General features: G+C 39.9%; 1 protein-coding gene across 1 annotated transcript; it reads right to left on the bottom strand.

The window, feature by feature from the left end:
• Window positions 1–38,248: 38,248 nt before the first annotated feature.
• Window positions 38,249–100,804, bottom strand: cngk (cyclic nucleotide-gated potassium channel). Its single transcript, XM_076274352.1, has 8 exons — window positions 100,725–100,804; window positions 87,146–87,323; window positions 86,889–87,053; window positions 84,775–84,921; window positions 84,632–84,691; window positions 83,087–83,201; window positions 39,019–39,155; window positions 38,249–38,269 (listed from the first exon to the last, which is right to left on the bottom strand). The coding sequence occupies exons 1-8, from the start codon at window positions 100,778–100,780 to the stop codon at window positions 38,249–38,251; spliced, it is 879 nt and encodes a 292-aa protein (XP_076130467.1). The 5' UTR covers window positions 100,781–100,804.
• Window positions 100,805–144,179: the final 43,375 nt, after the last annotated feature.

The following is a 144,179-nucleotide window of genomic DNA, read 5'->3' as shown; positions in this document are numbered from 1 at the left end:
GGTATCAAAGCTCCGCTTCATCCTGTTGAATGCTATTTAATTGTTTAACGACATAAGCACATTTTCATCAAAATTTCTATTTTAGGTTTTGTGTTACATAGTAATGTCTACATATGTGTTTTAAAAAGACCTCTTCAGACAAGATTAAGCATTAATTCAGTTAAATTCAACCTGCCAACTGCTCTTTAATAGAACGACGTTGATTTTTGGAACTTCCATAGAAACAGAGCAGAGACTGTATAATACACTGTATAGCACTGAGTATTGTATAGTCAAATTTGAATATAACGTGGCACAAAAGCTATTAGCCTTCTTTCTATCTGTTAAAGATCAACAGATCAGTGATTTACGCCTAATGTGCTCGCCAAAAAAGCCGGTATTGTGTTTCCTGAATCCTTACATTCAGGCATTCAAATTAAACTTCATTAAAAAACATGTATTTTTTTTTCTCCATACCAATGTATGATGCTTGCATGAGGGAAACATCCCAAAACAATAGCACCCATATAATTGTTGCTGTTTTGAGAAGCATTTCTTTTCTTATGCAAGCATCATGCAACCATGCAAAAGCAATGAAACTAATTATATCTTACATTAGTAAAGCAGTCCTCTGATGTGCATGTCACAAAACATTTAAGTGAAAGTGCATGTATAACAATATAGGCATAATAATGATTGTGATAATGATAATGACAATTTGATTGGGAGGGATTGGGGTTGGGTGGGCCATGACTGGGCCTCAGGTCAAAGAAGTTTGAGAAAGGCTGGTCTACATAACCTGCATCAGATTGAGGTTTGCAGTGATGCGCCTGAAGGCATGGGTTGAGGACCCAGTCAGTTATGTCACAATATACACATTTGTTTAAATTCATACCTACGTACAGTAATCACCATGACCAAAATTGTACTTTTTTTTTTACTTTGAATCTTGGAAAAAAAAAATATTGACCTACCTACCGACCCATCTTTTTATTTTTTTGGCTGTTACTGCAAACAAGAATATTTTTAAGGATGGCCCTATGATAAAATGACACGTCTTGTTGCCTACATTTAATGTTCCTATTGATTTTTCTTATAATTCCAGAAGAAACCAAAACAGCACAGATATGGGCTCGTTTTTTTTTTTTTTTTAATTGTGTGTGTGTGTGTGTGTGTGTGTGGGGGGGGGGGGGGGGGGGGGGGGGGGGCGCCAGAGGATCAAAGTAAGGTCAGGGGGGCGTTTGCTCAAAAAAGGTTGAGAACCACTGATATAGCATATATCCTGTACCGACATTGTAGCTTCTGTATTATCTACATAAACAATAGAAGGCAAAATAGGCTCAGCTACCTCGTATGTAACGTTGAGGTTCCCGTAAGAAGTATAGTTAGCGAGTCCGGTTGTAGGGAAGCTAACGCACTGTAGGGAGATAACCGTATTGTTTGGATAAGAAGCTCAGTCCAGCCAGCAAGGAAACTCGTGAACAAAGCTATGTAGCCTACAATACCATTGTATGTTAACGTAAAATATTGGATAGAGGCAAGTAAACCTAATGAAAAACGGCACTAACGATAATCATTTCAGAGGTTTTCGATGGATTGACCGTAGGTCAGAAAAGTGTTAAGAAGATTAGCTTCTAGTGCTAGGTAGCAGTGCTAGGCTATAACTTTTTCGTTTGTTTTACCATGACTGTTTTTGAAGATGATCATGTGTGGTAGTTTCAACATTAACACGACTTGATATCACTTGTGAGGATGAGATTAATAATAATACTTAAATAAATGTTTAACTTTGATGACTTTGAAGGCAAAGGAAGTGTGAGAAGAATTTCTGTATAGCCTATCTATCATATGATTTAGTTCGATGGCTAACGTCACAAAGTTAAGTGCGAGTCTGCGCAGTACTGGGGGGACCAACTGAAAAATCTTTCTATTTGACTCAGTGCCCTCCCATTGAAAACGACAGAGTCTGTTCGTCCATTTCTTTTACTGTCTATGGGAAGAACACCTCAGAAGAACACTGAAAGTTACAAGGTGAGTTTTCTCTCTTCATGTTTTCAAAAAAATCAAGTATATCCGGCACTCCTGCTTCAGTTCCCTTTTGCACTGTCTTCTGGTGTGACGCATTTTACGCAAAAATGCCCAAATAAAATTACTTTTCAGTCAATATTACCTTTAAAACTATATTGTCATATTGCAGTTAGCATGTTTTTAGGATATTAGCATAAAAGCACATTGCTTAATGTCATGCTAAGTACATGAAACCTCATATGGTGTGACCCCATATCATATAGTGTGACTGGGTTTTCTCGTCACACCATATGATTTATTTGTCACACTGTATGATAGAAACTGCATTTTCCTGCATAAATAATGTTTTTTCATACATATATTTAACTCATAATTAAGTGTAATATATATTTTTACATATTTAACATGATTTAACATTTATTATTTAAGATGTGCAACTATTGCATGTATTGCGAATCACACACACATAAAACACAGAAATCACCCCCACACACACTCACTCACTCACTCTACAGCCTTGGATACAAAAGATACATATTTGACATTCTAAATATCAATAGTAGTCTGAGAAAATAAATTCTGGTGTTAAAGAAAACAGTAATATTAATGTTGTCTTTAGCACTACAAGTAATTGCAACAATTTAATCTGATTATAATGCAGGAAAACTTTTTAAATTATCTGAATAAATTGTTGAATTTGTCTTTTAACAGATATAAAGAGAATAAACTCAAAGGGGAACTACAAACATTTAGATTTAAGCCCACCATTGAGAAGAGAAAAACTCAGGGAACCCAAGAGCTATACAATATTTGGTGGCATTCTGTTTTGCATAGTTGTCAGTGGCGTAGTAGGTGCAGCAAGTGCAGTCGCACCAGGGCCCGTGACCTCCCGGGGCCCGTCGCTACACCCGCCCTGCCTCCTTTTTTTTTTTTTTTTAGAACTTTAGAATGTTAGAGCACGGAGAGTGAAGCGTCACTTTGACGATCTATCGGAAGATTAGCGCTTAACCGATGCAGAGAGATACTTCAAAGTGCAGGTATTTATTTATTTATTTTTTTATTTATTTATTTTTTTAAGTATATTTTTTTGGCCTTTTATGCCTTTAATTTACAGGACAGTAGAGAATGACAGGAAGCGAGTGGGAGAGAGAGTCGGGGTGGGATCTGGAAAGGACCACGGGGCGGGAATCGAACCCGGGTCGCCGGTGTACGGTGCAGGTGGGCCGCGCCACGGCTGGGGCTTAAAGTGCAGGTATTTAATGCAACTCTGGACATCATAATCAGTCAGCTCTCCCAAAGATTTGCAAGTAGGCCTATGCGGGAAACTTGTCATGTGTTTGAGTCTTTACGTCCTATGACCCTTCAACTCGCAGGTGATGATGAACTGCTTGAAAAGGCAAGACGTTTGTCAGACCATTATAGCAGGGACATTGCACCGACATTCCCAACACAACTCCTCTCATTCAGGTCTTGCTTTAAAGCAGAGATTTCACAGAAGTCATCTATTTTTCAACTTGCCAAAATGCTGGTGGTAGATTATGACAGTGTAACATCCACATTCGGGGAAGTGTGTACTCATGTTGTTTCTGACATTGCCTGTGGCAACAGCTAAGCGATCTTTTTCCAAACTCAAACTTATTAAGACCTATACCTAAGGAGCAGCATGGGGCAGGAGTGGCTCCGTGGGTTAGCTATCCTGTCCATTGAAAATACGAGAGCCAGAGCATTAAATATTGGGAACATCGTTAACGATTTTGCACAAGGAAAGGCTCGTAAGATGGCCTTCTTCTAATGGCCTAATTCACGCATATTGGGGATTGTATGCATATGAATGATTTTATTTGGTTTCTGGACGGTTAAATAAGTTAGGCTACATTAAGTTTTGTTTCTGCGAAGTGCGAGTTTATAAGCAAGCAATCTACGCTTGCAGTTTCAGCAGAGGGTTGAAGAGGCGCATTGAGTGTTCCCATAATTCCATGCGAGTTGATGTTAATGCAGTAATATTAAATTACCCTGGCCTGCAGGCTGTTAATAAAATTATGTTTTAATGTTTTCACATGTAATGGATATGTAGTCGTGTGTTTTTTATTTGAAATTGTAATCTGTAACTACTAAACTACTTCGGTGCCCCAGGCCCTTTGCATAAACAATTGAAGTCACCCTTAATGTGTATTGCATGTATCAGAGCTAATTCATCCTGGGCCAAAGTTTGTCGGTATGGGGCCCGCGTAGCGCTCTCGCACCTGGGCCCACCATTGGTTTGTTACGCCACTGATAGTTGTGATTTCTAAAAGTGAACCTTTACATGATATACCTGTCTTAAACTGTCTTTTGTTGCTTGTGAAATACATATAATACACATTTTTGTATTAACAGATTGTTTTGTGGTGTTATTTATCATATGGCGTGACACCATATCATTTGGTGTGACATCAAGAAATTATGAAAATAAAAAGGCTTTTGGGGTCTATATCATACAAATCTCAATGGAACAGACAGAAAATAGGGTCAGCAAAAGTCACAAGCATTTTCTTTCTTTTATAATCAAGGTATGTCAAAATGAATATGACGTTTATTGAAAGATTGAGGACATATGCCTTACTCTGTCTATTGATGAAGAAATATACTGTAAAATGTAATAAGTTTGCACAAGGAAATGCTAGATCTTGATGAAGTAATGATAGAAGATTAACATTGCTCACATTAAAAACAAAATACCCCATTATAATTGTACAAACAATAACTTTCATGTCACACCATATGACAATTTTAGTCACTACCACAACTAATTAGTGAATAAATATGAATTTCAACACAAAATCTAAAAGACCATACATATTTTTGGGAATGGAAGGGTCAGTACAACATGACTAAGTGATTTCCACGCCTAATATTTTTTTTGGCCTAAAACAGTGGTCCCCAAACTTTTTCTTCCGAGGGCCAGCTCACTATGCCTGGCTCTAAGAGAGGGCCAGAGATTTGGAGTATATTAGTAAACATAAATAGCTTAGTGCTGTGAACAACAGCAGTCTACCTTAGTTGAATATTCCATTACATTTAATCATAGGCTACTGCAATTTAATACCATTATTAGCTGTGTTTATATTGCCATCATGCCATATCAGTGTAAAATGTAGCTCAAATGAAATAATACTAATAAAAAGACTTTAACATTCCCAAAAGTATTAGCAGGGAGTCCCAAAAGTGTATTTTATCCAAAATGTGTGAACTCTGAACTCTGTGTATTTGCATACACAGCTCAAGTTGTGAACAAGCAATATCCTACAAATAATTTGAAGTTCTCAAACTATGAGAGTTTTATGAAGTGCAGGCGAAAACATCTGAAATGACCACTTTCACTCACCTGATGAGAACTTGATGAATTTGTATGAACATTTGAACGAGTGAATAAAAAATAGAAATAATTATCCCAGAAAGTCCCAGAAATATGACTTGACTTAGTTAGTTATTAAAAATTAATTGATACACTTCTAGAATACTTTGAGCACTAATGCAGTCAGCCTCTTGCATTGTTTGCAGGTAGGCCTACGTTTCATTCCGTTTTCGATGGCAAACGCAAAACAGTGCCAAAACAACCACCAGTGGACAAAAAGAGTATTACATGAATGAATGGGGGAAATTACGGAAGTTATAGTTTGACGATGTCGTACTCCCATGCGGGCCAGATGCTATATACCGCGGACAAGTTTTGGGGGGCCACCCAAAATGAGGTGGCGGGCCGTAGTTTGGGGACCACTGGCCTAAAACGTCAACCACCCATATATACTTATACTACAGTGATGGCCAAAAGTGTTGGCACCCATGCTAAAGTTGACTGAAAAGAGGAATATAAAATCATCTTTTGGAAATTGATCTTAATGCCTTAAGTGAAAAATGAGGAAATATCTAACCTTTAAGGACACCAATTTTCTTAGTGAATGAATAATGTATCATAAATAAATAAATGTTCTTCCTTAAAATACAGGGGTCATAAGTATTGACACCCCTATGTTAAATTCCCATAGAGACAGGCAGATTTTTATTTTTTAAAGGCCAGTTATTTCATGGATCCAGAATACTATGCATCCTGATAAAGTTACCTTGTCCTTTGGAGTTAAAATAGCCCCACATCATCACATACCCTTCACCATACCTACAGTAGAGATTGGCATCTTGTTTATTTGAGTTAGCCTATTAGCTGGTTTGATGCTCATTGAGCTCAATGCAAATCAAACCAGCTAATAGGCTAACTGAAATAACACCCATGCCAATCTCTAGGTATGGTGAAGGGTATGTGATGATGTGGGGCTATTTTAATTCCAAAGGTACAATATGTGATTTTTGACACTATAGTGATAGTGACCTGTCCAATAAACAAAGAAAATCATACCTTGGAGGTAAAAATATGGGTCTAAGGACCTGAGTAATATTTCAATGTGACTTTTTCAGAGATATTGACAGTTTATGAGCTAAATATGACTATGATACTAGATTTAACATGGAAATAGACTTAAAATAAGAAGAATATATCAAAATTGGATTCCTTGTATCAAACAAAGTAGAGAAAATACATTATACAACAATTTAAGACTAAAGGAAGCTGAGATATAACCTTTTTTCTTTTCGGTGGGGTCCATTTTGGATTTTATGGATAACTGCCACTAGGGGGGCCACCCCAACTTGTATCCATGGATTTTTGAAAACCTAAGGCCTATACCTAACACCCTGCCAAAAATCAAAAACGTATCCAGAAGTGCCCAATCTTTATGATTTTTCACATATTCCTTCCCAGCTATAAACACTCACCAAAACACAAACCCACTCCACTCCATCAATCATAAATTAATTTCTCTGCGATTGGTGTTATTTACCCTAATCCTTGTCTGTTCCTGATCTCTTTGATGGCAGACAGACTCATAATTATAAGGCTCTGGTATGCATATGATCATACATTTTCGACATCTGCAGTGTCAAGACTACTGTCATGAATGATGATCCATTATTCCTCATGGATATTGTTGACCTAACTTGGCCGGAATCCCTTTTACAACATCATCATGGCCAAATTCTATTTTGGAATGTCCAAAACTTCAGACATCAAAACAACAAGTGCATTTAAAAGGTATCTATTTTTGATGGTATCTATTTTTAATGTACCTATTGCTTTATTTCTCTACACTTTAATTAAAAGTGGTTGTTAACCTACAAGTTGCTCTTTAACTGAGAAATATGTAACAAATTGCTTAGTGTTATGCTGAAACTATTTGCATTCAACAATATGAAGGAAATGATTTGTGAACCACTGAACCACTACGGTAAATTATGGGTCTGTACCAGTGTTGCCACAGTTACCTTGAAAAAGTAATCTGATTACTGATTACTCCTTTAAAAAGTAACTTAGTTACTTTACTGATTACTTGATTTTAAAAGTAACTAAGTTAGATTACAAGTTAATTTATTAGTTACTTTCAGCAGCTGCCGACAACACCCCCACCGCCTCAACATAAAAATGATAACCGGTTTTGCCAATACTCACTATACTGGAAGTGCATTTTAACAGTAATGTCAACAATGTTTAGCAGACATCCCAACCTAACCTACTTAGATACTGAAATTCAGATGTTTGTTCAATAATGTCTAGTCAGTACACGAAATAAGGAAGGCCTATTGATAGAAATTGTGATGGTAAAATATGTAGATTTTGGTAGTTTGGCCTTTTCATGTAGCCTTGGCAACAAGCCATCTAGTATAGGCCTGAGTAATAAGCAAATGAAATTACACTTGTTAAACTCACCTCAACAAGTCTTTTGCAATCATTTAACCCGCCGTGAGCAATGCTAAAGTCACTGTTACAAACAGTGCAGTGTGCAAGACTTATGTTCTACTCTTATGAAACAATTGGGTACACTTTTGTGTAGTCTGATGTGAAATGGGTCTTAAATGTTCCTTTTTGAGGGGCACTGACTCTGCCATAACGCTCCTGTTCCTAGATACACTGACGGATTAATTAAGTTCAGGAGAAAAGAGATATAAGCCCACCTACACTGAAAACTGATTGGTTGATTTAGCAAAACAGACCAGGATGCTCTCTGTCTTGGATGCGCTTCAGCCACACACGCACCACTCCCCTCTCTCTCCCTCTCCGTTGTGTGCGTGTTAAACTCAGATGCACACGCGATTTGAAGTCCGGTCTGGCTTGCGTGCTCTTGTTCGCTATAGGTTTCAGGAGATTTTATGTAATTTGTGGGCGTCAGGAAGCTGCTATCAATATAGCGGAGACTCCCAAAACTTCGGGACACTTGGAATGTCTAGCTAGACAGCACTTTGTCACCAGCACAGAATGTACAATGTTCCTTAATGTTGTCATGTTTAGCTGACACAAACCTAAAATAATGACTGTATAGATAAAATGTGCATCTCTCTCCTCCCTCCATTGTTGTTTACGTTTGTGTCGCTGCGTGGTTTTACACGTGAGTTGTCCTCATGCTGAAAATTTGAGCATAGCCTACATGACGTTAATCCCCGAGACAAGAAGAAAGCAAAGAATATATCTTTTAACTAAGGAAAATGACAAAAATAGTAACGCAGTGACTTAGATAAGTAACTTTAATCTGATTACTGGTTTGTAAATAGTAGCGCGTTAGATTACTCGTTCCCGAAAAAAGTGGTCAAAATAGATTAACGCGTTACTAAGTAACGTGTTACTGGCATCACTGGTCTGTACAAAACGGAAGTTAGCTGTCTGCTGTCTTGCTGCCTTCAGCTCTCTACCGAGTCACTTGCCGTAGCAGGCATCAAGATAATGGCTACGAACTTTGTTTCGGACAGCCTAGCAAGATAGCAACACAGAACGCCGTTGTCAGGATACCAGAAAGAAGAATAACATAACGTTCGACTGCAGCAATAGTTGCTCACAATTAAATATAATTTTTGACGTTGAAGGCAGCATGAATGATACATCAAAACGAAGGTATCTTAGAAGGCTGCATTTCACAGAAATATTTGATTCGGACATGCCTCAATGCCTCGCTCTCCTGTTAGATATCTTAAAAGGCAGCCGTTTTGTACAGACCCTATCTACCAATGCTGCTGTGTACCCCCTTTCCCTCAGCTATAATCTAAAACATTATGGCATTATTGATAAGTTCTCCGTTTCATTGATTACTTTGAATGCTGGACTTGCCCATATCCCTCCTTCACTAACTCTGTATCATGTATCATTTTTTATGACAGTACCTATATATCTAGTACCCATGTTGCATGTATACTGTATCACTGCCATATGATAATGCATTTGTTCTCAACAGACAATATCAGGAACAGAAAGCACATCTATAACAACGTTTATCATGTGAAGTGCTTGAAAAAGAGATGTTATCTAAATTTGTAAACAAGCCTATGCAATATCTGAAATTATAAACTAAATACAATTACTGCAATATATTATTTATGAATGACTAAGTGATGAATCCTGCATAAATACATTACCATGTTTTGTTATTACTTCTATGCGAAGATTGATGAATATGTCAATTACAGCAACAATATCAATCAATATGCTGAGAAGAAGATACATCAGTCCCCAATAATTGTAGTAAAACCCTGCAACAAAGAATATTACAAGGCACACAATACATGACAATATTAAACAAATATTTTGTGAATATTTTGTGAAAATGCCCTCAAGTCTGAACTGAACTGGGTACAAAACACTGCATAGATAGCTAGATGACTGTGAAGAGCTGTTAACTTTGACAAAAAATGGATGAGATTAGAATCCTTTAAAATTGATTAATGAGCTAGGCTTATCACTGAAGTACAAAAATACATGGGATCTGGAAATTTTACTTTGTAATTTTATGTAAACAGTGCATTATACATTTCCGGCAGTAATAACCATTCACATCATTGTTAATATATTAGTGATGTTTTAAAATCGGCACTACATGATCAACTGAAGTGTCTTTTTTATTTCTGTTACCACAAGATCTACAGACCTCATACTATAAAAAATAAGAAAAAGATTAGAAAAAAACACACCCTTTGTTTCCAAGTTATTTGTGAAGAAAAACAACCAGGTTTCTGTGAATATCGACACAGTTACACACCAAAATATTACGATATCCCAACTCTTGACAAATCTGTCATCTGAGTGTAAAGTTGGAATTCCAAGAACCTGAAATAAGAACAAAGCGCAATTATATGGCATTAACAAAGGTAATATACCAGTAGATAACTGGTAGATAACAAACAGGCTATAGGCTAACTTTTTACATTGGTTGCACTAGTGCAATAGTTGCACCCTTTTCATTTAGGTGCACAAGCATTTAATTTAGGTCAGGGGTCGGCAACTTTTTTTGCCTGGAGAGCCACTTTTACCAATTTTTTTTTTTTTTTAATCTCAGAAGAGCCACATAAAGACGGTTACAAGACAAATTTGGATATTTAATGTACAGTTACTTTCATTCAACAGAGGATTTTTAAATACACTTTCTACTAGTTTTAAAAGTAGGCCTAATGTGCAAGTAACTTGAAATGTAAAGTGCAATGACAGAAGTATAGGCCTTAGGCTTCCCATGTAGGCTAAACACCACCCCCTATTTGTCCAGTGTCCTTTGGTATGCAAAGTAACATCATAGTTAACAACACAACACTCAATTTTCGTTGGCATGTCATTGGCGAAATTGAACATTAGGCATACCAGAGATTAGATTTGGTGATGGCCTTGGAGTCTGGCTGGCTCATATTCAGTGAGGTGAAGTTTCATGCAAGAATTGAGGCTGTCACCATTTAAGGGCAACTCCACTCCATATCCATAACGCCAACTAAATACTATGGCATTGTGTTGGCGTTATGGATGTGACAGTTTTGCACGAAATTGCCCTTAAACGTGACCACAGGTTTGTCTTTATATTTTTCATATGTGAGAAAGATTTCTCACATGCAAGTGGAACCGAACAGGGTTAACACAGCAATACTAACTCGTTGCAGTGTGCGATATTTAATGGGCAGTTCATTTCACGTTTTCAGATGGAAACTTTCCCCATTTCAGCCCGCTTGTGTTCGCGCTTGCAAGCTGTGGTCGCGGACGTTTCCTTTTTGACATTTTCCTTATCTAGCCTACAGCAAGCGCACACATCAACAATAACAATTAAAGTGTTCTCGTTGACTGAAATGGAGGGAAATCAGTGATTTTGTTTGATATTGACATGGCAACGAACCGCGAATGTAACAATATTCAAAGATCAAAGAGCCGCATGCGGCTCCGGAGCCGCGGGTTGCCGACCCCTGATTTAGGTGAACCCCAATTTAGGAAGTTGATTGGTTGTCACCGGGATGCAGAGTTAAGAGTTCAGTAAGTGACAGCCGCAGGAAAGAACCTGCTGGTTCGGGTGTGGAGAGACCTGTAACGATATCTACTGCACAACGGGAAATAATTTAAAGGAATCTAGTTGCAGTCTTGTAAATAGTGACCCTGCAAGATCCCTAGTCGTTGGAAAATCATAGTCTGTGACTTAAAACTCTATGACTTGTCTTTAGATGTGAGAGGGTCTTTCAAAAATCTTTTCCAAATCTTTGGAAAGTCATTCAGTGTAAGGAGGGCTTATAAGACTAAAACACAAGACAGACTCAGACTGACTTAAAACTGCTAGGATTGCCACCTTAGATTAAACGATCTAGATGACGGGAGCGCACCACGACTCCAGTAAAACTACCATGATTTTATGCTGACTTTGGAAATTTAGTCTCCAACTGTGAAATCGTTTGAAAATCATATGGTGTAAGGCCAGCATTAGACATCATTAAAAATGTCACAATTTTATATTATTGCGCATTCAAACATCACATGTAACAAGATGTTCATGTGTAAAACTGGCATATTGGTAGCCTGATGTTAGAATTTGAGTCTGATACTGCTCCATTGGGATCACAGGAGCCACTCAAAGGCAGAGGACAAAAGTGTGTTGAGCAAAACGTCTGCATTTCAGACTTTTCCGTCCCCATGAGAATTTAACAGGTGTGATAATTCAATCCATCTATGGCAGCGGTTCCCAAACTTTTCCCGCCGGGCCACCTTCTACATCCTGATTTGGCTCGCGTACCCCCACCATCCTAGCATGGGTGCCATTCCGAACTTAGTCCCGCCCCACGGGAAGTTCGGTCTGGCATTGCTCAATTGTGGTGGAAGTATGCTCGCCCTAAATCGGGCAGACCAATCAAATCAGGCTTTACGATGATGGACAGGTGAGCAACAGCGCCTGGTCTATCACGTCATCTGAGCACGCTTAGATTAGGCTTATGTTTGAAACAAAATAGCTGTGGCTAGAAGGATACATGGCTTTTAAGACCCCATATGGAAAATTCATATTATTTAATGAGGTTGTATCACTGAAAACGATTATTTCTATTTTATTTTTTATTCTATTGACACATTCCAGGCATCATGTTTAATTAGCCGCCCTACATGATAACAAATAACAAAATCAAAATGTGCAACTGGTCTATGAGCTCTCACACTAAAAAAAAACAGTGTGGAGAACAACATTAGACTGGTTAGATAGCACCTCACTGCAAACCACGCACTGTGGCTTTGGGCAGTCTGTCTCCCAATCCACGTGAAGCCTAGGGCTATATTCATCATACTTTCGTTTTCTTGGTGCAGTCTTTTCTGTCTCGTCCTTTCTTTTATCCCCCTGCGCTCCACCTCCGCCTTCATCAGTCTACCCCCCATCCCATTGCATCGTTACCTGTCTCCTGCTCTGTTTTCTCCATCCTCTTCGATCGCTTTAATTAGGCCTTTTGGACAGTGTCCCTGTTTTTAGCCAGTTTTCCATGTTCGCATAGCCTTCTACCTAGCACCTAGCCTATATTTCCACGAAACTAACGCACCAGATATTATTTTTTAATGAAAACATAGCATATTATAGAGTTTACAAATGCTTTCCTTTAGTTTCACGTTTCCATATCATTATAACCAGATTCAAAATTATTTATTATTTATAAATGAATTAGATTATTAATTAAGTAATCATTTGTAACACCTTTCTGACATTGCCCTTTTCATCTCGCGTACCCCCTAGTGGCAGCTCGCGTACCACCGGTGGTACGCGTACCCAGGGTGCGATTTGTAGGGGGGGATGGGTGGGATTTCCCACCCTCTGGTCTTGATATCCTCCCCTCTGCTTAATTATTTTCATCGCCGGGGGGGACAACATTTATCCCCCTCTGCCCCTCATATTGATTAATGCTACTTCATATAAGTAAAGCGCTGCAATGTGAGAACAGTCTAGTAGGCTAGCCTACATAATAATCTGACATCAGAAACGCACCGTCACCGTCAGCACTCATGATCGTGCAGGACATTTCAGAATGTCGACTGTGTAATCCATCATAAATGGCTAGTTTCAATGGAAGCTGGACAAATGAAAGAAAACGAGAAGGATTCAGTGAAGCATATCGTCATATTTTAGAACCTTCAAAATGAGAAAACTGATGCAACTGAGATGGAGGACAACTCCACGTATAGAACGTAGGCCTATTGTCCGAAGGAACTTACATTAAATGAGGAGATATTAGCTGAATGTCACAAAAAGTGTTACAGAAATTGCTTGGCATCGCTTATTCAATGGCTCTCTACCGAAACACCTGTAGTTTGCGGAGGACGACCGAGAAAGCACTCGTTTGATAAATCAGCCAGTAGGCTAGGCCTAGTAGACAAATAACTTTCAGAAATAATCTGTACTGCAAAAACAAATGTTGGTGGGTATTTAAACTATCTAGCGGGTGTTTTAACAGCTGCAAGAAATTGAAGCTTCGTGGTCTTTATGTTCTGGTTCGTAAATTATTTTCCTAAAACTTCAAGTTGCCTTATAACTTTACTCTCCAAACTTCACTGCACTGTAGCCAATTAACTGACAGTATGATAGTAGGCTATTTATTTTCTGCAGGCTACAATAAACACTTTTATTTTTTCAACTTTTGCAATATTACGCACTTGGCTACTGAACACAAATCAGCAGGAGAGAGAATGCACGTACAGTACGCAGTGTGTAGTGCAATGTGTGCTATTTGGTTACCAACTAACACTGTTTGCCAATTCACTAACTCAAGACTTCAGTGCATCATATACAACATTTTTTTACATAACAAATACAGAAAGGATGGAGGCAGCAAAAGTAGAGGAGTCATTTCAGATGGGGCAAGAACAAGGTGAATTTGTATGCTTGTCAAAACTTAGTCCTACCCTGCATTAGAGGAGCTGATCATCATACCGAGCACACTCGCTGTCTAAAGTCATACATCACGGTAAACTAAAACTAAGATAAAGATAAATGTTACAAAGGTGGAAAAATTAATATAGGCTATTATTAGCCATGACATTACTAGGCTATGAATTGTTCGTTCATTTAAAAAAAAAAAAAAAAATGGGGGGGGAGGGTTGGGGGGGGGGGTTAAAAACTTATTCAAAATCACCCCCCCCCCCCCCCCCCCTCTGGTTTTTACACAAATCGCACCCTGCGCGTACCACAGTTTGGAAATCCCTGCTCTATGGCAAAGGATGTTCATAATCCGCTTTTGATTTCCTAGCAAATTCCTGCATGGTATCCAATTCAAGGCTCACATTGCATCCCAATTTGTTTGACAAAGAAACACTTTTTTGCCTTTAGTTCATTGCAATGCAGTAATAACGTTTTTGTAGAGAATCATCATGAGTGCACACACAGGTAACACGCAAGCTCGGGTCAAGTCAGGTCAGTTCGTGTCACAGATATGGAGCGCAGAAAGGTCATTTTTTATCACTAAATAAAAATGCCATGTATTTCTGTAAGGCACACACCACATATTTCTGTAAATTGCTCAGCCCTAAAATCCCCCTTCACCATGGTTCTTATATTATCAGATTCAGGACAGTCTGGCCTACACATACATGAAAGCATGTCCAGCTGGGAGCTTGCTGTGGTAAGATACATTTCAAAATGTAAGAATTGTATAATACGTTTTTTTTATTTTTATTATTTAATAATCAAATCAAGGCAAATATTAATACATGACATTGTGGCAGGTCTGGGTAGCCTAGCCTCTGCTGAAAAAAACAATATATAGCATGTGATTCTAACTAAAGGTAGTGAGAATGCCCTGAAAATAGTCCAAATGATACCAAGATCCACGCACAGCCTGGTTAGGTGCAGGTAGATTGCAGGAACATACTTAATTAGCAAAAATTGAGATAGTTCTACCGCACACTGTTTTGACGTTTACTTGATTTTATTCAGAGCGAACAACGCGTTTCGCATACAGCGTCCTCAGGTTTGCTCAGGTATGGTCTGAGCTCTCAGGTGTGTCTTTAATTACCTTCTAGTCACATGACCAGTTGTTTGTAACGTCCATTTTAAACGCCAATATCCAATATTCCCATAAACAGTTAAATACAATCAACAATTAACAGACAAAGATACAGAACACGTCCACAAAGATATACAATATACAATATATACACAATTCTTATCAAATATATACATATATACATAATTATCATCATCAAAAATAGCGTCATCAAAAGTCCAACAAGAGCAAAGAGTTTTGCAGAAAAGTACATATAGGTCACAGGTATCATCAATGTATCACCAATGACACGAATACAGCTAAACCAGTGGACAATACCCCATTGTATATACACTTATATTTACAAAAGGCTGTACTGATGTATGTACTTATGTACTGATATGCCCTTGTGGCCTTATGTATGTTGGACAGACCAAACACAACCTCAAGCTGAGAATAGCAGAACATAAGGCAGCCATTAGAAACAATAATCTTGACTATGCCATTGCTAGACATTACATAGAAAAAAAGCATGGTTCTGTTGCCTCCCTCAGGTTTATTGGCATTGAGAGGGTACTACCAAACCCTAGAGGTGGTAACATAGTCAAACAGCTCTTGAGAAGAGAGGCCTTTTGGATAAATGAACTGTCCACTCTTGAACCCGCTGGTATGAATGAATCACAGGACTTAAGCTGTTTTCTGTAAATATAAGTGTATAGACAATGGGATATTGTCCACTGGTTTAGCTGTATTCGTGGCATTGGTGATACATTGATGATACCTGTGATCTATATGTACTTTTCTGCAAAACTCTTTGCTCTTGTTGGACTTTTGATGACGCTATTTTTGATGATGATAATTATGTATATATGTATATATTTGATAAGAATTGTGTATATATTGTATATTGTATATCTTTGCGGACGTGTTCTGTATCTTTGTCTGTTAATTGTTGATTGTATTTAACTGTTTATGGGAATATTGGATATTGGCATTTAAAATGGACGTTACAAACAACTGGTCATGTGACTAGAAGGTAATTAAAGACACACAGACCATACCTGAGCGAACCTGAGGACGCTGTATGCGAAACGCGTTGTTCGCTCTGAATAAAATCAAGTAAACGTCAAAACAGTGTGCGGTAGAACTATCTCAATTTTTGCCCTGAAAATAGTCTTGGGTTAATAGGGACCCAAGATGGCATTAGTTCAGTGCCTTTGAGCATCCACAGTCGTGCGAGAGCCGTGGATGGCTGTGTGTATTGTGTGTATGTTTTATGTTGTGTCTTGTCCTGAGCTGTTGTCTTGCTAGGTGATCTGGAGCTGCTCATTTTAAAGGCACTACAGTGGTAGTGTGTGCCGAGTATGGCAATATGGCCAGTGGGGAGAGTGGCTACGATGTAGCAAATACTGGCCTAGTGTGGCCAGGGTGTGCTGGGTTCGGCAAAACTACTCCCAGTGGGGAGGTTGTGTGTTTGTATGTTTATGTGTTTGTTTGTTACTATTAATTTGGCTTAGGCCTAGCCTTCTTCATACTTTAGGTTTGTTATTGTCTAGTTACACAACCATATGCCTGTAGGCATTTTAACATCCAGGCGTAACTCATGTCACAATGCAAAAACTCTGTTTTCCCTTAATTACATGCAAAAGTGAAACCAGAGTTTTCCCCACATATCCACTTTGGCTGGAGTTTTAATTAATAATAGAAATAATAATTAATAATAGAAATAATAATTTTCAGTGATAAAACCTCAGTTTTTGTGTAAATGAAAGGCCAAACCGCATGGAAATATAAGCAATTTTCCTATGTGTAAACGGGGTCTTAGAAGCCACCAACTACAGCGTTTTTGCTGCAAACAAAATCAACCAAAGCGTACTCAGATGACATGAGAGACGAGCCACTGTTGCTCATCTGTCCATCATCGTATAAGGCCCAATTTCTTTAGCCTGAATAGCTCTGGGCTCGGTTTCCTGATAATGATGGATACACGCACTTACGAGGGTTTTCTACGATTCATCTTACAATCGTTCGTTTGGTTTTTCCGACTGTTTCCCGAACATGCTCGTAGCGTGAACGCGCGTGCCCTGCTCTTAAGGGGAGCTGTCCACGTTAATAGTTCTGAAATATCCTCTAATTTGATGGTGATGTCAGGTGACTGCACGTCACAGCTATTAGCCCCACCATTTAAACTTCGGATCTACACATTAATTTACATCAATACGAAAATAGAACACTTTGACATCCGCATGTAAGCATCCCAAATAGGCTATATACCACACAGAGACATAAATAATTTAAGATTAGATTTTTGCCCGTTCATGTCTGTGTCACTTAAGAAGACGTTCGAAGATAAGAAAGAGGTCGAGTAAGAAAGTGAGGAAATGTGTAGGCTAGGCTTAAATAACATATATCCTAGGCTTAGATTTTGACGCAGCACAGACTAAACCATGTTCCTTTCTCTGCTTTTACCTCATAGGTCTAATAAAATATAGCATTCACTTAGCAATGATATAATGGCAAACTATTCTGGTAACGTCTCGTTTCATAACTTGATTGCATTTTTGTTTGCTTTTAATCACATTATGACCATTAAATGTATGCTATTTTGCAGGCTAAAATCTGATTAATCACAAGTAAACACAGTAAAGAACGTAAATTGGGTATATTCTAAGCTGTAATTCCTCTGTATGTCCTGTTGGTGACCTCAGTGAGAAACCTGTATCTTAGCCGGTAACGAGAACTCTGGAGCACTCGTAGATCTACGTGTGTTTTCCCGACGCTCTTAAGCTACAATGGTTTTGGGAAACAGTCGGCAAATCTTAAGACCTTTCGTAAGAAGGACTTTACGATGCTCTTAGGCTTACGATGCTTTCAGGGAACTGGGCCCAGGTTCAGTGGCCGGTTGCACAAAGCACCTTAAGTTAAGTTTTTCCCTTAAAATCTGATTTAAGGGTCCCTTAAAATAAAAACAGTTGCACAAACACCCTTAAGTTTTCTCCTTAAGATTTCCTTAACATTTTCCCTTAAGTATTTAAGGGTTTGTCTTTATCTTGTAAGAAATCCCTTAAACCGTTGCACAAACAACCTATTAACTACTTTTGACAATTCAAAATAAAACCTCTCTGATATGCTTACTCTGTCAAATAGGCCTAGCTTCTATCAGAAACATGCCGTATTGTTATTGTGTAGTTTACGTAGGCTAACGTTAACAATTCATGTGGATGTCTTGTTAGCCTATGAGCTTCGGTTCGGTTCGCTAGGCAAAACGTTGGTGCACTGATGACAGTCAGGATCATCTCTAACTTGCCAACTAGTATTGTTCATTTCATGTATATAACATGCTTTACTTGCTACCTGGATAATTCCGCGAATATTATTAAGGTAAGATGAATGATAAGATCATTAAGCTTTACTGTGTTCGGTGGGTTAACGGCATCGTGGCAAAGGCAGCTACTGTAGTAGGCTACAGTGTTGAACAATCTCCGTGGAAACTATAGAATTTTCGTGCCGGAAAATCCCTTTCAATGCAGTAAATCAGTGTTTCCCAAAGTCTGGGTCGCGACCCACTGGTGGGTCGCAGGATAATTTATTTGGGTCGCCAGCCCAGCACAATTTATGTTGTGTTATAGGTCTAACTGATACCATTTGTCATTTGATACCAGGAAAGTTAACAGTTTTCTATTAGAATGTAGTTTGTTAACTACCACAGTTACGGTTTTGTCATAAAAGCTCATGAAACTGGCGCATGAAACTGGGGGACGAACGCATCGCAGAGGGGAAGCCAGAGCATGGATATCTACCTCTCAAAATGAAACCGTTCTGTGGGGCGCCTGTCATGACCTGTACCTCGCAGTTGCAAACTGCAAGGGACATGAATCCGCCTATTTGCACGAACATTAACAGATACAGTTCCTCAACTTTACCGATTAAAATCTAGTGACCGTGCTGTCAACTAAAGCAGACATCCATAGACCGGATAAGGATATTCAATTGCATGCAGATAGTTTCGATTGTAGATGCAATCTTTAAAGTTAATAGCAACCTCCTCACATTCTTATTTCTGATTTAAAATGCACAACAGTGCATTATATTAGGCTACAATTTAAATAGACATTTTAAACACTATTTCTCTCATTTTCTACCTTGCGAACTCCAAAGTAAAGGCGCATTCTTCCGGCTATTGCCCAAAAGCCTCTTGTTCTGATATAACGACTATATAATACTAGACTGCATTTCCGGCGGGAACTGCGAAAGTGTGCTTGCCCTGGTCCGGTCAGCAACGTGAGCGGACAGTGGCATACGCTATGCTGAACCTGGCTTGATCCAGGCATTGTAACAGTGCCTTTCAATGTTGGAGCAGTGGCAATATCTCAAAAGCTCTAGGAGAGGGCTATTCAACTATTGGCTTGCGGGTTGAATGCGATTTGTTGGATTTTACCTTTGGCCTGCCTTCGAATTTAGCTTCTATGACTGAGATCAAATCAATAAAATAAAATGACAGCAGTGATTGGCTGCAAAAAATAAATAATGTCACGCGTCTTGCGCCTCTCAAACTGGGCTATCAGGTAACCTACAGAGGAATTGAAATTATGAAATATGACCAAGGCATTAAAAAGCTGCTTGTTTGTCAGGATACTTTTTCACTGATTTATTTTTAAAAAAAAATGAGCTATGAGTGTGAATGTTATATATTCCATCCCCTAATTCTGTTTTACTGGTTTATTTGACAAATAATCTATATGGATTTGCTCTATAAAGACCTTATGTCTGTTTGGGATTGTTTTGAGAGCCTATTGATGTATCTCAGAATAAAGGAATGTCCACAACATTAGTGATGTTTTTTTTGTGTGTGTAAATGTATTTTACTTAACTCATTGAATGTAGCTGGATACTCATGAACGCATGTCTCTAATAGCCACAATAGGAGTAATTTTAGCAACACCGTATTTTGTGTGGCCCATAACGACCCAGTGGATCATGTGCCAAAATTCACATTCCTTGCTTGTTGTTGGTACATTAATCCCATTCAGATTGCCACTTATCTGAGATGTAAGAGTTCAGTATAGGTTTAAGGTCTGGGGCAGGGATTTGACATTCTGTGACTTCTTCATTGAGGGCTTGCTTAGCAGCACTGTCCGCTTTCTCATTTCCCCTCAGACCAACATGGCCTGGGACCCAGCAAAAAACTACACTCAAGTTCTGGTTCTTTAGACGTTCTAGTTGATCAAGCTCAGCTTTGGTTGTACTTTTTGCGTGACATTAAAGCCTACTGGAAAGATTTTTAATGGCAATTTAATTGAATGCAATTTACTTTTACGATTAAATTAAATTAATTTATCCCTCTCACCCATAGTTTTATATTTATTTACAAATGTACATAGGCCTACTGTAATTACATTTATACAGTTATTCTACTGATGTTTATACTATTCATCCTGCACATTAACTTATTCTTACTACTTTTATAATGTTGTTTCTGCACTACAATGACACTGTTTCCACACGGCACATAGCTGTATGTTATGTACATATCTGTTATATATTTGTCATATTGAATATCCATATTTATTCTGTTTTATGTTATTTATTCTGTTAATACACTGCATATATCTATATTATTATTTCTACTATTATAATGTTACTGCTACATCTACATAGCCTACATTATTCTACTTATTGTATGAGATAACTGCTAATACACTGTACATATTTATATTTAATTCATATTACTCTAAACCACGTTCTGTAAATCAACTGTATACTACTGTCTACACTGCACTATATTTCTTGACCTGTCTCTGTATGTTTCATCACCTTTCTATACTTTGCCTCACATTGCAACACAGCTCAGATCTTTGGTTGCTATGAAGGCCAGTTGTTCTAAATGGATGGTTGCTATGGCCAAAGGCCAGTTCTATCTCTGCTGTTGTCAAGCCGTTGTCAAGCGGGCATATCGTAGAATTCTGATTAACCTTATCTTATTGAAAACATCTCTATTTTACTTAGCCCACTTCCATACAGTGGGTCCCATTAAGAAGTGGCCACTTCATTCACTGTGATTACCGTGATTCACACAGCAGCATTATTAAATTAATCTGTCACCATACGCCTATGCCTACGTTTGCAAAGAAAACATTTTAATTTGATTCACATGAAACGTTACATTTCATGTACATGTTGACAATGAGTAGGCTAGTTTTGGTTGTTGGTGGTGTTATTGCATCCCTTAGTTATGCCTACAATGCAAGTTCCCTCGCGATTGGAAGCTCCTGTAGACAATAGTAGACGCATTTCAAAACATCGCGTTAGAGGAGTCCTTGCCACTTCTTTTAAGCTGTCACAGACGTAGGTGCTACTTTTAGGGCTAAAGTGCTTCGTGAATTACTGTTAGTAAAAAAAAAATAGCAGTCCTAAAGTTGCACGTGACGAAGTTACGAGTGCAAGCATCTCATATCAAATGACCATGGCATTACCTAAACAACATAAATCCCAATTAGCAACATACATCTCCTCCCTATAGCTAGCCACACAAGAAATGAATGATACTAAATCTCTGCTTAGCATGCTTCTCCGCTTAGCATTCTAATAACAGAAGGGGCACATTTATGTTGACCACTACAACATGACTCATTATGTCTGTAACGTTAACTGTATAAAACACTTACTTTCATAAAGGACGCACACCATCCAGCACATGGAAACCGATATTTTAGGTTCTTGGCCACAAACTCAAAACGTGTCTCTCTGAAGCCCTGTTCTAGAATCTTTGCTCTGAAGGCTGTTGCTAGGCGACATCAAATAAACGAAATGATAGTCTTTCAGTATTAAATGTGTGAAACGTGTGATTCCGAATGGATGTGTGTGGTTTGCAATTAGGATAAACAAGAAATAACATTTCCAATAATTTCCCATGATAAATGACATAATATTTGCACCTTCCTTACTACCGTATTTCAAGTAGGCTACACTAGTGAAATGTAATACAACGTTGCCACCTAGCGTTCAGATAGGTAGGCTATTTAACATTAACGTGACGCTTGTTTATTCTTTCGTCAACTCCATGCTTTTAGGAAAACAATCTTCTTATCATAGTTCCCTCTTCAATGGCGATTACCAGCTCGTTTTTGTAACAGAGATAGCTGATTATTGTCCCTAGGTTTACAGAAACACCTATTCATATTAATACAGGAAATCAAGTTAACGCTGCCGACCACTGCTTTGTCTATTACATGGCCCAGAATGCCTTGCATGTCTTTACAACAAAACAACACAGTAAAACCTAAATGCCCGTAAACATATGCATTTGCATACTTGTAACATTTTTAATAATACTCTCCCATCATGATATGTAACAATAATGAAAAATTTAATTTGAATACCGTCAATGTGAAAACAACTCTATTATGTAAGCTATATATAGCTACTGTTCTCCTTGCTATTTCAGTTTGTAAGTCCATACTATCCCATGGCAGAGCAAGGATTTCATGATTGGGCAAGGTTGCCTGGAGACATTGTGTCTGCTCTGAGACATTGTGCATACATGGAAGGCATTGTGATAGAAGGTGAATGGTGAAAAGGTGAATGGTGTGAGTTACCACATACCTGTGGGTGGTTTGCCAAATGATGGAAACTTTTGGAATATTTCTTTTTTTTTTTTTGCCTATGCACCCTCACACTGGAGTCCCCAGTTCATATACAAAATTTGGTATCGATATGTGACAGTGTTCCTGAGATATGGACGACTTCCTGTTTCGGAGCTGCGCCGCCGATTTCGTTTGGCTGTGACGGGCAAACGCTTTCGAAAATCAAAAATCCTTCCGCTAACATTTGTGAGGCTTGGTCCAAGGATAATGTACGTCAAGTTTCGTGGCGTTCGGACCAAATTTGTGACCTGTGAAAATTTTGTTTCGCTTTCTGTTCAATCCAATATGGCGGACGAACGGCACGCCCACCTGACGTCATCTTCGCGACCAACTTACACCGGTACTGACCGGACGTTTTAAAGTTGGAACGGTGTCTCTGTCTCAAAGGGCCTAGGCGCTAGGGCTGACAAAAAATTAGGGAGACGGGAAAAATAATAATAATAATAATAAAACTTAAGAAGAACAATACGTGTGCTGCTTTGCAGCAAGCACACTTAATAATACAACAATACAATATAACGACTTGAGTTATTTGCTGTTTACATCGGAATTGACGTCCACAGTGTTATGGACCCATTTGTCTGCAACGCAACGTAGCCTACAACATGTTCTTTTTAGAAATACAGAAACAGCTTTACTATGCTGACGAATGCGCAACATGCGAGGATTTCCCCAAACTCTCGGTTGCGTATGAAAACGTATCTTTTCAGTAGTCATTTCCAACTTTTCACGCTGATGGTGCTCAAAATGCAACACTACCGTGTTCAAAGCAGGATCTATCTATCTAGATCCTATAGCAATGTATGGTTGGGGGAGGCATAGAAAAGTTGGAGAACCTGTGACCTAAAACAATGTTGGTGGTTGCAGGGTAGATTTGAAGTGAAATGGGTCGCGATGGTCTGTCATTTTTAAAAAGTGGGTCGCCAGAAAAAAAGTTTGGGAAACACTGCAGTAAATTGCTTCACGTTTCTCCTTAACTAAGGAAACATTTTAAGGTATTCTGTGCAACACCCTTAAGTAAATCCCTAACCTAAGGAGAAATTAAGCCTTAAGGGTCATACTTAAGGGAAAAAACTTAAGGTGCTTTGTGCAACCGGCCACAGGCATAGTTGCTCCCCACAACGGAAAAATTCCAGACGGAACTTCCCGACCTCAAATGTTGTGGGCGGGGCTAAGTTTGGCTGGTTTCCAGGCTAGCAGAATGGTGAAAATGAAAACAAAACACAGGTATCTGATATGGGTCACTTTCAGAAGTACATGGAAACCAGCAATATAAGCAAAAAAAAAAAAAAGAAAATGTGACTGGGTATCAAGCTCTTCAGTTTAATGAAGCCTACATTACATATGAGCAAAATCACAGAATTCCAGAAATCACAGACCTCATCTTTAAAATAGTCTTTAAATATACCTTACCTTTTGTTTATCTGTAGATGATTTAGATAATGAGGGGGCATTCTTCAACTGATGAGACATGAACTCCATAAATAAATTCAATATCCGCTGGTCCTTTGGCTACAAAAGAACATTTGAAAAATTGATGCTGTTAAATTATTAAACGATTCACATACAACCCCATTTCCAAAAGGTTAGGACACTGTAAAATGAAAATAAGGTAACACTTTATTTTAAGGTTCACATGTTAGCCACCAATACATACCTAATTAATACCTGTATTAGTGACTTGTAAGGCATGTGTTAGGCAACATTAACCATTTGTTAGGTGTGTATTCACAAATTTCTTGTTCATGATGAATTAGGCCTTTATTATTGATATAATCTTAATAATGACCTTGTAAGCCTTGGTCTCTACATACTAATTAGTAGTAAGTACCAAAATAGAATATGCATAACCTACATGTATACTGTCTGAATAAATCCCAAATAGTAGGAGAACAGTTGTAGAATAAGCAAGTGTATGGCTCAACCTCATTGCTGCATTTCACGGCCCAGGTTGCTGTGTGAAATAGCACTTAATAACTGGGAGATTGGCTCCCATTCTAAAGTGGAAACTGGTTCCTTGGTAGCAAGCACATTATCATCAGTAATACCTCTGCAGAATGTACTTATTAGTCATGATATGTTAAAATATGGTCCCTGTTCTAATGTAGAGGCTGGGAGGGTGTTACAATAGAGAAGTGTTGCAAGAGCTCAAACTGTAAGCACCACAACTTAAGCTTGTCAGGCAAGAAGGTTCTATCGATGGACTGGACTACCCTTACAAAATTTAAGGGCTCTATTATGATGGTCAAAAGCGTGGTGCAAAGTGGCGCATGAGTGTTCTCATCACGATGCAAAGCGTATTCCTATTGTACACTCAAGTTTTTTGCTATGCCTGTCTCTTTTATTGAGCAATGCGCTCAGGGGTGTGGCAATTAACAACCTAAGGTGGGGTCTGGCGCATTATCTAAAAAATATATCTTACACCATCTAAAAAGCATTACACCACTGACCAAGAAAAACCTGGTCTATAGCGAAAGGCGCATATGAAGCACAGCTGAAGACGGGCGCAGGAGATATTTTGAAAGTAAGGGGAAACCAATTGTGAACACAAACCCATAGTGAGATCAGATTTCCAGTTATCGGATCGCCACCTCTGGCCCACTTTTGGTCATCAAATGTTAAGCTTGCCAGTAGGGCCTATATTAAGATAATACCATTGATAAAAATGGTCAAAACTGTGAGATGAGCACAACGCCAGATCTGCCCTCAGACCAGCTTCTTGCTATGTGCAATTCTGCTTTTATTTATTTATTTTAGATTTATTTCACACTACTTGGGCCAATGAATGAATGAATGAATGTAGAATACTCTAATAGCAACATGGGATGTTGATATTTTATGAAGCCATGAATGAACAAAAGTTCATCATGCCTATGATTCCTACATACATGATCAAATAGTTAGGCCTCCTTAAATTGTCTGGTATAAACCATACCAGTCCACAACACACAGAAAATTGCAACAGAAAGTTGCCTTGGGGAAATTACTTTTCCATTACACATTGGCTGGGGATGTATAAAATGTATGTAAACTTACTACGTTTGCCTTCTGAAAAAAGATATGATGCATTTTTGTTTTTTTGCTGGATTCATTGCGATTCTCCTTACCCCAAGCTTCAAAGAACTCCTCACGTCTGTGGCAGGCAGACGTAACACCGCTAAATTCTCAGCTTGTTTAGGACCCCACACTGAACGTGTAAAAACGCTAGTAGGCCTATTACTCTATGCACCAAGGTAACTGAAGTAGCCAATATATTTCTGTCTTGAAATTATGTTTGAAATAAATGTCTTAGAACAAAAACATTGGGTAAGACCTGTATTTTATAATTTAGTGAAAGCCGGATTTATAGCCAGACAAATAAATGCCGGTCCCCAAATAGGCCTATAGAATACATGACAGGGTAATGCCTACCAGTATGGCTATCTAGAAGATATAGAATCAACATGAACAATTTCACCAACACTAGAGACAGGAATGTAGCTCAGTAAGTAGCAGGTCACTGTATAATGCAGGAGACCGGGGTTCCATCCCTGCTTGCTGCAGCAATTTTGAAGGTGCATTTCTCACAGCTTAATCAAGCTAGCTAGATAGATAGATATATAGAGATAGAAGGTTGGGCTTGTGGAACTATAGGCTACATGGTCCTCGCTTTAGATTGAGAGACTGCAAAATTTACTAAAAATAGGTAAGAAAGGTCTTATAAGCGTATTAGTTATCCACCTCTTTGTCTTATACACCATTAACAAGCATTAACAAGCTGCTTGTTAACACATACAAGCTTCATATTAACTGTTAACAAATATGCTTGTAAGTAACTTAAAAGGCTGCTTATTAACACTTACAAACGGCATGTTAACAGTTAGTTAATGTTATTAAAGGATAACAACAGTTAACTAACTGTTAGTAATGAATTGTTAACTGCTTATTATGCACTGTTAATACCTAATAATCACATGTCATCCTACACTATTTCACCTATGACTTTGCACTGCTAACACCCCATACTAAACATTATATTTCTATATTTATTTATTTTATATTCCATAGGTGACCTTCCCAAAGTAAATGGTAACACTAAAGCAAGAGGTTACACTGAGATTCTGGAGGAAAAGATCAGGCAGTGTGCAAAGAGACCTGCCCCAATAGGCATCATTGGACCATTACATTACATTGCATTACATTACATTTGGCTGACGTATTTTTAACCAAAGCGACTAACAACATGGTAACAGTGAAGTTTTAAAGCAATTCTCTCAACAATTTTAGGACAATTTAAAAACGGTAGAGTACAGTAAGAATAAATGCATCAGTGAGTGCTGTTTTTTAACAGTTGAGTGTCAGTTCAAGACGGCTGGTAAGTGCTAGCATCAGCAAGACTTGTTGTAAGTGGTGCTATGAGAGGAGAGTTCTCTAAATAGAGTTCTCTATGAGAGGAGAGTTCTCTAAAGAGCTGGGTCTTCAGGAGTTTTTAAAAAATGGAGAGGGATGTCCCTGCCCTTGTAGGAACTGGCAGTGTGTTCCACCAACGAGGAACAGATGAGAAAAGTTTAGATTGGCCTGAGCGTACCGGTGGTAGAGATAGACGTCGTTCGTCTGAGGAGCGCAGCGGTCTGGAGGTAGCGCATGTCTGTATGAGGGCATTCAAGTAGGTGGGAGCGGGGAACAGCGGGGTAACATGAGCCCTTTTGGGTTGGTTGTAGACCAGGCGCGCCGCCGCGTTCTGGATCATCTGAATGGGTTTCACTGCGCAGGCTCGGAGACCTGTCAGGAGGGCGTTGCAGTAGTCAAGTCATGAGATCACTATTGCCTGAACCAGAAGTTGAGTAGCATCTTGAGTCCTGATTTTCCGTATGTTGTAGAGTGTGAAACGGCATGACCGGGCGACTGAGACAACATGATCTGAGAAGGTTAGTTGGTTGTCGAGAACAACTCTTAGATGTATTGCAGTCCTGGTAGGTGAAACAGACAGGGAGTAAAATTTGATGTTAATGTCGTGGTGTATGGTAGGTTTAGCTGGGAGGACCAGCAGTTCACTCTTTGAGAGGTTTAGCTGGAGGTGGTGTGCCTTCATCCATGTAGCTATGTCTGAGAGGCAATCTGAGATCCGTGCTGAAACCAAGGGGTCATTAGGTGGAAAGGACAGATAGAGCTGTATGTCGTCTGCATAGCAGTGGTATGAGAAGCCATGCGAACGGATAATCTGTCCCAAGGAGGTGGTGCAGATAGCAAAGAGAAGGGGGCCCAGCACTGAGCCCTGGGGGACCCCTGTGGTGAGATAGTGAGGTGCAGATAGCTGACCAAGCCATGATACGTTGAACGAGCGTCCTGTGAGGTAGGATTCAAACCAGGAGAGAGCAGAACCGGAGATTCCCATGTTAGAGAGTATAGAGAGAAGGATGCGGTGATTAACCGTGTCAAAGGCAGGCGATAAGTCAAGCAGAATGAGTACTGATGACCGAGCGGTCGCCCTGGCTTCTTTTAAGGCTTCTGTTACAGACAGCAGAGCCGTTTCGGTAGAGTGGCCGCTTTTGAACCCAGACTGATTTGGATCCAGAAGGTTGTTTTGTGAAAGGAAGTCAGAGACCTGTTTGGAGACTGCTCGTTCAATGCCTTTGGATAGGTTGGAAATGTGCCGGAGGTTAGCGAGGCATTGATCACACGTGTGATAGCTGGTGCGATGGACGGGCTGATGGACTGAAGTAGGCTCGTAGGTATAGGGTTCAGCGAGCATGTGGTAGGACGGCTACATATCAGGAGTCTAGGTAAGGGATAATGGTCGAGGTTGTAAGCGAAGCGGAGGGCCTTTTAAACCTCGTAGTGCATTAACTTCTGTGAACAGACCACCGTGGAGTCCATTATCCCGCTTATTCCACTGTTGCCACTTGCGTTGTGTTCATTTCCTGTTACAATTTAAACGTTTTAATCGCTAAAACTGTCTTGTTTGTAGAACTAATTTCTTCCGACACATATCAACTAATTTCTCAACTCACAGGACAAACTGCCGTTACTAGTTCTAAATGGATGGTTGCTACGGCCAAAGGCCAGTCGTTAGTTCTATCTCTCCTGTTGTCAAGCGGGTGTATCCCAAGATTCTGATGAACTTTAGCTTTGAAACATCGCTTTTACTTAGCCTGCTGTCATCCATCTAGCTAAAAGCCACCTCCGTCATATGCTACAATGTTGCAATGTTCTGAATGTCTGCATTTTACAGCTTGGATGCAACGTGACAGTTCATTTAAACTTCACGAGTTCGGCGAATTAATATACAAGTGTGATACGGCCAAAAAAATGGATCTACTTCATAGGTGTGCAGATAACATACGGTTAATCGTCGTTCTAAATTACGTAGGACAATGGGAAATTCAACCAAGCAGTGGAATAAATTACATTAAACCATACAATGATCCAAAACATACAGCCAAACAAGTCAAGAAATGGTTAACAGAGAACAATGTCATATTTTAGAGTGGCCCAGCCAGAGTCCAGACCTCAATCCATCAAAAAAGTGAGTACAAGGCCAGAGTGATGGCAAATAATCGTTCCTGCCTCAAAACCCGGATTGCAGCTAAAAAGGTGCGGTCTACAATCATTGTGGAGACATGGAGCGGCTTGGTACGTATTATAAGAACCATTTTGAGAGCTTGGATTGCAAATAAAGATGATTCCAGTGATTATTTTAAAGGTGTATGAATAATTGTGGACACGCCATTTTTCATTAAAAAAATGTTAAAAAAGATAAAAACGCTTATTTTTTTTGATTCCATGTTTCTACCACATTGTCTTACAACCTATTGGCATGTGGCAGTACCATTTTCAGTCAGAACAAACATATTGGTCAAGAGAAAATCAACATTTAATCAATGTTTGCCAGGGGTGTAGAAATCTGGGGTATTTCTGTATGTATTCTGATGTGTTCATCTGTGTTACTTTTGTGTTACTTTTGTGTGTAGTAGAGACGTGGAGAGGTACATGCCATTGTTTCACTCCCTAGTTCTAATCCTTAGGAGCCTGTATGGCTGCACATAGGATTTACCATCAACAGGTCAGACTGCCATGTTCAGGGCCGTAGTGATCGCATGGGCAGAATGAGATATCACCTTGTTATTCTGTTTTCAGGGCTAGTACTTTTCCTATTATTTTTGAGCTATGGCTGGTACCTTCCACATTGGCATGATTTACGTTGATATGATTTTAGTATAACAGGCTTTGTCTCAGGTTTGGACTTCGAGACGGATCGAGGAAGCGACTCGGGGAGCATCTTATGCCAAGACGCTCAACAGCAGCCCGCTTCTACTAACTACCACACCTGTTAGACTGTGCAGTTTTACTGTTTGAGACTTAGCCTGTGCTCGGTTAGTGAGTGTTGTACCATCTACAATAAATTCTTTTGATCACCGATCCTGATCCAGCCGTCAAGCTTTATTGACCATCTTCAATACAGACATCAGAACTAAAACACAATGCAAAATGAATAATTTTGTTCTATACTGTATATATATATATATATATATATATATATATTAGGGTGCATCAAAAAACACAATTCTTGAATTTTGATATGGCTGGGTGCTAAAAGTGTTCCAATATATGTAGAAACAACATATGCAAAATATTTTTCCAGTACATTGTGATTTAGGGGTGCCACCGCACATCTGTTTTTGTTGGATAAAGTGGTTAACAGTGCTCAATGGTCGCCATGGAGATCTGAGGTAAACAATACTACAGCTCAAGAAAACTGAGGTGATCTTACTGTTTGAGGTGATCTTGATCTGTGTTAGATGTGTTATTACATATTACTATCATATCTGTAGTTGTTTCCCCGCCCCCTCTGCAAAGCTAATTGCGTGCCCACAGCTGAACCACAAGCGCAGTTGAATAGTTAACATATTGCGACATTAAAAAGAAACAAACTTTAGCGATCATACATGATAATAAGATGTCAACAAGCAGCGACATACAGAGTAGGCCTAGTAGTTCTACTAATCTACTTAAAAATACTTGAACTATTTATTGCACAATGAAGAAAACTGATGCTCTGAATACTTATTCAGCTGTCTCTAAAAGTTTCTCTAATTGACGCATTCAACCGCGATTTTGATTACACCTGCTTTTAACAGGCGCAAGTTTTTCACCGCAAAACAGACATGCGCTGTTTTCATACATATGGCGGAATACCTAATCAATGCTATTAGCACTTGTTGTCTCCTGTGTTTGCGCGATACTCCCACTTTCCCCTGACCCTCCTATGAATGCATATGCATGACACGGAAAAGCGCAAATAGCCATTTGCAGCTCTCACGACAGGCAGTCTACGCTTTTTCCTCAGTGCGGCCTGTTTGTACATACCTCGCCATGCTTTTACGTGCACTTTGCGAATGAAATATGCCTGATGTGGGCACAAAAACATACATCTGGCCCTGTCTGGCCTTTTTTCATCCGCTTTCTCTGGGTGTGTCTTACTTCTCTCCTTTGTATCCCTTATTCTCTCTCTCTCTCTATTTATCTCTTTGGCTGTGGAGAACATGTGTGTGTGTGTGTGTGTGTATGTCTGTGTGTGTGTTTGTGTGTGTCTCTGTGTGTGTGTGTGTGTGTGTGTGTGTATGTCTGTGTGTGTCTGTGTGTGTGTGTGTGTGTGTCTGTCTGTGTCTTTGTGTGTATGTCTCCCTCTGTGTGTGTGTCTGTCTGTGTCTGTATGTGTGTGTGTGTGTGTCTGTGTCTTTGTGTGTATGTCTCTCTCTCTGTGTGTGTCTGTCTGTATGTGTGTGTGTGTGTGTTTGTGTGTCTGTGTCTTTGTGTGTGTGTGTTTGTGTGTGTGTGTATGTGTGTGTGTGTGTGTGTGTGAGTTGAACATGACCGCAACCAACAGCCAAACCTTTGCCACTGCAAACCCAAGCTAATCCCTGAATAGGACGGTTACTCTTGGGTGGCGGGTGGGGGAGACATATCTGGGGGGAGACACACTGGCTAGGTTCAGAGTTCAGGTTCCATTCCCTCTCTCTCTCTCCCTGGTGATGTTGCTCAGTGGAGCAGAGACTCTGGCACAGACTGAGCAGTTAAGTTCGGAGTTTAGTTAGTGTCAGCTCTTACCATTAGGCCCTGTTAGTCAGTGAGTTAGCCACTAGAGAGGGTTTGTTCTTTTAAGTTTGTCAGTATCGCCCTTTGTGTTTAACAATAAAGTCAATTAAATTTTATATGTGTGTCCGACATCCATCACTGCTGCACAGAATTCAGGGTAAGGCCACGTGAACATGTCCCATTGACCTCCATTCATTTTGTCTATAGAACAAATGAATGGAGAATCTTGAAAGTTGAATTATGAGAAATGCCCAAGTTGCCCAAAGGGCAAACAAACAACTTTTACTTTGATAACCCTATAGAACATGTTACTGTATAAAAGTTCACTGTACTCAACATTTCCAGGTCAACTTTTGGCAATTAGACTAAAAATTTCACATTTTTCGAAATTTCGCCAAAGTTCATGTGTTAGGTGGCACCCCTAAATCTCAATGGAATTACTCAAAACTGTGCAAAAGTCATTTTTATGTTAATTGGAACAATATGCAATGCCAGCCAAATTTATATTTTGAAATTAAAATTTCCCATTCAAATTTGATGCACCCTAATATATATATATATATATATATATATATATATATATATATACATATATATATATATTAGTTATAGAGAATGTCTATTTATACTCGACATATACTCTATTTATTTCTATAGACATGTCATCTGGAAAACCTGTATTTATCCAACTATACACTGTAAATTATTCATCTCTATTGTCTACACAACCATACTCTACCTGCACTTGGTATTTAATGCTTCTTTGCGCTTCTGGTTAGATGTCAACTGCATTTCATTGGCTCTGTACTAGAAATGCGCGGATGGGCTATTTATCCGAAGCTGCATCACAAAATTCATCATCCGTCCGCCATCCAACCGCACCAATATTTTTTGACAAATTTTAAAAAACCGCACCTGCCCGCCATCCGCTGGTTGTTTTAAGATCTATAGGCTGCTGCAAGGAAGCTCTTGCCTGTTCCAGAAAGGAGACTGATCCAATGCAAAATATTTAAAAGCTAAAGCCCCTAGCATGGCCTATTGGCTATGTTGTAGCCTATCCCCAGAATATCAGCAGTGAACTCCATCTCCAATCGGTGCACAGGGTCAAAAATAAATACATAGCTTAAATAAAATGCACATCGGCAAACCTGACCTACCGGACTAGGCTACTGTAGGCTACAATTTTGTCATTGTAGCCTAATAAAAAACACAATTTGGCACATAATTTCAATATGCTGCTATTGAGCCTACTCATTAATGCCTATTGCACTTTATTTTTTTGCAAAAAGAAAGAAAGCCTGAATACAATAACAAGTCATTCACATTATAGGCTAATTAAGAACACATCAACTCAACTCAACTTTATTTCGCCATGTATACAGAGATACTAGGAATTTGATTTGGTCTTCTCCATGCAGGCAACACAAAGTGCAACAGAAAGACAAAAATAAAGAAAAAAAAAACACGGACAGACAGGACCATTAGTGGCGCCGCACGATAAACATAAACACAGACAAACTTTCCACAAACTTTTCCTCCTGCACGAGATCTCCACAACCGCCACACAAGCGCCGCCCCTAACACTTAACTTCAGGCCACAACAACACTTTAACTATGCACTGTCATGTCAGGGTGACGATTAGGACGAGTCTGTTCTGAAGACTCCCATTAATTTTGACTGCATGGGAAGATAGCGTGTCTTTTTTAGGCAATTCTTTGTACCAGCAGGCCAAAAAGTCATACAAGAAACTAACTATGGAGCCTCAATATTCATTCCAAACTAACAAGAAACTAACTATGGAGACTCTATTCATTCCAAAATTCGCTGAAAGTCCACTACACCAGTGCAACGTGTGTTCACATTTTTTATTGCCCATAACATTAACCCCCAAACTTGCCTGCTTGCCTTGCACATCTAATTAATGGGCAAAGTTTCCCGACTATTTTTCTCACCTTATTTTTTTTGCTGTGGATGTTATTGAGCTTGTAGAAGTTTAGCTCTTGCGTTCTGAACATATCGCTGCCATTGCCTGATGTCATTTCTGAGTCATATCACTCCATAATCTGTCTCTCTTAAATGCCTATTCCCCGAGTGGTAGGCTACAATGACTGGCTGTTTTAAAATATAACTAATATCGAAACAAAACAACCCAGGCAAACTCATCTATGAGATGTTTAGGCCTCCTCCAATACCAGTGTTGGGGTCGTCACTCAAAAAAAGTTATGAGTTACAAGTTAGTTACTTCGGTAACACTTTACTTGACGGGTGAGTTCATAGCACATTCATAGCAGCTGTCATAAACTGCACATAACGTATTCATGACTGTTACATGAGACATGACTCAACATTCATACCAAACCTTTCATGAATGTGGAAGACAGAACAATGACAACTTGTCAAAATAAAAGTCCAACATCGTATTTGTGTATCTTTGTAAATATTTCATGAATATCTTATGAAGTCTACATCGAATGTCACTTTACTATACAAGTTGTGAAGTATTTGTAATCACTGAGTTTAACACTGGGAGTTAAACTAGCCTACATTCAGCTGACCCGTATTTGTGTAACCTGGAACGGTTGGACACTCCCAGTAGCAAAAGATGAGAAATCATCTGCAAAGGTTACATCATAAAACAAATATATTTTTATGAAACAACAATTATTTGCTTGACCATGTTCTGTCTTCTGTCAGATGTGACATGATCAGGTAAGAGGTTTGGACCAAAAAGAGCAATGCTGCTTTGCGACTTTGGACTTTTATTTTGACAAGCTCTCGTTGTTCTGTCTTCCACATTCATGAAAGGTTTGGTATGAATGTTGAGTCATGTCTCATGAAATAGTCATGAATGCTTTATGTGCAGTTTGACAGCTGCTATGAATGTGTTATGAACTCACCCGTCAAGTAAAGTGTTACCGTTACTTCTTTAAATTGTAAGCTAATGAAATTACACTCGTTAGTCATTTTGGAAACTCATTACTTTACTTGTGAGTTGGTCTCTAACCAGGGTGCAATATTCAAAGAGTTAAAGGAACCATATGTAAGAAATGTATCTCAATTAATCATAAAATGGCCCTGATATGTCACTAGACATTAAGAAATCATGTTCATTTCAAATACTTATATCACTGACAACAGTAATCCGGCCAGGATATTGTCATTTAAAAAGTGAAGTTGCAGCCCTCAACTGATGTTGATGTTGTGTTTTGTCATGTCATGTTGTGTTTTGGCCTGATGCGCCACCCTCCACCTATCTACTAATCACAAAGTCAGTAGTGTTTCGGTATCCGGGTTGGCAACCTCAAGTCAGGGGGGAGGGGGAGGGGATACACCTCTCTACAGTAATTTGAAAGTGATTGCAGTACCAGTTTTGGCCACAATCTTACATATGGTTCCTTTAAGGCCCGTACACACTGAGTCCGATTTTTTCGGACGAAATATTCGCACGAAATTACGCAGCCTATTAAACACATGCATTCGTATTAGTCTGTACACACCGAGGACGAAATTCGTTGCGATTAAAAACATTTTCGCAACGGTTTCATTTCATGCGAAATTTCGCATGCGAAAAAGAGCTGTTGACCAATCAAATAATGATTTTGCAGGGTTCCATTGATGTCACAATAGAACGACGAGCAGAAAAAAAGCTGATAGATTGGGTGATCCTACTGCTCACGATGACTAATCTCCTTAATAGGCCTATATTGACCTCTCCAGAATAAGTCCCGCCTCCGTAACTTCCGTATCCATCCATCTTCCGGGCGTGGATTGTCTATGGGAAATAACATGGCGTTTCGAAATATCATACCGGTAAAACATCTGTAGGTAGCGAAGTTGAAAAAGCTGGTGGGCAGATTGGCCTACACACTTCTGCCATCTAGTTTCCACTGGATTTTTTGATTGTCGGTGCCGTTTAAGTAGTATACTATAGACTATACTACTTAAATGGCACCGAAAATCAAAAAATCCAGTGGAAACTAGATGGCAGAAGTGTGTCCACGCCCAGAAGTTGGATGGATACGGAAGTTAGCAGGCGGGACTTATTCTGGAGAGGTCTATGCCAAAGTTACAAAGAGTTTACGTTACAGTAGACTCTCTCAGGTGTTCAAGAGTACTCCTGACGAACTTCTTACGTAGTGCGAACTCCTTACAGACAGCTTTCCCCACTTCTTACCACCGTCCCATTTTACACTCAACCAAAAAGAATGAAATCTCACTACAGCAGTGAACAGAGGGCTTCTCACTGCACATATTTGCAATGAAAAAATAAAACATGCGTTCATGGAAATGGAAGTTTTAAGAATAGGTCATGATAGACTATGCTGCTGACAACAGCATTATGTCCAGGGTTACCACTATCGTAATTTTGCCTCACATTTCCTGGTGCGTTAACTTTGCTTTATGCTTCATAACTGAAGTAGCCCAATGTGGAACTCTGAAAAACTTTCTGTGGATCTTATAAAGGTAAGCTAAAAACTGGTAGGCTATCATTATTAGCTTTTTCTGTGTGTTGGATCATCGTCATACAAGCTGATCAATTTTTACCACTTGTTGCAGCAGTGCGATTTTATCTCATGCTCATTTCTACAGGCTGTCTCTGTGCCTCCGCTCCTTAGCAGATACATTTTGACGTAGCCTGCGTGTAAAATGGTTTCGTGAGATGTAGGCCTACATGATATAGGCTATGGCCGTTTTATAGTGTGTTGGCGTATAGCATTTTGGCATGTAACATTTTAAATGAGGCCTTGCCTACCCTACAACTTGTTAGGCTACACCAGTCCGCCCAAATGGCATACCTCGAGTCCAATATGCGGGCACCCCTGGCTGCAGCTTGCAAATCGGGGCTGGGCTCAATGTGGGGCAGAGCGCAACGTTGAGCTCAGTCCAAAATCAGCTCGTCATTCCCTGCTGACCTCTCTGTGTCCGTCTCCCTCCCGGACTCGGAGTTCAAATTTTTCTCAAGGAAGAATGCTTAACTCTATAAAAGCGTATCCTCCTTAAACTACTGCCAACGTTAATCATGTCCCTTCCTGCCTAGCGTTAGAATCTGGTTGCGTACACTGTTGTGTAGTGGGGTGGGTGTATGGGTGCACTAATGAGCCCAACCAACTTATGTGTTCCGTCAGTGGTTCGACTGCACAATTATCACAATAGCACAAATAGAATAGACAAGGGATGGGAAGGATGGCCGTAAGCTTTAATTTCCCCAGCACCTCTTAAGCCAATACACGGTTCCATGAATGATCAAGGCTATAATCTGTTTCAAATCTTGATGATTTTATGAGTTCTCCCTGCTTACTGAAAGTCGCTGTGTGAACCTGCGTGACGTGAGTGCGAAATAGAATGCGAAATATTAAAATAATCGCATCGGACTTGGTGTGTACACTTTGAGTGCGAAAATTTTGCACACAAATGTTTTGCATTTTCGCACTGTTATTTCGTATCGTATCTGGTGTGTACGGGCCTTTAGGCTACATTGTTAATATTAGCAATTTCAGGTTCGGCACTGGTCAGCTAAAAGCAGCCTAGCAGCCTAGGCCTACTTTCACACCGGGCATTTTGGAGAAAATTCTTGCGTGTGTGCATTCTCATTCTCTCTCCAAAATGTTTGCAAAAAGTTTGTAATTCTGCTGCATAAAGCTGAATAAACAAATGTGTTTATTGAAAAATATAAATAACCTATTGTGAAGCAGTCAATTGGCTATGCGTACAGCGCAGTCAAGAGTTGGAAGTATAGGGAAAATAAAGTTACGAACCAGGGCCCAGTTCCCCGAAAGCATCGTAAGCTTAAGATCGTCGTAGACTACAGATTATTTCTTAAAAGTTATTTCTCCACTCCTGGCTCATTTATCAAACAGGTGCTTTTTCTTTGTCCTCCGCAAATTAAGCTACAGGTTCGGTAGAGACGTTGAAATAATGTAACGTTTTGCGAATGATAACGCGATTGACAACTTGTGATAAGTAGGCTATAACACTAACTTTGCAAAGTTAACCTAATGCATCAATTTTGAACAAAGTTGTGTAGGCTATACCGCACCAGTTGTAGTCTGCATAAACAATCCTTGCACAAGCTGTTTTGATTTGCATATAGGTGCGGGCTTAAGCCAACCTGTTTGAGGGAGAGCGGTGCAGGAAGAGAATGCGTGCTCTACCCTGCGCACTAATAATGCATCTAGGCTAATCTATAATTTAAATAGACCTAAGCAATTACTGCATGCTGCTATGGAAACAATAAGTCAATATATTAGAGATATTGTGAGTAACGCATGGACGTTAATTACTGAAAATGTTATTGTAATGCGTTACCTTACTTCTTTACCCAATAAAGTAACTAAATTACAGTGACGCATTACTTTGTAACACGTTACCCCAACACTGTCCAATACTGACAGCTGGGCTCATAGCTTGCAGGTTTGCTAGTGGCCTACCAAGGCGCTGCAACGAGACACTACATGGGAGATGAATCATTGGTCAACTTGCACTGTATTCTACTTTCTTATTGCACAAAGGACAAAACACTGGTAGGCTACCATAGGATACTCAATTTAAACTTTCTGTTCCTTTAGTGTGTGTGTGTGTGTAACAATATTTTACAATGTATATATTTTTTTTTTCATTTGATTGGTTCAACCGCCACCCGCCCGAATTTAATTAAAATATTATTTTTCGTCACGTCATCCGCCCGATCCGCGGATTATCCGCGGCTGTAACCGCCAACTGCGCCTTCTCTACTCTGTACCTGTACTCTGCTAAATGTCAATAAAGTTGAATCTAATCTAATCTAATACTCTATTCCACTTTCTTTTAGGGTAGACGTATCACATTTGTATCTAGTTATTTTCATGATACATAACTAAAATGCTTTAGTAACCTTTGTAATAAAATGGTACAATGGGAGCCTAATCAATGTGAACACAATGAAGAAAAGACAGAATAGAAGAGGTAACTTTAATGAAGTGCAAGACTCACCTTTAGATCTATATTAGAATTCTGATGAAAAATCACATTCCGTGGATTTGAAGCTAGTCCTAAAGCAACAGCTTCAGAGAGGGGGTATTTAACATTGTGAAGCCGTCTCCTGGCTGCTCTTGCAATCTTTAGTCCAGCTGTGGAATGATCAATTTATTTATTTAAAAGCAAAACAGAAAACAGAATAGCTGCCTTGACAAGCGTCTGTCCGGAGCTCTAAGGCCTGTCGGCCTGGTCAGACATTCAAGATTCATATATATATATATATATATTCATTTTTTTTTTTATTTAACTAGCTGTAGACTTATAGCGGTACATTCTATGTCAGTGTACATTTTGAGGTCCTGTTTAAGCCGTGCACAATTGGTTGGTTGGTGTAATCATATGAAATCCTTAAAGGAGAAATTCAGCGAGTTTTCACATAGATCTCCATCACTGAGAGGTCACTGAGTGCTGTTGGTATGAAATAATACGAAAATAATTTGTTTTACCTCGCTCAAGTGGCTACAACCAGCAGTTAACACAGCTAGGCAGCTACAGCGCTACACTGTGTGGGCATGTACATGGGGGCTCAAAGACATGCCCGCCAGAGTTTAGCGCTGTAGCTGCCTGGCTGGATTGAATGTTACAATTAAAGCATGGAGCCTGCATGAATAGGCCTCAGTAGCCACGTTTACATGGACAGTTTTTTTGCTGTAGTCAAGACCGTCTTTGTCGAGTCCAAGACAAGTCCAAGACCAGGACTAGTCGAGACCAAGTCAAGACCGAGTCAAGAGAGGTTCGAGTCCAAGGCAAGACAGTCCAAAGTTGTTCGAGTCCAGGTCAAGACTGAGTCCAAAATAAGAGAGACCAGAGTCAAGGCGAAAAAACTAATTCTCAACACCAGTTACCTATGTAATTGTTTTCTGAACTACTTCTTTTTACACTGTTAGGTTATACTTTTTCATGTAAAAGTAATGAGTTCTGTAATGTCAAGGCACAGCCATTATAGGTGGATTTTGAATAAATTAAACATCTTTTTTGTCTGATCATTTCTGATCATTTGTAATTTAAAAAACTAGATTTATTTTAAGCCCGCCCTAGAATCGGTCAAGACCAAGTAGATCTTACAAGACGATTTATACAGACAGTATCTTCTCGAAGTTTAGCGTTTGCAGCAATCTAAGAATGATGTAAGAATGAACAGGTATGATAAGGGATCAGATTCCAAAAATAATTCCGTGGAAATGCATGGATTCCAGATGCTGCTACTGGAAGAAACTGTAATCCATGCATTTCCACAGAATTATTTTTGGAATCTGATCCCTTATCATACCTGTTCATTCTTACTCGTCGCTCGTGACTAAATTCAAGATGGCTGCAAACGCTAAACTTCGTGAAGATACTGTCTGTATAAATCGTCTTGTAAGTAAACTACCAGTGCTTTTTCAAAGTTCTCAATGTCTCGTTTTAAATGTCAGGGCCCTCGGAAGTCTACCAATGAAGTGTGGAGATCCATTGAGCCTCGTAAATGGTGTAAAACAGTGATTTATTTGCATGGCTATGCCGATGCCCGAGGCACCACCATTGACCGCCTTGTTGGTAGCATCGGCTAACTAGCGCCAGATTTCGGAGTGCACGGGACAAGCCGAGATGGGCTATGAGACATACGTTCACACTCGGTATCATGTTTCAAAACACTTTAGGTCAAAATCACACCGGAATTCTCCTTTAACAAAGATGAAACAAATAAGGACGGATATAAAGCATTTTCGCTCTGAAATGGGAGAAGTCGCCGATAACATACAAGAAGCAGAGCAGAGAATACATCACCTGGAGGAGAGAGAGGTGACTACAAATGAGACGATAAAACATTTGAATCAAGAACAAAAGAGGCTACCGGTAATTGAACAACTGGAACATCTTGAGATGAGAGCCTGCCAGAACAACGTAAGGATTTATCAAATTAAGGAAGGTGCAGAGGGGGAAGACATGGTGGAATTCATAAGATCACTGCTTGTGGAAAAGTTGGAGATATCACCCGACAAACATTGCTGCAGCCTACCGCTCCTCTTCAAAGGTCATGGTACAGGAGAATGCAGTTCCCCGGTCGGTAGTGGTACTGTATGTTTCCAGCACTGGGCCACCTGACAAAAAGTTCTACAGGCAGCTTGGTCTAAAAAAAAACATTACTCACAGCGAAAACCGCATCTACTTCTCACAAGATTACAGAAGGAGAGAAGCAGGTATACCACCTTGAGAAAACTATTGAAGGAGAGGAATGTAAAAATGTACTTGCTGTACCCAACAAAATTAAAAGTATACAGAGATGAAGGGTCTACAACATGTGAAACACCAGAAGAAGCAGAGAGCCAACTACGGCAACAGGGGGTTATATCACCTACAGATCGGAGGATTTACAACGTAAGGAGAATGGAAGATGTACAATCTACAGGCTTAACGTTACCTTATCAGAGAGTGACGGCACAGAGAAATGGTAGCTCGCAAGAGACGGTGAGCATTGAATGAATAAAGGACATAACTAATGGATTGACTTCTCCTTTCACATTATAGACATATATTATAGACATACACACCTATACACTTGAACTTATTCAAAACTCTGTTTTTCACTTAATTAGGTTAATATCCTTCTCCCCTTTGGATCTCCTTTTCATCCGATGGACTATTGAATTGAATGGTCTACTCAGTTGGCCTAATAGGATATTGTAGCCTAATATTGAAAAGGAACGTCTTGTTTCTTTTTTTTTCTTCTTCTTTTTTTTCTATCCCTCTTCCCTGGTTGAACTATTCACCCCTTGCATGTGACGTCACGTTTTGTTCGCGCCACAGCAAAATAGCCTAGTGGACGGCAAGAACACAAATCAAATCAATGGGTTGTAATGGGACATATCGCACAGCTAGGAGATTATAGTGAGATTTAACCGTAGTAATGCCCTTCCACGACTGTTGGCTTATTGTTTGGGAATACAACAACATCCCATGTTCTTGCATAGATATATTTTGGTTTGTTTTCTTTGTGTTTCGGGAGTATTTCAACCACAATTGCATACTTATCTCGTCAGTGTATGAAGCACAGCAGCGGTTGCTATAGCAACCATAGACTCTGAACAGGAGGCAGACTACAAGCACTTAGGCAAAGTCTATGGCAAGATCTGAATGTAAACAGATAATACCGTTCAAGGTTGTTTTTATTTCCTATTTCTTTGCATTATTTAACTTAAAACATGTAAGAAGTAAGTTTATTCGCTGGGCAACGTACAAACTGACGAGTTACATGAGCCCTAGCACTATGAGCTATGATAAACGTTAGCTAGAATAGCTAGCTTCTAGAGGCTAAGTGTGGCAGCTAAGTTATTATTTCATGTTCTGATATGACATTCTTAACGTTTTGACTATGTTTCAACTGATAAAAGCAGGACAAATAAAGTAACCAAATCGCTTTCAATATTTTAGTCCAGAAATACTTATGGGTGTTCATTTACCATAATGTTAATTACAGTACAGTAGCCTAACGTTACGACCTAACATTAACTCCCCTTGCTGTTACCACCAGTTTTAATAACTTTACATTTGCGATCATGACCCATTTCATCTAACAACACCACTGGCATCTTTCTTTGACTATCAGACCTCAAACAGCAATACATTGAACTACAAAGATGTTATAGTAATGGTGTTCAGTTCATCATAATCATTATGACATAATGTAATTTGCCGTCCGTCTCCTATCTTTTTGCCGTCCAGCATGGAGCGGTCACGTGACTTAAAGGAACCGTATGTAAGAAATGTATTTCAATTAATCATAAAATGGCCCTGATATGTCACTAGACATTAAAAAATCATGTTCAATTCAAATACTTATATCACTGATAGCAGTAGTCCTGCCAGGATATTGTCATTTAAAAAGTGAAGTTGCAGCCCTCAACTAATGTTGATGTTGTGTTTTGTCATGTAATGTTGTGTTTTGGCCTGATGCGCACCCTCCACCTATCTACTAATCACAAAGTCAGTAGTGTTTCAGCATTCCGGGTTGGCAACCTCGAGTCAGGGGGGAGGGGGAGGGGATACAACGCTCTACAGTAATTTGAAAGTGATTGCAGTACCAGTTTTGGCCACAATCTTACATATGGTTCCTTTAAGTCACGTGTTTGCAAGGGGTGAATATGAGTAGTCTAGGCCTAATGGAAAAAGGAGGTAGGCCTAAACAGGGAGATCAGAAATCACTTATTTGATGCTAGTTAAATTGGGGGTGTTTGTACCTTTTCTTATTATTATTGGGGGCCTAGCAGCGAAGCTGCGAAGGCACCCATTGAGTTACTAGTTTTTCCTATTATTGGGGGCCAAGCAGCGAAGCTGCAAAGGCACCCATTGAGTTACTAGTTTTTACTATTATTATTATTATTGGGGGCCAAGCAGCGAAGGCACCCATTGTGTTTCTACGTTTTCCTATTATTATTATTATTCCGTCATGGAAGTCTATGGCAGCCCGTCATTCTTATGCAGACGATACACAACTATACCTTTCCATAAAACCTGACGAATTGACTCCGTTAGCCAAACTTGACACATGTATACGAGACATAAAGACATGGATGACAAACAATTTCCTGCTTTTGAACTCCGATAAAACAGAAGTCATGGTTTTAGGTCCTAAAAAGATGAGGGATATCCTATCCTCATCACAGGCTACATTTACTGATCTCCGACTATCCTCATCCACATGTGTTAAAAATCTAGGAGTTACAGTTGACCAAGACCTATCACTAAGTAATCACATAAAACAGATTACCAAAGTTTCATTCTATCATTTAAGGAACATTTCAAAGATAAGGAAGTCTTTATCCCTACCAGACGCTGAGAAATTAATCCATGCTTTTGTCACCTCAAGGATTGATTATTGCAATGCTCTATACGCTGGCTGCAATAACACCTGTCTAAAGAGCTTACAGCTTATACAAAATGCAGCTGCTCGCACACTCACTAGAACAAAAAAATATGAACATATTTCCCCTATCCTGGCATCTCTACACTGGCTGCCTGTTAGAAGTCGCATTGACTTCAAAATATTACTTCTAACATACAAAGCCATTAATGGCCAGGCACCAGAATATATTAAAGATCTCCTAGTCCCATATAACCCACCCAGACCACTACGATCACAGAATACTGGCCTTCTTGTAATTCCAAGAATCTCAAAAACTACAGTAGGAGGCAGAGCTTTCAGCTATCGCGCACCCCTCCTCTGGAATAATCTTCCTACCTCAATTCGACTAGCAGACACCCTCCCTATTTTTAAGTCTAGACTTAAAACATACCTCTTTACTGCCTCCCATAGTTAGGTATGGTGCGTGGAAATTCACCCACCTCAGGGTTTTTGGTATGGACCACCCTGCTGAGTCCTCATGTGACTGGCACCCCAGTCGCGCGTGCGATGGTGGTCACTGACCATACCTGCGCTGGTGTCGACTACCCCTCACCATGCCTTAGTTATGCTGCTATAGCATAGTGCTGTCATGGACTTTTCATGTGTCACGCCGTACAACCCCCCCTCCTCTCTCCCCTTCTCTCTCTCTCTCTCTCTCTCAACTCTCCCTCTCTTGCCTATTCTCACTATGGTATACTGTAACAATATATAGTACTACTGATTACTTATTGACATTAACCATTTTGATTTTCAGTAATACTAACCCACTCTACATCTCTCTTTCTTCCCCCTTACTGTACCTCACTTGTGAGGTATATCATCACCAGTCATCAACCATCCGTGTGTTGGCCCTCCTCTCACCCATCTCACCTGAAGTCCCATCCTCGACTGCCCTATTACTGCCCCCTATCTGGACTCCTGGCCCGTACAGCCTAGCGACCCACCACCAGCCTATGACAACTCTGCCCGGATTACTGGCCCATCCGCCAACCCACCACCTGCCCCTCGAAAAGTGCTTAATACCATGTCTTATTCTCTACACCCGACTATCATATGCATTTGTCATGTATACAGACCTTACTGTCATGTACTGACCCTAGGCAGATGGGTCAGGCCCTTGAGTCGTGGATCTGCTCGAGGTTTCTTCCTATATATATCTCCAATTCTAGGGAGTTTTTCCTCGCCCCTGTTACCCATGGGCCTCTCTCTTGCTTTTCTTTTCTTCCTTTCTTTCCTTCTTTCTCTGATTGCCTACATTCTGTAAAACGCCATGATACATGTGTTATGTTTTGGCGCTCTATAAGCACAATAAATTGAAATTGAATTGGTAAAAAGTTGTAAAATTTGGCACATAAATTAGGCACAGTCCCCTGATTAAGTTTCAAGTCGGCACCTCGAGCACTCTAGCGCCACCAACAGGCCAAAGTTGGATGTGCGTTCATGCAAGTAACTTTTGACCCGTTGGCCCGATTGTCAAATATTAGGTATTGTTGGAATCCTTGGACCAAGCCGAGTTCAACACACCCTATGACGTCATTTTCCGCCATGATGGATTTTCCGCCATATTGGATTTAATCAAAAACACCTAAAAGTTTTCACAGGTCACAAAGTTTGTCCGATTGACACCAAACTTGACACACATAATCTTCAGTCCAAGCCTCAAAAAAGTTAACCCTGTTTTGTCTTCAAACCTAAAACCGTTCGCTCGTAACAGCCAATCAAATTTGGCAGCGAAGTCACCAAACAGGAAGTGAAGGTATATCTCAGCAATGCTTTCACGTATCAAAACCAAACTTGTTACATGGGCTCAGGACCCAATTAGTAGGAGGCTCAAGAAATTTGGTAAATTTTGACCACTGTGTGGCGCTATAATCACAGGAAGTAGGCTCATATCTCAGCAATGCTTAGCCATATCTAAACCAAACTTGGTACATGGACTTAAGACCCCATCCTGAGGACGCACAATAAATTTGGTGACCTTCGACCACTAGGGGGGCGCTAGAGATACAGGAAATTAGCTCATCTCTCAGTAACACGTTTACGTATTAAAACGAAACTTGGTATATGGACTCGGGACCCGATCCTGAGGACACACAATACATTTGGTATACTTTGACCACTAGGGGCGCTATAATTAGGAAGACTTTCTCGTATTGACACCAAACTTGGTACGTTGATTCGTGAACACATCCTAAGGACCCACAATACATTTGGTGATGTTTGGGGCGGTATGATAAGCACTTTCACCTATCGCAACCAAACTTGGTATGTGGACTTGGGACTACATCCTGAGGATGCACAATTCATTTGGTGTGCTTTGACCACTAGGGGCGCTATATTTATTAACACTTTCACCGCTTGAAACTAAACTTGGTATGTGGAGTCGTGACCCCATATTAAGACTGCACAATTATTTTGGTGACCTTTGACCACTAGGGGTGGTATAATTATCAACACTCACCGATTTAAACCAAACTTGGTGTGGAGTCATGACCCCATATTAAGACTGCACAATTATTTTGGTGACCTTTCACCACTAGTGGTGCTATAATTATGACCGCCGCTAGCGAAGCGGTCATATAGGGATTGTCAAAGTTTTTTTTTTGTTTTGTTTTTTTTTCCCCCGTCATCTACTTCCTGAATTTTTGGTCAACGGGACACCGAACCACCGGGGCACATGAAATTTGGTGGGTATGTAGCCTCACTAGACTTTTACAGACAAATTTCGTTTCGTCCCCGGGGGCCAATCCCCCCCCCATGCTGGGCCCCCCGAACCGCAAAAAAAGCAGTTTTTCCTAAATAACTACCTGAACCGTGGCACCGTGGATGAAGAATCTTTTATGGTATGTTGGTCTCAAGGGCCCACATCAATCTGGCCCATAATCACTCATTTGTGATTTGCACCTCCCCGGTAAAAAAATGAAAATGCAATATTATTCTGCTTTAATCGCCCCTATCTTCAGTTAAGATGTTCAGAACTGCACCAAATTGTATGTGTATGATTGACCTGGCATTCTCTGGGGGTATGCCAAGTTTCGTAGAATTTCATCCATGGGGGGTCTAAAAAAAATTAGGTTATGTGTACATTTAGTGACTGTACACTCATTGGCCTGTAGATGGCGGTGCGCACATATACACATGCACACACACACAGGCACCCACATACTATCGGTATTAGAACGGCCGATACATAATTACAAATTCAGTAGGATTAAAAGAAAGCCAAAATAAATATGCATCATCATCATCATGGCTGCATTTCCAGTATTGGCGATAAGTAGTCGTTTGTTCACTAGATGGCGCATCGTTGCAATGAGACGTAATTTTGTTATTAGTTAAAAGTAGGTTGGAAAAACAATGGACGCTTCCTACAAGGACTGTAGTTTACCGCAGAGAACATCTAATAAGGATAGGACGATGTTCACATGAAATGTAATTCCCATTTCTTCTTGAAGCCTAAATAAATCTGAGGATGTTTATCGGACATGCTTGGTTTTTACTGCAGGTATGTTAATCTTATAATATCAATAAGGACCTAGGTAATGTTACCGTTAGCGTTGGTTGAGTGATGGAGGCCAATTTGATTGATTGCATTTGTAGAAAACTATAAATGCGGTTATACCAAGCAAATTGATAGCAGCACTGTAATTGTATCTTTCGACTGTCATTTGTTGCACGTGCTACAAAAATCATTCTGTGCAATGGAAGATTTACCAACGTTACACCGGTCTGATACAGTTTTGCCTATACATGCGTGAGACTGAGACGCCTGTTTATTTTGTTTTAAGTGCGTGCAGGGTGTGAGAGGGGAATCGATGTGCTTTGATTCCAGCTTGGTAGTTGTAGTCTGTGAAATTAAAAAGCATGTGTGTGTGAAGTATCCAAACAATGACACCTTCATTTCATTATGGCTACTTTAGCAACACACCTTAAGCTACTGTGTAGTGGGTCCCATTTAGAAGTGGCTACTTCATTCGCGCTTTCCTTGACTCATGGAGCTGCATGAATTTTATTACAACTTTTCGCCACGATATGGCAGTTTAAGTCCGCTTGATACTGTAAGGCGTGAGCCATTGGTTTCCAAAGGAGATTTTATTTGTGTCGCCAGCATAGCCTATTGACAATTTATGTTTTTAAATAGGCCTACCTTATAAGCCTACCTGTAGCTTAGGGAAGCTAACAGCTTTCTATTAGGATCTACATTACATTACATTACATTACATTTGGCTGACGCATTTTTAGCCAAAGCGACTAACAACATGGTAAACAGTTTAAGTTTAGAGCAATTCTCAACAATATTAGGACAATTTAAAAAACATTAGAGTACAGTAAGAATAAGTGCATCAGTGAGTGCTGTTTTTAACAGTTACGTGTCAGTTTAAGACGGCTGGTGAGTGCTAGGATCAGCAAGACTTGTTGTAAGTGTTGCTATGAGAGGAGATGTTCTCTAAAGAGCTGGGTCTTCAGGAGTTTTTTGAAAATGGAGAGGGATGTCCCTGTCCTTGTAGGAACTGGCAGTGTGTTCCACCAGCGAGGAACAACAGATGAGAAAAGTTTGGATTGGCCTGAGCGTACCGGAGGTAGAGCTAGACGTCGTTCGTCTGAGGAGCGCGGCGGTCTGGAGGTAGCGTATGTCTGTATGAAGGCATTCAAGTAGGTGGGAGCAGAACCGGAGACTACTTTGTAGGCAAGCGTTAGAGCCTTGAATTTGATGCGGGCCGCCATAGGTAGCCAATGTAGCTGGATGAGTAGCGGGGTAACACGTGCCCTCTTGGGTTGGTTGTAGACCAGGCGCGCCGCCGCATTCTGGATCATCTGAAGTGGTTTCACTGCGCAGGCTGGGAGACCTGTCAGGAGGGCGTTGCAGTAGTCGAGTCGTGAGATGACTATTGCCTGAACCAGAAGTTGGGTGGCATCTTGATTTAAGTAAGTCCTGATTTTCCGTATATTGTAGAGTGCGAAACGGCATGACCGGGCGACTGAGGCAACATGATCTGAGAAGTTTAGTTGGTTGTCGAGAACAACTCCTAGATTTCTTGCAGTCCTGGTAGGTGAAACAGACAGAGAGTCAAATTTGATGTTGATGTCGTGGTGTATGGTAGGTTTAGCTGGGAGGACCAGCAGTTCAGTCTTTGAGAGGTTCAGCTGGAGGTGGTGTGCCTTCATCCATGTAGCTATGTCTGAGAGGCAATCCGAGATCCGTGCTGAAACCAAGGGGTCATCAGGTGGAAAGGACAGATAGAGCTGTGTGTCGTCTGCATAGCAGTGGTGTGAGAAGCCATGCGAACGGATAATCTGTCCCAAGGAGGTGGTGTAGATAGCAAAGAGAAGGGGGCCCAGTACTGAGCCCTGGGGGACCCCTGTGGTGAGATGGTGAGGTGCAGATAGCTGACCAAGCCATGATACGTTAAACGAGCGTCCTGTGAGGTAGGATTCAAACCAGGAGAGAGCAGAACCGGAGATTCCCATGTTAGTGAGTATAGAGAGAAGGATGCGGTGATTAACCGTGTCAAAGGCAGCCGATAAGTCAAGCAGAATGAGTACTGATGACCGAGCGGTCGCCCTGGCTTCTTTTAAGGCTTCTGTTACAGACAGCAGAGCCGTTTCGGTAGAGTGGCCGCTTTTGAACCCAGACTGATTTGGATCCAGAAGGTTGTTCTGTGAAAGGAAGTCAGAGACCTGTTTGGAGACTGCTCGTTCAATGCCTTTGGATAAGAAAGGCAGGAGTGAGACAGGGCGGTAGTTCTCGACTTGAGCAGGGTTGAGAGAAGCTTTCTTAAGTAACGGTGTTACCCGGGCCGTTTTGAACGCTGTTGGAAACGTGCCGGAGGTTAGCGAGGCATTGATCACGTGTGTGATAGCTGGTGCGATGGTCGGGCTGATGGACTGAAGTAGGCTCGTAGGTATAGGGTCCAGCGAGCATGTGGTAGGACGGCTGCATGTCAGGAGTCTAGATACTTCATTCTCGGAGAGAGGCGTGAATGCTGAAAAAGATGATCTAGCAGTCCCTAGAGGTTGTAGGAGTGCGGTATCTGAGTCCGATGCGTTGAGTGGGCATGTAGAGAATTGACTGCTGATTGCCGCCACTTTGTTTGTAAAAAATGAGGCGAGGGTATCTGCAGTAAGGCTGGATGGAGGAGGAGGCATCTGAGGGTTGAGTAGCGATTTGAAGGTTGAAAAAAGTTTTCGAGTGTCTGTAGCACTGTTGATTTTGTCATTGTAGAAAGCCGTCTTAGCAGCAGTGATGCTGGCTGAGAAGGAGGCCAGGAGTGTCTGGTAGTTTTTGAGGTCATCAGTTAGTTTGGATTTGTGCCATTTCCTCTCCGCGGCTCTGAGTCTGGTGCGCTGCGATCGGAGGGTATCATTTAGCCATGGATGAGAGTGTTTGGATCGAGCTGGCCTTGTGGTAAGAGGGCACAGCTCGTCTAGACACGAGCTCAGTGTGGAGCAGAGCGAGTCTGTGGCCTCATTAACCTCCAGAGAGGAGAAGGTGTTGAGTGGAGGTAGACCGGAGGCAACCACAGAGGAAAAGTGCGTTGGAGACAGGTTCCGGATGTTGCGGCGGAACGTGACCATCGGCTGAGGAGCCGGAGGCTGTTCTGTCAGGCTGACGTTGAACCGGATGAAGAAGTGGTCAGAAAGATGGAGAGGCGTCACCGTGAGGGTGTCTGTGCTGCAGTTCCGAGTGAAGATCAAGTCAAGCTCTTTGCCAGCTTTGTGTGTCGGTGGGCTTTGAACCAGTTTGAGGTCAAAGGAGTGGATCAGGGCCAGAAAGTCCGCTGAGCCTGGGGCATCTAAGTGGATGTTGATATCGCCGAGAAGAAGGAGCGGACAGTCATGCTCAGGGATGGAGGACAGCAGAGTGTCAAGTTCATCCAAAAAGTCGCCTAGTTGGCCTGGAGGGCGGTAGATGACCAGCACGTAGAGTTTTGCTGGGGCGATCACTGTGATGGCATGGAATTCGAATGAGACATATTTGTTTGAAGGCAGTAGCGGGGTGAATTTCCATTTGTTGGAGATCAGCAGGCCCGTCCCACCTCCTCGTCCAGATGGACGAGGGGTGTGGGATAGTGTAAGGTTAGTGGAGAGTGCCGCCGGGGTGGCTGTGTTCTCTGGTTTGATCCAAGTCTCAGTGAGAGCAAGGAGTTCCAACGAAAGATGGTTGGCATAGCCAGCTATGAAGTCCGTTTTGTTGACTGCGGATTGACAGTTCCACAAGCCCATGGAGAAAGAGGTTTCTGTAGGTGAGGACCGTTTAAGTTGCTGTAGGTTAAGGCGATTTCTGCCCCTTTTGGCATGATGCCGTTTTCTGCGATGGCCGGTGATAACAGATATGGTGGAATGGCACATTTTTGCCTTTGTCGGCGCCTGTGCTCGGTGAACTTGCACAGGTAAACTTGCTTGTCTTGACCGCGTCCGTCTTAAACGAGTACGGCTGAAACGAGGGCTGACGCTTACGCTGACGCTTCAGCTACAGCCTCTATTGTTATGCTGACAGGAATTGCCTGCAGTTGTCCTCGTGTCTCACTAATGATGAATCAGCGTAGACCGCCCTCTGACGTTCGCACAGCTTAGATTGTTAGTTACAGTTTTGTCATAACTCCCTGATGCATTTTTGCATTTAGAATAGCCAGAGCGTGGATATCTCAATCAGAAAATTAAACAATATCGGGTGCCTATGGACTAGGCTGGGTGAACCCAGCCTGATCTGCCCGCTATTTATTTTTTGATTTCTTAAAAGATTGAGCTTGGTCTGGTGAAAGCCAGACTAGCCATGGACCTCAGTTGCACAATGCAAGGGAACATGAATCAGCCTATATTTGCACGAACAATAACAGACAACAGCTCTTCAACTTTGGCCCGTTAAAATGTGTATTAACAGTCTAGCGACGCATTTCATCAAGGCCCATTTGTGGACATGTCAGTTATTTGCACCACTGGTTAGATGTAAAACAGCATTTCGTTTCAGACTACTGTTACTTAATTTGTGCATTAACAATAAAGTTTCAGACTACTGTTACTTAATTTGTGCATTGACAATAAAGTATCACATGAACTAAAGATGACTAAAATCTTATGTAGAAGAAGAAACATTCAAAAAAAATCCATCCATCCAAAAATGACCTTTGTTTTTGATAGCTGTTGAAAACAGCATGGAACTGACAGATGTTTTTTGTAAATAAATAAATAACATTATGCTGATATCTTTTGCTTTTCCCAAATACAATGTAGCCTACAAGTGTAAGTGACCTTTCATCAATCCAGTTGCAATGGATGAACTGTGATGAACTGCCCTACTTGTGATTGTATAGAGATTTTAAAGGTTTTATAACAATGCTAGATCTTCTTTGGCTATTCTACAATCTATTCACCTTTTCAGCACCAGTAGGCTACTTTCTGTGCAGCCGCACACACACACTCAGGCATGCCAAACAAGCATACACAAAAGTTTCAAGAGTGGCGGATGGAGTAAAATATGGAGACAAATTGAAGTGTGATTTCTTTTCGCGGAACGGATGTACAGGACTGAGCGGCGGTCATATTTTGTACCGCTATGCGGTGCATCTAGTTATCAACACTTTCACCGATTTAAACCAAACTTGGTATGTGGTCTTAGGAGTACATCTTGAGGACACACAATACATTCGGTGAATTTTGAATCCAGTCCAGTCCAATCCAATCCAATCAAGTCCAATCCAATCTAACACAACACAGTCAAGTCCAGTCCAATCCAATCCAATCCCAACTCCTGCTCAACTGCTTATATGCTTGGCCCCCTCATTGCTGCTTGCAGCTATATTTATTATTATTATTTAACATCTTTCCTCCGCCATTGGAGTCTATGGGTTCTAACCGTCTGGTCAAAAGTTGTGAAATTTGGCACACTGATTGGGGACAGTCCAATAATTTATTTCACCAAGTTTCATGCCTGCCCGTCGAACCCTCTAGCGCCACCAACAGGCCAAAGTTGGACGTGTGTTCACGGGCGTAACTTTTGACCCGGATGTCAAAATGAGGTATCATTGGAATCCTTGGACCAAGCCGAGTTCAACACACCCTATGACGTCAATTTTTGCCCTCTATGTTTAAATCACAGCAAGTGTGATCATATCTCAGTCGATCTTTTATTTTTGATGTGAAACTGATGACAGCAAGTTCCATCCAGTTCATTCTAATGCGTGCGACCGTGCGTGCAAGGGTGGGGCAGGGTGGGACGGGCAGGGGCGGTTGCGGCGGTGGGCTGGCTGGGGGAGGGGGCGACGACACTCAGCCCTGGTTCAGCCCCACAAAATCAGTTATGTTTTGATGTGAAACTTGACCTTGTAACTCAGCCAATCTTGGGTCGTTTAGCATGGAACTTGCTGTGACTGCTTAATGATATATGTCAGCTGCAACAGCATTGAGTTACATGGCAAATCTGGTCTGCTGAACAGTCTGCTTGGCCCCTTCATTGCTGCTTGCAGCTATATTTATTACACACCTTTCTTCCGCCATGGGAGTCTATGGCAGCCCATAGAACCGTACAGTAAAAAGTTGTGAAATTTTGCACATTGATTCCATACAGTCCCATATTCCATTTCAACAAATTTCAGGTCTGAACCACATGCAGCCTAGCGCCACCAATGGGTCAAAGTTAGCGTTGCATCCATGCACTTAACTTTTGAACCGTATGTCCGATTTCGAACATCGATATATAGTTGGAATCCTTGGATGAGACCAAACTCGACACACCCCATGATGTCAATATCCGCCATGTTTGACATTCCGCCATATTGAATTTCATCAAAAACACTTGAAGTTGGGTGGGGTTGGGGTGAGGGTAATGGGATCACAGGTGGGTAGTTGACGTGATGTGGCTTTTGAATCTTCACCTAAATAAAGTAAGGGTTTAACAGTCAAAACGTATGTTTATCCGTGAAATTTGTTCATTATATGAAAGTGTAGACTGTATACTGTCTAATTATGCGAAAACATGAAATTCAACATTTTAACCTGTACGTTTGTTTATCGTGGATTTTCTCAAAATAGCACCGTGCGCAAAACAACTGGTTTCGCCTTGCAGGGACACATATCATGAAAAGAAGGCTCTCGGGGAATTGGATACATTCAACATTAAAGCACTAGGAAGGAAGAGACAAACTGAATTGAGGAAGATTTGGAAGGAATCCAAAAAAAGATGCAGGGCAAAGGAAAAAGCATTACTTGCCATTCTTAACACAACACCACCGTCTCCTGACAGTGTACTGGAGGAGCCAGTGGAACCTCCTGCAGGATCTGTGGCCCAACCTCCCCCCGAGCTTCCAGTGTTGCCACCAACAACGCCTCCAATATTACCAACACACAGGCACACAGGCCACTGAAGCCAAATTAAAAGAACATATAAAACAAATCAAGGGAAAGCTTACCAGATTAGAGAGGGAGAACAAACTTTTAAAAATAAAATTCAGGATGGAACAAAAGAAAAACAGTAGAAAAAAAACTAAACCGTCTTTGTGAAAATAAAGTAAACAAAAATGTCAGGGAGAAACGCAGCAAGCCACAGCTGAAACAAAATGCAGTCGAAAAGAGAAAAGAAGTAGAGTTGTTCTTGTCAAGAGACACCAAAAGCAGACTGCTTGCAGGGAAAACAAGACACTGTGGGCAGGGTGAACAAGAAGCAGCGGAGAGTTCTGACAAAATCACTGCGAGACCTACACAGTGACTACCTCAAAGATCCCGGATGCAAATATGGAATGTCTTACAGGGAATTTACTAGATATAGGCCATTTTATATAACAGAGGCCAGAACAACCGACCGCAATACCTGCGCCTGTTTTCAACATGAAAACATGCGCCTACTAATTGACAGCATGGCACATAGGGGCTTAATTCAAACGCAAAGCCTATCCTCTCTGCTCAAAAGCATTACATGTAAACTTGATAAGAAATAGTGTATGTACAGAACATGCACTGAATGCTGTTTTGAAGAAGTTCAGATGGCAGAGTACAACCCCCTTGACTCTGCCAGATGGGAATGCTGGGCGAAAGAGGACGTGACTGTTGGTGATAGGGTCTTTAAAGGAACACGCCACCCAATGTCAGTAGTAATATATGTTCTTACCTTAACTTTCACGAGTTGAGTCATACCTCTCCCGTGTCGGTACGTGCACTCAAACGCTCTGGTGCGCGGCTGGACTGTGTTAGCATGTTGCTATGCTAGCGGGCTTTGACGGTAACTAAGCGTAGAAGTAATCAAAAACATCCACGTTTTCCCGACTTAAATACAGTTGCACGAGTAGTTGATAGAAATGCTACGGCCACGCAACATGAAACGTGGCGATTTTCCAAGCGAATAAACCGGAGAACTACAATGTGTGGCGCAATAGCACTTGGGAGTACTTCGACCTAGCGTAGTAGTATTGTTAACACCTAATTGTAGATCCTATCCACCACAGAGTTTAGAATCCATGCTGGATCGACCCTCAGCCTCTCCCTCCCCTCTGAGCGAGAGAGAGGCACACACACTAGAGATGCGCTGATGGGCTATTATTTCAACCATAACTGCATAGCAAAACTTATCATCCATCACATCAGCCATCCATCAGCACCAAAGTTTTTTGACCAATTTTCAAAACCGCACCCGCCCACCATCCGCTGGTTGTTTTAATGTAGGCTATAGCCTATGGGTGATGCAGCGCTGCTGACGTGAGGCTAGAAAGCCCTTGCCTGTTGTAGAAAGACTGATCTAATGCAGCAAATATATTAAAAGGCTAAAGTCGTACATTGGCTATGTTGTAGCCTATCCCCAGAATATCAGCAGCAAACTCAGTCTCTGTCTCGCAAAACAGTCTCCAAATAAAACACACATCTGCCTGTTGTGCAGCTTGTGACAATATATCGTCCAAAATGCTTGATTGCATTGCATTCTCCACATTTTTAGCTAAAGTTTCATGAACTAAAGCAGTGGGATATTATGAATAATAAAAAGTTTCAACTAAAATGGAAAGATATGGAAGCTAACCTGGTTGAGTCATTTAACACCTGGGTTCCTTTAAGTAAAATCAAATTAAATAACTTTACTGTAATTAATACAATTAAAATATGGAGAAGATTATGTAAAGTAATGAAAGTTAAAGATGAGGATTGGATTTGCTTGAAATAAATCCAAAAGGACCCAAATGTCATCCCAAATAAATTGGACAACGCCTTTAAGATAGGGAAAGTAAAGGTATTACAAGATATAACCACATTTATGATGATCTAGGGCAGGGGTCTCAAACTCCCCTCGGCCCAATTCCGGCCGGCGACCTAATGTCAAAATAATATGTAATTCGGCCCTTGAGGGTATTTTTAATTGTAACAAACAACAGCACTGGTTAAAATAGACGATAGATCCAACACGGTGACAAATCCCATTTGTAGGCTACTCTCCTCCACTAGTTGCTAGACATCCAGAGCTTCGATTCAAGCCCAAATTTGCTGCACAAAGTTTTCAGGAAATGTTGTATTACACGCGAGAAACACGAAGACGTGCATTTGTTTGTAATGACGCGGAAGCGATGCAGGCCATAATTTTGCACAAATTTAAGCAGAAATAGGCCGACACCAAATGTTGAAAAAACTTTCACGTGTGATGAAGTCTTGGGTAGGCTATGTTATTCACCTATTCTGATTCTGAAGGAGAATATCTGCCTTTTGGAGATTATGATCGACTATTGACAGTGAGTCACGGTGCGTCTGTGAATGGAGGTGCGTCTTTGCGTGTATACGATGGTGCCCACTAAGCATACCATGCTTATTTCGACCCTCTGCCCAACATAGCTGGAGGTGGCAGTGGTAATCGTGATGATAGTGTCCATAATGGACGTGGTACAGACAGCAGGGGTAGTAAAAAGCTCTGAAGAACTACAAAGTCACCCACGATAGGAACTGATTTGACCAGGCTACATTATTGTAGGCCTATAATAACGGTTTGTGGTTATAGGCTAGTAATAGTTAGAGTGCATGAAAATGCAATCTACTGTTATCCGATTTCTTCTTATTACAGTGCATGAAAATGCACTGTACTGTTCTTCCTAGGCTTTTTATTACAGTGCATGAAAATGCACTGCATTGTTCTTCCTAGGCTTCTTCTTCTTCTTTTTACAGTACATGAAAATGCACTGTACTGTTCTTCCTAGGCTTCTTCTTATTACAGTGCATGAAAATGCGCTGTACTGTTATTTCAAGGCTTTTTACAGTGCATGAAAATGCACTGTACTGTTCTTCCAAGGCTTTTTATAGTGCATGAAAATGCACTATACTGTTCTTCTGAATCTTTTTACAGTGCATGCACTGTACTGTTCTTCCTAGGCTTCTTCTTCTTCTTCTAACGCAATTAATGCAGCTTCAACCGCTTAACGTAGAAACTTCATTCAAACTTTGTCACGTAGATCTTACTTAGGACACCCGGGCAATGTATTTTTCATCTTTGTAACTTTTATACTTTTTAAACTATTAATTAAAAACTACTCAAAATTTCCCCATAGACTTAACATTGGGCTGTGACATCACAATAGAGCCGTTAAGCAATTAGAATCCTATGGCAGGTGTTCCGGCCACCTGGATCAACTGCCAGTCTCAGGCTTTAAGCATACAAACTGGCCCTATTAAGACTACACATCCTGTTCAACTGCTTCCTCTGCCAAAAAACTGTTTCAAAATAAAAGTCCTCACTACAATATTTCACTGTTAAACAATTTAACCCTTTAAACTACTGAACTTTTTAACTGTTCAGCCATTGTAACTGTTACTTGTCATTATCACCCGGAGAGAAGAAATACTTTTTTCTGATTGGCTGGCGGGTGGCCTTTAATTCTGAATAACAGGACACCGTTCCATATCAATGCTTATGAATGGTAACTATAACAACCATAGTAGGACGACGGTTGCAGCGCTCTAGAATCTTTTGGTTGCAGGCTTCCCAACAATGGAATCAACTGTAAACAAGCTAACTGTCCATGCTAAAGTTGTACAACAAGCTGGACTAGTGAGCTTCTTTTTAAACAGAACCGCGTGTTTCCAGTGTTTAGTGGCAACCGGGTGATAAGCGGGATAACGGCCTTCGAGGTGTGTCCAGTTATACGGAACTCCGCTGCGCGTCGGGGAGTTTTTGCCCCTCGCCCTCGTCCATTAATTCCGTATAACAGGACACCTCGGCGGCCGTTATCCCTTACTCAACTATGACTCCTACCCACTGTAGCTAGTTAGCATGGTTAGCATAGTTAGCATTGCTAGCATTGTTAGCATTTTTAGCAAAACTGTTAAAAATGATTAGCTAAGTTAGCTAAGTAATATGGTTTGCATCAGTGATGTAGTACTCGAGTCCGGTCTCGGACTCGAGACCGGTCTCGAGACCGATTTCTGCTTTCTCGGACTCGACTCGGACTTGTTCCTTCAAAGACTCGGTCTTGATTCGGTCTCGGACCACAGTGGGAGGAGAAGGACTCGTAATTTCAGACCGAGTCCTCGAGACCAACACATTTTTTTTATGTTCATATAAAAAAAATTGAAAATGAAATTTCACGGTGGCCACGTCTTTGCCCCTTGCGTTGGCCTTGGTGCCCCCTTCTTTCAATATTCTGCTTTGAGCCTGTTTAATAGCGATTTTTATTCAGCCTATAGCCTGTCAAAATAATCTCAGCATCACAGCGCAAACTAATTCAGTCTTACACAGTGGAGAAAATGACAGGGCATGGCAAGACAGAAAGTGCGTCCAAATTCACCCATTCTTAGTTGAAATACTCGCAATCACTAAGCCTACTCATCACACAGACACATGTATCACATCACGTGAAAGAGCTTTTTCTCAACTTTTAAACGATGTTAGCCGCTAACTGCTGTGGTGAACGGTTCGCGAGAAAAGTAAATAATATAATTAAATGTAATCATAACGTCTACATAAGGTGCTACACCCATCTCCCTACCCATTCATCTCGGTGGAATACTTCACGAACCCTTCGTTCAACACATGACAAACCATATATCAGAATAAACGGCAGACCTTACCGAACACAAAGGTGTAAAGCAGTCCCCTTACAGTAAGCCGTTCCAGACTATTCCGGTTAAATTAAAAATGTAATCTGCAGCAAGGTCTACATTCATGTCTCCAACTTTGGTCTTTAGGTTTCAAAATGTGTTTAAATCTTCATGATTTCATAACAGGCCAAATACAAAATAAATGTTAGAAATATTGCCTAGATATAGGTAAATATTAAAATCAGAGGATATACAGCTGAGTAAAAGTTTGTGAAAGGAGTCTTAATGATCAAAAAATGCTAAGCATGCATCAAGGCTATTTGAGTTTCTTAAAGCTGAGCTGTGCTTAAATTGTTCAATACATGATTCCATAACAGGCCAAATATAAAATAAATATACATATGAAATATAGCCTAGACATCTAAATATTAGATGATCAGATGATTTACAGTTCTATGTAATATGTCATGTTTCATGTTTTTGTAATTTTTCATACAGTGATGCAGGTCTACTGCTGTGAATAGGCTAAATACAACTTTGATTATTGTTATAGCCTTAACATAGTTAGCATAACTGCTAGCAAACATTAGAGCCATTCCAACTGTCAGTTATCCTCAACTATTTTTAAGCGCTTATGTGTTATGGTTTGTATTATGTTGTTTTATTTTAATTGGGCTGTTAATTAATTTGACATTATTGTTTATTATTGATATTCTCCTTAATGTAGTCTTAGCATGTCATTGTATTTTTTCTTTTTTCTCTATCTGACCTCCATCTTTTTACTTAGATTATATTTTAGACAATATTCAACAATATTTCATTCAGCAGCCATTTTTGCATTTTCATGCACTCGTAATTACATTACGGAATTACAAATTATATTCTCTAGTTTTTTTAACCCTGGCACCTAAAGTTTGCCATGCAGGTTTAAATAAGTTATGAAAGGAAAATATTTTTATTTGGTGTGAAACACACACATACTTGTTTTTATACTTTTTGTTTGTTTTTATAATTTTTATTAATATTTATGTTATCATTATTTTATTTATAAGCTAAGGTTGCTAGCACAGGTGTCTAAAAAGAGATAAAAACACTTGCACTTTCTGTTTGCAGTTTTGTGTGGTATTTGAAAAAAAAAAAACATTGCATTTTCAGAAATAGCGGCCCTCCAATCATATGACGTTGGCAGAAGTGGCCCCCGGCTCATTTCAGTTTGAGACCCCTGATCTAGGGTTTGTCTCTTTTGACACTATAGCTAGTAAATATCACCTCCCAAGAAGTCATTTTTATAGATAATAATAATAATAATAATAATAATAAGCTTTATTTGTATAGCACCTTTCATACACAGAATGCAGCTCAAAGTGCTTTACATTTGGAGCATGTAACACAATAATAGTCAGTCAGTCATTATCAATCTCTTTCACTTTTCTTCATTGCTGTGGCCGTTTATGATCCAATCAGCAACAAATCAGAAATATAGAAAATAACATGTAACACAGTTATTAGAGAAGAGTCAGTCATTCATTCCCCTTTGTTGCCGTGGCCGTTTATGATCTAATCAGCAACATATCAGAAAAACTATTATACTACTATAGGCTTTGCTAACAAATGCCTAGGCTAACAAATGCTTAGGCCCCGTTGATGCGGACTCCAAGCAGCCAGCCTTAGCTTTTTCTTAGCATATGTCGCAATTATTAACCTTAACCCTTTACCCCCCAAAAGCACGCCATATGGCAACTGTGGCAAGGAAAAACTCCCATATTCCAGGAAGAAACCTTGAGCAGAACCTGACTTAATAGGGGGAGCCCATCTGCTTCTGGCTGGCTGTGCCCTCCAATGGCAGCAGATGTAGAATAACCTGAAAAAGTAGTCTACAGGATAAGATGAGTTAACTAAAGGCTTTCCTATACAGGTATGTTTTCAGATTTTTTTTTTAAATATTTACTGAACTCGCCTACTTGATGTACAGAGGCAGGGTGTTCCATAGTTTTGGGGCATAATGGATAAAAGCAGCTTCTCCACTTTGCTTGTGGAGCACTTTGGGTACAATTAAAAGATTAGAATTGGATGATCTAAGTTTCCTTTGTGGTTGATAAGATATTAAAAGCTCAGAGATATATGAAGGTGCTATGCCATTTAGAGCTTTGTAAGTAATTAACATAACCTTAAAATCAATTCTATAGGAAACAGGGAGCCAGTGCAGTTCAGCCAACACAGGGGTGATGTGTTCTCTCTTCTTGGTCTTAGTTAAAAGTCTAGCCGCAGAGTTCTGTATGAGTGCCAATTTCTTTAGATGTTTTTTGGGAAGACCAGTGAAAAGTGCATTGCAATAGTCTAACCTGCTAGTGATAAAGGCATGAATTAGTTTTTCTGCATCTTGTTGAGTTAAAAAGGGCCACACTTTGGCAATGTTTCTCAGGTGGAAATAGGCTGTCTGAGTAACTTTACTGATATGGGGCTTAAAACTTAACTCTACATCTAAGATGACACCGAGGCTTGTTACTTTTGGTTTGACCTGGTCCCCACATTACTAAGAACAATGTCTCGCTTTGGTTTTGGTCCAACCAAAAGTAGCTCTGTTTTGTCATCATTTAGTATTAAAAAAAATGTGCTCATCCAATTATTAATGGAGGTTAGGCATGCAGTGAGGGAGCAAAGGCCATCTGGTTTAGTTGGCTCCAGGGCCAGGTTAAGGTCATCTGGGGCCCGGGGCAGAGGCCTCCCCGAGGCATATATTACTATTACTATTATTATCAATATACATAAGACAGAGAGAGAGGCAATTAAATTATGACAGATAATGTAAAAATGAAATTTGCATTTATATTGTGGAACTGTTAACCAACATACAATTGTACCAACATACAAAAAACAAGTAGGCCTAGCCTACAAACATGGGGCAATGCACAAAAAAAATCAACCATGAAATATTATATTATTACCATCAATGAATTACTAAGGCTTGAAAAAAACTGCCAGTGGTACCCAGGTCAGCCTAAAATGTGCAACTTCCGAACTCATGAAACATTGTAGCCTAGAGTTTGGCACGCACGCACACAGCCACATTATGATACATTGTTAACACACAGCCCTAGCCAGCCACGACGTCAAATACATTGAAACACGCAGTCTAGCGCACACACACAGCCCAGCCACATCAAATACAAACAAGGGGGGTGTTGGCCGATAACGGTAACGTTGTCAGGGACAGGGGTGGACGTGGACTTCACTATTTTGATCCTCGTTTTGAAAAAAGTGGACAAGGTGACTGCAGGAATGAATGCGATGGTACGCACACACCCACCTAACTTTCAACGCTTTGATAATATTTGTCCCGGTTAGGTTCCTGCATTGGTCAGTTAAAAAGTAGTTACATAGTAGGCTAATGACATCCACATGCAATATATTTACTACAACAACGCCTAACAACGACCTATTTATTTGGACAACTTTGTATAGCCCTATAAAGGCTAAAGTTACCTTTAGTTTTGTTCTAGCGAAGGCCACGTTCACGTATGGCTTTAAAAAAACAGCGGTAATGCTAGCCATTTTGACAAGCACAATAATCTTGCCTACCTTGTGCTTGCTGCTTGCCCATTTGAAATAACTCCTCTCGCTTTGCTGTCTCCATCCTTTCTGTTTTCGTTGTTTAAAAAACGTGTCATATCCATGATGAGTCTCGAGTTAATTAATTAGCTTATAACATTGTGTGCTGATAACCAGCATAGATAGTAATAGAAAACAACAAGCTAGCCGACAACTTCTGTAGCATGCGTATGTAGGCTCTCCTGCTCAAACAAAAGTTGCGCGCGTGCATAGTTCTGCATTAACTTGATTTTGATAACGTGTTTACAAACTTACTTTACAGAAAATTGTAAATAGCCTACTGTCATGCAGTTAATGGAATACTGTGCAGAGTTGGGAAGTTATGGTAGCCTAGGCCTATTTGGTGTGAACACACACACACACGGGCAATTCTCTCTCGAGTAGCCTGATGATGCGCACATTGCGTACTTGGGTACGGCCGTGGTTTTGGCGCGCCTTACTGAGAAGGTCTGGCTGCCGCTCTCTCTTTTTTCGAGCTCCGCTTTCATATTTCCTAATTGTCTCATGCGAAGCCATTGTTGTCTGTAATAGCATGCATTGATAAGGGAAAAGACAGGTGACGATAAGACATTTGTTTTCTTTTTTAAATGTCCCGCGCCGGGGCCCCCTAGTGGCCGGGGGCCGGGGCAGCAGCCCCTTTGTCCAATGCACAAACGCGGCCCTGGTTGGCTCCACAGAAATATACAATTGGGTATCATCTGCGTAGCTGTGGAAGTTAACATTATGCTGACTTATGATGTTTCCCAACGGAAGCATATATAGGGAAAAGAGCAGGGGACCAAGGCAGCTCCCCTGGGCCACACCAAAAGGCAAGTCATGTTTTACCAGACACATGATCTCCTAGACTGATATAAAAATCTCTGCCAGTAATGTAGGTTTAAAACCAGTTTAGAGCATTATCAGAGAGATCCACCCACTTCGCAAGGCGGTGAATTAGGATGGTATGATCAATGGTGTCAAATGCCGCACTCAAATCTAGAAGAATAAGGATTGAGACTTTGTTTGAGTCAGTAGCCAGTCTAAGATCATTGACTATTTTTACTAGAGCCGTTTCTGTGCTGTGATTTGATCTAAAACTTGACTGGAATTTTTCAAGGATACTGTTTTCGTTGAGGAAGATATTTAACTGATTACAAACGACTTTTTCAAGTACTTTGCTCAGGAACGGTAGGTTTGATAAAGGCCTGTAGTTGATCAGATTAGTATGGTCAAGATTCGACTTTTTAAAGCGATGGTTCGGAGTAATTTCACCCTAGGGTCCTTTGCACCATGACCCCGAGCCAAACACCCTCCCAGAACTTTTTTTCCCTTGGTCGAACCCTGGTCGAGTAGCGCTGTCAGATGTCGTTGATGTAATCGCTTCCTGCAAGGACTTTTACAGGCTTTTCCCAAATTACGGAAGAAACGTTGACGCAGCAGTATAGTAGCTGATAATCAGGCAAGTCTTATTTAAATAAACTCCTGGTGCACTTACAAACTTTCTAATGCCTGTTATTGGACTAAAGGTCGTAGTTGTACTACTGCAGAAGTTTCGTACCATTCAGGGCATTATTAGTGGGGTAATTTACGAGATAAAAGATGGTTCCATCAGTGGCGTCATGCCCATTGAAGTTAAGGGGGCACGTGCCCCCTCGGATTTTTCGTCCTTGATAATTTTTTTGATCATAACTTTGTTCCTATTATGCTCCATAATAAGCCAGAGCCTATGACTCAAATGTATTCTTCTAGATGTGTAATAAACCGTAGCAAAATAGCTGAAGACCAGTCAACAGCCCTTTTCCTAAAATTGGTGTCTGTGTAGCCTATGTTCCCGTAACAACTCACACGTGCATTCAGCTCGCAATGTTTTGCTTGTGTTGAACTGTTACAGTTAACTTTAGGCTACAGTTTGAACAGTTGAACTGTTACAGTTACAGTTTAAACAGATACAGTCAATGGTGTTGAAGTGGTAAGTAGTCTAGCTAAGCAATAAAAAGTAGTGGAATTATTTGTAGTTGACCAGGAAATTTTGACTTGATGATCAAATAGTTAGAACTATGGATTTGATGTTGGCCGCGAATTCAGAGCATTACGTTAACGTTAGCCTACATGGTGTCAGTATAACGTAGCCTAGGCTACTCTTACAAATATTAAAAATATTTGGCAAAGTCTCCTGGTTCAATTGTTTACAGTTTCATAAACGAGGGTGTTAGATTTGCAGTGACTACAAAATCCACTTGTTCTCTTCACGTATCTGGCTGCTAATCGATGTAATGAAAATGGATAGGCTACCCATTCAAAAGGAGGCTTTTATATAAGTTGTTTTATATAGGATCGCTATGACCGTGATGTAGAGGGCAAGAAAGTATAATAGTCTCTCTCGTGCTAATAACTTAGGTTATTATCAGGTCACTTGCTCATGATTTGCAGATAGCAACTTACAAATGAGGTAGCCTATTGCTTGCCATAATGGTCATGAAAAATATATTACTAGTAAAATATTCAAATATTTAGGGTTAACCTTACTCAGCACTGAAACCTGTCAAACTTCTTTCAAAGTCCTTCATCATAAATTAAGATTACAATAATTTAATTTCTGAGCACAACAAAGTCAGACCTCAGCCACTTTTTTAATGTAAGATTGTTCTTAGGTCACATATCAATCAAATCATAACAACTGCAATTATACTGTTTTTAAAATCATGTGTAGTAGGCCTAAGTGTAAATGTGGTAAATGTGTGTGTCTAAACATGCTTTAATGAGCTGAATTTGAGCTTACAGTTCTTTCACCAACCTATGTGTTTTACATTAACTTACAAAATAGATACTTCAGCTTAGTCCTCAGATAGAGGATGGTTGCTGCTTGCTCTGTTAAGGTATTTCTGTCCCTCCCAAACTGCATTGAAATGGTATGTTTAGCAGCATACTGGGGGAGAAATCACCGGCCCCCCTCTAACAGGAACCACCCCCCCCGAAAAAATTTGCCTGATTGTGCCCCCTCTGATTTTTGCCTTGCATGACGCCCCCGGGTTCCATCACGACTGCAGAACGTCATTAGTTTCTGACAGCGCTACTCGACCAGGGCTCGACCAAGGGAAGGGTGAAGGGTGTTTGGCTCGGGAGGGTGTTTGGCTCGGGGTCATGGTGCAAAGAACCCTAGGGTGAAATTACTCCGAACCATCGCTTTAAGTAAAGGTTTCACAACAGCGGTTTTAAAAGCAGTTGGAAATATACCTGTTTCTAGTGAGGTATTTATTACCTTGAGAATAAAGGGAGCTAAGCTATCATATACATTTTTGAGGAATCTAGTAGGGATTGGATCCAAAGCACATGTTGAGGAGCCGGTTTGAGTTATAATTTTACTAAGCTTAGATTGAGTAATAGTGCTAAAGAACCTTAATTTTGGGGGGCTGTTTTTGGGTGTACTATCAAACATATTACCTATGTTACCAATAGCCTCCCTTATAGACATTACTTTGTTTTTGAAGAAGTCTGCAAATTCTTTGCATCTTAGAGAGGATGCCTGACTGAGTGTATCAAAAGGTGTTTGATGCAATAGCCCATCAATGGTGGAGAACAACACCGTAGAGTTTCCACTGTTTTCAGCAATTACCTTAGAGAAGTGGTTCCTTCTCTCTTCTAGATACCTACAAGTGAGAAGCTATTTAAATGAAAACACTGAAATAACAACTTTGAAAGAGCTCCACCCTCTGGTGGGGCAAGTGGTTAAATATATCCAAAGAAAAGGTATAAAGATCGTAACTGGACAATTCTATCAAATATTACTACAGAATGAAGAAAAAGTAATAACAAGTATTAAAAAGAAATGGGAGGATGAATTAAAAATGTCCTTATCTGAGAAAGAATGAGAGCAGAGTTTTGAAGATATAGTGGTCTACTGTATACAAGATCCTCATATTGGCGGGAATATGCTTGGAAGATTAATATTAGATACTTCAGGACACCGTCAACTATAAAATACACTCAGATAAGCACCAGATGTTGGAGGGAATGTGGGACAAATAATGCAGACCATACACACGTGTTCTATGCATGTAAGAAAATACAAACTTACTGGAAAAATGTCCTACTCATACAGTAATAAAACAAATTCTGAGGAAAGAGGTTGCTATAAAACAACACCATATACTGCTAGGTATACAACCCCAAACATTGGGAAAAGAACATCTATACCTTTTCTGGATCTTGAGAATAACAACACTTAAGCAAATAACCAAAAATTGGAAATCCTTAAAAAGGATAATGTATTTAAAAAAAAGATGGGAAGAAGAAGATCAGACAAGTAGGATGGAACTTTGTAAGACACACTGAAAGAAGGGGACGGAATGGGGAGGGAAGGAGGGGGTGGAGTAGGGGGGTAAAATGGTCTGACATAGTTGTATAAAAGTAACAAAGCCAGTATTTCAGCACTTGGTTTATTGTTTTTTTAATATATATATATATATTTTTTTTTATATATATATATCTTTTTTATTATTATTTATTTATTTTATTGCGTAAATATGTACACATGTGTGTGAGTGCGTGTGTGTGTGTGTGTGTTTGTGCGTGCGTGTACTGTCCTGGTTTTGCTCTTTTTCACTTATTCACACTTGTACACTTACAAGGAGGTTGGAACACTTTTTATTTTTTTTCAGGGTGGAAAATTTTAAAGATGTGGAAACTACATGTGGATTATAGTCCATAAATGATTGATTTGAACAATAAAGTATATATATATATATAAAAAGCGAGTGGCCACCTAGCTAGAGAGGAAAAGAGAGAAGGTGCTTTTGCCTTCTACTGATTGCTGCCAAAGCCGAGTTAGTGAACAAGACTTATGCGTTTTCTAAACTATTGGCCATTGAATAAAGCGGTGATTTTTTGTACACTATTGCATCTTGCATCTGACTGTTGCTCATGACTTCGGCTACAGTAAAAGTGAATCGGGCGCTGATTTTGGTCTTGGAGCATGTAATGATCCGACTAACGTGACGATCTGGGGCTTGTTTCTAGAAAAGTTAGCAACAACGTTGCTCAACCACCGTGGTACGACGCAACTTTCGACCAAACAACGACAGTGTTACACATTTTTCTATAAAGCATCGTACCTGTGTCGCAATTTGCTACCTCCGGCGTTCATCAACGTTGTTGATGATGCATCGATACATATCATTAGTGGAAACAGTGGCAATGTGTAATACCCCACCCCCTCTCTGCCACGGCCTATGTTGATATTTTTCGAATTTAAACCGAGTGATTAATGCTGGCATTGTCATTGCCATCTGCAAAAAACTAAACCTATTGCAAGTATAGAAAGTATAGAAGACATTTTACTTAAGCCGACCAATATGTGTCATTATTTGTGTTAAATATCTATGTTGGGAAAAATATATAGCCTACACGAATTACACGGTATCGCAAATTTTAATAACCGTCTCATGGCTTAACGGCAGTGCGTTGGTGCTCTGCGCGCTCGGCAGGAGTTTGCATCCTACAGTGGGCATTACTTTGTTATGGCCACTTCAGTCGCGCATTACGCTGCGTGAAGCTGCGTAAATCTTTAGTACCACTTTTAGCCACTGTGCGTCGCACTGCCACTGTACATCGCTGTCAGTAGCCTGCCTGCCGCCCCTTCTGAAAAAGCAGGAGGCTACCTTTAAACATAATTGTTGCCGAGAGGAATCCCAGCCTACGAATTCAATTACAAAATAAATCATGCATAATTAAACATTACCTCGATTTAGACTACTTGGGTAGCCTATGGCATAAGGCTTGGCTACACAGTGGTACCGGTGCCGCTCCACAAAACTAAAAAAATAGCTTATTAAATTAATATCTTAATTTGCTGTCTACGTTATTGTCAGTGTTGGGGGTAACGTGTTACAAAGTACAATTCAAATTTCAGTAATTCGTTACAGTTACTGAATAACTGTAACGTCCATTCCTGCGTTACTCTTGATATCTCTAATATATTGACTTATTGTTTCCATAGGCATGCAGTGCTTGCTTATTGAAAATATAGATTAGCCTAGACCAGGGATGTCAAAGTCAAATACATTAGAGGGCCAAAAAAACAAATTTGCTACAAGCCGAGGGCCGGACTGGTTCAATGTTTATTAAAACATATTAAAATGACTGCACGTAACCTATTGAACCAAGACGTGTACTGTATTTTATTTAATGATTAAATGAATAATGACTGTGACTGAAGTGCGGGCAAAGTTTGCACAGAAATGTGCGATTTTTCCCATCCTCACCGACCTGGTCATAAAACTTGTTTAAATGATCATACGATGCCTCCTTGCTGCTTTGTCGTCTACATCAGCCTCTCTCAAACTTCTTTGACCTGAGGCCCAGTCAAGGCATACTTTGGGGTCATAGGGCCCACCTACATGAACCCACCCCCTCCTCCCACCCCCCATCAAATGATCATAATGATATCACAATTATTATTATTTTTATACTATATTGCTATACATGCACTTCAAAACAGTCAATGTTTAAAGTGCTAAGATTGTTCACAAAAGTTTGTGAAAACATGCACATCAGAGTACTGCTTTACTAAAATATAATTAGGCCTACAATAGTTTCATTGTTTTTGCATTGTTGCATGATGCTTGTATGAGAGATACTTCTCAAAACAAGTTATATGGGTGCCGTTGTTTTGGGATGTTTCCCTCATGCAAGCATCATACACTGATAGAATATTTATATGCTGATTACATTTCATTTGAATGCCTGAATGTAAGGATTCAGGAAACACAATACCAGCTTTTGTGAATGGTAAATGGCGGATCAGATCATGCGTAAATCACTGATCTGGAGATCTTTAACTATCTTTAACTAAGACTAATTAATAGCTTTTGGCTGACTTTAATACTTAATGCCAAACAGTGTTTTATATAGTCTGTGTTCTGTTATTTATGGAAGTTGCATAAATCCACGTCGTTCTATTAAATGTCGTTTCATAATTAAATAGCCTTCCAATAGGTTGAAGCTTAGCTTCCAACGTGCACACGCATGCATTGAATAAACGCCCATACCACGACTTAATTCTATGCCTCTATGTTTGATGACACCAAACAAGTATTTCCTACTAATTGCAGAAATGTTTGTTTTCTTTTTCTGTCCGTGGCTCCTTGATCAATTGCGCAGCAAATTATCAGAAAATGGCCCGGGAATAACTTCACTCTGCAGACCATTGTTCACATTGCGGACCGCGGACCATAGTTTGACAAATGGTGACCTGCAAGCTGCCATATTAAGGCCTTTTTACGGTGTGTTTTAGCCGAGTTTTCGCGTGGAAGGCTCTGTAAAATCTGACACCCTATTCAACGAAGTTAAACTGAAAGAGCGTGCCGTTCACAGACATCTGAATGAACGAGTTCACAGTAACGTTCATCAGGCAATAGTAGCCTAATACAGTACGTTCAGTTCACGTTCGCTCAAAATATGAACGAGTTCATTAACTTTCGTTCAATGAACGTGTTCAGGCACAACACTGGGGAGGGGGGTAGCTGAAAGTTGACATCTGCCCTGACTGAATACTGATGAATAATGAAGCCGAGGCCCACTTGCGGCGCCGCAGTGAGCTCGTGGGCTACCGTTGCATGGTGGGAAATGGAGTATTGGTGCGTGCAAAACAGCAGCCGGCGGCTGTGGCCTGCGGGCCGGTTGTAATACTAATCAAATATCATCCCGGGGGCCGTAGATAATTCATTCGCGGGCCGGATCCGGCCCGCGGGCCTTGACTTTGACATGTCTGGCCTAGACACATTATTTTATGGTAGAGATATGTGCAGGACAGAGCACGCATTCTCTCCTTGCACCGCTCTCCCTCAAACAGGTTGGCTTCAGCCCGCACCTCCCCTACGCAAATCAAAACAGTGTCTTGTGCAAGAACTGTTCATGCAGACTAGCGCGGTGTAGCCTTCACAACTTTATTCAAAATTGATGCATTCAAGTTAACTTTGCAAAGTTAGTGTTATAGCCTACTTATCACAACGTTGTCAATCGCAAACGCTAATTTATTCTAACGTCTCTCTACGGAACTACCTGTTTAATTTGCGGAGGACGAAAGCACCTTTTTAATAATTGAGCCAGTAGAGAAATAACTGTTCAGAACTAATCTGTAGCCTAGGGTAGGCTTCTGCAGAAAACAATGTTGTTGGCGATTTAATACTATCTAGCGACGTTTTTAACAGGCTACGCAATAGAGGCTTAGACAACTATGACCCACTTTTTGGTTTCGTAAATTAATTTTCCCTACTTCTTAACTGTAATGTAGTCAATTGACTGCTTGACAGGTTATTTTTATTTTTCTGTAGAATAAACAAATACATCTGTTTTTTTCACAGCCTACAGTAAGTAGGCTAAATAACAGACCCACCACAATGTGCGGTATGATGATTTTTTACGAGCAAGATGTTTTTGGTGCCCTACGCCCTAATATTCGACCATTATTTTGTGTAAATGGGCTATGCATTGGGTTACCAGGGGCCATATTCACAAAGCCTTTTATCTTACCACTAGGAGTACTCCTAAATAGCAATAAAATATTTTAGCTAGGAGTTTCTCTTATTAAGTTATTCACAAAGCCTTTCAGACCTACTCTTAGGGTCCGTCCCAATACCTCCCCTACCCCTAGATTTTTGCCCTAACCCTCGTTTTTGCGCGTGCACGTGTAGGGCTAGGGTGTCCCATTACTATAGGGAGCAAGGGGAAGTGCTATTTTGCCCTTAAAATCAACCCTCAAAACATAGCCAGGACCGATGCAGGCTTAAAACGAAGTGGGAGATGAAATTACCCTGGATACCGTGCGAGCTCAGAGAGCCGGCCAAATTTCTCATATATTTTCGCAAATAAGCATATTAAAATTTCGGAATATGTTGGAATATGTTAGCTGGATGCACATCTGATGGACTGTTGAGTTTTGAACACTAATGTTAGAAAATATCTCAGAAAGCTATCTGACGATGTTCATGATATCTGCTGAGTGCTTTGAGAGAGTCTGCCCATTAAATAACGTTATATCTGATCTGGGTAGTTTCGTCAATATTTAAGGTGGGTGTTCTGGCGTTCACATGAACACGAATATCTTTGTTGATTAACTAGACGTAGATAAACCAGCACAGCCCACACAACAACGACCGCTGGAATGGGCATGTTCCTGAATGAAAATAGTAGCAGGCTACTACCGGTAGACACGTCGGCGCTGCGCGTGACGTAGGTGAGCACGTTCGCTACGCTAATTTGCATTTAGTGGTGTCCCAATTTATATGGAAAGATCTTCACCTCCACTTCCGTTGTCGAGGGGGCTTTAATGTTGAGGGCAATCAAAACCAAGTGGAAGTTTTAAGGGGGGAGAAATGGGACGGGCCCTTAGTAAGGAAAAATAACAACTCCTAAAAGAGTGAGTCTTCGTTGCTATGGATGACGTTATTACTCATGCACGAGCTTGACTGAAGTGACCACCTTGATTGGCTGATGATTGTAACGCGTGAATGATTCCAAACACCTCCCTTACAATGATGAGTGACAGGTGACAGGTCTGAGAATGCGTGTGCTACACAAGGACGGAATATGATGAATAACTGAACAAAAAGGCCTATCCTAAATGAATCAAGAGTAAGGCAAAACAAATAGCCTAGTAGCCTAATGAAACATATGGATTGATGTAGTATCTTTGTAACATTATTAAATTAATCTGTTACTATGCCTATGCCTACGTTTGCAAAGAGGAGAACATTTTAATTTGATTCACAATAACGTTACATTTAATTTACATGTTGACAATGAGCAGCCTAGTTTTGGTTGTTGTTGGTGGCGTTTTGCATGTTAGTTATGCCTACAATGCAAAATTGCTTCCTCACGATTGGAAGCTCCTGTAGCCGCCATAGGATTTCAAAACATGGCGAAATGCCACAAAAAACGTGTGAATAGGTCTGTGAGTTAGGAGTCCTCTCGACTTCTTTTAAGCTGTCACAGTGGAAAGGTGTGTTTTGTTGGGGGCAGGGCCAGATTAACAATTCATAGACCCCTGGGCACAAATGTCAGATGGCCCCCCCTGCCCCCCAGCCAACGTGAATCGGGTGGTCAGTTAATAGGCCTATATCGTGAAGATTTTTCTTGCCATCTAAGGCACGAGCGCATCTGTGAGGCCAAGCCTCACCAAGTAGCCCGTGTGTTTACAACTAACATTACATTTAATTAAACTGCTTATAGGCTATGCCGAAATAGTTTTCAACACTTTGAATATTAGTGTCGGGTGAATTAGGAAATTAGTAGGGGGGCCTATGTGTCTAATTTGGGGGCTTGTGGGATTCACATGTTAATTTTTGGAGAGTATTATATCTTTGTTCTAGGGGTTCTTAAGAGTAAAAAAAAACATGTCTCCATTTTTTTTGAAGGTTTTGAAGGACCCAAATCAAAGGTCAAATTCAGAAAAGGTCAAATATGGTGTTTTGTCCATAAACCTCACATTGCTGGTAATATAGCATAGGGTTTGGTGCCTACAAGGTGTGCAAAAGTGGGCCACATAAACAATACAACATTATAAAACATTTTTAGGCTGATGATTGATCTCTTTAACAAGAAATTGTGCCTAAAATTCTCGAAATTGTCCGCTAAAAAAATAATACTTCAATATCAATACAATCAATTCATGCCTATTAGTGTGCTTGAGTGTAGGCCTAGCCTGCTCTGTCAGTTCTTGTCTACACCCATTCAGAGCACAAAGTGCAGAGATCTCTGTTAAATCAAGTTTAATAGACTTAATAGACTTTTACATAGTACCAGCTGAAGTCTGTAAGGCCTTCCGTAGCTTATGTAAGTGTGATGAAAAGAAAGGGTAAAGGATCAGATAGACAGACAGGTGTGTGTGTGTGTGTGTGTGTGTGTAAGAGAGAGAAAGAGAAAGAGAGACACTACCAGCATGGATGTATTATGAACTTTCAGGCCCCTGGGCCCAGATGTATTAAGGGCCATCCACTAATTGTTGCGGGGGACATTTTTAAAAATGTATTTGATGTGATTTCCTATATTCTGGTGCATTTTGGGGATGGCCAATACTTTAATTAAATCAGATTCATAGCCTATATGTTGATATGATGTGTTGATACTGAGGCAATGATTCCATGCAATGGCTTGGGCCCCCTGACTCCTTGTCTCCCCTGGGCTTGGGCCCGGTAGGCCCATGCAGTAATCCATCCCTGACTACCATTGACAGTTGGCTGATAGCTGGCAGTGATAGAATTTAGAATATTGAATAACCTGAAGCACATAGTGCTCTGTTCTTCATGGTTGGTGATATTAGTGACCTTCTAGCCTTCTACATTTGAGCAAGCACATGTTCATAGTCCATGGTGGCACAGTCTAGTTAGGTTATATTCTGAGGTCTTTCTGTTAGTCAGGTGATGGCACACATATTCTAAAAGAAACAGATTTTGGGCTATGTATCCAGTGGCAGATATGTGTGGACTGGTGAATGAACCATCACTAGAGACATATGCCAAATTTCTTGTTTTTGTCCATGAGAGAGTATAGTAATTCACAGATTGGGTTAAATGCAGAGACCAAATTTCCCTCACGGGATCAAAAAAGTATATATACTATATAGAAATCATGTGAAGCAGGCAGGACTCGGTGTCTTCAGAAAAGACGTGGTAGACCATCTTCTGAACCTGCAGCAACACCTGCAACTGCATAAAGTCCATCTAGAGGGACTTTGTACACTTGTTCAGCAGCAGCTGCTTCCAGCATAGATAAGTGCTTCTTCTGTCAGAAGCAGACAAAAGAGTGTCTTCATGAGGTGTCCTCTTTCAATGCAGGCAACCAACCAATAACTATAAGTAATATTTTGAAGTCAATGACTTTTAACAGGTAGCCAGTGTAAAGATGCTAGGATGGGGAAAAAATGTATGTATGGTATTATTATAATGTAGACAGGTATTATTACAGCCAGCATAATAGCATTGCAATAGCATTGCAATAGTCTATCCTTGAGATGACAAAACATTAATTTCTTGGCATCTGGTAAGGAGAAGGACTTCCTTATCTTTGAAATTTTCCTTAAATGGTAAAATTAAGTTTTGGTGATCTATTTTATGTGATTACTTAGTGCTAGGTCCTGGTCAATTATAACTCCCAGGTTTTTAACACTTGTGGATGAGGTCAGTGGAAGATCACTATATGTAGCCTGTGATGTGGATAGGATATCCCTCATCTTTTTGAACCTAAAACCATGACTTCTGTTTTATCTGAGTTCAAAAGCAGGAAATTATTTGTCATCCATGTCTTTATAGCTCTTATACATGTGTCAAGTTTGGCTAACGGGGTTAATTCATCAGATTTTATGGAGAGGTATAGTTATGTATCATCTGCTAAACAACAGGGGCCCCAGTACTGAGCCTTGAGGCACTCCATATTTTACCATAATCTGGGTAGATGGTTTATTATGGACCTGTACAAATTGTTGATGGTTAGGAAGGGATGATCTAAACCAAGCGAGTGCCGAGTCTTTGATGCCTATCAAATTTTCAAGCCTAAGTAGTATGTCATGGTCTATGCTGTCAAAGGCAGCGCTGAGGTCCAGGAGGACCAGTATAGATACAAGGCTAGGTTTTTTGAGGGAGAGCTTAATAACAGATGTCTTAAACGACTGCGGTACATGCCCTGACAGAATTATTTATAATCTAGAGCAAAACATTATCCAGGAAGGGGAGACCAGTCTTAAGAAGGTGAGTACAAATAGGGTTTAGTAGACTAGTTGTGGAGGTGACATTGTGGAGGTGAGATCTAATATGTTGTGTATATGTAAATTAATTAAATATTGTTTGAGGTCTCATCTGTGATTCAGTGATTTTGCTATCTTTCAGCAATGGAGTTTGTGTATTTGGTGAAACTGATTGGTTATTGATCTTATCTCTAATTGTTTGACATACAATCATAATACTTACATACAATCATACTGTTGAAAATAATAAAATAACTGTTTTGTGAACTTTATTCAACATAGCCAGTGATTTAGGCAATATTTATGGTGTTAATTATAGTGAAATATACAATTTTACACAAAAATAGGGTTAAAACAGGTAAAAAAAAATGGAGACATAATTTTTCTCCATGTTCAATGACCTCTAAAGACAGTCCAACCACTCTCCAAAAATTAACATTTCAATCCCACAGAAACCACATAGGCCCCCTGACTAAATGTTCTCAAAGTAGCCTTATGGCTGAAAGCTGCTTGGGATCCCCCCCGTCAAGCAATATAACCATACAAATGTGCGGCCTGCACTCATTGTTTCAAAAGGAGTAATTTCGGCTTTGTCGGAACTGGCCATTGTAGGCTACGTAAAAATAAACTTCCAAAACTAACAAAAAATATTTATCTTCTTTCAGTTAATTCAAAAGTTTCCAAAAAGTTAAAAACAGATGACGTGATGCGCGTCATTGACATAATGCACAAATAATATAGCCTAGATAACAAATGTACCTCCGCGCTACTGCGGGTCACATCTAGCGCATCGACGGGAGAGGACCGAATCCAGTAAGAGAGAGTGAGTTCACCGGAGCGACAAAGAGTCCTTATGTTGACACCTTAAATAATAAAAAAATACTTAAATTTCACATTTTTGTCGCTCCGGTGAACTCTCTCTCTCTCTTACTCAATATAGCCTAGATATTCCAATATATTCGAATTCATGTGTTTATTTTAGAGGGAAAATTCAAACGTCATTTTTGAGCAATTTTGACAGCCCTAGTCCACTGTAGGGTACGCTAATCGGCTATTACTGTAACACCTTCCACCTAGCCCCGGAGATTGGGGGTTGTTATTAGGTTGGATTTTGTAGTTAGGCTACTGCAAATGTAACACCCTCATTTCTATGAAACTGGAAACCAAGAGACTTTGTCACAAGACAAAACAGATGTCTCAAAGCCCATTAGATTAACGTGAGCCTGTGGTTTAGATTTGTAAGACAAATATTTGGTTAGACTAGGCTAGCTAACTTTACACTGACACAATGTAACAATGCTCTGAAGTCACGGTCAACATGAAATCCAAAACTTTTTGATCACCAAGTTGAAATTTCGAAATGGTAACACTTTCTATGAAGGTTGTATTTATAACACCCTATGAATGCATTCATAATGTTTTATAAGGTGTCTATAAAGCATTGTAATGCTCATTATTACCATCTATATGTATTCACAAGTCGTCATAACCAACTTCATGATGCATTATGACAGCTAATTATGAATGATTATAATTTTAATCTGAATAATGCATCATACATTTGTCAAGATTTGCCTACTCACTTGTCAGTTTTATGATGCATCATAACTACTTTGCTTTCCTAAATGCGTATAGGGATGCATAAAGTTTTGACTTCTACTGTAGTCCTATATATCTATAGCTATAAGTATATGTAATAAAGTTATAATAATTTATACATCTCCCTATAGCACACAATTATAAACAGCTATGCAATATCATAAGTGTTATTTGTCAGCTCTAAGTAAAGTGACAAGAATATGACCCTATTATCCTAAAATGAGAGTCTGGACAGTAAAGACAAAAGGAATGCATTTAGTTCACTTTATTTTCATTTAAACCAAAGGTCTATTTTGATTCGAACGATCTTTCATAATGACCCAAGATAGACTTCAGTGGCATTGTGAGTTTTATTCCAATAATAACCACCACCACAAAATAATAGGACCATGCCATGCCACTTTTTTGGCCTGTCTCCTTGTGTTTGTGTAATGTGCTCAGAGCATTGATAATCAGTCTGATTATGTGTGTTGGTTTAAATGAAAATAAAGTGAACTAAATGCATTCCTTTTGTCTTTACTGTCCAGGCTCTCATTTCATTGTGCCTCATATTTGTTTATAATAACCTTACATCTATTTATAACAACACCGTATTGGCTCTACTTTACCTAAAGCTGACAAATAACACCTATGACATTAACATAGTAATTTATAATATTGTGCATATGGGGTGAAGATGCTAGACTCGGAACTTGTTCATTGCACCCTTTAATTACTCAGTGAACTTATATATGTTAATAATAGGGTCATATTCTTGTCACTTTACTTAGAGCTGACAAATAACACTTATGATATTGCATACAGTAGCTGTTTATAATTGTGTGCTATAGGGATATGTATAAATTATTATAACTTTATTACATATAGCTATACAGCGGGGAAAATAAGTATTGAACACGTCAACATTTTTTTCAGTAAGTATACTTCCAGTGAGGCTATTCGCATGCAATTTTCACCGGACATTAGTATTAACTTAGGTAATCCACACATATATAAAAATCCAAACATTAATGTCTAAAAGTAGTGTTATGAGTAAAAAAGTGGAATGGCATAGGGAAAAAGTATTGAACACGCTAAGAAAAAGCAGTACACAAACGCAAGGAATGGCAAGGAACAAACTGGAATCTATAAGTAGTTACAGAAATTATCCCTCCTATCTGTGCAAATTCATATAAACTGGGTTAGTACATACTGGTGAGCTATAAAAAGGTTTTTTGTTAGAAGGGTGTCACACAAGAAACATTTCATGATGGGTAAAAGCAAAGAGCTCTCCCAAGATCTTTGCAACCTTATTGTTGCAAAACATATTAATGGAACTGGTTACAGATGCACTTCAAAACTTCAGAATCATCCAGCAAGCAGTATTGGAGCCATTATTTGCAAGTGGAAGGAACATCACTACATCATCAACTGGCCATGCACAGGATCTCCTTGCAAGATTTCTGACCAGGAAGTCAGAAGGATAGTCAGAAGAGTAGCCCAAGAGCCAAGGACCACTCTGAGAAAACTCCAAAAAGATTTGGAGGCAGCAGGTACAATTGTTACAGAGAAAATCATAGGTAATGCACTCCACCGCCATGGCCTCTATGCACCCTCACCCCGCATGACTCTATTGCTGAAGAAAAACATGTCAAAGCTCGTTGAAAGTTTGCTACACAACATTTGAACAATCCTATGAAATACTGAAAGAATGTATTCTGGTTAAAAATGTAACTTTTCGGATGTCATACTACTACCCACCATATTTGGAGAAGAAATGGCACTGTGCATCACCCTAAAAATACCCTACCAACATGGAGGTTTGGAGGTGGTGGCATCATGGTGTGGGCTGTTTTTCATCTCATGGTACTAGCAGACTTCATACAGTTGAAGGAATGATGAATGGAGTCATTTTGTTCTGGGAGAATCTTTACATCCACCAGGATGATGAGGATGAGACATGGCTAGACCTTCCAGCAGGACAATGATCCAAACCATTCAGCAAAGGAAGCTCTCAATTGATTTCAGAGAAAGTAAATCAAGGCCCTGACTTCAATCCAATTGAACAGTTTTGGAAGTTAACTAAAGATCAGGATTCACAAGAGGGACCCCTGAAATCTTCAATATTAAAGGACTATCTGTTTAAAAGAATGGGCCAAACTCACACCAGAATACTGTGACTGATTAGTTTCATCATACAGGAAATGCCTTGAAGCTTTCATTACGAATAAAGGCTTTTCCACAGCAGGCGTGTTCAATACTTTTTTCCTGTGTCATTCCACTTTATTGCACATAACTCTACCTATGGACTTTAATGTTTGGATTTTTGATATGGGTGGATTATCTGAGTTAATACTAATGTCTGGTGAAAATTTCATGCAAATAGCCTCATTGGAAGTATACTTACTGAAAAAAATGTTGACGTGTTCAATACTTATTTCCCCCGCTGTAGATATACAGTATAGGACTACAGTAGAAGTCAAAACTCTTTATGCATCACTATACACATTATATACAAAGCAAAGTAGTTATGATGCATTATAAAACTGACAAGTAGTAGGCAGATCTTGACATATTTATGATGCATTATTCAGATTAAAATTATAATCATTCATAATTAGCTGTCATAATGCATCATGAAGTTGGTTATGACGACTTGTGAATACAAATAGATGGTAATAATGAGCATTACAATGCTTTATAGACACCTTATAAAACATTATGAATGCATTCATAGGGCGTTATAAATACAACTTTCATAGAAAGTGTTACCGAAATTTCCAGCTCAACCACAAATAGGCTAATTCCGATTATTTTTAATATCATCCAGTAACTAATCAATGTTGATTTAGGCCTATAGGCCTAACTCGGCCTACTTAGCAACACCATTGAACACCACTTAAAAGTTCAACGAAGAGTTGCCATTGCTGCTGCTGTGCTGAATAGATGTGGACGGCACGGCAGGGCATGCCCAATGAAAATAAATTAACGCAACCTAACACAACACAGACCCCGCTTCTCTCGCGTCAGTCACTGAAATGAAAGCAACACAGAACCCGCTTCTCTCGCGGCAGTCACTGACAGTAGCCTAGAATAAATGCATGGGGAAAAACACTTCCCCATGACAAAGGCATCGTAAAACACTGAAAGTTAATATTTTGTCTTAGCAACTAGGGATGTAACGATTACGGTATAATAGTAAACCGCGATAAAAATCTTGACGATAACAATTACCGTTTTCATTTCAAATATCATAATTATCGCAGTTGATTACCACGGTGTGGAAACCATGTGTTTAATCATTCCCAGCTTCATCCGAGCCTGCTTTTGACATACACTAGGCCTGGTACAATGAAAAAACTGGTACCCTACTGATTCTGTTGTCTAATTGATGGATTTAACTGCGATACAGATTAGGTTACACCTGATTTTAAAAGGTGGAACATTTTTCACCGCAAAACGTGTACTGTATCATGTAGCCACTCTGCGTCTTTTTATACCGTGATAATACCGAAAACCGTGATAATTTTGGTTACTATAACAGGAGGTTAAATTTTCATACCGTTACATCCCTACTAGCAACATACATCTGTCCTTTGTCAAATACAGTTGCATGTACAGCTCTGAACAAAACCGTTCAAGAGTTATTTAAGAAGAAGTCAAACATGTGTTTTGCTTCATTCGTCCCTCCTGGCTGGGACAAATGAAACAGCATGGGGGACGAATGAAACATCCTACAGCTTAAATTATGTAAACTTCCCACGACTTCAATATTTGACAACATATCATGAATGGTACTTCAAAGATGTGTTATTTTAGATTGATTGCTGCTGGGCTATATCTCTTGGTTCATGTCTGTTAACAAGCCGTCAAGCGCGTATCTCGCGGTTGCATCCATTACAAACAAACACACAATGTGAAGGTCTGGGATTGGGGAGAGCACTAAATGCTCTACTGAATAAGCACAAAGTCAAACCTTTAAATGAAAAACACTCTTTAATAATCTAAAGAATTAACCGCTAATGAAGTAAACTTGTGACCATCAAAAATAGTTTATCGCCTGTAACTCTGTGATAACAGGACGTAACAGGAAGGCATTTGGCTGAGTAACAGAGGTTAATATGCTCTATATTTTGTCCAAATGATGTCTGTCTATCATCGTTGCACTCAGAGAAAACCGGAATGTTTCATTTGTCCTGCGTTTCTTCTACGGCTGCAAACAGGATTCACTCACAGTTAACCAAATATTTTTTTATTAGGGCAGGGCAGGCATATTTCTGGCTATTAAATTATTTCTAAACCAGTCTGCTAAAGTCTGTAGTGAAGTCTGTGTAGGGTTTTCCAGGCTCCATTTCTTTTTACGAGACACCCTGCTTACAAGAGACATCTGCCGGTTATTTGGGTTGTTGCAGCGTCACTGGAAAAATACAAATTAAAGTTGCGTGATCCCGTGTGATGTTATGCACGGACCGCGAGGGAAGCTGGCCAATTTGAAGTAATGCCCACTGTATATAGTTACTCTACATCGAGAGACCAATAGGTACAAGACATCAGTCAAAGACAATTGAATCTACATGTCACACTAGTTTACCTGTAAGTAGCCAGAAGCAAGAGGACAATCTCACTTCATAAGAAAATCGAACCTACAACGTTGGGACAAGTTTATCATTGTGCTGATTAAGAGTCTGTGAAGATTATAATACTAGCCTATCAAAAAGCAAGGCAATACTCGAATTAACATAAATAGCAGGAATGAGCCAAGTAGTCAGTCTCTTAATGAAAATTAAGCTACAGGATACTCGGGACATGCAACTCAGGACGTCTAGTCACTCTGTGTGCTAGTTGAATAACTTGCCTTTCCAGATTACATGTAAATGTCCATACTGGTTAAGAAAGGCATGTGAACAGTCTCTAAAATAAGGGTAGCTTCCTTATTATAGCATCGTTCTCACATTCTTTTAAAACACGCATCTTTTTTTCTCTCTCGCTCTCTCAGAGGTAGTAGCCTGCCGAGCATTTTGCACTGCTGCCAGCTTGTGTCTCCACACTGCCCACAATGCATTGAATTCTCTTTTTAGCTACATTTTGGTGTACCACATCAGCATTTTCGTTCTGTAAATCTTTTGTAAATTGCTTTGCAATTACCTTCGGGCCCTCCTCTTGGCTGCCTTTCTTATCGCCGCCATTCACTCCTTCGTCTTCATTAACATTAATATTTTTGGCCTCAATTTGTCCAGTTACAGTCTCTGTCTGTTCTTGATCTTGGAGTTTGTGAAATACATTTCTAAATATGTGACTTATAGTCCGGTGCGACTTATATATGTTTTTTTCCCCTCTTCATGATGCGCTTTTTGACTGATGCGACTTATAGTCTGGAAAATACGGTAATTAACATTATTTTGTAGAAATTTGCTTCCACTTTGATATTAAAGAGGGGATTTTTGTAAATGATTGTTAAAAAGATCAAGATTCCATTTATAAAAGCAGTAAAAGGGGAAATATCCAAGGGGGGGGTGACAACTTTTTATAGGCACTGTATACAATATATTACCACGACAACTTAAATATAAAGTTAGCCTGTGAAACGTCTGACCGCCCTTCTAAAACTTTCCATAAGGGTCTGTAACGACTCTCATGTGAAACTGCAAGAGTTCATCACAGCCTCTATGTTTAATAAACTGCATTGTTGAAATATAGTTTGTGTTTTATTGTGTTTAAATGTGTAGGCAAATATGGCTATATAAAACATATGTCCGATAGATTTTCTGTATGTCCGGTAACCTCTGATGATATATATTATGGCCTATATAGTAATTTGATGTTTTTTAATTACTTTTACGATCCTACTGTCCTTGCACAACGTGTCACCTGCAGCATACCTCACCAGTATCTGTCAATTACACTGAAAAACAAGCTACCTGCACGATCCCCTGCTTTCCATGCTTTTTTATACTATGCTGAGCTGATGCTTTTGATGCAAACATTCAACATATATTGAACATATAAAGTAACGGGCAACACATAACGTTAACAGCTCTATCCATTAAGGCAAATTTGTCTGTCTACTCTACTGGAAAATTCCTGGTAATTCTGATCTTTTTTTCGCTTATGAGCTACTGGTTGGCAGTTGGTGAACTGGTGCAACACTAACAACCTGGCCCTGAATGTCGAGAAAAATGCTATCTAGAAATGCTATACAATATTTTTTATCAAAAAAGAAATTAAATAAATAAATGTAATACCTTCTGGATAATCAGCCAGTAGTGAGATAAGGTCTTTATGTTTCAAAACACAAATTTCACACAAGGTTGAAGCTGAAATTGTGGTATTTCTTGGTATTTTGAACATCAAATATACCTAAACAAGAGAAATAAAGTTATCACTTCAATCAGGACAGTTTAGTTCAGTTTGGTTAACTTAAAATGTATATCTTTACACTTCACAGTAAACAAATGTTGCTAAAGGCTAAAGTTTCAAAACTTGATATCCATGGTTTGGGCCCTATTTATTAGTGCATGGCCAAGGGGCAAACAACAAGTATATTCATAAAGTATACCATCATCCATCAGTTATCAGCATAAATGATATCAATAGCAAAAGGCTTTAAAACATTTTACAATGAAGCCTCTGCCCTTTCTGAGCGGTGATACCTGTGCTTTGAGGCAAGAACATAGTCCAAGACAACTCTGGAAAGAAATTCTGGAAACTTCTGGAATCTGAATTTACTTTGAACATCATACTCACAGGGCATGGGAGTGGATTAAAATGTCAGCAAATATTTGCTGACTGCTGAGGCAGTTTATTATCAGTTTGTAAAAGTTAGGCGAAATAGGAAGCAACATTAGAAATATTGGTTAGGACTAATGATTTCAAAGTTAACGCAAAATCTATACCCATTATGATTTTTGGGTTGGAAACATTACCCAATTGACCTGTCGCTAAGCGCCATCCTTAGAACGCAGATGAGCCAATGATAGTCCAGCCTCAACTGACTCGGACATCAGCTCGAACAACTCCATAGGAAACAACAGGAAGTAGGCAGAAAATGACAAATTAATGGTTATTTATGGAGTTTTCTCAAAAAACCCTGACGGATAACCATGGTCAAACGTTGTGCATGGGGGGCGTGTAATACCAATAGCCGGTACCCCGAGAGGCTAGAAAACGGGGGTATATTTCATTAACAGCAGCCTAAAGGACATCTCTCGCGTTTGCAACAGCTTGACGTAATGTACAGTAGGCTACTAAGCCAACAACGTGGGCACAGGTTCTCTGTTAAATCCCAAGATGAAAATGCTCATTAACCAACTACTATATTCTTACTACATCAAATGTTAACGTAGCCTAACATATCTTAGTATCAATCTTTCACCAACTAGCTAGCATTAACGTCAGTGCTTTTTGTACGGTGATTAATAGGCTACTCTCCTCCACTGCTTGTCACCTTGTATGTATTTTAACGTTTTGAATACACCCCTCCATAGCATAATTAAGTCCCTTTTGATTGCTTCTGGTGGAAATTAAATCCTTTATTGACCAAAAGGTCCTTAAAGCCTGCTTTGATATACTGTCAGCTGCCATTTTTCCATTATGTATTTCTAACCAAGTCTGGTTAGTTTGTTCGAGTTTCACACGGTAACAATTAGGGGGCGGGGCTTAGCAACAGGTCAGTTGTGAGTAGCCAGACTCCCTTCACAAAGTGAAATGAAGTAGTGAAACCTGGCTATGTCGTTTATGTCTAGATGTTTCAAAATGAACAATATCAGCAAAGCATCACAATTTCTCACTTCTCCAATGAATGATCCTGGCAACAATGTTGCAATTTTCTCCTCATTATTTCCATATACCTGCAAAATAAGATGCACATTCTGTTACAGCTGAAGAGAAGATATCAACCTAAAAAGTATCTATATAGCTTTAAACACAGTACCTGCACCAATCCGTTTTCAATGTAGTATGCATTTTTATTAACTTCTCCTGGTTTTGCCAAGATTTGCCCTGGACTATATGTGGAAGTGCTAAGTTTAGCATGTAAAGCTCTTAAGAAGCCATCATCATTGCCATCAAATATGGAACCCTAAAATGAAAAAGTTAGACCACTGTTCATGCACTTTCAAGAATTCAAGTACATTCAACTACATTTTCCAGCAACAACTTATACAGTTCCAAATCTATTTCAGTTCTGACGCCTGGTTTCCATCTATTTGTGTACAATATATATATATACACACACCATTCTACTTTCATGAAACCAAAATGTTAGGGATGTGCAATCTTTCCTATGAAGGGCTACAATTGTATCTGGGTAGAGGGTTGTGGGCCAAAAATAGATGTTGATTACATAATATAATTCTTTTTTATTTTATTGAAAATGTTGTTTCTTAATCTAAAAGATTATGTCAAAATAATATATATGTAAAAACATTTGATGTGTACATAATTGCACCTGAATGACAAAAGTATTTGGATAGGGTAACTGACATGTTTTTTGTGTGCATGATTAGTTTTACAGTGAATCCTGAATAAAAGCCTTTAGACTGACACTTTTTTCACCTCAAATTTAAATTAAATTGTTTCCATAAAGCAAGGCTTCTAAAAACGCAAGGCACTCAAAGTTCAACGTTTTGTTTTTTTATTTCAACAATGGGCATTCCCCCCCCCCCCCCCCAACACTATAACGTATCATAGTAACAACATCTACACAATCAATTTCCAACTTGCATGTTTTTAACACACTACTTTAGAATACTTAAGAATACATTTTGGAGGTGAAAAAAGTGTCAGTAAGAACACCCCCTTAAAGAACTTTTTTCTAGGTAAACAGTTGTTTATCTGCCAAGCTTAACATTTCAAGATGCCACTCTTAAGTATTTAGGATTTCTACGAATAAATCATATTTAATAACTCATTGGCTGCCAGCCATTTTCAGTGCAGAGAGCCCCATACTGTTAAACATTTTACAGCATTTTGACTGATTTTCCAAGACCCACAGAACAGTGAGTTCTATGACTATGTAAACACCAAAACTACCAAAAGAAAGAGTAGACTCTCTTCTTTCATCAGGAAAAAAACCTTTTTCTGTTCTTTAGTAATCGGCAGTAGAACATAGGTTGGTTTCACCAAAAACACCTGTTTTTGACCAAAAAATGGAGAACAAGCTTTTTGTGAAAAAAAACCTTTTTTGCTTTAGTGACACCTCTAACATCTGAAAAGTGGTTTCCTTCCATAAAACATCAAAAACAACATTGAGAAATAAGGTCTTTTGATAGCAAAATAATAATTTATTTGCAAATATATAACCAAGTAAATAGTTCCCAGCAACCACTCATCTGAAGAATCCGGGTCAGGTTCGCTGAATTCATTATCTGATTCGGAGCTGTCTGATCAGCTGAGCTGTGGTGAAACACGCCGTGTGCTACTCTCTCCGCTTGGCCCGGGTTTTTCGTCAGTGGCTTTACATCACCTCTCCCTGGTCTCGGTTGTTTGCAATGATCGCGACACTACTGCGACTGCGACACATACTCTGTTCGAGTGTTAGCTGCCTGCATTAACTTTTTCTTACGTCTTGCCGGCGCCATGTTCTCTTTCTTCTAATAGGCTTCAGCCATAGACATAATATAGATCGATTACTATTGGTTTTCTCTGTTACTCATCTCCCATCCAAAGTGGCACTGCGGCCACCTAGCGGGTCAGTTCACTAGTACATTCTGTTTACAAGCCTGATTTTTAGTGCCAAGCTCCGCCAGATCGTTCCCCAGCCTGCCCTGTTGGAAAACGTAATTGACGTCTTTGGCAGTCAACGGTTGTATTTAAATTGGCGTCTAAAGTAGTCTTTGGCAGCCAATGAGTTAAGGTGACCAGGTTTTTTGTTCTTTGGGTCATTTTCAGGGTCTTGGTTCATGAGTTTCCATGGTTCCTTAAGTATGTGTACACTGGGGAATTCCAATACTTAAATCCAACTTGTGTCTGACAACTATACAGTCCAAAAACTTAACTGTACATACCTGCTGTGCAAACATATTTTTAGATAAAAAAAAAACATACCTTTTTTAACACTGGTTTATGGCATGCAGTTGCAATCTCTGAACGCAAAGTATATGGTAGGTCATCCCACAATCCAGCAATCGTATTGCCCTTACGGTGTATCCACAGATAGTAGTAATATTTGTATACCCATGTTTGAACTTCCTCAGGCAATCCCACGTGTGTCTTTAAGTAAAAACCAGTGAGAATTTGATCATAATCATACCATACCTCTCAACACCATAGTCAAACCTAGTCTTACATTCAAAGCACAGTACCATGTGCATACGGATGGCTTCCATTCGATTGTAGAATCTTCCACGTTGGGCATCCAAGTTGCTTATAATGGAGCTCATTCCTGTCATAATGACTCCAGCAAAGGCAAGTAAACCAACAACCATGACGATGCATGTAATTTGCACCTCTGAAGTACTAATGGGATGAATGTCTCCATACCTTGACAAAAAAATATATACGTACATGATTATACATGCATTGTATCTTCTGTGCTGGATATCACACTTAACTATAAGTCACCTAACCAGCATAAAGGAGTTACAGCTATATCTTACAGCTCGCACAGGCAGGACACATTTAGCTAGTTTGTGACTAACTGTGCTATCATATACCAGTCCGGCATGCACATTGTTTAAATAGCAAGAATACTTGCAGTCTTAGGGCGCTTTCATACCTATTTTGCTTTTTCAGCAGAGTCTAGGCTATCCAGATCTGCCATCATTTCATGTATTAGTACTAGCATTGTTTTTATTTCGATTTTTTAAAGAATTAAAATATAAAAAGCGTATTATAAGAATTCTTATATTTTGACATGTATCTCACCACAGCAAGCTCATAGCTCTACATGCATCTCATGTGTGTGTAGGGCAGACTGTCCTGAATCTGGCAATATAATTGCCATGGTGGAGGGATTCTCTGGGGCTGAGCAATTTTCAGACATATGTGGTGTGTGCCTTACATAAATAAATGACATTTTTAGATTTAATGACCTTTCTGCGCTCCATATCTGTGACACGAACTGACCTGACTTGACCCGAGTTTACGTGTTATAGCCTGTGTGTGCATATGGTGTCTGCACTCATGATTCTCTACAACTTTTTACTGCATTGCCGAACAAATTGGGATGCAATATGAGCCTTGAATTGGATGCCATGCAGGAATTTGATAGGATCTCAAAACCGGATTATGAACATTCTTTGCCATAGAGAAACACACAGGGCCCTATCATGACATTCTAAAGTGCATCGTCACTCGTCAAAAGTCTATTCAAATTTAGTAGGATGTCCAGTTCACATTGGGAGGGGTTTCGTTCTCAAAAGTGGAGCGCATGGCGTAACAAGGTGTTCCTAGGTCTTTTAATCAGTCATATGGGTGTGTTTGGGGCGTAACATCATTTTAAACCAATGAGAATGACATCTGTCATTCCCTTTAACGGCGCAACGCGCGATATGTCAAATAAATGCATCGGTATTTTGGCATTCAACGGCGCATTTGAAGGAGGCTGCTTGCGAGACCGTATGGAATAGTCATTCTTAAACCATGCTTTACTAAAACCTAGCATAGCCTTCACGCATTTGCACTCGTCTATTATTTGAACTCATTGGCAAAGTGAAACAAACTTCACCAAGGAGTCAGTCAACGACAAGACAGTTATATGCAGTTACTTTCACTATTGACTGACAATGGGTTACGGGACAATGGGTTACGAAAACATAGGCTGGAAAAAGCAACACTTACCCTAATGTTGCTCAAATGACTGAATAAAACAACATTTATCCTGCAGAGGAGTTGCTTATATCTCGTGACAGTGCGTCTTCAGCTGTGCTCCATACGTGTCTCTCGCCTCTCCCCTAATCACTTTAACCGTCATTACCAATTTGCAAATGATGGTGAATAACTACTCATCATGAGATGTACAGTATTTCGTAATATCTTTATTCTAATTACGTTTCCCATTGTAATCGTGCAATTTAATGCTTTGCATGGACGTGCGCTGGTGTGCGTTCATGAATGATAGAAGGATGGTGCATGCACCTGCCAATATGACTGTTGACATGCGCTCTTAAAATAGCATATGAACAACTCGCCATTGACTTCTGACCAGGTTTAGGTGGTGTATGATAGATTTTTAGACAATGCGCGAGTCCCCTCCCTAGGTTGTTAATTGCCACACCCCTGGGCGCAATGCTTAAAAAATAAACCTGCAAAATACCGAATTCAACTTTCCGCGGGTGAATAACGAGTATTACGCCATGCGCTGGTGACCCAAAATACAGCCCACAATAGTGTTGGATTATAAACATGCTTTGCTACAAAAACAGACAAAAACGTGAGGTAAATCGAGCTATATGAAGTAATTATTTTGCTGTCACTTCGTCTGTTTTATAACCCAGAAGGATGTACTTGGTATCAAATGATAGCTCCGTGTCTCCTCTTTCATCTGACATGCGTGGCATATCTATCCGATCACAGGTCTGCGAGTAATTCAAACGAGGGTAATGGATGTGCAGCATTGTTTTTTGTACATGACGTTATTATTTTGTAGTCACTTCGTCTGATTTCATAAATCAAAAGGATCAACATACTTGCTATCAATGGATAGCCTTGTGTCTCCTCTTTCGTCTGATATGTTTGCCATATCTATGCGTTCACAAGTTTGCGAGTAATTCAAACGAGAGTAATGAGTGCGCAGGTGAACGCATAGAAGTAAAGACTGTAAATATGGTGCAATTTGATTTAATTTCATGATTTGTTTTCAAACTTTAACGTACAGACAAGTGCGTTGTCTCGTTAGAAAGCCCCACTTCTGCTCTGTCACGCAATAAAGGTTTCATCTCGCTGCGATGAACAGTTGCGGAGCAATGTAACAGAGAAGAAAGGGTGTGTTTTTTGACGCACTTTGCGTTCGGGTTAAGGGTTAAAATCTCACGTACCCCCTGGAGTGCCTTCACGTACCCCCATTTGAGAACCACTGGCCTAATGTATAGGCAAACCGCTCTAAAGTTCGATTGGAAACGAGCCGAGACCACCACCGGTCTCGGCCCATTCGTTTTGTTCCGAAACGGAGTGAAATTGCTGCTTTTATTTCACATATATCCAATCAAACCGATCTTTGAGGGAAACGCTCCACATTCCAATTCAAAAAGGTGTGAAAGCACCCTTTATGCACCTGTAGGTGTGTCCAGATGAGGTGTGTAGAGGGTAGGGCTGGGATAAACGATTATTTTTTAAACGATTAATCTAGCGATTATTTTTTCGATGCATCAATTAATCTAACGATTCATTTTTTTAGTCCGATTCGATTTCGATTCGATTATCTCCCCATTAATTGACTAATAGTAATTTATACATGTTGATTTACATATCTGAATGAAAAAACATGAATTTCTTTACATTGCAATATATGTTTATTGCTCTTACAATTCCCAAATAAAAGACTATACAAGTGCAAAGTAATGCATTCTTAGTCAGAGGTAGCACTGAATAAAGTTCAGTAGTGTATAGGTCTAATTGAGTGCCTGTCAGTTTAAGACATTCATGAGGGAACCTTAACACTAACACAGTTAAAAGGCTGCTGATGTGTGGATGCAATTCATAACGTAGTTAGTTCAAATAACGGTTTGTACTTCTCCTTGGGACAAGCACTTTTGAGTCTTGGAAAACACTTTTCCATTTACATCAGGATTTTGCAAACATTCAGTGTCAGAGTCAATAAAATGAGCCCTGCATGAGTAACGAAATTAACAAGCAACTGTAAGTAAGCATGCTAAACTCGACATCCAAACAGTATTCTAACGTTAGCTTTGAGATACTGCTTGATTGCATAACTTAACTAAGTTTAGTCTCCTCAATGTACTATGTTGTGATAAGACCTTAGCAGAGTTAACTTGACTGCAGCAGTTTTGTACAAATTTGCACAGCATGGTCATGATGCTAAGCGGATTTAATAGCAATTTAGCCAGCCGTCTGCTATTTCCAGAGCAGGTCTGCAACTTTCAGGCAGTTCTGAGTTCGAATCTAGGCAGGAGCAGAGCCATATAAAGGCCTAGGCCTATTGTTATCATTTTTTGCAAGGTGTTGCTCCTGGCAATACTTGTTTATAAGACGTTTGGTGATTAATTGATAGCTGTTTTTGGGACACGTTAAACGTTCTTTACAATGATCGCATACGGGGGGTAAAACGACTGTTACAACTGTAGGCTACAATGATTGCAATACAAAAATATGCGCTTATAATATTAGTTTTGTGATGTTTTGCACTTTTGCCTCATGTGTTTTCAGGTTTGAGGGCTTTTTTGGCAAGATTGACCAAAAATTGATCCCAGATTGAACGGCAATCAGGCATGTTGCGGTTGCAATTTAAGTGAAATTTATACAATACCCCAACCTATCACACTCTGATATTTAGAGTTGTTTCGTTAAGATAAAATTCTTATTTAAATGTTGGGTTCGGCAAAGAACGCCTTTTTCATTCATGCCCTTTACAACTATGTTTATCTGCCCTGGCAAACTTCGACCACTGCATGATGATACAGCTTTTATTACACAACTGAGAAATAGGCGATTGGGCTCGTCCTTTACAGCAACAGGACACAATATCCCTCACTCTGCTGCCACTTGTTGCCTTCATATTTTTCTTGCTTTAGTTAATTAGCAAGTTACTACCATAAGCCAAAAATCTGCTCTCTCACTAGCTCAAAAATGCCGTAATGTAGGCTAAATATTCAACAATCGGAAGCAGCTGCAATTGTAACAGGACATTTTAAAAGAGACCTTTATGGAAGCACTGCCCAGCTCGCGCACCCTCCTTCACAATGTTGAATGATGACACGCACACAACTTGCAAAACATTGAATATGGAGTCAAAATAGGGTCTTTAATATTGAGAGCTTGTGTAAAGATGTTCACATGTGTAATAAAGTTTTGCAGCTGTCCAAAAGAAGTTCTGTATGTGCAAAGACATTTCGTACCTGTATAAATATTTTGTACATGTGTGAATGAAATGTGTATTTGTAGAAATGTTTTGTACATATGTGGGGGAGGAATGCGGATCTGTAAAATTATTTTTTACACGTGTGGAAAAAATATGTACCTGCACAAATACTTTGTACGTGTGTGAATCTCTTACGCGACGCTACGTGATGCTTTCCTGCGCAACACTGAAAGTACGAGCTTGTGAAACTGATTTGCAATGCTTACGGACTTTTAACCCTAATTTTACTTCCTTTCTGAAGAGCCAATCAACACATTGCTTACTGCCAACCAATCAGCGTTTCCCACCGACCACCCAGATTTTGCCGCTAAACCACAGATCTAGTTATTAAAACTAGTGGTAACAGCAAGGGCAGATAGGTCGTAACATCTATCTATCTATAAAGCAAGAAGCGTCTGTGTGTCTGTCTGTCTGTGTGTCTGTGGCACGCATATCTCGCTGACCGTTTGTCAGACTGGTTTCAAATTTGGCAGGTGTCTTGCTATGGGCATGAGTAAGTGCAGTGCCAAATTTGATGTTGTTTGAATAAGAAATGCAAAAGATATCGTTAAATATATCAGTAAAAGAAGCACATTGGCTTTCGCCGCTAGCCACTCCCCCTCCCACACACCACTGTACTGTAAGCTACCAGTGAGGATAGAAGCAGGGCTTTGGCAGAGCTGGATCAGTGTTGGTTACACGGTTAAAAACTTAACATGACTGACCTCAACAATAAAGTGAACTTATTTAAAGTAAACTTTGAATAAGCAAACGACATTTCCAACTGCAAGGTCTTAAATTTAAACGAGCGATAATGGTCCCGAATTAAAGAACGTCTCAGAATGCCACACATGCAAAGCATAACCAGCGACAAGCAACGAGTGGCAGACAGAGTGTGATGTCACATATGAATAGCCCAGGCTACTTTGGACTGTCTTTAAACTTTGAATAAGCAAACGACATTTCCAACTGCAAGGTCTTAAATTGAAACGAGCGATAATGGTCCCGAATTAAAGAACGTCTCAGAATGCCACACATGCAAAGCATAACCAGCGACAAGCAACGAGTGGCAGACAGAGTGTGATGTCACATATGAATAGCCCAGGCTACTTTGGACTGTCTTTAGACTTTGAATAAGCAAACGACAATTCCAACTGCAAGGTCCTAAATTGAAACGAGCGATAATGGTCCCGAATTAAAGAACGTCTCAGAATGCCACACATGCAAAGCATAACCAGCGACAAGCAACGAGTGGCAGACAGAGTGTGATGCTTTATGAATAACCCAGGCTACTTTGGACTGTTTTTAGACTTTGAATAAGCAAACGACATTTCCAACTGCAAGGTCCTAAATTGAAACGAGCGATAATGGTCCCGAATTAAAGAACGTCTCAGAATGCCACACATGCAAAGCATAAGCGACAAGCAACGAGTGGCAGACAGAGTGTGATGTCACTCATAGGCCACCAGAGACTGTTTTTGAGTCACACCGTTGCAAATTTCATATGATGCATCATTCCACAAAATGGTTTGTTTTCTCTATCATCAAGTTATTCAATAGGCTAAGCATATAGCCTTGATTCAAAACAGCTGTTAGGATTATGTAATTTTGATTTGTAAAAAATTTCACATGTAGCCATGCTTAAATTCTGCTCACTTCACATTTATTATATTATTATATTATCTGTAGGCCTATTCATTATTGAATGCTTACCTGGAATTATGTTTTTCCCTATTCTATTTTGAAAGCAGGCCTACCTGCAGGCATGTAATTGGGCTACAGGAATAGCATGTTTGAACGGGCACTGCACTAGTTAATGTAAATGAACACCCATACAGTGGGTCCCAGTTAAAAATTGACACTTCATGGTGAATGGTGAAATGTAAGTACAACTGCAGCCGCTTGGGGGCAGCATAGTCCGCTGTGGAGTTCCACGGTCGAACCAGACGGCGCATTCGACAGCAAGAGCTGTGATTGGCCGAGTTTTCAGTGCGTTTCTCTGTGTTTTTAGCAGCCCCTGCAACATGCTAGTCCACTGTAGCCTAAGCCTTGTACATAATGTTAAACATAGTTTTGGATTCAGTGGCAAGATTTCTTGATTGTACAGTGTACAGTTTAAAATGAGAGCTTCGTCAGCTGGCAGTAGGCTACTTTGTCGGTAGTCATGAGAAGTTCGCTTGCTAACAGAACATAAATATGCTGCCCAGAAACCTTGTGAATAGTTCTGATTTTTTTTACTACACTAACGAGGTTGAAATATAGACTTTGCCTACAGCATCTCCTTAACAGTAATGTTAACAAAATGACAGCATTCATATGACAAAGAAAAACGAATTCGGTCACTCAAGACTGTGCCACAGCAACCAGTGGCCTACTCGAAGCAGATAGCGTTGTCTGACGGTCGAGTGGGTTAATGCACGTATTTCCAGAACAAGTCTGCAACTTTCAGGCAGTTCTGAGTTCGAATCTAGGCAGGAGCAGAGCCATATAAAGGCCTAGGCCTATTGTTATCATTTTTTGCAAGGTGTTGCTCCTGGCAATACTTGTTTATAAGACGTTTGGTGATTAATTGATAGCTGTTTTTGGGACACGTTAAACGTTCTTTATAATGAGCGCATCCGGGGAGTAAAACGACTGTTACGCGCTGTTACAACTGTAGGCTACAATGATTGCAATACAAAAATATGCGCGTGTTAGTTTAGTTAGTTTTGTGATGTTTTGCACTTTTGCCTCATGTATTTTCAGGTTTGAGGGCTTTTTTGGCAAGATTGACCTTGGTTAGACTCTGCATATGTTATTTTTCCGTATGGAAAATAAAGTCAATTTTCGACACACGTCTGTTATTAGTTCAATAACAAGTGTTGCTTGTTAAAACATGTGACTAGTGAAACTCAAATGATTTTAGAAATATTTAGCCAAAGCCAAAAAGTGTTAGAAAAAGGTGCAGAACATTATTAAACTTTGACTAACGTTTCGATGTTCGTTAGTCAAAAACATGGACACATCGAAATGTTAGTCAAAGTTTAATAATGTTCTGCACCTTTTACTAAAGAATAAAGAAAATTAAGAAGACATCTGAGCTGCACCGGCGTCTCTCCTTCTCTCTAAAATATCTGTCCTGGCCTGGTTGCAACGGATTGTGGCCAAACGACAGAAGCGCGGAGAACCCTCCTTTGTCTACCAAAAAGTGTTACTTTGTGCCCCGCGCTCCCCCACTGCTTGTGAAAGAAGGGGATGGGGGAGGGGGGCTTAACGTGAAAAAGCTTAATGTCACAAAACGGCAACGAGTCGTTTTAGGCTACAGGCCTTCATAATGGTAGGCTACAGGAAGTGGGGGTAGGGTATGGGATGACCAGAGCCGTCATCTATCGTCTTTCCAGGCACACAGCTTGTTATATAGCCTATCGACTGCCTTAACAGATAGGCTTTGCTCTTGGGTTTGTCCTTACAGCGAACTTAATGCTCTTGTTGCTTGCAGTTTGTTAAATAAAGCGATGCAGATTACATTATTTATTTCTGATTAATTGCGTCTTTTGATGTATTTTGCAACATTTGCTTGTTAGGCTGGGCTACTGTCAATGTCCTGTACAGGTCAATGTTCAACAATTGCTGGTGTAGGCCTAGGCTATTAATCAATTAGGGACTGTTCGTTATATATTTAATTAAGGGGCTACCGGAGGAGTTTTGGGAGCGTTAGTAAAAAAAGATGTGACCCTCCCTCGCCAGCAAGAATATTTTCTATGACCCTCCAAAGTGATTGAGAAAAAACGCATGACCCTCCCCAGTCCCAACAATTTATTGATGCCTTAGGCTACTGGGTCAATTTGGGAGCTTGCATGCTACGACTCCTTCCTTGAAATGCCTTGAAAAGGCTGTCGTTTGCACAATTTCACAAATAATCACCGGGACCGAAACAAACCTGTCAACTTTTCCCGGGTTTATCGCGTATTTTAACTTTTTCCTCGCTGTCTTAGGAGGAGCTGCAGGGCCGTCGCAAGGGGATGCGAGGCCCTGTGCGAACTTGACAGATGCAAGGCCCTTTTCACTTACGTGCATGAAATCATGCGATAGCTTACTTTACACATAGCCAAGGCTACCGTCGGTGTATTTTAATAGTAGCCTAGTCTAATAAGCTACACCAGCTTGCCTTTAAGAGGGGAAATTCAATTGTATAGCCTATAACATTAGCTGAGTCACATATTTGGCCATATTGTGTTTATCATAGGCTACATCACGAAACCAAATAGTGTAACAAAGGCGAACACTTTAACAGGGGGAATTAATTGGGCATGAATCATTGTGCTGAACGGTATTTGTCAATGAGCAGAAACACACACGACATTCAAACTATTGATAAGATGTACTGGTCTGTATCTATAGGCTAACATTGGACAAATAAATGACACTGACTCGCCATATCCTGACTCAGGAAAAAAAACATTTTCTTGCTTTGCCGCAAACTCAGCAATGAAATCATAGGCCAGTTTGCAGGTAGCCTAACGTCTTTTTCATAGAAGGGAGAGCCCAGTCTCTCCTGTGACATGGAGGTGCGCAAATAGTTTTTAATAGCCTGTTCAACTTCGAAATAGCGTTGTCTGACGGTCGAGTGGGTTAATGCACGTATTTCCAGAACAGACGTCTTCAACTTTCAGGCAGTTCTGAGTTCGAATCTAGGCAGGAGTAATGATGCGTCGGTTTTCCTTTAGAAATCTTTTTTATTGAATTGAAGTTGTAGCCTACTACAGACATCGATGAGGTGTTCTGCAATGAGTCTGGTTTTAACCCAGCTAAAAGATAGCCCAGTAAATTAACTAAACTTTTCTCAGTAGCAAACAGTTTTTCTGCGCAACACTGAAAGTATGAGTGTGAAACTGAGATACAATGCTTACGGACTTTTGACCCTAATTTTACGGCCTTTCTGAAGAGCCAATCAACGCATTGCTTATTGCCAACCAATCAGCGTTCCCCACCGACCACCCAGATTTTGCCGCTAACCCACAGATCTAGATTAGTTATTAAAACTGGTGGTAACAGCAAGGGCAGATAGGTCGTAACATTACTGTAAATGAACACCCATAAGTATTTCTGGACTAAAATATTGCAAAGCGATTTGGTTACTTTATTTGTCATGCTTTTATCAGTTGTAACATAGTCAAAACGTTAAGAATATCATACCAGAACATGAAATAATAACTGTATCGATAGCTGCCATAGCTATCCTAGCTGACGTTTATCGTAGCTCATAGTGCTATGTAACTCGTCAGTTTGTACGTTGCCCACCGAATAAGTAGGCTTAATTCTTACATGTCTTAAGTTAAAGAATTGAAAGAAATAGGAAATAAAGAAAACGCTTGAACGGGTTTATCCATTTACATTCAGATCTTGCCATAGACTTTGCCTAAGCGCTTGCTTGCTTGGTAGTCTACAGTGTACCGTCCTGTTCAGTCTATGGTTGCTATAGCAACCGCTGCTGTGCTTCATAAACTGACGAGATAACCGTGTCGTTAAAATACTCCCCAAACACAAAGAAAACAAAACTATGTAAGAAAATGGGATGTTGTATTCCAAACAATAAACCAACAGTCCTGGAAGGGCATTACTATAATCTCACTCACTATAATCTCCTAGCTGTGGATGTCCCATTACAACCCATTCATTTGATTCGTCTTTTTGCCGTCCACTAGGCTATTATTATAGGCTTGCAAAGGGTGATAAAATAAACGTGTTCTCATATCAAATAATAATAGCAGATAAACATAAATGTGTGTACAGTATTACTGTTTATAATCATGAATGACACCACTGATCGGAAATGGAATGAATAATTCAACTATTTTGTCAACATTACTGCTAGCTAGAAGCTAACCTATAACGTTACAGTCTAAAAAGCGGATGGGAATAGCTAACGTTAACATTACGGCTCCGCTTCAACCCTTTTTGCGATCACAGTATAAATTGAGCTACCACGTCACTCTTAATTAAGTTATAATTTTGCAACCCCAATCAAAGAGTATACTAGAGAATTTCTAATAAGACATTATAGACGGGCTCTGAGTACTCTTGGATATGAAGCCAATCTGTTTAGCACCAAAATCTGGGTGGTCGGTGGGAAACGTTGATTGGTTGGCAGTAAGCAATGTGTTTATTGGCTCTTCAGAAAGGCAGTAAAATTAGGGTCAAAAGTCCGTAAGCATTGCAAATCAGTTTCACAAGTTCGTACTTTCAGTGTTGGGCAGGAAAGCATCGCGTAGCGTCGCGTAGGAGATTCACACACGTACAAAGTATTTGTGCAGGTACATATTTTTTCCACACGTGTACAAAATATTTTTACAGATCCGCACCCCCCCCCACATGTACAAAACATTTCTACAGATACACATTTCTTTCACACAAGTACATAATATTTCTACAGGTACATATTTTTTTCACACATGTACACAATATTTCTACAGGTACGAAATTTCTTTGCACATGCAGAACTCCTTTTGCACAGCTGCAAAACTTTATTACACATGTGAACATCTTTTCACTCCATAATTGGACTGCTTTGAGTGAAGTGCGCTTGCGAGTTGCGTTCCTTCTGTAATTTATTATACTAGATGCTTTTCACACTGAAAACAGTGGCAGTCCTAGCTTGTAGCCTATAGCCTAACATATTTTTTTGGAATCGATTCGTGGTGTGATTGACATCAGACTCATTAGCTAGTTAGTTGTGCACTGTTTCCCACTCAGTAGTCAGGTAACAAACAGCCTACTCCGATGAATTCTATTTTTTTTTTGCAAATATTCTTGTCGCCCTCCCAGAATTCTGAATATCTTTGCTCGCACACTGTAGGAACTGTATTGTGATTAATGACACGTTACACCCAACTCTGCTCAGCTACGACTAGAGAAAGAATCTCCCGTGTAAGTTCCACGTTGGCCTACCCCATAAACTGCATGGCAGTAGGCTATTTCCATTTATCTATAAAATTACCACATGCGTTTGTTCAACTTTATGAAGCAGAATTACGCAGGCTATTTACATTTTTTTTGCGCAAGAAAGAGAAAATACAGCGCGCACGATTTTGGGCTGCACTTTGAAACTCATTCCGGCGCCCCTGCCATGTTGCCCTTATGATTTCCTTATAACTTTCTTATACTAAATAGGAAATGCAAACAATGACATGCCCAACCCTGGAACTGACTGACTCTGTCTCTCTCTCTCTCGTGCGTGCGCGCGCTCTAAGCAGCCTACGTTTCAAATTATGGTAGCCTCTCAAATAGGTCCACCTCTTCTCACAGTTCCAATGCATGATCCGAATAATGGTATTTGTTAGTTAACTTATACATTCGAGGCTACACTCGAAACATTCGGGACTGAAGCCCCGGCAAAATCAGCCTGATAAGATATATAAACTCACGCTATTGTATTATCATATGTGTTTGGTAATGGCTCAACTGTCTCTGATTGTTCTACTGACTTGAAATGACTCGGAAACTGCGTCATGGAAGCAGTAAGTCAAGTCGCATCAAAAATAGTAGTGGCAGAACTCCCAAGTGACTCCTTGTGGTTGTTTGTGTCAACTGCAGTTTGTGCCATTTCTGCCGAGAAAATGGGGTGAGTGATTCATGAAGGAACCCGTCCAAACTTAACTGCGTCAGCGACCGCATTGCGACCTCCAAGGTCTCGCTCTAATGACAGCATTTGGCACGTAGGATTGGACGTGATATATCTGTTATTTTGGAGGAGATGTCCCAGGTTCATTTCCTGGCAGCAGACACTCTCCATGTGTGCCATGTCAGTGAACATAGGTACACACGTGTAATACACGAAATCGTGACACCCCTAATAAAAATGTAGGCCAACACTGCCACACCAGCAGGCACATTAGGCTATATTTCAGCCCTAAATTTAATTAATTAAGCAAATTTGTGCATTTAAGTTTATGTGATCGCCTACTGTAGACAAATACCCTCCACACATTGAAATCCTAAATAATAATATAATCTGATCAATTACTAATCAGTTCTTCTTCAACTCTGTCGGTTCATCATGACCAGTATCTTTATTGCGTGTTTAATTCCTGCAGCTTTGTTGCGCCGCACACACTGTCTAGTGAGATGCAATGCTGAAGTAACAGGGCTGTAGCTTAAAGAACCCCAGTAGGCTACCGCAAACGCAAAATGCCATCCAGCTGCAAACCTGCGGCTACATAATTTATTGGCACACTCGCTACTGACAATGTAGAATAGACTACAACGTTGGTGTGCATGACAGACTGAAATATTTTCAGACCATGCATGACTAAACAACTGATTAAAAGGCTAATGCACCAAACATAAGCTGACAATTATAAAAAAAAAGTTTTATTTATCCAAGTGAATCTAAACGTAATTAAATTGGTAGCCTATTTTCCTGGCAAAGCACATAGCCTAGGCCTACAACGTTGAATTTAAAAGTTCAACCGAAGATAATTGGGCTTTCCAAAACAAGTTACTCCCCCCTCTCCCTACTCCTTTCCACTGTTTGTGTGTTCTACGGTAATGGATAAAGCAAGTCGAATGAGTAGAGGCAGGGCAGAGTAGCTCCTTTCAGAAAAGGCCGATCTCTGGTCTCCATGCGACAGACACAAGGAAGTGTGCAACATGATCTGCCCAAACGCGATACATTTCTCAGTTGAATTGCAATGGGTGAAGCAAATTTCCATGACTTTTGACATGTTTTTTGTTTTCCAAAACTATTCCAGGCCTGGAAATTGTCATTTTCAAAACGTACAAACCCTGTATATAATACCGATATATATTGTATATCGCCATTTAGATATTCGAAATACGGTTGTCACTGATCCTGAACATATTCACAGCACTCATAAAAGTGAACTTACCCAACACCACTTAATGTTATTGCAGCCCAGTATATTGCATCAACAAAAAGCCTCATATCGGAGACTCCAGTCAAATTGGTTGAAACTAAAGAAAGAAAAAAATCTAAATTAGTTAAGATTTCTCACAGTATACAGTGAGAAAGCATTAGGGCTGTTGCGATATGCGATTCGAATGTCGAATCGCGACACTCATATCCACAAACCTGTGTCGCGGTGTGAAAAGGCAGAATCGCGACACACCCTTTCTAGTGTTTCACACAGTGCTTTGCAGCTTACGCAGCCGCATAAGCAACACACATGTCCCGCTTTACTTACCGGTAGCCTACGCTGTCCAAATATAAATAAATCATAACTTCTCATAACAATCATAACAAAAGTTTCCCAAAAGAGCCTGTTCCAAAGAGAACAAGTATTACCTTGAAACTAAAACACACATGGGGAAACTGAACAGTCCAACCAGTAGACTATAAGCTAGCCAACTATGCTACTTTGTTTACAATATTTCCAAGCTTCAACCAGACAGCTGAATTAAAGAGGTAAAGTTGTAATAGAAATAGAAGGCCTAGGCTATAGGCTAATCTGCATAAAGTGTGCTGTCATAATATCAGAAATGAAGTATTCTCTTTTTATATCAGGATATAAAATAATACTATTAATACTATAATAATAATATTATATTATATTATAATCCTCTGGTGTTCCAAGGTAGGCTATATAAATGTTATTAAATAACCGTGGGTCAAAGATCGTGATACAAACCAAATTTTGAGGTTGGTGTATCGTTACAGCCCTAGAAAGCATTGAGAATACTAGTCAAAAGTGCACACAGTGTTGGCTTTGTTTCTTTTCATTTCTACCTTGAACATTAATACTAAAAACAGTGATTGAAGACTAACCATTTATTTGCTATGCAGATGCCAGATAATATTGTATCTGTTTAGGCAGATTAGAGGGCAAAATCTGTTTGTATGATGGGTCACTTTTGTATGCGCATCAAATTAGATGTACAAAATGGTGTGCTTGTGTAAATGTATGAGTAAGGGAAAATGGACAATATGGTGTCTGGGTATCAGATACAGAAAACCTGAAGTCAAATTTGACACCTTCTCAAAATGTTTACAATCTCAACACCACCAACAACAAAAAGAAAAAAACTTACCATCTGGGAACAACTGTAGCCAGTTGAAAAATCTTCGACAGTTTCTTAAGTCAGTACTATCAGCGCCTGTACACACATTGTGGTACCTGTTGGGGGGGGGACAATTACTATTGAGACAGTATCAATGACAATAAATTGTAGTGGATGTACTGTATTATTAAACAAGCAAAGCTAAGCCATCAAGGTGTCTAATCAGCATAAAAACACTGCTGTAGTCAGGGTGCGATTTGTGGGGAGGGTGGTGGTTGTAGGCTATAGATACATGTCATTGTTAAAATAAATCTTCAAAACGTAACACAACTTTTTTGATCAAAGGAACATGGTCAGCCAAGTCTCCACATTTAGATTTGCTTTGCATATGGGAAACAAACATACATTAATCTTGACAAACTGATAATTTTGTGTTTTTTGGGGTTGAAATTTGAAGATTTTTTTTAAGAAAATTATGTGTGTTCTCCTCAAATGTATTAATTATATATTATATATATATTTATATATATATATTTATACTATATTTTATCTCTGTCATGTACCATAACCACACAATAAGTCTTTTTGTGCCACAAGGGGCAAGGGCACCGAGTATGAAAAAAAATGAATGTTCCGTGCAATCTGCAAAGGGTTAAAATATGAACCAGATATGCCCAGTTGCATGTAGGCTATTTTGAATTTGTTTCCTAAGGTTTTATTCTGATTAATTTGTTCAGGGAATATGTAGGCCTAGGTCTAAAGTTGAAGAATAATTTACCTGTTATCACGTAGACTTGCGTTGAGTAGCCTAATGCTATTTATTTTCGCATTATACATGAGTATGACTAAATGTAGCCTATTTTATTTGAAAAATAGCCTAATCATGTTGGAAATATGTGTTTTAATGGTGTCATTCTTTATATTGCCTGCCTATTGTTGTTTTACTGTATGTACACACCGCCGCCGACTTGAGCTTTACAATTACAGGAAGTCATTAAGTTTCCATGGAAGCCGGCTTCTCTTAGCGGTGATAGTATATTTTTACTACCATATTTCTCTTGAGACTTAATCAGGACGATGCAGGTCAGAATCCAGGCTTTATTCTTTTCAATGAGGGGCCTAGTGCCCCTCAAGGGAGAAAAGTACATGTTTGTGTCACCCCATCATGGGTTTCACCAGATTCTCAATATTCTCTTCTAACTGATAGTATATTTAAAGTTACACACAAAGAAGGAGTGACCTCTAGGTCCAACCCAGTTTGAATATGCAATAGAAAGGGAGGATGAGGATTAGGCCTTCATCAGGTCTGGTCAGCTTCTATTATCTTTTAATTAAAACTACCCCCTTTCCTGGGAAGTCCTTCAGAGGCTTGGACACATGCTGTTCTACAAACATTCACACCTTGGTGATGGGCAAAAGGCATAAACAATGGATACACTGCATACAGACCAAAGACACACACACAGGGTACACATGGGTACACAATCACAAATGACCATAAGAACTATACAGTCTTCAAGTCATAAAGACTTGAATCATTAAACCATTCACATAAAATATGAATACAAAATATTCCCTTCAGCGGCAAGAAGCTGCAAATCCATCGGCGTCGCATTTTGAGTGTGTTGAGCAACCAGAGCGTCAAACAGAAAGTTGAAACTTGGTGAACTTTATGGTAATGAGCTATGACGCGGTTCAGCGGCAAATAACCGTCAACCAATTCAAAATGAGGTGTACAATGACCATCATTTAAAATTGAGGCAAGCCCAATTTCAAATTTTTATCGCTTCTTGATAATGTAACGTTTAGGCCCTGTGTCCACCAATCGCATATGTTTGCGCCGATGGCGGCTATTTTCTATACAAATCCTATGCATTCACAGCACTCACAGCCCTCGGCGCTGACTGTTTGTTTCCACAGCGCTCAGAGAGCTGAAAGTTGAAATCTGTTCAACTTTTAGAACAGCGCTAGGCTCGTCAATGTCACTTCTCTCTTGCTAGCAAATTGAAATCAAGGAAGGGGCGGGACCTACACTGTCAACAACGTTGGTAGTGGCAGAGGAAAACTCGAACAGCCATGTACTATGTAACTAAATATTAAACCACGGCTGCAAACCTAACGTAATTTACAAAGCCTAGAGGGATGACCTATTCTATTGTAATGCCAAATGAGCTCCTCATTTGTCTGTCAAAGTAATATTTTAGTGAGCAGAGTCCTGAACAATTGCTGTCATTTCAGTTAGCTAGCATTAGGCAACGTTCCAAAAAGACGTGCTGGTAACATATAAACACTGGACCAAAGCACCCTGAAAATAAGGACGCTTTTAGCACAAAAAAATGGTGGATTGGTGACAGGCCCTTAATATCAAATGAAGTTAAATTTATGCAGGGATACATTATCCCAACGGTTCTTTTAAAATGCAACATATAACTGTGGGCGTCTGGAATACCTCCTAGCTGCTCCTAGGTTCAAGCGGCCAAAACTGAGCATCCAGAGTGTTTTTTCCAGGTTAAGTCGCAGTGTGTATAACTCTAAATTAGAAAAAGTTGTGACGTTGCAAATAAAATGCAAATAAAAACAGAATTTGATAATCTGCAAGTCTTGTTAACTTATTTAGCTGCAAAAATGATGCAGACAACATATCAAATATTGAAAATTACATATATGACTATTTCATGGAAAATATGTTCATTTTGAATTTCATACCAGCAACATGTTTCCAAAAAAGTTGGGACGGGGTCAAGAAAATGCTGAAAAAGTTGTGTAATGATAAAGAAAACAAAAGGAGGAATATTTTACAACTAATTAGGGTACAACATGATTGGGTATAAAAAAGAGCATCCCAGAAATTCAGAGAAGTAAAGATGTAGGTATTCATCATCTCTGTGGACAAATGATGAAACAATATAATTATAATGCTTCTTAACACGAGTGCCAAAAACACAATATTGTGTTTTTTGCTCCCATGCGTTGAGTGCCAAAAACGCAATATTGCGTTTTTAGCTTTTTTTTTCTAAATTCCGAAAATAGACACTCTAACACACCTTATGTGCGATTTTGGGAACTCTATGATGAATAGAACTGAAATAGAGGACGATCGAAAGCTCATGAAAACGCACAATCTGGATATTTTATCTAGACATTTTATCATAACTCGGCTTTTGATGGTTGCCGCTTTGGGTCGAATCAGTGGCGCATGCACGTCAGGTAAAATTCAGGCCATTTATTTTCGTGGGTTTATCACTAGGTGGTAATAATAATAATAATAATCTTTATTTGTATAGCACCTTTCATAAACAGAATGCAGCTCAAAGTGCTTTACATTTGAAGCATGTAACACAATAATAGTCAGTCAGTCATTATCAATCACTTTTCTTCATTGCTGGGGCCGTTTATGATCCACTCAGCAACATATCAAAAATATAGAAAATGACATGTCATAAGACTGGCAGCCTTAACCCTCTTACCCCCCACAAGCACGCCATATGGCAAGGAAAAACTCCCATATTCCAGGAAGAAACCTTGAGCAGAACCTGACTTAATAGGGGGAGCCCATCTGCTTCTGGCTGGCTGCGCCCTCCAATAGCAGCAGATGTAGAATAATCTGAAAAAGTAGTCTACAGGATAAGATGAGTTAACTAAAAGCTTTCCTGTACAGGTATGTTTTCAGATCTTTTTTAAGTCTCGCCAGGTCACTTCCCGGAAACATTACAGGCAACACTTCTCAGGTGCTGAAGGGGAAAATGAAAAAGTTGAAGAAAAAGATATTGCAGCAGGTGCGTTTCCGCTAGATGAGTCCACCTTTCTACTAAGACAAGATGACTCTGACCACGACAATCAGGGGAGACCAGGATCACCACACAATCAGGGGAGACCACACGCCAAGTCAAAAACAATAGAAAGAGTGACTGACCACCGTGCTGAGGAGGGAGTTCCATCTCTACCACGGGCCGGGCCGAGCAGAGTGGGTGATAGGCCGAGTCGCGCTTGCAAGAGGGCGATAGCGACACGCATGTTACCGATCAAGAGGAGGAGGAATTATGGAGCCCGACAGCAGTAAAAATGTGGTATTATTGTTTTAGCCCCCCCCCCACTCTAATGTGTCATAAGAGTGACAGGCTCAAACAGCGCATATTTCATAAGACGCTATATCTTCATTTCTAGAAAAAAAACAGGGATTTTGATGAAAACTAGCCACTGTTTAGCTTGGGATTTCTCAGGAACAGAGGCATTTAGAAATACATGTAGGTTTGTACCCACTTAGAGCTTAAAGTCTCACCTTTCAAACGAGCCATAGTATGTGTCCATAGCTATAACATAGAATATATAGAATATACATAGAATATAACAATGATCTAGATTGCTGGCACTCTGGGCCAAAGCTTCCGAAAACAGCGTGGCATTTAAAAAGTATTAACATGAAATTGCGAAGTATTTGGGGAGTTCGTCATCTACAATACATAATATCATTAAAATATTCAGAGAATCCAGAGAAATATTTGCAAACAAGGGACAGAGCTGAAAAACAATATTGGATGGCCGTGGTCTTTTGAACCTCAGGTGGCACTGCATTAAAAAGATCTTTTACTGCAATGAAAATCATTGTATGCGCTCAGGTAAACCTCTGATAACCACCTCTGATAACCTTCTATGAGCACAGTTTGAAATGCTAGTTAAACTTTACCATACAGAAATACCACCGTCTTATCTGGGCCGATTTAAAATGAACTAAGGTAAAGTGGAAAAAGGTCCTGTAGTGAGATCAATCAACATTTGCCATTCTTTTTGGAAATCATGGACTTCCCTGGGCTAAAGTGAAGAGGCCTCAGTGTTTCCCCTACTATGTATTCAGCAGCAGCACAGCGCCACTCCTAGAATTTAAGTGCCGCCGCAAAAAAAGTCGGCAAATTATTATTTATTTTTTTAAACACGCAAGTGAACTTCAGCAACAGCTGCCGTTCGTTCGTCTACAGCAGGGGTTCCCAAACTTTTCAACCCGCGACCCCCAAAATAACCATGCCAGAGACTGGCGACCCCCACTATCCCTGGATGTGACTCAAAAAATAAAATAAAATGTGCACTCTGGCCATACGGCTTATCCAAACACGGGCTTAACGACAACACAAAAGAACAGAGCAGCCTGTTATGATTTTACATATAGAAATTTGCTATATGATAAAAGCAGAATACCTTAGTCAAAAAATAATATCCATGTAACATGAGTGCACATTATTGCTGTCGTGCAAACTTAACTTAAACATTACTTTAATTTCCATTTTAACAGAAGAATATCTCAGTCAGGGTAATATCCACAAACTGTTGTAAACATATGTACATTGTTGCTGTGCAAATTTACATTTTGGCAACTATGTTTCAGCGTTAATCTCATATTATGAGATGGATGCGCCCTATGCGCGGAACACAGCAAGTCCATTCTTGGTTTAATTGTGGAGACGGCCACATGGAGATCATCCTCCACATTTAGACGCGATCTGTATTTGTTTTTAATATATGTCAATGCAGAGAAAGTCTTTTCGCACAGGTATGTGGAGCCAAACGGCGTCAGTACGTCCATCATGGCCTTGAATAGCTGTGGATATTCCCTCTCGACTGAAATCTAGAACTCTGCAAGCGTCTTGGAATTAAAATCCGTCTTTAAAGTGCGGTCAAGTGACAGCTCCCCCCAAATTTATTTGATTTATGGAAATCATTTCGCAACCCACCCCTCGGCGTCCCGCGACCCCCACTTTGGGAACCCATGGTCTACAGGTTTGATGGCAACAAATAATAGTAGGCTAACACTGAAGGCGCAGTCAGGGATGTCACAGGAAATCACATTTGTGTTTATGTTTAAGTTTGTTTATGTTTATGTTAAGTCTATGGGGAAATTTGGAATAGTTTTTAATTAATAGTTTAAAAAATATAAAAGTTACAAAGATGAAATATACAAAGCACACATGTCCTAAGTAAGACCTACATAACATAGTTTGAATGAAGTTCCTACGTTAAACGGTTGAAGCTGCATTAGCTGCGTTAGAAGAATAAGAAGTAGAAGAAGAAGCCTAGGAAGAACAGTTCGGTGCATTTTCATGACCACTTGTGTAGGCCCTAACAGTTGGTTTTACAATAAGAAGCAAAAAGGCGACGAACGACCGTTTAGCCTACCTATCCTCATGGTTGTGAAGGATGATCGTTAGCAGCTGTGAAGTCTTTTATTCTCAAGATGGCCTAATGGTGTAGCCTAGGCTACTGTCTACGAAGACTGAGGGCTGTATTTTGGGCCACCAGCGCATGGCGTAATACTAGTTATTCACCCGCGGAAAGTTGAATTCGTTATTTTGCACGTTTATTTTTTAAGCATTGCGCCCAGGGGTGTGGCAATTAACAACCTAGGGAGGGACCTGGCGCATTGTCTAAAAATCGCTATCATACACCACCTAAACCTGGTCAGAAGTCAATGGCGAGTGGTTCATATGCTATTTTAAGAGCGCATGTCAACAGTCATATTGGCAGGTGCACGCACCATCCTTCTATCATTCAAGAACGCACACCAGCGCACGTCCATGCAAAGCATTACAAATTGCACGATTACAATGGGAAACATAATTAGAATAAAGATATTACGAAATACTGTACATCTCATGATTCACCATCATTTGCAAATTGGTAATGACGGTTAAAAGTGATTAGGGGAGAGGCGAGACACGTATGGAGCACAGCTGAAGACACTGTCACGAGATATAAGCAACTCCTCTGCAGGATAAATGTTGTTTTATTCAGTCATTTGAGCAACATTAGGGTAAGTGTTGCTTTTTCCAGCCTATGTTTTCGATGGTAACCCATTGTCAGTCAATAGTGAAAGTAACTGCATATAACTGTCTTGTCGTTGACTGACTCCTTGGTGAAGTTAGTTTCACTTTGTCAATGAGTTCAAATAATAGACGAGTGCAAATGCGTGAAGGATATGCTAGGTTTTAGTAAAGCATGGTTTAAGAATGACTATTCCATACGGTCTCGCAAGCAGCCTCCTTCAAATGCGCCTTTGAATGCCAAAATACCGATGCATTTATTTGACATATCGCGCGTTGCGCCGTTAAAGGGAATGACAGGTGTTATTCTCATTGGTTTAAAATGATGTTACGCCCCAAACACACCCATATGACTGATTAAAAGACCCAGGAACACCTTGTTACGCCATGCGCTCCACTTTTGAGAACGAAACCCCTCCCAATGTGAACTGGACATCCTACTAAATTTGAATAGACTTTTGACGAGTGACGATGCACTTTAGAATGTCATGATAGGGCCCTTAGGCTAAAATACAACTATCTACAGTCATCCAAAAATTAATTGCAAGAGATAGGCTATGAAGGGGAAAAATGCAGCATTTTAAACATGGCAAGAATATTTTTACCGGAACAGTTTTGTCTCGTGAAATGCATTGGATAACTAATAAAAAGTCTCATACAATTAATTAACTTTATCACTCACATTCTGAGTTTTTCTGGGTGGTTATATATCCATGCAGATCGTCTTCGAATAAGCCATCGCTGTTATGTTATAATATGTTACAGGATTCATGACTTTAACACCATTAATGTTACATGATGCTGACTGACGCTGGCTATAACTGTAGGCTACCGTTTAATGTCTGCTGAGTCTACATGCCTACCAAAACCTGTCGCTGTTCAGTTGAAGTTGAATGATCAAATATTTTTTGATTTTGTGTCAACTTTCAGAGGGAAGACATTCCTTTCTGGCCAAATTTCACAGCTTCTAAGAAAGTCTATCGTCTTCGTGTAAACCGAGTTTTGAACAGAGAAAAAAGTTAGGCTACTACACGCAGGTTCTTCCATAACGTTATCGATACAGATCAATGCACCAAATCAGGGCGATTTTAGCGAAATAACGTTCCTGTGACAGGCTATCAAATATTGAACAATGGAATAACGTTTCATCATCACCTTTATTGATGCCTGAAATGCAGACATTGCTGAAATACAGAGATGTAGCCTACTGAGAGGCAGCTGCAGACAACGATGTTCAATGGGTTCAACTTGTCCCTTGCCTACCAGGTGGAGGATGTAAACAAAGCTATAGAACCTAGAATACGTCACATGAAAAACTTTAATAATTATCGGCATCGGCCAATATGGACATATCTGCCGATGTGCCTGGCCGATAAGGTGACCTGTTAATTATGCGCATGCGAAGCAAATGTTTACATTGCTATGAGCGCCAACAACATACTTCAACATGTTGGCTGTGTGGCAGTATTTCCAAATTCTGGAAACTGATAACAAATTAGCTATTTGCAGGGCTTGTAAAGTACCAGTGATGCAAGGAGGGGTAAAACGATACTCTTTTAACATTACTAATTTAATTACACATCTTAAGAGCCATCATCCTGAACTCTACATAGCACTAAGCCAGAAAAAATGGCACCAGCTAAAACCGTGACGATGCATTGCTAAGCTTTTGTTTACAATGCAATCAGTTTCTAAAGTGTGTAACGTTAGCTGACGTTAGAAAGCTAGCGTGAGTTTTCAAGTCCAGAATGAAGGATAGCTGTAAAGTTACTAACCTACGTGTTGTAGGTCTCATTCACTTTACTCTACAGACAGTTTACAGGGTTACAGCTGCATTTCTGTTCATTTGAGAACAATGTGTCATATTGTCAACAACACAGTTCTTGGGGAACTGTCTTGTAGGCTACTGTTCAAGTACGACATTTACATGTTTATGTGAAAATTTTAGGCTAGCCTACTTAATAAATGTGGCATATTTGAAATAATTACAATATTTTTCATTAGTGAATGTCTATTTCTAAAATGATACAGGGTTGAATCAAAGTAAAGTTTTTAATGTCCCGTATCGACAGCAAGTAGCTTACACTATCATAATAACAGGTTAGTTGTAGCTAGTACAGGAGAAACTTTTCAATTAATAAAAATTAGAGGTGAATATTGGTATCGGCATCGGCCAAAATGAGCTTGTAAATATTGGCATATTGGATATTGGCTAAAATTCAATATCATGCATCCCTAGTTTTAAGGCTTTAAATTTAAAGTTTAGAATTTTATACTTTTTAAGACCCCGCAGGAACACTGTGTAACAGAGGAGAATGGGTGTGTTTTTTCATCGTAAAGTATGGCTTGCAGGGCTCACTGCAGCCAAAAAAAATTGTTGTCCAGCGCTGAAAGTCCCCTCATGACATTTCTACTACTCACTGGCTACGGACATTCTTGGACATATCTTACATGGAACTGTCGTCAGCAAGAGTAAATAATGCTCAGCCACGTACAATATTGATATGGGAGAACTTGATATCTAAGCTGAAATACCTGATGCTGATTTAAACATAACCTGTCTGTTACTGCCTTAATACTATGTTGGGAGGTGTGGGAGGAGAGTGGTGGTGGAGGGTGGTACTGTATAGTGGTTGGGGGGGGGGGTAATATTACTTGTGTGTGTCTATATAACATGTTATTTGATGTATTTGATTATGTTTTTGACAATAAAAAATGAATAAGAAAAAAAAATACTTACCAAAAACATGCACATAACTGAATGCAAATAACAATAATACAAAAGGAATTGAGGGCTGTCAAATGTATTTTGTTGGTGTCTGGTTCCTTTGCAAATGAGGCTGCATGCAACACAAACATATCACTCATGTAACATATTATATCACTTCACATTAAAATATAAATGATGTATGTTGTAGCCTATGATGTCACAGAAGCATCAAGAAAACGTACCTGTTATCCTGAACAAAGTCAACACCCTCAGACAACAATTTAATTTCAAAACAAATAATGCTGAATTTGCCAATGGCAAGATTTCCAGGGGAATCAAACCGCACACATCCACAAGAAACCAAGTGCGCAAATACCTTCTCCGAATCAGTTTTGCATCTGTGATTACTACACCATTTTCTTCAAACCCGATGAAGAAACGTGAAACAATGTATAAAAAATAAATAAGATCAAGGCCATATTTTATCGTATTGACTGACTGCAAAGTGGCATTGAAAAAGACCTATGAGATACAACAGAAGATTATTAACCGCAAAGTATTTGACAATGGTAATCTCAAAGTCATTTAGCATAAATTAATCTTTGAAATTAAATCGGCTTCACTTACCTGAAACATTGAGATTGAAAAAGCTATTAATGATGTTAGAGCAATGAACAGATTCCATAGTCTCACATTGTGAGTTTTTGGGGAAAGTGCTGAAGCACTAGTCTTTGAATACACATCTTCCCAAGAACCCTCCTTTATGTTATACATGTACTCAAACCCCATCTTTCAAAAGATTCTGGAAAAAACTCCACAAATCTGTCTGAAAAAGAGGAAAAATAAATGTAGTGTTTATAAAGTGTTTATACATTTTCTGTCTAACTTACCTTTATAGGTTACCTGGGTGATGTTTAGAAACATTTGAAATAAGTTGATATACGTAGTGAATTCTAAAAATGCAATGTATGAATAGTGAATTACATAAAATGTAACATTTTGTAATGTGCATTAGATTGGTGAGATGAAGACTGATACTGCGCAACGAACTGTAACAAAAAAAAACTTTACAAATATACAACTGAAGAACAATTGGACTCGTGGCAGAGTTTGTCGTTAATTTTGATGTGCTGGGTGGACTAAGTCTGGAGAAGTGGTGGAAAAAGATGAACAGAATGAAAGAAAAGAGCAACTTCGGGCACGCTGAAATAAGTGAAACCAAAACTGAGGAGTTGGAAAAATCCAGGAATGAAATCGCCACCATTAAACAGACACTGTGGTCCATCCGCTGCTTCCTGTCTTGGTATGCCGAGTAGTGTTGCATGGTGCACCGATACTACAAAAGAATCGCAGGGTGTGAACAAGTTAAATGTAAGACTTTTTAAGACCTTTTAATACCACTTCTAAATTAAATTTAAGACCAAACTTACGATGGAAATACAAATCAAAAGTGAATATGCAGTACTCTTTCCAAGTAAACACACTGATGTCTGTTCAAAATGAACATATGGTAAAATGACAATAATCGGTTTAAACTTCTTTGACCTGACCCCTGGTCATGGCAGACTTGGGGGTCAGAGGACACACCAAAATGATGTGATGAATTATCATTATCACAATTATTATTGTTATGCTACAGGGCTTAAAATTCATTTTTCAAAATAGGGGGAAATTCCCCCCTTAGGTTATTCATGTAGGGGGGATTTCAGGGATTAAAGTGGAAAAAAATAGTTTGACTGAACTTTTTAGGCAATAAGTCATACGTTGTTCATATCTACCTGATAGCAACCCTTTTGCGCTCGTGACCTATTGGTTTTTAATGTACAAAAAGATGCAAACAGCAAAGTAAAGGGAGTATTCGCCTTATTCACACGGCGGCCATTGTTTAAACCAAAACGAGGCTACACGGTACACTTACTATATAATTAATGCCACCTACAGGTGAATGCATAGAACATAACAATCCTATGGTTTGTGTACCCTGTAGCCTCGTTTTAGCCGCCAATGGCCGCCATGTGAATAAGGCGATTTGAGAGTGTTCTTGATTGAGATTGAGTTTTCCTGATGAACAAAAATATATTTTAGCACCATCCCTGACCATTGCTGATTAGCCATTGCTGTTCTTTTCTACTGCAGCAATATAGAAAGGCTTTAACTTCAGGCCAAAAGTGTTTAAAGGGGAGATTTTTTTCTTGTTAATATGCAATTCAACACCAAGTAAAATCTATAAAATCAAGTTTGCAAGACTTCCCATTTCCTCATCAAAGTAACGAATCAGAACATTCTAGATGTTGTTCATATTTCCATTTGTTGCCTCATCCGCATTTAATGAAAACATGGTAATTTTGAATTTTTACAGACAACTCAGTTTTCCAATGAGGTCATGTTGCGCTATGAAAGAACATGCGTAGCCTACTTTCTAAACGTAAAAACGGTCAGCCATAGATAAACGTATCATACCTCTGTTGTGGTGGCTAGTTGCACCAGGTAGGGAAGATGTCCTGAAGTGCACAAACGTTAACCTTATGGCGGTCTTCTGATTGGTGGCGTGCTAAAACATTTTCCTATTGCGTCCATAAATCATTTTCTTGCAGCAAACCGCGCAAAAGCAAACCCCTGGCACTTTAATTTCTTTACACCATGGCTTGTTAGTTCTAGGGTTACCACACGTTCTGGTTTTCCCGGGATTGTTCTCTTTTTTTAATGTCTGTCCCGGAAAATTGATAATCTTTCCCGGGACATCAAATGTCCCGTTTTTTGGTGCAAAGGCACTTCTATTTTTTTTAAAGTATTCCCTTCACTTTCAATAATACATACGTTCCGCTCATGCAATCCTACTATTTTTCTTAAGTTATCTTGATTGTGAAATGATATGAAGGGGACGTGACGCGATGCGAGGGAAGGCTGCCTGAAAAGTGTGCTCCGTGGGCTTTGTCTAAATTATCCTTAAAACCTTTCTTCAGACCAATAATTTACAGTTAAATTATTAAACAAACTATCCGGGCATAAGACATGTCGAAACAGTCGAAGCAGCAGGGCGATATAAAGAAACATTTACGTTCACAAGGCCAGGACGGGCAAGATCATGGTGAAATTCCGGCTGCAGTACCCAGCCACACTGAAAATCAAGACCAAAGAAGGAGAGAAGACATTCGCATGCCCAAAGAAAGCGATGGCTTTCATTAATACTATGGAGTAAATGTGAGTAGATATTGGCATTAGGTCTTGAGGTTACTGGGTGAAGGAATAGGCTTTTTTTTTTTTCTTTCTCTTTTCATTTTTATTTTCTGTTTTATAACCGTTAAAGTTGGACTGCTCTTGCATACTGGTCTGAGGCGCTACGTAACGGCAGACTCGTGGAGGAGTCATAGACTATCGGTTTTCCGAGGACTGGACAATGGGGGGTGTTGAAAGGTGCATACGTTACACTATGCACGTTGGGTGTTTGCGGGTTACTGGGGATTGTTTTGATTCTAACTGCCACAATTTTCTCAGGTATTTGAACACAAGTTGTACTACTACAATGACTTTTTCATACAGGGTTAACGTCAACTACTAATAATTTGCGTCTTACCACATGGAATGTCAAGGGGCTGGGTACGCCAATTAAGAGGAAGAAAGTGATGACTAGATTAAAGAGTAACAAATGTGACGTTGTATTCTTACAAGAAACACATCTGTCTTCAGTGGAGGTTATGAAGCTCTTCTGTGGATGGGTGGGCCATGTTTACTACAGTGAGGGCTCTAGTAATAGTAGGGGTGTCGCCATATTAGTGAACAAAAATGTGCAGTTTAAATTTATCAAACAGATAAAAGAGAGCTCAGGAAGGATTATTATTATACTGGTGGAAATACAAGGCCAATCCAGAGTTTTTTGTGGAACTTGAGGGTAAACTAAGAGCAATGGGGCAGCATCACCTGGTGCTAGGGGGTGATTTCAATTTATTAATAGACCCTGTCCTAGATCATAGTGGTGCATCGATGCAAAGGGCCCCACGAGCGGCCCTGACACTGCATCGCATTTGTAGAACATGGGGTTTAGTAGACATTTGGAGAATCCTTAATCCCTGTGGTAGAGATTATACTTTTTTTTCACCTGTTCATAAGACTTATTCAAGGATTTATTTATTTCTCATCTCTAAAGCACTTACTTTTTCAGTTCTTGGCTGCTCCATAGGAAATATAATAATCTCTGATCATGCCTGGGTATGCCTGAATCTACGGCCTCATAACGAAAGGCTGCGCTCTTATCGTTGGCGTCTAAATTCCTCTCTTCTACAAGACCCAGCTAACATAATCTGGTTGAAGGCAGAGATAAATAGCTATGTGGACACTAACTGGTCTTCTGTAACATCTACAGGAACGGCCTGGGAGGACCTCAAGGCAGTGGTCAGGGGGCGCATTATTCAAGTAACCTCATTTCTCAAGAAAACTAAAGCTAAAAAAATGTTAGATCTTGAAAGTAAAATTATAAGTGTGGAAACACAGTTAAAAAGTCATATGTCAAGTAGCCTCCTGAGAGAGCTAACCAATTTAAAATACCAGTATAACAACATGTTATCTGAAAAGATGGAATTTATTTTATTTAGGGCCAGACAAACCTATTTTGAGTCAGGTGACAAGGCAGGGAAGTTGCTAGCTCATTATATCAAGCAAAGATAATTAGCAGCTACTATTCCAGCTATTAGATCCCCTACTGGAGAGACACTAACAGCTACTAATGACATTAATAGAACGTTCAAAGAGTTTTACATGGATTTATATAGCTCAACATTCTCTTCCACAGAGAAGGACATGCAGGATTTTCTACAGCCATTAGGCCTTCCCAGATTATCAGAGAGTGAGCAGGAATTCCTAGATGCAGAGATTACGGCGGAAGAAATCATAGAGGTCATAAAGGCATTCCCTGTCTGCAAGGCACCAGGGCCTGATGGCTTTACTGCTGAGTTTTTTAAGAGCTTTTCAACAGAGTTAGCACCACTACTGTTAGAGGTCTATACTGAAGCACTGACTAGAGGCGAGCTGCCCCCCACCTTTAGACAGGCATTGATTAGTCTTGTCCCTAAAAAAGGTAAAGATCCCTGTGAATGTAGAAATTACGTCAGATGGACGTGAAAATTATTTCAAAGGTCTTGGCCAACTGGTTAAATAAGGTAATAACATCCCTTATCCATCCTGACCAAGTGGGGTTCATTCATGGTCGTAATGCCTCAGACAATATATGGCGCTTCATAAATATTATGTGGAAGGTAGCAGATGACCAGTCACCTATGGCAGCCATATCTTTAGACGGAGAAAAGGCTTTTGATACTGTGGAAATTAAATATTTATTTAAGATTCTAGAGATATGGGTTTGGTAGTACATTTGTTAATTGGATTAAGGTACTTTATAAGCAACCAGAAGCGGCGGTGCAAACTAATGGGTTAATATCTGATTACTTTGCTCTTGGTAGGGGGACTAGACAGGGTTCACCCCTGTCTCCATTGTTATTTTGTCTAGTCCTGGAACCACTAGCAGCAGCCATAGCCATTTCCCAGGTATAACAGCAGGGGGAAGGGTGCATAAGCTTATGCTTTTTGCAGATGATATACTTTTATTTGTCTCTGACCCAAACCGATCGATAACCTGCCTCCTTAACATAATCAGGTCCTTTTCCAAGTTCTCAGGATACAGGGTGAATTGGTCCAAGTCAGAAGCACTTCCTTTAACGTAATATTGCCCCCCCTCTGCCTTTCAACTTGGTGCATTTCAGTGGCCCAAACAAGGTATTAGATATATAGGCATTATTTTCCCTCCACAGCTGAAGGACTTGGTTAAAGTTAACTTTGATCCACTATTACACAACATTTCATGTGATGTTAAAAGGTGGGCAGCACTAAACCTGTCAATGGTTGGGAAGGTTAATGTGTTAAAAATGAACTGTGTTCCTAAACTCAACTACTTCATCCATTCTATACCTCTTGAGGTCCCACTTTCTTACTTCAAATGGTTTGACACAATAGTAAAGACGTTCATTTGGAATGGCAAGAAACCAAGGTTGCATTTGAATAAATTATGGAGGCCCATGGATAGGGGTGGTTTAGGCTTACCCAAGCTACTGTATTATTATTATGCCTTCAATTTAAGACATCTGGCGCACTGGTCACTACCTCCAGAAAGGGCGCCACCATGGCACTGTATTGAGCAGTCTGTTGCTCCAGTGCCACTACTACAATGTTTGTCTATTAAATTATCAGGAGAGCTTAAAACACACCCAGTACTCTTTCATTTAAAATTACTGTGGTCCAGAGTCGCTAAACAGTTTAACCTTGATCCTTATCTAAATGTATTCTCAAGCATCTGGCTGAATCCTAAATTATGTATTAACAAGTCTCCCATTTGGTGGAAAGAGTGGTACGAAAGAGGCATTGTAACCCTTAATGACCTGTATCACAAAAATATCTTAAAGTCCTTCCAGGACCTAGTGCAACAGTTTGGTATCTCCAAATCACAGTTTTACAGATATTTACAACTACGTCACTTGTTACTGGGGACTTTTCGATCTGTTACACCTGCTCCCAAGCCTGCTGGGTTCTTGGAGGAGGTCCTGATATGTTACACTTTAGGAGGCAAGGCCTCTACGTACTATGCACGGATGATAAGGTCAGTGGGGGATGGGGCACTTGAAGCCCTCAAGCTGACATGGGAAAGGGACTTGAATATCACATTGGAGGATGATGCGTGGGAAAAGATTTGTAAAAATGTAAGAGCTGTGTCAAGGGATGCCAGAGTACGACTGATTCAGTTTAAAATTATCCATCGCTTTTATTGGACACCCTCTAGAATGTATAGACTTGGCATACTTGACTCCCCTAAATGCTGGCGATGTAAAACAGAAGATGGCCATCTTGTTCATGCACTGTGGTTTTTTTTGATAAAGTTTAACAATTGACCGATCCCAAGCCACGCCCCCTTTTAATATGTCACAATGAGGACTTCGGAGGACCTCGGTCAACCTCGGTCAATTTTGAATTTTCTAGTGTCCATTCTGTATGACAATACCCCGGTTATGCGAATGCTATAATGCTTCTTTTGCGAGTAGCCTAAGTAACTAAATAACTAAAGAGCTCAAAAAGGTTCAAAGATAAGCCTGGGATACTTGTAGAAGTGACATCCGATATCCTGACTGTGTGAAACGTTAACACACATAGCATAGGCCTAACTTTGCATAACTTTGGATAGCTACTTTTCAGTAAAGAAATCTGAGTGTGTACGAAAATGTTGCCTTTATTTGTGTTCATAACTACACACAAAAACATAACTAAATCTGGTTTCCACTGATGAAACGACAACATAAGCCTGCGCAAAAAATTATACCTACCATGAACTGAACTCGCACATTCATACGAAAGACGTGCAAAAGGCTACACCTTCAATCACGTATCGCCTTACACACAACAAGAATAAGCCTACTTTCAGCTTTGCTACCTTGCCATGTTTAACTTGTAATAGAAGACTGTTCACAGAAATAAGCTAATGATCAAACACAATAATAGCCTACTGCATGGCTGAACGAGAGATAGCCAATGTCTTCTAAAGATCGAATCGTGCAAATTCAAAACTATGCCTTGCTATATAGGCTATGCAGTCTCGAAATCGCCAATATTAGACCTAGGCTACTACATTGCCTATGTTTAAATTAATTATAGCATAAGCGGGCACTGATGAAGTCTAGTGCAAGACAAATCACGTCTGCAAACTGCAGATATGTCATGCGTGATATGGGTTTGAACCCGGAGTGGTTTCTTTTCAATACACTTGTATCATGTTTATTTGAACTCTTCCTTCTAAAGCAGCCATTCAAAATAATAAGTAGGCTATCGGCCTACCGAAGAGAAGCTATCTCTCCACCCCAACATGAGCTGCTTAACAGGCTAGTCACTCTCCTAAGTTGCGTGGGAACTTGGATCTGCAGCACTTGGTCCCGTCTTCTATTAATCCTCGAAATATGGTTAGATTTTGTTATGGACACGTCGACACCATATTTTTGCACAGACCTGTTTATTGAATCAGAGTCACATCTGCAGCAAATACGGTAAACTAACTGCTCGTGATAACGTGCTAGTTGTTTATCCCCAGTTAACATGCATCCCATTAAGATCCACGACACCGGATTGGTTTGTCCTCAATTTGTGGTGTTCCACCTCGTTGATAACAGCGGACATTGTGAATGTGTCCATCTGCATACTGAAGGCTTTTCTGACCTCTGTTTTTTGAATATATCAATATTACTTGACGCCCAGAAATCCAGCATACTGTTGCACTCGGCTAAATGGGGGTGCTGCGTCCCCATGTTGAACACGCGTTCTCGCACACTTTCCTGCAAACTTGTCCGACTTAGCAACAGTAACTATGGGACTGACAATGGGAGGAGGGGCTTGGGATCGGTCAATTCTGGAAAAGTATTCACAGTCACATTAGTGAGATCTCAGAGACACACATTGACTTTTGTCCCAGACTGTTTGTACTGGGAGATGGAACAGTTCTAACCGAGGGGAATACAAATGTGAAAAACTGGATCCAAACTAGTATAATGATAGGCAAACAGATACTGTTGAGAGGGTGGAAAGCTGAGGGGGTTCCCTCATTTCAAGAATGGACTGCCGAACTGGCCAGAGTTGCGGCATTTGAAAAAATGTCTTACAGAAATCTGGGAAGGATGGACTTGTATGAAAAAAAATGGGGAATGTATGTGTCATATATAACAAGGCATGACCCTGTCTGAAATGTGGTGTGACGCAGAATAAGTGTTTTTTTTTTTTGTTTTTTTTTTTGTTTGTTTTTGTTTTTTGTTTTCTGTATTTTGTTTCCCTTGTTTGTCTAATGCACATTGTGCAATTGGCCCATGTAGTACAACCAAAACTTCATATTTGTGGTGGCAAGTTGGGGATGAGGGTGGGGGGTGGGCAGAAAAGGGATGTTCAGGTTTCTGTGTAAAACTTTGAAAACAATAAAAATTGTCAATCATAAAAAAAGTTATCTTGATTGTATCCTGCTGTCGGAGACAGGCATGCGCTTATTTGATTGGTTGTAATGCAGACCTGCGAAATGAAAGTTTACCTTAACCATCACCATCAGCATCACCTAACCTAGTCGAACCGGCAACCCTCCGGTTACAAGTCCAGTAGCACTCCGGACTTGTAACCGGAGGGTTGCCGGTTCGAGCCCCGACCAGTGGGCCGCGGCTGAAGTGCCCTTGAGCAAGGCACCTAACCCCTCACTGCTCCCCGAGCGCCGCCGTTGTAGCAGGCAGCTCACTGCGCCGGGATTAGTGTGTGCTTCACCTCACTGTGTGTTCACGATACCAAAATTATGACTTCGATACGATACCTGCCAAAAATATCACGATGCTCAATACTGAAACGATACTACTACGGCGAAATCCTAAGATATCTGAAAAAGAAAGGACTCATACCTCCTCCAAGTGTATTGAGTCATTTGTGTTGAATTCGGTGCACTTTTGTAGTGTGCAGGTCAATTCTGGGTTCTAAACTTCCTACATAATTATTATTTTTTATAGTCAGTAAAATAGTAGGCCTACTTTGTGTGATTAAGTCCTTTATTGATTGTTATAGTTAATTTACATTGTGTGTGCAATAAAGTAGCTTTAAATAGCCAAACTAGGCTAGATCAAGGTCAGTTTTGAAATTACTGCATGCTGTACTACTGCACTGAATGCTATGCAGAGGGGCCTAATCTTTAGGCCATCTGATGTACAGTATAGCCTAAGGGAAAAATGTGAGGATAGTCTTCTTTGCGCCCAGTGTACAAGTACGACGTTACCACCACTCAGGTCTTCGTCAGATAGGCCTACACCATTACATGTTGCAATATATCTGTGCGCATTCCTACATGACGTCTATTTCTTTGATAACATGATTTGCTACCACGTAACAATAAGCTGCTATTATTATTAGGACTCAACACGCTTTGGTGGTATTATATGCTGTGGGCTTTAATTAGCGCATTTCGGGTAGCCTACCCTACATCTGGGCAATAATTATTGAACAAATTGCAGTCTACATGCCATGACAAATATTACCAGTAGTAGGCCTACTGACCGAACATGAAATAGATTATTTACAAGTTATGGTAATGTTATTCTGGCGTGAACATTGCGCTTTCATCACGTTAGCACCCTATGATTACAGCTCGTTATGTCTCGTCAAAATGATTACAGCTCGTTATGTCTCGTCAAAATTAATTGATGAAGGAAGGTTCGCTTTATCCCAGAAAACCATACTCGTTTCACTTAGGCTAGACTAAAACAGAAGAGAAGAACTTGGCACTAACCATATAGTCATGTTTTCTATAGCATATTCGTTAACCTGTCGTTCTTTGAACTGACATGGGATATGTCTTGGTGTTTAGCCAAGTTCCATGCATAGCCTACTGCTTTTAAATGACTTTGAAACATATTTTACGAACGGGCCTCTGTGTACCTGATGGCTTGCCTTCAATATTCGCGATGTATCTGAAATAACCTTTTGTTTTATCCACAAGGCCGAGGACTGTCGGCAAAGAATTATGTTGACGTTGCCTGCGCACTCACTTACTCAGAGCTGCCTGCTGGGCATGCCCACTTGCCTAGATGCGTGCAAGGAGCAGTGAGAGCAGCAGTTCACACAGACATAGAACGTTATTATTTTAATAAAGTATTGATTCTAAAAACGTCGGAAATCGTATCGTTTTTTGCGTGAAGGCATCATGATACCTTTTTAGTATCGATACACCGTGCAACACTAGTGTTCACTGTGTGCTGTTTGTGTTTCACTAATTCACCGATTGGGTTAAATGCAGAGACCAAATTTCCCTCACGGGATGAAAAAAGTATATATACTTATACTTATACTAACAACTACCGGCCGCACGCAGCAAGCATGTCCAAGAGAGTGAGTGCGTGCGGGTAGGCAACAGATTGGAGAGGGTAACCTAGTAAAAAGAAATTTCGGTTCTATTTGGTTTGATAAAATGGGGCGCGTGACGGAGGAGGATATAGGCCTACAATCAAAGTCAGGGCCAGCGGCGAAGAAAAAGAGATACACAGCCTACACAACGTCGACAGGGTGAAAATGGGTAACTTTTCGGAGTGGGTAGGCTAACAACTTAATATTATGCATAGTATTGTTAAAGATGAACTGAACTGGAATTTGAAGTAAAGGTGATATAACAGATGTATTGTATTTCTTCTCATTGGTACAATGATTAAAATGGCTGAATTTATTAAAAAGGTTAAAATTGTACGTTGAAAGTGTTGTTGTTGTTACACGGGCGCCGCCATGTTGGATTTCAACAATCGGCTACGTCACTGGCATGGTAAGCTACTCTGCACTAGCACTAGCAGCCATAGCAGATAATGAGTCTGAGGCTAGCTGACATGGCTGAGGAAACTAACATTAGGCCTAGCTGAGTTACATATTGGCCATAAGCCGTTTATCATAGGCTAGCCTACATCACAAAATCTCATCTAAGTTTCAACTTCGGCTTCGTTCACCCAATGCAGTCACTGGTCGCAATTACAAAGTCCGGGAAGGTTCGTTCAATCGTTTAAAGTTTTAAGTGCAGTAGCCTATCTGTCCCCTTTGGAATAATATCTCGAAGTAGCCTCAGATGAGGTCCAGTGTTAGATAGGCTACCATACGATCCAACCTAGGAAAGGGCTAGCAGCTAAACACCTTGGAAACACTCTTATGTCAAACTCCACAAGCTAGCACTCCGACCATAGAGAGTATAAACCATGACTCCGACGATATCACAGGTCGATAATAATGCGTTTACTAGCTGGTAACTAAACCACAGCGGGTCTGTAAACAGAATCCAATGTCCCTTTCTACTCACCCTGAAGCCAGTTGTTCACCGTCTCAGGGCAGATTGTTGATGCGAGGGAGTTTAACTCGCAGTGCTGCTATCCAAGATTCTCGTGCAATATCAACATCAACAAGGTAAAAATCTGCAAACTCTCCACTAACGTTAGCCTAAAATAAACGGCAAACTCGTGTATCCTCCGTGTATCTGGGGTCAACTTGGGGTAACAAAGTTTTTAACAGTTTCAAGGGAGGGAGAGAGAGAGCCCGTGTGAGTTGCTGTTACGAGTGCTAGTAGTCCAGACTGCGTTAGCTTACATTGCCGTGACAATGCGTGTTATAGCTTATTTATATATGCACCGTAGCCTTCGCATAGGCCTAATGTAGTGGTGGTGAGTGAGTATGCAGTTGTGTGGAAGATGTACAGTAGGCAATGTGTGTGTGTGAGGGATGGAGGGAGACAGAGAGACAGCGTGCGTGTTGCTCTCTCGCGCCCCTCGTCCAGATTTCTACATGACCTGTAGGCTAGGTCTACAGTAGCCTATGTTGTGCCGCACAAAATGTATATGTTGTACATTGCACAAAATGTATACCCCCCGAAATAAACACATACAAAATAAACATATTTTTCCCGTCACTTCGGCTTCCTCGACCAGTTTCCCTACGTTTCGCCACTGCTTTGCAACAGATAGATTGCCCACACAGTCATTTTCACCCAAATGATCCTACTGAAGGTTGAGCTGGAGCCTGAAACCGATCGTCCCCGATCGAAATTAAAAATTTTCGTGTACATAATATGCTGCAGCTGTTGCCTATAGAACTTCTCAGGTCCTACCATGCCAGTGACGTCATTGAAACTGGCAGCGTTCTAATACTAACAAACGCAATTTTGGTGTTGCTTAAAAAAGGCTACGTATTGATTTTTTGTATTAAATGTTTAAGTGTCATTTATTTTTAATTGTCAAAATCAACACATTATCAATGTTGATTATTATGACCGCCGCGCATTACCACTTATTTCATGTATAGCGCCACCTAGTTAAAAATTAAAAAGCAAAACATTACGTGTTTTCATCACAATATCTCTGGCTGACGTGGTCAAAACTGCACGAAATTGAAAGTGTAGGATCATTATGACACCCTCCGAATGCATGCCAAGTTTCGTGAACTTTCGTTCAAGGGGGCCTTACAATAAAATAATTTATGTGTACATTTAGTGACCGTACACCAACAAGGATTCCCGGGACACTGAAAGACCGGGGTACACGAAACTTGGTGGGCATGTAACACATGGATAGCATGGAACCATCGCTTTTCGTTTTGATCTGTAGCCCCCCCGCTGGACTGGACCCTCCGAAAGGAGGGTAGGGCAGACACAGTTTTCTGTGAATATCTGGAGAACCGTAGGGCCTAGGATGACCAATTTTTTGCGTATGTTTGCCTCCAGGGGTCATGTAAACCCATTCCATATGCACACATGTGCATAAACAGATACACACGCACACACATACATTCACAGTAATCCTACGTATGACACATACTCACACAGTAGACATATATACGCATGCATGCACATGCACACACACAGGCACATAAACAGGCAAACACACACATGCACGCACACACACCCACCCACACACCCACCCACACATAAACATAAACATGTACACGCACACATGCACACAATTCAAGAATTTCTCAGAATTATGAACAGGCAAGATGGGGGTGGGGTTGTATAAAATGTATATTACATGTGAAATCTATGAACTAATCATGTTTTGGTACTTGTTATCTAGCAGATACCAGTGAGAATTGAGTGTGCATAATGCAATTCAGTGAGACAGTTAGAATCATATATGCCTTTCAGCGTGACTTATTTTTGTGGAAAACATGTGCTGGACTGGGCGGCGGTCATATTTTGTACCGCTCTGCTGGATTAGCCTTATATCTTAAAAGAGCTGGTAAAAGGGCATTATAAGAACCGTCAAACAGTATAACATTTGCAGCATTTGTTAATAAATTATTATTATTATTTTAGTATCGTAACTTTTTATTTTTTTTTTGGGGGGGGGGGGTGTCGGCAATGAATGTCCCGGATTTTCACAAATCAAATGTGGCAACCCTAGTTAGTTCTCCCCCGTTTCCAACAGCCGCCCATCTCCATTTATTTTTTTACTTTTGACACCTGCCTTCCTTTAGCAACAACGCATCCATGACAGCTAGTGGCCTTGCCAAATAGACGCACACAAATCATGACGCTAATATGCGAGGTTCTGGTAGGCCTACTGGTTATGGTTTTGTGCTATAAATTAATAATATTTTATAGCAAAGTTTTAAGTTGACTATTTTAATTGCATGGTTATTTTTTGTCAACATACACTCACAACCTACTGTCGTTAAAAGTGAGGCCTAAGCAAAATAGGCTACAAGGCTAGTCTGTGCGTCACAAACACCCCCTTACTCAAAAGTTCAATTATTTTATGTTAACACGCTCAGTCAAAACCTTCCGTCGCAAATTGTGAAAAACATTGTTGTATGTCATAAAAGACGGGATAATAAATTGCATAGGCTACGGTTTATATTGCTTTACACATAATGTTAGTTGCATTGATTAAAAACTGTAACAATAATAGTAGCCTACATTGGGTGGCATAGCAGGCTATCTGTTCAAGTCATAGGTGACACCCAAAATGAATGACCTCCCCTGACAAGAGTTCGCGATAATAAAAAATTGTCTACATTGATGCACGGAAAGAACACAGCCTGCTTCTTCTCCGAATTCGCACATGGAGCTCACAATATCATATCCAAAAAAGTTAAACGGATTGGCCAGCCTCATCAGCTGTCTCGATTGTGTCACTATAATCCAACTTTTAGACAATATAGTCCTCCATACGTGTTCTTTTTTTTTAATCAAACGCCCCAGGCCAATGAGACAAGCGTGTAGCTACACCATAAACAAAGCGAAACTCATGGCTGGCATAGGCTTTTTTTTTGAGCGGTCACTGATTGAGACACAGAAAGTTCTCACACTATTACATGTAGGTCTTTAAACAAGGAAAAGAAAAGGTGATAGTCACCCCCCCTCCTATTTTTTTTCCTCATCGGATCTGCATCAATCTCAAATATGACATTTCTAAAATCAAATTGACGGAAATCCGTCGTACGACGGAGAACTTTAATCCTTGGGATTTACACAATTTGGGGGGGAGGGGGGTTCGATTCTGATACCAAGTCAAGAATTGCGATTTCGATACTTCTTCGATACTTTTTTAAAAATGTGATTTTGGAGCCCCCACCACCCTGACGTCATCAGTAATATATACTGTAGTGGGATCACTCACAACAGTGTACATCCTAGATTCTGCTTGACTCTCTCCACACACACAATGTTAAATTCATATAGAGTCTATTTAGTTAATAATGTATTTTTTAATGTATAGCATTTTACTAGTAATTACTAGTAGCTAAACATATTTAGTAATTTGAATGCTTCATATTGACGTTTAAACTATAACACCTAGGCATATCTTTAATGTGGTGTGTAGGTCTAATTGAGTGCACATTGGTGATGAGCATAGATATATATACTGTCAGTATATATATCTATGGGTGATGAGTAGGTGTATAGTGCCTGTCACTTTAAGAAATACGTGAGAGTGGCCCGGATTCTGGCCTGTCTGCTGACCCACCACTTGCCCCCTGACAACTTTCTTTCCTGGACAATTCCGACGCCGGACTATTGCACTTTCTCTCACTAAATCATGATTAATGCTTTATCATACCGGATACGTAATCATCTCACCTCTTGTAACTTTCACCTCAGGTGCTTTAAACACCATGTCCTATTCTCCACACCTGACTGTCATATGCATTTGTCACTGTTTACAGATCTCACTGTCCGTATTGACCCTAGGCAGATGGGTCAGGCCCTTGAGTCGTGGATCTGCTCGAGGTTTCTTCCTATATGTATCTCGAATTCTAGGGAGTTTTTCCTCGCCCCTGTTACCCATGGGCCTTCTTTCTTTCTTCCTTTTCTTTTCTCCCTCTTTTCTTTTTCTCTGATTGCCTACATTCTGTAAAGCTCCATGGTACATGTGTAATGTTTTGGCGCTATATAAGCACAATAAATTGAAATTGAATTAGCCTCCCTTCAGCCTGTCCGTTTTAGGCTAGTCGCTAGTGAATAAAAGTTGTGCATAGTGCATAAGGATATGTGGATGCAATTCATTATGTTTTCTATGTCATTAGATAAAATAAATGTTCAAAAAACTAACAAGTCGAAGACAATCTTTCTGGGATCAAGTGTTGACATGACCTGAGCTAGCAGGATATTTACCAAGGAGCTCTTTCCAGATGTAAAAGTTTGCCATGGTTGCGTAGCCTATTTGTGTAAGCGCAAAGTGGTTCTCTCTCTCTCTCTCTCTCTCTCTCTCTCTCTGTGTGTGTGTGTGTGAGTGTGTCTGCGTCTGCATGAGGCTATGTTCAATTCAACTCGGTAGTTGATCCGTCCGGTCAATAGCACCGCATTCACGCCACTTCATGATTGTATTAATCATGAAGTGATTAATCATGATTATTATATCAGACAGGCTGTAAAAGTGTATGCGGGAATTTCTCGCATTATGATGGCTAGAGTTGCGGGACTTGAACAAAATTATGCGCAATACCCGCAATCCCGCAGTGAAATTTAAGCCCTGTGCTACAGTATATTGTTATACATGCACTTCGAAGCAGTCAAAGTTTGTGAAAACATGCACATCAGAGGACCGCTTTACTAAGGTAAATACAACAGTTTAATTGCTTTAGTCAGCATGTTTGTAGTGCTGCCGCGATTATTCGACTTAGTCGACGTAATCGACCATGAAAATGAGTCGACTGCAATTTTCCGCCTATTTATTGGTCTCCCGTCTCACTGTAATTCACCTCCACACCAGTCTGTGCGCTGTGCACGCCCTGCTGGTTAATCTGCTATTCTCTTTCTTTCATCCCCCCCCCCGCCTTCAGTGCTTTGATATGAAAAATGGCGGAGGGAGGTGAGTCTAGGGAATCAGGTCCGAGACCGAAAGCTTTCAAAGTATGGAAGTATTTTAAGCAAAGTTGTGATAAAAGAGTGGTCTGTACACTGTGCCAAACGTCGCTGGCTTATCACGGGAGCACAACGACAATGCACGAACATCTCAAACGAAAACACACAGGAGTTGTTGACGATGCACCCACAGAGAAGAATAAGACAACGTAAGTATATGATTATTAATGAAACGGCGAGCTAGTCTGTACTGTTTATTAACTTTTGAGAAGTAGCCTACAATGACTGTCTTTGGATGTTAAGGGCGAGAGGCAAAAAACTCCACGACGCGCTGCGGAGGGGAGTTTCCTCTGCCCAAGTAGCCTACATTAATTAATTCTGTAAAAGGACACCTCGGCGGCCGTTTTCCCGCTTATCGCCCGGTTGCCACTATAGGCAAATGCCTTTATAGCACGCAAAGGAAACAAGCGGTTCCGTTTAAAAAGAAGCCGACTTGTTCAGTTAGTGGTACAACTTTCTTTGGCCCTATAACAGCATGGACAGTTAAGCTTGTTTACAGTTGATTTCATTGTTGCGAAGCCTAGGCTACTTCCAGGCTCAGCCGTCTACCGTCTCAACTATGGTTGTTATAGTAGGCTAACCATTCATAATCATTGATATGGAACGGTGATTAAACTTTTTTTTTTTTTTTAAACCAGATCAACGTGTCCCGTTATTCAGAATTAATAGCCACCCCACTAGACAATCAGAAAATAGTATTTCTTCTCTCCGGGAGATAATGTAATTTAAACCCTGCCGTGCATGCAAGTGTAGGCTAAACGTGAGCAGCTGCGTGCCTGCCTGCTTTTACCGCGATTCATTATTAGGGGGGGAGGTAATGGAAATGCATATTATGCTTAGCTTGGTAATACATAAAACAGGTTAGCAACTATGGTTTTGGGAAATGCACCCCCTGTCTACATCAGTAGGTTAATTGTGTATTTTTCTCTTCTTTTGTCAGTTGCAAGCAAAGTAGTCTGACTGAATTCCTGTCAAGGAAGGACTGCACGCCACAACTTGCAGCAGTACTCACTGACAGTATCCTGAACATTAACATGTTACTGTATAAAAGTTCACTGTAGTCAACATTTCCAGGTCAACCTTTTGGCAATTAGACTAAAAATTGCAGATTTTTCGAAATTTCGCCAAAGTTCATGTGTTAGATGGCACCCCTAAATCTCAATGGAATTACTCAAAACTGTGCAAAAGTAATTTTTATGTTAATTGGAACAAAATGCAATGCCAGCCAAATTGATATTTTGAAATTAAAATTTCCCATTCAAATTTGATGCACCCTAATACACACTGAAAAATATTTTTGGTGGATAACTTCGCTGATTTGGCTTCACAATATTTTAAAAAAAATAGGTCTATGGGACATTGGAGCTGCTCTTCGATAGGAATGCAACCACTTGGGGCGCTGGTTTTCACTTTCCCTCCTATTGCACGGTTCTGGATGATCACAGTCAGATGGCAGCGCCACCGTCAGCTAAACGAAAGCTTACACACTAGTCAAGTCCACAGTGAAGTAGCCTAGTGCGAACTGAGAGTTGCATCCTAACGAAGTGAGCGTAGCCTATTTTCTTAGCTGCTATCAGAGTGATTGGCTAGCCTACATCTACTGCTCCTTTGCTACATGAACAAATATTATCAGATGAGTGACAGAAGCACCGGACATTTGACCAACAGACCCTTATGATAAACGCTGCTCTGGTTCCTCTGGTAGCCTGCGGTGACGTGAAAAAAGCGAGAGTCGCCGAAAAGCATCCCTGCATCCCCCGCCCCTAAAAACCTCTTCGGATCTGCACGATTCATATAAGTCGCCCAAAGGAACGTGAAGGGAGGCACCGAAAAGCGCACTGTTTGCATCCCTGTAATATCAACTGAGCCAAAAAGGCGAAAATGTTGTTGGCGTCGCTGATAGGCTGTCAACCACGGAACTCTACAAAGTTTACTTCTACGTCATTGCTATCAACTCCGACTCACTCAGGTCCTGTTAGCACGTATTTTTAATTAGGCAAGATGAAGTTAAAACATGTAGACACAAATATTAAGCAAAAAATGTAAACTCACTCATATAAGCTTATATTGAGGTGGTGATGGAAACATGTACTACCAAGTCAAATTGCATTTATTACCTTTTACCTTTCAAGGGCCTTAATTTTGGTAGATTCTTTTTACTACCTTTTACTACCGCGCAGACACCCTGTGTAAGGTTCATTTATCAAATGTTATTTTTAAGTATTAAAAAACATCGTTTTAGAATTTTCGAATGAAATGCTTGGTAATTAGCACGTTTACGATAGATCAGTGCGCTGGGCTGGTGGTGGGTGCCCTATTTCGACTTGGCACATCAACAGACCTATTCACACCAAGAAGAATAACGATAACATAAATAAATATTGTTCTCATTAATATGAATGACGACGTTCACACATAAACTATAACGATAACAACATGAAGAACGATATCGTTGGGGATCACTTTCAGAGCGATTTTCAGAACGATAAAAAGCTAATAGCCAATCAGAACCCATCGAATTTTAACCGTCACATTCATTAACACAAGGAGAGACTTTGTTTATCGTTGTTCAGTGTGAACGCTTTTATCGTTATGGTTATAGTTATCGTTATTGGTGTGAATAGGCTTTCAGACCTAATTCTCGTTGCGAAGTCAAATTTCAACTGGAGCTTCAAGCAGTTTTGAACACGCAGTCTCAGCTCTTCGAGTTACTGTACAATGTCATTTGTGGCATCGGAACTCCCCCTATTACTGCCGGTCCCGTATTTCCGCGTACTAGCATAGCATAACATAACAAGCACATACTGTAACTAGCATAGCATGAACCCTAAAATCTATGGTTGCTACAAGCGGCACATCCGTGCATTTATTTACTTAAAGTGAACAGCATGTTATTTTATGTCAGCTTACATAAACAAATAAAAACTCCTAGCCTACAGTCCATAAACAAAACCATGCTTGTCACAATCACAGACCTAGGCTACTACATAGTAGCCTACACAATACACATGCTATCTACAAGTCAGACGTAGGCTAGCATACCCACAACATGTTCTCACCAGGTTCGCAAGTCTCTGCAAATAGTTTCCACTACTACTTGAGCGAAACAAATGCAATCATCGATACTACTCAATCACAAAAAGAAACCTCTTACTCACACATTAGAAGTTCGCTCCCCCGAGTTTATTCACCAATTCATCAACGATGCAACTTCATTTTCAGGTCGCGGTAATCCACGAGTTGTGCGAGAACCGAACACATTATTGCAACTGAAGTTAAATCTAATTAAGTACCGTCTCTGATAGGCCTACAGGCTACATTACAGCGGCCCTTGTTCTTGTGCAAACACAAAAACAAACATCAACAGAATTTGCGTAGGCATATTGAAATAAAGTGAACGTCCGCTAATGGATAAAACATCCACGAACAAAAGCTAACCATTCTGATGACGTATCGCCTGCATTTTTAAAACATGGCCGCGCCCTAGTGGCGAAAGTCGTTATTGACATGTCATTTTCCAGACTCCAAACTACTTGAATTTCAGGTTTAATGAAAATCCATGTATCTTCAAAAATGAAAAAGCAACCCAAAAAATGGTCACAGTTCTCACTGCTTCATTTCCACTTTAATATCAATTTCTATACAAACCAAGAGGCGGATTCCTAAAGAAACACAAGCACCTACACCGTAGGTGTTTCTAAATTAGCTGTACCAAAAATTACATTTTACCGTGACTCGAAGAGCTGTAGACAGTGTTGTAAGGCTGCGTGTACAAATCCGCTTGGAGCTCCAGTGGAATTTATTTTAATGACGAGAATTCTCCATCATTCATATGGTGTTGAAACGGCGTAAATAGGCGACCCACCAGGCCAGCACTAACCTCCGAGCGTGGTAAACAAAATCGGATATTTCAGACAGTAAATGCTCCCGTTAACCCTCTAGGCGCCACGGTCGAGTTTACTCGACAAGATGCGGTACTGAATAAAACGGCCGATTTAGTCAAATAGGGTGTCATATTTCGTTCGACCTCCACTCCACTAGATGGCAGACATGTCATACGTCATCCCCGAGTCCAAAAAAGGCCATGCTTTAAACAAAACTTTCGAGCTAGAGTGCATTGAATCAGTGCGTGCAATACCGGAGCTAGTGTGCGTGTGAGCTACTTTTGTCAGAGCGATATTGTCAACGTCAGCGAGTATTTGCATTAGATTATCGTCTAATGGCATCAAAAACGTTTACCCGAAATTAAGTGTTTGGTCTTCTATTCGCGGACCCTGATTCTGAAGGGGAATATCTGCCTTCAGAAAATGACGGTGATTCGTTTAGTGAGGCTTCAGATGCGTCCCTGCCTTGCAATGATGCAGCTGGACAAAGTGAGAGTTTAGCTTACACCAAGCACAAACATTGAATCGTTTGCCCAATGTCAGTGGTGGGAATAATGTTTCACGGAGTCGGAGTGTTCATCGGGAAGTAAGCAGGTTGTTAGTGGTGTGGCGAACGAGGCTGGAGGTAATGCCCATGTAGCGCTAGCTTCTGTCCGTGTGCCTCTCCGCAATCGCGGCGACAGTAACGTGGTGGAGCCTTTGTCTAATGCCACTGGGTATGTTAGACCAGGTCGAAGTGCTCATAGGACAGTTATGGGGGAACGTAGAGGCAGTGTGGGGAGTCGCAATGAGAATGACAGTAGGCCTAGTCCGAGCTGCGCAAATTCTCTCCACTCGGCGCGCGCACGAGGCAGAGCTGGCCATGCTGCTCGCAGCAGGAGCAGAGGTGGTGACACGGGGCAGGGGAGCCATTAGGCCATGCATAGTCTATAACAAGATGATGGGAATGCCGGCCCTATAGGGATAGGGAGTCATTATCTCTACAGCAAAAGGCCTGCTACATAAAAAAAAAAAAAAAAATTGTCAGCCATTTATTAGTAATGATTTACACTATTGATTTGCTATCTATTTCCCTGACCATTTAGGACATACACTATGTGTTATTTTTTGTGTGTTCATGTCCTTGTGATGTGTGTGTCTTTGTCAGCTAAGAAAAAAACAACAAAAAAAACATTAACAAAAACAACAAAAAGAAAAAAAATACTAACATTGTCTCTTGTCTTGTCTCGTCATCTCACTCTTGATCTGTGCCTTGCCGTGGCAAGTGAGCTTTTGAACTAAACAGGTCTTGTCTACTTGTGTTTGTGTGTCATCTGAATAATATATATGTGCCCCATACATGGAATCAGAGTGCCTACTGTGTAGAAAATGGAAAATCTCTACAGCAAAAGGCCAGCCTACCGCTACATGCATTTGCTTTGTTTCTGCCATTTATTAGTAATGATTTACACAGTTTGTTTACTACTTACTATTTACCTGAGCATTCAGTATTGTGCAATATAGCATACAGAAGGTGAGGGACATTTTGGGGGGAAAGAAGTGGTGCATTTTATCATTCAAACATGCAACTTTTCATAAAAATTCTATAATCCAAGATGGCCGCCACCATATGACGTCATAATATACAAATTAGATATAAGATATTTAATCTCTACATAAACTTTGGGTCATCCTTAATATTTCTCTAATTTACAGAAAGTCTCTATCTCTTATCACTTTTAAGATATAGCCTTTTGAAATGAAGATGTCAAAATCACACGTTTCGAAAAAAAAAAACAGAACCAAAACAGATTTTGTTCAAATCTACACACCTATGGCTACTGAAAAATGTAAGGTTAATTTATCAAATGTTATTTTGAAGTATTGAAAAACATCGTTGTTTTAGAATTTTCGAACGAAAGTGGTGATAATTGGAGGCGTTAAAGAAGCCCTATGCAAAAATGTTAGCAAAAATGACCTTAAGTATGCAGGTTGAGAGTCGTTCTGATGGTTCTACAACACTTTCTGGGTCGTTTGGTGGGTGCTTCGTCTCCCCTTATCGCTTCTCCGCGATTAATAATTCAGTGGAAATGCATGGATTCCAGTTGCTGCTACTGGAAGAAACTGGAATCCATGCATTTCCACTGAATTATTTTTTTAATTATTTTTGGAATCTGATCCCTTATCATACCTGTTCATTCTTACTCGTCGCTCGACTTATCGTGACTAAATTCAAGATGGCCGCAAACGCTAAACTTCGTGAAGATACTGTCTGTATAAATCGTCTTGTAAGTAAACTACCAGTGCTTTTTCAAAGTTCTCAATGTCTCGTTTTAAATGTCAGGGCCCTCGGAAGTCTACCAATGAAGTGTGGAGATACATTGAGCCTCGTAAATGGCGTAAAACAGTGATTTTTTTGCATGGCTAGCCCGATGCCGAAGCACCACCATTGAAAAAGCTGTTGGTAGCATCGGCTAACTAGCGCCAGATTTTGGAGTGCAGGGGACAAGCCGAGATGGGCTATGAGACATACGTTCACACTCGGTATCATGTTTCAATACACTTTAGGTCAATATCACACCGGAATTCTCCTTAAATTTAAATTCTTCAATACATGATTTCATAGCAGGCCAAATATAAAATAAATGAATATATATAGCCTAGATATCTGTAATTATTAGATAATCAGATGATTTACAGTTCTATGTAATATGTCATGTTTAATGTTTTTGTAATGTTTCATACAGTGATGCAGGTCTACTGCAGTGAATAGGCTAAATACAACTTTGATCATTTTTATAGCCTACTACTGTATAGTTAACTTTGGCCTTGGTGCCCCCCACCAAATATGCCCAACTGAAGGCCAAGTGGCCTTGCCCCCAGAATGGTGAAATTCCAAGCCTGGTATAGACTGAAATTGTATGAGAACTGAATTGAAATCAAATAGAACACAAGTTTCTTCATTGATGTTATGAAATTATATTTGATATGGAATATGATGAATGACATGAATACATATCAAAATATCCAATTCAGTTTACCTTGATGCCTCTTTTCTGTGTCAATTTCTTGTCCTATTGCTATAAACGTTTTATGGTCAATTGGTGTAACCGATTTATGTCAATTGGTGTAACCAGTATTTTGTCTAAAATACTAATCATGTACAAAAAAAAATATATAGATAATGATTTAATACTCTACTTTACTGTAATAATGGTTGTTTAAACCATTTTTACTCAAATGGTCAAATAGACAGAAAACAAGATGTTTACAGCATATGGTCTTGCTCAGTACAATGAAAAACCCATATAATTTAAATAAATATATAAATAAAATAAAAAAAAAAATATATATAATAAACCATATTCTCATAGGATGTTTAAAGTGTCTAAAGTTTGATTATCTTTTCAGGTGGAGCCGTCACTTGAGCAGCCATTAGGGAGACACAGTGCAACTACTTCTATGTACAAAGTTACCTTTACAAACCTAGACCATTGTGCCTATCAATGTTTTTTGAACGGCCTGTTTTCTGATATTTTGGTTCCTTTTCCATGCTTACAGTATATAGGCAGGCCGTTTTACATTATTCCCCATACCAACTTATATGTACAAAGTTACCTTTACAAACCTAGACCAGTGTGCCTACCAATGTTTTTTTTTTTTTTCTGATGTTCTGGCCTGTTCTGGTTCCGGTATATTAAATTATAAAGTTATGAAGGACATCATCCATGTGTAATACAATTGACCTTTCGCGAAGTCCAGCCCCCCTTAGTTACTGTTGCTAAGTCCGACAGCTAAGACCGGAGTTGACTAGAACTTCAATGGTAGCTGTAAGCCTGTTTGTAAAAGTTACAACCTAAGAGGCTCTTTTACAGAGCCAAGGACCTGATTTCATTTAGAATCCACTCTAGTATGCCATGGAGACACATAAGACACATAAAAATTAATATCTAGGTTTGTTGGGTGACAAACTTAGACAGGGGGCGAGTGGGACTCACTGATATTAATAGCTAGCTGTGCTAGATAGACTTGCATGCATATTGCTAGGGCACCAGGTCATGTTATGTAAGGAACATGGTACTGCAAATAAACGGAAACATAGTTTACATGGCAGAGCGACTTCAACTTTATTAATTTATGGTGAATAAATGGTACACTACTGTGCACAGCCCCATGCTTTTCTGACGAGGCGATGCTAACACGTTAGCAGCGGTTAGCTAACTATGCTAACCTTAGTTGTCTACGAGTCTCCTCTAAGTGACAATCATTTTATACATAATGCTGGCAGTGCTGAGAACAATAAACAATCATGTTTATCTTACTTACATTGAGTTAACTGTTTGTCTTCATAGATGTGGTGGAGCACTGTTTCATTGTGGTTTGCTAAACTAGTAAACTTAATCCTTTGCTTAAAATAGGGCAGAGCTGGGAGGAGATAATTTAATCTAATTTAACATAATAACAAAAAAAGCATAATCAAGATTGAAAGCCATTATTCTGTGTATCGGTGTTGCGTTAATCCCACACATGTCGTTTGGCCGTCCCTTTTCCATTTACATCACTATACATCACTATACAATCCCATAAAACCAGAAAAAAATCACGGCTTCCAATGCATTTCTATGGAGCCGTAAGGTGAAGCTGTCGGACTTTATCTACATGTGCGGAGCTACTGGACTGCCATTGGCTCATCTGCGTTCCATGGGCGGGGCTTGCGATAGGTACATTTTACTTTATTCTTTAGATAGATAGACATCCAGTAGCTTATACATACACACACTTACATGTAAAAAAAATCTAATCACTCACAGGTATGTAAAAGTAAAGAGCATGAAAAGTGATAAGGTCTGACAGGGACTGATCCTGTGATACATTGACCATGATACGGTGCAGATCAGGGGCGTGCAGAGACCTTTGAAAGGGCAGGGGCGTCGCTAGGTATTTAAAACATTCGGGGCTAGAGCCCAGTAGTTAGAGATCTTTTTGTACGGGGGTTCGGGGGTTTCTCCCCCGAGAGATTTTGAAAATCGGGCTGATGAACATGCAATTTTAACCTACTTTGAGAATGAAAAGGAAGGCCAATTGTAATGACTCACGTCACGGCATTCTGAATATTTTGATGTTTAAAGACCGTGTAAGGAGAACGTCTCTTCTGCCGAAGTGCACCACATACAACACCCAAAATATGACATTAAAATAGCCTGTAGAATAAACATCGCCATGCACCTCTGTCAAGTGCACAGGTGTGAGCGTTCGTCTCGGGATTAAACATTTGGACGTCATCCCCTTCAATTAATGGGCTATGGGTGCCTTGAAAGCAATGCATTTGGGTTGTGTAGGCTATCACGAACTTTTGCCCAAAGAAAAAGTTCCATTCTGTCAAAATCAAGCCCAACATGCATTGCTTGGAAGCCCCCTCAAACGAGGTCAGGTTTACCATATTTACTGCGCATGTGATTCAATAGTCAATCACGATATATTGAAACTGAGCTGATCAAAATGTCCTCCTGGGTTGCGGGAGATGATGACACTGTGAGTTTCCACTTCTTGTCCCTGCTCTGCACTTTTTTTTCTCTAAAGAAACTTCTAATATCCATTTGTCCTTCTGTACACTTATTTCGCTAAGGCTAGTTAGTAGAAGCACGAAACAGCAATGCGTAATAGCGTAGAGGAGAATTGAAATTGCAACATTTTACAACAAATGATTCTAAACCTGCCCAGATCACGTCAGATTTTCTTGCGCTGCTGTTAATGCACACAATGGACACAAAAGTCTCTTCTACGGGGCTATTTATTTCATTCACGATTAGAATTTTTGTTGTTGTTGTTGTTGTTGCTGACGGCCCATAGATCCGGGGCTATCCCCAGAGGATCCGGGGCTATAGCCCCGAATGCCCAGGTCTAACGACGCCACTGGGCAGGGGCTCAAATTTTAAAAAAGGGCACATGGAACAAAATTTTTTTAGAAAACGTGTTTTTATTCAAAACTTAATTTTGATTACAAAACAATAGAGAATACATAGGCTACATGCAAATTATATCAAAATAAAACATCTTCCATCACACTGTATCCACAAAATAAAAATATAACATTTGCAAAAAGTGCAGCATGGAATCTTGCATCATGCTACTACAAGTTAAACTCAAAAAATACCTTGTATCCTTCCATCAGACGGTATACAAACTATAAATATGTTATTGCCTAGTCTGGCTTGTCAGGCTATAATTTTAATGTTTATCACAGTGAACTACCACCATTAGCAAGCTGGTGTCTTGCAGATTCACGTGCTGGTCGTGTGGCCACTGAGTGAAATGATGCGTAATGTAGCCTACTGTAAACAGAGAACGACGTGTGGAGTTGGGTTAGTTAAACAACTACAGTAGCCTAAGTCGTCGGCTTATGACGATTTAGAAAAGGTTTGCCTACTCTGTTTTATGAACTAGGTCTACTAACCTAAGTTACTAGAACAGTAACCTAAACAGAATATGTTATGAACATTCAGCCTTAGATTTTCGAAGCTGCCAGGTTATTGAAATGGATGGACCATGACATGGTTAAAACGGGTTTGATAGCCTACTTCATTAAACATGAAACAACTTTAAACATTTTATTCTCTATCTCTAAGCTGAATACTATTGCATATTCAGATAGGCTAACTGCCAAGTGACCTTACCGTGCTCCCAAACGTCTGCTGCAGCACTGTGCCTGCGTGCACCTTCTGAGAGTTCACTGAATGTATGACGTTACGGATTGGTGGCCGCAAGGCATTTCAATTGACACAGAAAATTGTTATTTTTGTAAATTTCTAATTTCACAAACTATTAATGAGACATCTTAGCGAATATTCACGTTGGAACTAGTGGATATTACAAATTTTAAAAAGTAAAAAACGGGTCTTGTCAAAAGGGCACTTGGACATCAAAGGGGCAAAAGGGCAGGTGCTAGAGTCCCTGTAGCCCCCCTTCTCTGCACGTGCCTGGTAACAATACAAGTTTGCATATTGTATAGATTTGTAAAGACAATAATATTGATTAACAGGGCTGTACAGTGCGACATATATGTCGCACATGCTACAAAAAAATTCGTTTGTGCGATGGATGATTTACCAACGTAGCACTGGTGCTACAGTAGGCCTATACAGTTTTGATAATGGCAATACAATGCATGCGTGTGAGACTGACAGGGAGGCTACAGCAATTACCTTCTACTGTGATCAGTGCAACTGGCTACACCAGATGTCATAGCGGCTCGTAGGCTACGTTAAAAAAAAAATAATAGACCCGTCTTCTGTTTTTGCGCGTCGCGAACGGAGCTCTTCGTTACGCGCCCAGTGTAGGCTCCCGGTGAAACGCTTGTTTGTTTGTTTGAGGTGCGTATGTATAGACTACTTCTGTGAGAGGGGAATCGATGTAGGCTACTTTGATTTCAACTTATTTGCAGTCTACGCGATTAAAAACTATGTCTACTTGTTTGTAGGCATAGTATCCAAACAATCCAACTCCAAATCAAACAACACCTTAATTATCCTCGCAAATCAAACAAGTGATGGCTATGTTTAGCCTAAAGCGAAAGTATCTTCCGACCGGGCCGGGCTGAGGTGATTAGATTAGGCAAGCAGAGGTAGAAGTTTGTGGCAATCGCCTTGTTGCTTTGCATTTTTAGTTCAGTTTAAAACTAACAATTTATCCAAACAACACCATTCAGATCTAAAACTTAGAAGAAAAAAGTCCACCGGGACGTTCGCTTCTATCTGTCAAATATGAGCCCACTTCATGCGCAACAGTCTCGCTTAGTGCTTAATAACCTTTACAAGATCGGTTCCGAAAAAACCTTCACGACACTTTAATTAGCCTACGACTGCGTTAGCCACAGACCTTCAGCTATCTTTAGTAGGCTACCTATTGTAGCCTATGTGTATGGAACAGTCTAGGGATGCATTTGACATGTCAGTTAGCCTACTCATTTGCACCACTGGTTAGATGTAATTAGGGTATTTCACTCGTGCAATGACAATAAGGTTGAATGTAGGGTTACACTAATCTAAAAACTTAGAAATATGAACTAAACGTGAATTAAATCTTAGTGGAATAAAATCTTCAGCATATCTTGTACTTATTCAAAAATAAATGAACTGACTTCCAATCCATGAATAAGAAAAATTAACAAAAAATCAATGTCATGACCTGTCTTCCTGATACCCATTGAAAAGTCTAACTGCATGGAACTGTCATGGATTGTTTTTTTTGTTTTTACAAAAACACAACAACCAAATAACATATGCTGATAGCTTTTGTTCATCTCAAACACAATGTAGCCAGGTGAGATGTTTACAACTACATGACCTTTTATCAATCCAGTTGCAGTAGGCCTAGATCCCAAACACAATTGATGAACTGTGATGAACTGATTGTTTTTAGAGATTTTAGAGGTTTTATATCGATGCTACAGAATTTGTGGCTGGTGCTACAAAACTTTTAACCTCTGTAGCACCAGTGCTACTTGCAAAAAAAGTTAACGTACAGCCCTGATTAAGGTTTTGTATGCATAAAGATTAACAATAATGGTGGTTAAGGTTTTGTATAGATTCATAAAGATGAACAATAATGGTAGTTAAGGTTTTGTATAGCTTCATAAAGATGAATAATAATATTGGTTAAGGTTTTGTATAGATTTATAAAGATGAGCAATAATGATCCCACCATATTTTCTGCAGTAGGTTTCTGGGCCATAAACACAGCTTTAAATGTATCATAATCTTGTAAAGCGACCTTGGGTATCTTGAAAGGCGCTATATAATTTGAAGTTATTATTATTATTATTATAATCTGGGAACCCTGTATAAAATGAAATCTTTTTATAGTCACCTTAAAAATTTGAAATCAAAAACTGTTTTTGTTGAAGCTCTAAAATGAAAAGTTATTGATCACCGATGGTCTCGCGGGCTTCCTTAAGTTGATCTTGAAGTGAGGGAGGCAGTGCATCATGGTCTGGGTGCGGAGGGGGTGTCTTCACTGGAAGTATAAGAGAAACATTGATGGACACATCAGGTCTTTTATAAGGATATTCATGCTCAATTCATGTAACCAATTACACCATGTCGATCATCGAGATCCGTGGAAACATTACTGGAATTCATCAACAGAGAAATACTGTCACTACACAGTTAATAAATGCATTACAAACTAGTAACTTAATTCATCTAAACAACACTCCTCTCTGGTCTGACAGAACTCCATGCAAACACAGTTGGCACGGCTCCTTGTTTCAACTTGGTCATGCCAGTCTTGCTTTTCACAAGGCAGTCTGGGAGGAAATGCTCCGAGCACACGTGTGTATGTGTTTATCTGCATCAGCAAATAAAATGTAATCATAAGCATTTTTACATGTATAATTGTATTGATCAGACTCAATGTGACTCCTGTACATCCACCTCCTAGCTAGGAAAACTGATGTGACGTGTTCCCTAGGTTAGCTTGTGACTAGAAGATAACAAGGTCACTCAGAATATGCTTATACTAGTGAATCTGTGGTGGTAGATTTGAATAACATACTACCAATTTTGGACTAGGCTGTATATTTCAACAACCTGTCTATCTGCCTTAATCTATCTATTAAAACGTGCTAGTTCTAGCTAGCTGCTAGCGATACAAGCTAGTTATGGAGACGGCTCAGCTTTACAGCACCAGACATAATAAAACTTACCTTAAAATTACGACCAGGATCCCTTCTGATGTTTATTATCCATTGTCGACGTAGTCACTGATCTTTGGGGAAACGGTGAAACGTTTGTCCTCAGTTAGTTTTTTTTCCTGTGTGATGAAGTGCATTGGGGAACACAGCAGTGTGAGAAATCGCGTTGTGAGAAATCCCGGAAGTGGTAAGTGTACCCCTCAGGCTCGGTGGAACGTTCGAGGTGAATAAGGCGAATAGGGCACTGGATAGTAATCCAGTAACACTGCAAGTTAACAACATAATATCGTAACACCTCCATTTATCACCCATTTCGTCCGAAAATTCTAAAACAACAACGATGTTTTTTAATACTTCAAAATAACATTTGATAAATGAACCTTACATTTTTCAGTAGCAGGTGTGTCGATTTGAACAAAATCTGGTTTGGTTCTTACCGGGGCTTTTACTGCCTGAAATATCCGATTTTGTTAACCACGCTCGGAGTTTAGAGCTGGCCTGGTGGGTCATCTACTTCCACCCTTTCAACGGCACATGAACGGTACCTCAAAATCCCACTGGAGCTCCAAGCGGATTTGTAGCAGCTACACGCAGCTTACAAGACTGTTTATAGCTCTTCGAGTCACGGTAAAATGTCATTTTTTGTACATAGTACTAGCTAATTTACATACACTTATGGTGTGGGTGCTTGCGTTTCTTTAGGAATCCGCCGTCTGGAAATGAATAGTAAGTGACACATACACGTAAGAGGACGGAAACACGGGGCTGGTGGTAATAGGGGGCGATCTAGCATTAGCTGCTAGCTGCTAATCAAACTTAGCCCACATCTTCAGTTTCACAAGTGCCTGGCAGGGCATGTATTGCCAGCAAGAAATTAAGTTAACATTAACGTTACCTTAATTGTACCAGGAAAATTCAGGACAGACCTTTCCTATTAACATCACTGTCACCGTTAACGTTACCATTAATGTGCAACCGAGCTGTACGCTGTAATACGTTAACATAACGTTACCAAAGGCTATCAATAGTTAGCATGATCACTTAGCACAACCTGTAACTTAACGTTAAGTTAATGTAGAAGCTACCAACACTGAATTCGAAATTTCTAACAGTTAGATCTACCTACCTTTACATTAGGACATGTCTCATTGCACGCGGTTGTCAAATAATTAATTTAAAGTGTTTCTGACCATTAATAACCAGCCTCACTGGTAACGTTATGTTAATTAAAATAAAAGTGCCATCAACAGAACCAACTGCCTTTCCAACGGCTTTTTAAAAGGGCAAGCTGCCTGTGTGTGCACGAGATATGAAAAAATGCCTGCGGCCAGGCTGAGTTCACGCGACAAACTGACCTAGAGTTTTTTTTTTTTGTTCGAGATGGGTCTGCTTGCAGGGTTTGTTCAGGGGCTGCTAGAGCAGTGTTTTTCAACCACTGTGCCGGGGCACACTAGTGTGCCGTGAGAGATCATCAGGTGTGCCACAGAAAAATTACCCAAATGTCACTCACTGGTCCAGAAAAGCAACTGTTGCATCAAAGAATTTATAACCACATGCTCTCATTGATTGTATGATTGCACTATTTGTGGTATGCAGGCATTGTACAACGGGGCCCCCATATCCAGTAGGCCTATTCACAGAATCATCACATATCCAGCTCATAACAACAATTCAATTAGATATAGTCACCTACAAATGAAACAGAGGGCGCTTGTTTTATTGAGCAGGTCTTGCATAGAAGCCATAATAAGGCCATATCTATGTATTATTTTAAATTTTAGGCTATGGTATGTTTATTTTTTCTTCACACAGGATGTTAGTGTGCCGTGGGACATTTTAAGTGTCAAAAGTGTGCCATGGCACAAAAAAGGTTGAAAAACACTGTGCTAGAGGAGGCAAGGGCAACACCTCCTCGTACATAGACAGAAAAATAAATATGTATTTGTTATGTTTGTTAATTAATTTTCACCAAATAAGGAAGTCCTATAGATATAAATTGAGACAATAAAATATGTAGATTACTTTCACTATTGGCCTGAATATAAGACAAGCCTAAATTATCCTTTTCAGGACTTATTTTTGATCAAAAATAACAAATAAAATAGAAGCAGGTCTTTGTATACCAAATCTTGTTTTATATAGAAAAATACAGAAAAAACAACAGCTAAAGTGAATTGTTCAAAACCTTTTTTTTAGTACACAAACAATGTTCTCAATGCTCGAGTTCATGTGTTAGAGACCAATGTTGTGTCGAGCCTTCTTAGTATTTTAAAAATAGCGATTTTGATCAAAATAATAGTGCCCCTAGCACTCCCATTCA

The sequence above is a fragment of the Alosa pseudoharengus genome, unplaced genomic scaffold (assembly GCF_046254945.1).
Source record: "Alosa pseudoharengus isolate Yale_2024_CS ecotype anadromous, Long Island Sound unplaced genomic scaffold, YU_APseudo_1.1 YU_APseudo_1.1_scf_8, whole genome shotgun sequence".
Taxonomy (NCBI): Eukaryota; Metazoa; Chordata; class Actinopteri; order Clupeiformes; family Clupeidae; genus Alosa; species Alosa pseudoharengus.
Note: the sequence above shows the minus strand (reverse complement) of the source record. Positions and strands in the feature narration are given on the sequence as shown.

Bases quoted from the DNA above. Each gene is read 5' to 3' on its own strand.
- cngk (XM_076274352.1), bottom strand. From the start codon at position 100,780: ATGAGGCTTTTTGTTGATGCAATATACTGGGCTGCAATAACATTAAGT. The intron at 87,324-100,724 runs GTAAGTTCACTT...TTTTTTGTCAAG, and splicing joins ATAACATTAAGTGGTGTTGG to GTATGGAGACATTCATCCCA. The intron at 84,692-84,774 runs GTACTGTGTTTA...CTTATTTTGCAG, and splicing joins TTGAAAACGGATTGGTGCAG to GTATATGGAAATAATGAGGA.